This window comes from Camelus dromedarius, chromosome 23 (assembly GCF_036321535.1).
Source record: "Camelus dromedarius isolate mCamDro1 chromosome 23, mCamDro1.pat, whole genome shotgun sequence".
In the NCBI taxonomy this organism is placed as follows: domain Eukaryota; kingdom Metazoa; phylum Chordata; class Mammalia; order Artiodactyla; family Camelidae; genus Camelus; species Camelus dromedarius.
Window position 1 is genome coordinate 8449201 of NC_087458.1, and position 102270 is coordinate 8551470.

A 102270-nucleotide genomic window follows, 5' to 3' on the forward strand; every position below is an offset into this window, starting at 1 on the left:
GGAGGGAAGCAATTAGAACAAAGAAGATCAACAAGGACTGACAAGGGAGACCACATGTGTAGACAACCAGTGTCCCCAAAGAAGACAGAGAAGGAATGGAGGAAAAGTGCCATGATCAACACCGTCCGTTTCCTCCCCCAGAGCCCCCCTCTTCTTACTAGCGGAGCCCTGATTGTCCTGCTGTCAAGACGAGATGCCTGGCTCAGGGGTGTAGGTGGGGATACTCCCCTGATCTTGTGTCAGCCCAGTGACCCTAGTCTGGCCAATGATATGTCAGAAAAGTTCCCTGGGAGCTTCTGCGAATGGCTTCCGTCCTGACAAGCGGAAGGTGGGAGAGGAGAAGCCCCTGCCCCGTGCCGCCCACGGGCTCTTGCCTCTGAAGGCGGCTGTGTGAGAATGTGGAGCTTGACACTGTCGGAGACGTTTCAGAGCAGAGGGAAGGTCGGGAGATGCGGAGGCCGAGACACAGCTCGGCTCTGGGCTTAGAAGTTACCAGGGGAGCTGCAAGAGTGATGCTACAGATGTGGGAAAAAGCAACATGTAGATGGGTGAAAGGGAACGGCTTAGGAGTTTGTCTGTATTTGCTAAATTATAGAGAGCAAAGAAGGAGCGGTTGGAGATGAAGTTGGACATGTAGATTGAAATTAGGTTCTGGATTTCTTGTTCAAAATGTTCACGAACCAGGCAAATGCATGTGTGTCCTCTTCTTCCCCAGAACCTTAAAGCTATAGTAGATTTATTTAGTTTAAGTTTCTCTATCAATCACATCAAAGAGAGACAAGGAGGCAACTAATCAGGAGACCAGAGATGCCTGGAATCTCAGAGAGAAGGAAGAGGGCTGCCTAGAGCCAACCCTGGACTAATTACATCAGAATCCCTGGGGTAGCACCCAGAGGACAGGACTTTGTTAATGACTCAGGTGAGACCAGTGTGCAGCCACGTTTGAGAACCACTGACCTAGAACACACACCCAGGGGGACAGCAGAGGATGGTGCCATCTGTACAGAGGAACAGCAGGGCCTCTGGGCTCAGAGGGCCAGGTAGGAAGGAGGGCAGGGTGAGAATGGGGCTGAAACAAGGAACCTACCAGCAGGTCTGAACATGAAATAGTCAACCTCCAACCCTCTGCCCAGCCAAGGCGGGAACGTCCAGGAGTCAGGCACTTCCTTCTCAGTTATCAACAAAGGAAGTCTCTTCTAAACCAAAAATGAAACCCAGTTACCCTGAACGCATGGTCTGGAGAGAATTCCACAGCTTCTGAGGGTACTGGGGCATCAGGAAAGCTGCCTTATTCTGACATTTAGGAATTCCCCAGCATAAAAGCCTGCCCTCTGCTCCCACCCTAAGGTGGAGTCCAGTTTCCCACAAAGCTTCCTGGCTCTTTTTCAAACATAAGAGGAAACCCAAGGGTCACCAGCACATGAGAAAAGCCAGCAGCACAAGGATCAATTCCAACCACTGGGAGTGGGCTGAAGGGGGCAGGGGGCATCAGGGAGTTAAATCCCCCCCAGAGTAGCAGGAAGTCGCTAGGTGATGTCTGAGTTTGAAAACTCCAGAAATACCCTTAGAAGCACTACCTAGAGACTAAGAATAACCACAGAAAAACTAAAATTAGAAATAATAGAAGTGGTTGACTCTGGGGAGATGAATTGGGGCCCGCAGGAGACTGAAACGGTTCGGTGCATGCATGACTTGATGCTATAAATATGCATGCCACAAGTATATATACATAATACTTATGACGGTATTATATATATGATTATATATATTTAAACAGAAGAAATCAGACCATGGAGCAGCACTTCTCAAACTTGAATGTGCACACAACTCACTTGGCAACCTTGTTAAATAGCAGATTCTGACTCAGTGGGTCTGGAGGCCCTGAGAGTCTGCCTTTCTGACAAGCTCCTGGGTGGTGCTGTCTGAGGACCACACGCCAAGTAGCGAGGCTGCAGATGATGCTAAAAGCCAGGCTGGTACATCTGAAATAAGTTCTGTGGCTAACTGGAAATCAGCGAAGCTCTTTGAGCATGGGTGAGGCAGGCTCAAAGGATGGTTAAGGGGACTAATCAGGGCAGCACGGCCTATCAGGAGACACTGGAGGTGGAGGGTCAGACAGGGGACATGGTAAGAATCCAGGCAGGAGATGAGGGGCTAAGTCAGGGCAGCGATGGAGGGAAGAGAGGGCAGGATAGGGAGACACGGCTGCGGCAGAATCCCTTGGCAAAGGACTGGATGTGAGAGGGGAAGGCAAGAAGGGACCCATCTGTCTAGTAGAGAGGGTGCTGGGCCTGCAGGGACTCTGGGCAGGACAAGGAGCCTTGCCTGGAGGACTGGCCATGAGGAGCCTGTGGGACCAATAATGGTTGGTAATTTTGAGGTAACAGAAAAAGTATATTTTGGTCCCTGCCCTGAGTTCCCGGCACAGCACTCCTAAAACCCTCGTTGCTTCCTAAGTGATAAGGCACTAGGAGCACTTTTTGTTGTTGTTCTGATATTTGGTCTTTGAGCCTGGTTTCTGAAACAGTTTTCCTAAGTTCTGGGAATTTCCTGGTTGATAGCAGAGTCTTTTGTTCTAACGAGCGGACTCTCGGTGAGCTCCTAGACGGAGGCTCATCACGAGAAAGCCCAGGCTATGATTAGAAGTTTGGAATTTTCAGCCCCACTCTCATTTCTCCAGAGAAAGAAAAGAGACTGGAAATGGAGTTGTTAATTAATCATGCCTACATGAGGAGGCCTCCAGCAAAATTCCAATAGTCTGGAGTTTGGAAAACTTCGGGGTTGGTGAACACATAGACGTGCTGAGAGACTGGCATGCCTGGAGAGGCAGCGGGAGCCCCGCACCTCTTCCCACATACCTTGCCCTCGGCATCTCTTCTGTTTGGATGTTCATCCATATTCTTAAATATCCTTTTATAATAAATTGGTAAACAGGACGTAAACTGTTTTCTTGAGTCCTGTGAGCTGCTCTAGCAAATTAATTGAACCCAAGGAGGAGGTTGTGGGGACCTATGATTTACAGCATCATCAGAAGCACAAATGACGACCTGGACTTGTGATTGGCGTGTTAGGGATAGTTTCATAGGATTGAATCCTTAACCTGTAGGATCTGACGCTGTCTCCAGGTAGTGTCAGACCTGAGCTGAATTGTAGGACAATCAGCCGGTGTCACAGATGTGCTTGGTGGGGGGACCCCCTCCCCACACCCAGTGTCAGAAGTGCAGTGAGTATGGTGGATATGGCATGAGAGTCAAGGGGGGACACACAGGAGGAAGGAATGAGTTTCTCCTACACAGTAATGCAGACCAGGAGCTCAGAAGAGGTGGAAATCAGTGAGGAAGTGACCTAAAGGTGGAACCATCCGTTACTCACAATTGCCGGATTGTCCCGTGTCAGGAGTGTGCCCAGACCTGCCTATGACCTGGGTTCTGGCGATCAGGGTCACATTGCAGCCATCCAGGCAGCATCTTTCCTGCACCCTTTCCACCCTCTGGCTCCATCTCTGATGCTAAGAGCTCATTTGCAAGTCCAGGGCCTGAGGCTGACCTGAAGAGCCAGGACAACTCTGGACCTTCCAGAGAAAGACCCCAGGACCCCAGGACAGACCTCATTCTCAAGGAAATGTGACCTCCCTCTGGGGCCTGGGCTCAGAGCTCCACTTCACATGCCCCCAAAAGGGTCAGGGTGATGCAGAGTGGCAGGGACGGTGGGGACACCCCTCAGGATGACTTCCACATCTTCAACTCAACAGATACTGAGCACAGATCAAATGCTAAATATATGCATGGTCTCAGGACAGTCACTGAGGAATCTATTTCACGGCACGTTAACTTTTTACATCTTTTACTTATATGGTGCTTTTTAAAAAAAAATCAGTGATGTGATTTGCTGTATGTAGCATGAAAAAGACATTTAAAACAGCTGCCTGGTTCTGTGTGAAACAATAGGAAAATATGTCCATCGTGTGCAGCTGAGCAGCCTGAGAAAACCATTCTGGTGGGAGAGGAGCCCCCAAAGGTGGGCAATGGGCAGTCCTGTGCTCAGGTCATGGAGACGGGCCCCTGTGCCCATGGCAATGAGGTGGGAGCCCAGCTCCGGTCTAAATTCTAAAAGGTTAAAGATGGGAAAAATCTGACCCTTGGATAAGTGGGGTCACTGCTTAATCTTTTTGTGCTGAATCTACCCAGGTATTTCCCCTGCTCTCCAGCCTGTCAAGGGCACGGAAGAGCTAAATCACCACCAATGCCCCCACTTGTCTAGCACTTCCCAGTGTAAAAGCACTTTTACCACTGAAAGGAAGAAAAGGACCATTATGATCACCTTCTCATTTTACAGATGAGGAAACTGAGGCTCTAGAGGTTGGCTGGTAAACTCTAAGGGATGGAAGCCAGTATATGGTAGAGCCTGGGCTAAGACTAGGTCTCTGGCCTTTCAGATCAGCAGTCTTTCAGGATCCAAGTCCGTCTTAGTGCAGTGAATCTCCCACACTCAGATGACTTCAGGCCTTGAGAAGCCACATGAGGGGGACGGAGGCCAGGCTTGTCCAAGGGCAGAAGAACTAAGGCCTGTGGCTGCATCTCAGCACCTGTGAGATCAAGGCGGCCCGTGTCCAACCACAGCCGCCTCCCCCTGCACTCAGTGCATCACAGCCAGGCCTGCACCCCCAGCCCAGCCCAGCCCTGCAACGGCTGCTGGCCTGAGAAGCCTCAGCTGGTCTCCCAGCAGGACCCAGGGACCTTCAGTGTCTGTGAGCTACAGGCTGGTGGACCATCCCTTCTCCCTGGTGGAGGGACTGCTCGCACTCTGTGCTTGTACCCAGCTCCTGTGAGGACCCCTCCCCGACCTCAGCTTGTGGGTGACTCTCAGCCCAACCACATCAGTCGGCCTCTTTCCGCTGGGCTTCCTTTATCACTAGGTTTCCCTTGCGGTTCTTGGCTGGACAGGTTCTCACCATCTCTCTTCCGTCCAGCGAGGGGAGGACAGACCACAATACTAAACTCAATTTTCTTTGCACCCAAGGGGCTCAGACCACAGCACTCCACCCCACGGGGAAGACGGCGGGCTCTGCACATCCCCACTCGCAGCCCCCGAGAACGTGCCCACAGACATTTGAGACCCTCTCATTGGGGGCACAGAGAGGAGGGAGAGCCCCAGCAGGAGCAGGTAAATGGGGAAAACCTCCCCATTTGAGGGGGCAATCCCCATCCCTTATGCGCCTAAGAGAGGAACACCCATCAGCCTCCAGCCCGCACACCTGCTCCCGCTCCCTGGAGGAAGACCCTTCCCTCTGCCCCCTGTCTAATGCCCACCGACCCTTCCAGATGCAGCTCACATGGCCCCCGGGAGCTGCCCCATCCAGCCCCAGATGGAACTAGGTGCTCTCCGCGCTGGGCTCCCCCAGCACTTCAGCAAGTCGTCAGTCATTTGTGACATGACCAGGTCACTGGCTCCTGTCCCCTCCTTCTGATGCAGCCCCAGGCCCTGTGACCAGGGGAGGCAAGAAGGCCCCACTCTCAGGCCGGTGCCCCTGCAGGGTCGGCACCTGAGGGTGGCTGTCTTGCTGTCTCTCCCTTGTCCCAGCCCTCCTGTGAGGACGCTGGGGTGTCACATATGTTCTTGAACAGGACACACATCTTTCAGCTAAGCTGCACATGGTGACCATGACTGATTTCCACTCAGCAAATATTTACTGGATACATGTGTGTCTCGGCACTGCCAGGGCCCTCCCTTCCTGTCCGGGTCACCATCTTCTGTGGATGGTGCTTGAGATGGAAGCTGTAAATCCATGGGTTCCCTCGGGCCCCTCGGCTCATCCCTCCGCTCCCACCCGCTTCCCCGGTGCCGGTGCTGTGCGGGACCTGTGTGACAGCCGGCTCTTCGGGAGGAAAAGGCCCTGGGCTCCAGCATCTGTCAGTTCCTGTGGCGCAGACACCATCGCTGTGGCTCATTTCAAACCCCCAGCGTGATGACACTGAGCACAGACATGGGGAAAGATGCCTCAAACCAGCTCTCACAAGCCAGTTCCCTGTGTTCCCAGCACATCACTGTCTGGGGGCAGAATCTAACGTTTCAATACGCAGGCACATTTTTCATGCAGGGCTGCCGGGAAACACAGCCGGCTGTGTGTCAGGAGGCAAAGGCAGCCTCTTCCAAAGCAGGAGGACAGCTTGCTGAGGGCAGGACGTGGGTCTGCAGCACAGCAGCGTCCTAAGGGATTCACATGAGTGGTTTTAACTGTACCTTATTTCCCCCTTAAAACCCCCTTCTCCCCTTCAGTAACCAGAGCTAAGGCCTGGTACTCCTCACCCACCCTCCTCCTTTACGAGACGGCCAGGCCCAGGCTCAGGTGCGGTGTCCCGGGTGCCTCCCCGTCAGCATGAACATCCTGAGGGAACAGAATGACTTTTTGAGAGCCCAGAGGGCTGGGAGGCAGGACTTTGCAGACAGACAGACGTTGACTCCATTTCTGCTTCCCCCACGAGGCCAGGTAATCGTGGGCAGATGCTCAGTGGCCACATCTGTAAAATGGGACAATACCTACTTCCCAGGGTGGTTCGGGGAAGTAAGTAAACGTGGTGCAAAGAGCACCCAGCGCAGTGCAACCCCAGCAGGCACGAGGATGCTGCTTCCCTCCCCACCTTCCCAGGGAGCCGGCCTGAGCCACCGTCACACAGTGTCGCCACTCAGTGGCTGAGCTCAGAAGGGCCCCAAAAGTCTGCAGCTGTTCCTGGATCGGAGGGAACCGGCTTAGAGAAGGGTAGGGAGGGTGGGTGTCTGGTGAGAACCAAGACCGCGGTTTCTAAGGGTTCACTTGGAATTAAGCAAGTTCTCACCAGTGTTGGTGCAGACCAGTTCCCATCGCAGGATGTCGGCAGGAATGTTGAGTCTACAGGGGAGCTTAGCCACACCCTCACATGTCTCTCTGTGCACTGTAGAACCGCAGGAAAGAACTGGCAGTTCAGGTGAGCTGATGGGGCCCCTCTCCGTAAACTAATTTTCAGAGGCTAGAGGTTAGTGGAGCCTTGGCATGAATTCCCAGCTTTCCAGTTGATTCCCCAGCATTAGATGCTGCTCTGCTGAGGCCCCTTTCAGATCCTGCATCATAAGGCCCACAGCTGAGGCTGCCGAGCTGAGCCGAGCCTAGCCGAGGGGAGGACCCAGGTGCTTGGCTTCGCCGATGAGACCAGCTGCGGAGGCTCAGAGCTCTGGGGTCAGCGGTCTTTGAAGCAAGAGCTGGTAGAGGCAGCTCTGGTGGGGCCTTGAGGCTACAAGGACATCTGGGGCAAGGGTGAAACAGCTGCGCATCTTGGCTCGGCTGTACCTCATGGGGGTGTCAGAAAGGACAGAGGGGACCTGGTAGTTTTGCTACCCAGGGTCTGCGGAGCTCATGGACTGAGGAGCATAAGGAAAATGTTAATAGTAATTGCAATGGTTTGTATTTATATATAACTCTTTCAGGAGAATATTTCAAAAGTAATTAGCATTGTAATGAGTCAAAATTGCAAGGGGAACGAGTGAATTGAATGATTGAATTTACATTCTTTAAGTTATTGGCTCATCAAAAGAATGGGGTTGATGGTTAAAATGAGTAAATTTTTAAATAGGCATTTTGAAAATGACTCAAATGACGGTCCATCAGGTTTGTCCATCACTAAAAAATGTGAACGCATTAATTTTGCATTCTATTAAATTTGACATCACCAATTTAGTTCCAGCAGACTAAAACTACCCACCACATGAAATTAACATTAACTTGAATTTTTCTACTGTTTCTATTTTTATACTTGAAATTTTACTATGAGATAGTTAAGCACATGGTGTATAGACTTTGTATTTGTATACCTTTGAGTAATGTAAAAATAAAATAATTTAAATGAAGATTGCAGTTCCAAGTGTGCATGGTGAGTTTTACTTTTAAAAGGGATCGGATTCTCAGCTTTAACGTAAGTAGTATCTGTCACGTGTAAAGTTAGTGACATTTAGTGGCATGAGACAGAACTGCACCTTCACTGATGGTGGGTTTAAACATCCTTCTCTTGGACTGATTAATCTTCGGCATTCATCTGGTTGAGTCTTGAAATAAAGTGACCACCAGTCCCTGGTCCCTCCCTGTGGCTCTTCAGCTATGTGGAACAACTATATGGAGGAGAAAATTAGATTTCATGTGCTAGGAACAGAACATAGAAACAAATGATGACTTTTAGAGTGAGGACGTTTTCAGCCTTTGTCACCGTGACAGGCTCAGAGGTGGTCATGTGCTTAATGTGGGGCAACGTGGGCAGATGGAGACTCAGGGCTCAGAGCCGTAGATTTATAGAGAAATCCCCATAAGGACAGCAGGTGCAGCACCCAAACCCCCTCGCGGGCTAAGGCCCGTCAACCATGATACCTGCAGGAAAAATCCACGAAGGCCGGGAAGAAGCATGGCCACAAGATAAGGTTGTTCAAAACAACTGTGATGAATTTAGGAAGGTCATGGACAAAGTGCAGTTAAAAGGACACGAGAGATTCATCGCAAGTCCTGCCGTGACCAAGGTCACATTTATACGGAAGAGAATTATGGGGATCCTGAGATAAGAGGAACTTGTGTGCTAGAGAAATATTCAAAACGAAACAAAGGAACTGCCAAGGTTCCTACGGACTGGGAGAGTCAGGGCAGAGCAAGAGGACAGTCGTCAGATGAAGGAGGCTGCCTAACACAGCAAGAGGCGTGGGAAGAGATACGCACTACTGTATACAAAGTAGACAAACAACAAGGCCCCACTGTACAGCACAGGGAAATATGTTCAATATCTTGTAATGGCCTGTAATGAAAATGAACATGAAAAGAAATATATATGTATTTACAACTGAATCTCTATGCTGTACACCAGAAACTAAAACACAATATTGGAAATAAACTATACTTCAATTTTAAAAGGAGGGCGGGGAGAGAAGAAGGAAGGCCTGGCTGTCCAGGTTCTCCAGGACTGGGAAGTGATCAGATGCATGGTTTCTGCACAGTCCTTCTCAGCAATGCCTTGAGGACTCTTCTTGTTTTCGGACTCCAGGCTGTGGAGCCCCTGGATTGCAGGCCCTGGATCTGTGCTGTTTGAAGGAGGTGCTGCCCACCCTGGAAAATCCACCTGATCTAGGATCTGAGATCCACGTGTTACACTGGTGGCCCGACCAGCCTCTCCTTGACTGGGCCTGCCTGCAAACAACCACCTGTAGATTGTGTGTAACTCCTACAGGGGTAACCTGAGGCTTAATAGCAGCTGAGAGTTTTTGTGAAAACCTCATGGGCTGCAGGCATTGGGGCAGCTGTGAGAAAAAGGAACTTGACAAGAATTTCCTCAGAATCAAGTGACGCAGTGACCCTGAGCTCTGGGAGCACGTGTAACCCAGCTGGACACTATGGGGACTTCTTGGGTCAGACCCCTCCCTCCATGTTCTCTGTGTTAGTTCCTCTCTGAAGTATCTGGAAGACAGTATCTGACGCACATTTCCCGAGTTGTTTTACTGATGCTAAAACCCCCACCAAATGGGAGACGGTAACTACTGGGTGACCATGAGCATGTGGGTTTGGAGATGTTCACAGGTGTCCGGAGAGCTGGCGAATAGCCGGGGTGTCCTGTACGCTTCTGATGCCCCAGAGGAAGTGAGGCAGACTCTGGGGATGCTCATTATGCTGCCCAGGCTTCCAGCCACTTACAGAAGCTGGCCCTTCCATGAAGGGACTTGAGGTCTGCCAAGCGGTAACAGGGTTCAGTGACCCTGGGATGGGACAGCACTGTGGTAACCCACAGACGCTGATGTGTGGTCCTGACATCTGGTGACTTTTCTGTCATGAGATTTTAAGCCTGTGTGTGGATGCTATGACTCAAGTGACAAGGCTGAATGAAGATAAAGAAATAGACATGTGCCTCTACTTTAAGGAAACCCTAATGCTTTCGGACACGTTGCACCATCAAGGCTGACAGAACAAGGGAATTAATGAGTGAGTGAGAATTTGTGCTGTGCGTCCTTACGCAGCTGTGTCAAGGGCGACAATATGTGACAATGCCTTCCAGTCCATGTGACAGTACTTTAGTATCATGTTTTAAACTTTTGGTTTTGGCTTTTGGTTTGTCTTTTACCAAAAGCCTTTATCAGAATGGGCGGAGGTAGGTGGGGGGTGAGTGGGCCTGGTGGGGGGGGGGCAGGGGCCTCTGAGAAGGGTGCTGCCAGCATCTGCCAGGAGCCCAGGCACCCAGAGCCCAGTGTTGAAGTGACCCTTTTGGGCTTTTTATGTATTTTCTTGATGGGTAGTTTTCTCGAGCTTCGTCTCTTTCACGTAGCACTTCCTGTTACGGAACATCTTGCTCTGATGCTCGACCACCTGCTTATCATCCCCGGCTCTTCTAGAAAACACTGTGGCCAGTGAGGCTGCCCTGGAGGCCTGACCGCCCTGCCTCCCCCACGGGCCATGCAGCCACTACGTGGCCTGCTTTTGGGCACCTGAGTCCCGCACCTGTTATGTTTCCACCCCCCCCCCCCACGTTGGGGACCTGTGCGGTGAGTATGCACCACACAGGGTTACTGGCCCTTAGAGGCCTTAGAGGAAGGATGGAAATGGAAGACGCCTTCTGTTTTGAGGCCAGTGACCTCATGAATGTGGCTCCCAGTCCCACTGTTGAGAGTTTGGTGGTCCCACCGGCCTTCTGGTAGGAATCCCAGCCCTCCCTGGACCCCCTCCCTTTCCTCCCACAAGGTCCAGGGCCCAGCTTATTTTTCTTTCCTTTTAAAGCTTTTAACAGCCACTTTAACTGGGGTTTTCTCTTCCCTTGGCTCTGACTTTGGACCTGGCTCCCTTGGGCCTGCCTATTCCTGGGCACATTTGTTTTCAGGACTTTACTGGTCTTTATTTTGGGGATATAGACTAGGGATACAGAAGATAGGCAAGTTATAAAGCTCAGTAACTCTTACAGGGGAAAACTGAGGCTTAATAGCAGCTGAGAGATGTTATGAAAACCTCATGGGCTGCAGGCACTGGGGTAGCTGTGAGAAAAAGGAGACTAGGTGGGGGTATGGCCAAAAGCCTCAGGTGCGTTTTTTTCAACCCTTAGTGGGAGCTGGAAATAAGGTAGTGTTTGTTTGAGATGTGAAAGACAGTAATTGCCAAAATAAAATCACTACAATGGATTTAAATTTTAATTTTTTAAATTCATAAATTACTTAATTTTGTTGTTGTTGAAAGAGAACAGTGAAATTGTTTCCTTGACACCACAGTTGTCTTTTCAGCATTGAAAATAAGTCTTTATAAACTCTAATTCGAAAAGATACATGCACCTCAGTGTTCATAGCCACACTGTTTACAATGGCCAAGACATGGAAGCAATCTGGATGTCCACTGACAGGTGACTAGATAAAGAAGTTGTGGTATCTTTATACAATGAAATACTACTCGGCCATAAAAAAGAATGGAATAATGCCATTTACAGCAACATGGATGGACCTGGAGATTGTCATTATAAGTGAAGTAAGCCAGAAAGAGATAGAACAGTACCATATGATATCACTCACATGTGGACTCTAAAAAAAAAAAAAAGAAAAGAAAAGAAGACACTAATGAACCCATCTACAAAACAGAAACAGATTTGCAGACATAGTAAACAGTCTTATGTTTACCGGGGGAAAGGGGGTTGGAAGGGATAAATTTGGGAGTTTGAGATTTGCAAATATTAACTACTATATATAAAAATAGATTTAGACAAATTTCCATATAGCACAAGGAACGATATTCAGTATCTTGCAATAATCTTTAATGAAGAATATGAAAATGAAAAAAAACCCTTATAAATTGGGAGTTTTAGATTTGCAGATCCTAACTACTATTTATAAAATAGATAAACAACAAGTTTCTACTGTAGAGCACAGGGAACTACATGCAATGCCTTGCAGTAACCTATAATGAAAAAGAATATGAAAACAAACACATATGTATATATATGACTGAAACATTATGCTGTATGCCAGAAATTGACACAACATTTGACTATCTTTCAACAAAAACATTAAAAAACTAAAGTCCTTAAAAACCATGTACTTAGAAAGTTTGATAAGTTTACTGCTGAATTATTTGTATCAACTCATGTAATTTTTCAAATCACCTTTTATTTTTACCTAATTATTTTCTTATGACTTAGATAACTTAAATAAACAACATTTCAATCCTTCAAATTACTGAAACACAAAGTTTTAATGTGTATTATGTGAAAAACAATTAGCAGACTTTGTTGGACTGGGGGACTGGATTAGCGGTTTGGATTCACACACCCCTCTTAACCAAGGTTTGTTAGGAGTTTGAGTACAGTGCATGGAGTCAAAGCAAAAATACACAAATGAACAAAACAAAAACCAAAACACCCCAACAACAACAACAACAACAACAACAACAAAATTTTGCCATGAGGCTTTTCTTTAAATCTCAATAGCAAAAACTTTACTGAGTAGAAACCATTTTAGTCAACTAGCTCGGCTATTATAGTTGGGGCTCTCCAGAGAAACAAAGCCAATAGGATAAATAGATAGATAAATAACAGACAGATAGACAAGAGATAGATAATAGATAGATAGACAATAGATAGATAATAGACAGACAATAGATAATAGATAGATAAAAAATACATAGATAGATAGATAGACAGACAGACAGACAGATATGTATGTATTATGAAGGACTGACTCATTACATTATCAAGCCTGATGAAGTCCCATAATCTGTTTTCTGCTTCACAGAGACCCAGGAAAGCTGGTGGTGTAAGTCTTACTCTAAATCTGAAGACCCAAGAATCAGGAGTGCCCGATGTCCAAGAGCCGGAGAAAATGGATGTCCCAGCTCAGACAGAGAGCAGAATTCGTCCTCCACCTTTTTGTTCTATTCTGGCCCTCGACTGATTAGCTAATATCCACCCAGACTGATGAGGGTGATTTTTACTTAGTCTACTGATTCAAATGCTAATTTCTCCCTGAAACACTCTCGCAGACACATCTATAATTAATGTTTTACAGGCTATCTGGTCATTGCTTAGCTCAGTCAGGTTGACATATAAAATTAATCACCAGAGCTGCCATAACGAAATGCCACAGGCTAGGTGGCTTACACAATGGAAAATTATTCCTCACAGTTCTATGGGCTGGAAACCCCAAATCAAGTCCAGCAGGGTTTTGTTTCTGGTGAGAGCTCTCTTTCTGGATTGCAGAATAGGCTGCTTTCTTGATGTGTCCTCATGTGAAAGAGAGACAGAGAGACAGAGAGAAAGAGAGAGAGAGAAAGATCCAGCCTGCTGGTGTTTCTTCTTATAAGGGCACTAATCCCATCATGAGGGCCTCACCCTCATGGCTTTGTTTAACCTTAATTGCTTCATTATTCTAAATACAGCCACTCAGGGGCTTCACTATATGAACTGGGGGCAGGGGTGTATTCAGTCCATAACATTCCACCCATGGCCTCCCCAAATTCATGTACTTCTCAAATGTGAAATACATTCATTTCATCCCAACAGCCCCAAAGTCGTAACTCATTCCAGCATCAACTCTAAAATCCAAACTCATATACACATCATCTTAATCAGATATGGAAGATTCAAGGCACAGTTCATAATGAGGCAAAATTCCTTTCCCCTTGTGAATGTGTGAAACCAGACAAGTTACGTGTTTCCAAAATAAAAGTGAGACAGGCATAGGATAGACATTCCCATTACAAAAGGAGGAATTGGAAGAAAAGGGTGACAGGTCCCAGGCAGGCAAGTCCCACAGCGAGCAGGGCAGATTCCAGTAGGCTCAAGGATAATCCTCTTTGGCTCAGTGCTCTGCCCTCTAGGCCCAATGAGTGGCAGCGTCACTCCTACAGTTTTAGGTGGGGGTCTTGGCCTCCATGGCTCTGCAGGACAGCCCCACCCCCAAGACTTAGGGAAGAGGCCATCTGGCCTGTTGAAACGCAGGTAATGGCCCTTATAACCTCCGTACTGCCTTTAGGGCAACAAAATGCTTAGGGCAGTGCCTAGCACCTGGAAAGACCAGATGACACATTTGCTATTACCTTCAGTAGGTATAATTATATTTACCACAATCAGTGGTAGTAATGGTTCCAGTCAATGCCCCTGTCATCTTGCCCTCTTCTTGAAGAATTGTACAGGTTAGCAGATGTGAGAGAAGAGTGAACCTGGCAGGGGAATTTTAACTTAGAGGAGAGGAGACGCAGGAAACCCCAGGTGAGGAATGAGAGGGGAATACAGGCCATAAATCGGTTGAGCAGATGTGGGTTCAGAACATTTTATGGCGACCTCTCTACTAAAAAGGCGCAGTTATCACACTGTGCAAATAATGAGGCTCTCGTTTTATCTCAAGATGTTTTGGGGGGAGGTGGCAAAATGTTCACTTAGTTCTCCCTAGAGCTATAATCATTTATTTCCCCTGTATTATTTCTTAACATATATCGCTTTACTTAACCAGTGGATCTTTACACTAACCATAGATAATAATAAAGTAGAAAAAAAATTAAAGAAATAGACGTCCGAAGTACGTCTGGTACCGGCCTTAGGCTCCTGTGTATGCGCACGAACTCATCTAAATCTTAGTAAAGCTCCCCCTGTGGCGAGGCTGAGTATTGCAGCCCCGCAGTCCGTCTTCCTTCACAGGCACCAGCAGGGTATGACCCACGCTGCCACAAGCCAATCTTTCGAGGCTAGAGCTCTTCTTTGCCACTGATACGTGTGTGTGTTGAGGGTTGGCTGGGTGGGTGGACGGAATGTGCGTAGAGGCTGAGGTTGGACAGAAAGCCCATGGGTTGTAGTTAGGCAGGAGCTGAGGGCAAAGAATCAGGAGACCTAATGGTCCCTCCGCATCCCCGGTCCTCTCTCGGCAAGGGCTGAATTCCTGTCGCCCAGGAAAGGCCCCTCGTCACACGGGGGAGCTGGTCCACAGCCGCACGATGGCCTCCACTGCACACCGCATCCCTGTTTGGGTTTGGTAGCATCTCTTCTACGTCTGCACAGCCAGAAAAATACAACCTGGTTTTGACGGAGCCTTCACGATGTGTGTGGTCCTTCAGCTGGAAGAGAAGAGAAGCCCGCTCACCTTACTTACACCCAATGCCATCTGTCATTTTAACAAAGAAGATACATGAACTGGAGCCATTACCACCACTAGCCGTGATACATGTAATTACATATAATGATGCTAATAGCTAATGCCTACTGAGTTTTTCTCATGGGCTAAGCCCAGCTCTAAGCATTTAATTCGTTCATCATTCATAAAATACTTAATGACAGCCTCCGAGGTACCAAGTATTATTCTAAGAGAGGGAAATGCAGTCACATGGACAGCACTCGGGAGCAGGGCAGAGCAGATGAACAAAGAAACAAGCCTATGGAACACGAGGTTATGCCGTGACAAGTGCTGCAAGAACCGAGAAGCAGGGCAAAGGGACAGTAAGTGACAGATGGAGGGCCAGTCTGTCTGGCTGGGGAAGCATCGTTTTGGGCAGAATGGGCCAAGCCAGTCTCTCTCAGGAAGTGTCATCTAAGGAGAAACTGGAATGCAGGGCAGGAAGGAGTCCTGCCAAGCTCTGGGGGAGGAAGTGTCTGGTGGAGGGCACAGCGGGGGCAAAGACTCCCCAGTAGGAATAAACCACACTGAAAAACAGATCCCCTCCCCCCAGTTTAAAAACTTACATTCTTTTTAGTGCATGGTCTGTACTTTTGGACAAATATACACATTCATATAACCACCACCACAGCCAAGATAGAACATTCCATCACTCCCAAGAACCCTGTGTTCCTCCGCAGAGGGAGTTCTTCTCCTGCCCCACCCCCATCTCTGGCAGCCACTGATGTATTTGCTGTCCTATGGTTTTGCCTTGTAAGAATATCGTAAAGATGGAATTGTGCCATTTGCAGTTTTTGAGAACCGCTTCTTCCACTTGGCATAATGCCTTTGAGGTTCAACCATGTTGTAGGTAGCAGTAGTTTTCCGTTTTTCAAACTGCTGAATAGGTTTCCATTGTATAGAGTTTGTCCATTTTGTTTACTGAGTTCTCAGTTAAGGGATATGTGGGTTATTTCCAGATTTTGTCGACTATAAACAAAACTGCTAACAAACATCCGTGTGCAGGGTTCAGTGTAAGCATGGGTTTTCATTCCGCTTGGGATTGCTGAGTTGTACAGGAAGTGTATGTTTCTTCACAACAGCTGTTTGGAGTAGGTACTGTCGCTCCTTTCCAGGTGAGGATGCTAAACTCTGCTGACTTAGACAGCGGCCTGCTGAGGGGGCCCCCGACACTGTGTGTGCCCCACTGGCCAGTCTGAGGCTGCCCGTGTCTGGGGCATTGCTGGCCGCATGCAGAATGCCAGCTCCTGCCACTGGCCAAGCCACTGGCCTCCGCCTGCTTCCTCCCTCTGTCCCCTTTCCCTGTCATGGCCCCAAGGAGACAGGAGGCAGCTCCCCCAGGTTGATGCTGGCTGAATACTCTGCTCCCAGGCCTGGCACCAGCCTGGGAGCCCAGTGACGTCTAGTGGTCACTGTTAGAACTGCGGCTTTACTTTGAATTTTCAATATGTGATCATAGCGACTCAAAGGCAGATTAAACAGACGTAGTTGTGTGTAAAGGATACGTGCTCATGTTTAAAACTCAAACAATAGATAAAGGCATTCAATAGAAACTAAAGTTTCTCTTCCTTATTAATCCACATTTACCCCTGCAATGACCAATTTCTGTTTTTTTGTCATCTTGTTATTACAAGTATAAATAACATGATAATATATGCAAATTCTTGGTTTATCAACTTAAGATAGTAGCTATTAACTACCTGGTAGGAAAGATAAAGAATTTAGGGCATTAGATGGCCTTGCTTTCTTCCTGCCCCCTCTACTTCCTGCTTTTGATCTGTAATGTTACTAGTTTTCCAGTGGTTAGATGTAGGCTTTACAAGTGTGTACTTAAATCTCGATTTCTTCATATGTCATCTTTAGACATAACCTGCTGATTCTCCACTACACAAAACAAGGAAATCCGTGCGTGTAGACTTCCCTCCACCCTCCTCCTCCAGATTTCTGTCAGCCATACTATCACGTTTATACTGAGCATGTTTATAGCAATTAAATACTGAAGTAACCGTAATTAAGCGTTCTGTTCTCTGGGTTGATTCTGAAAACTGAAACCCGTTAAACAGTATTTAAGGCATTATGATTATGTAAACATTATCCACTGCAGAACCCAGTACTGTGATTAGGCCCACGGAAAAGGAAAGAAAGTAACATGTAATTAAAGCACAGGCACTTGGGGGAGAATGTGCTGTGAATGAAGGTCTTTTTCCCTTCTACTTGGTCATTTACCCACAATTACGCGACGCTTGAGTTTGCACCAGATTTGAACCATGACTTTCTTAGATGCCTCCAAATAAGACTAGCGACGCTTGCATTCCTCCAAGGACACTGAATGAAGTGACTGAGAGCATGGACTTCGGTGCTGGACAGTTCCAGCTCAAAACTACTAATGTGCGCTCTTGAATAAGTAACTTGATCTCTCTAAGCTTCAGTTTCTTCACCTATAAAAGGGACAGTGATGGAAACTTATTTCATAGGCTTATAGTGAGAATTAAATGATTTATGCAGAATGCCTAGCATGATGCCTGATGTTTATTCTTTCTTCAAAAAATAGAACTTATTCTTATGAGTTAGGTCTCTGCGGAGTGGGCAGTGCTGGTCAGAGGGGACAGGAAGAGGGGAAAGACGACGAAGTTGGCTAGCTGATGCAGAAGGAGTTAAATCAGGAGACGCTGTGCAAACCAGCCAGATTCCAAAGAAAGAGGGACCCTGAGGAGGGACAAAGGGCCAAACAGAAAGAGAAAACAGGTGTACCCTTGAAATGGTTGACATTCTTTTAACCGCAAAATTGAGGGAGGCCAGAAGGTACCACCCCTCTTTGAGGAGATCCCTCCAATAGCACCCCTCTTTCCTGTCCAAGCGCTGAGCCGACTGAGAAGCCAACCAAAAGACATGCTGGAGCCAGTAGACCACCGTTATGATTGCGATGGTGAATTTTCAAATTAACTGGTCCATGGGGTACCCAGACATTTGTACAAACATTATTCTGGGTGTGTCTGTGAGGGTGTCTCTGGATGAGAGTAACATTTTCATTGGTGGACTGAGCAAAGCAGATTGCCTTCCTTAATGTGAGTGGACCTCATCCAATCAGCTGAAGGCTTGATAGAACAGAAAAGGCTGACCTTCTTTGAAGTAAGAGAGAATTTCTCCTGCCAGCCTAGCTTCAAGCTGGGACATTGGTTTGTCTTCCTTCCTTGGACTCAAACGGAAATAATGGCTCTTCCTGGGTTTCTCACGTGCTGGTGTTTGCACTGGAGTTACACCATCAGCTTTCCTGCGTCTCCAGTTTCCCAAATGCAAATCTTGGGACTCGTCAGCTTCCAACTTGTGAGCCAATTTCTTATAATAAATTAATCTCTCTTCTAGATAGATAGATAGATAGATCGATCTCCTGTGGCTTCTGTTTCTCTGGAGAATCTTACTGAAATGATTATTAAAGCTTGGGTGTGAGGCCCAGATGAGCCGGCTAACAGCCTTCTCTCCAGGCTGGAGCTTGAGAAAGTGCACATGAGGGAACATTTCAGTCTGCAGAGAAGACACATGCATCTAGATGGCAGGCTTACACTGGTCCTGGGTAGAGAGAAAGGAGAAAGGGAAGGAATCTCCACGCCTAGGACTTGGATAGAGCAGATTCACTGGTGAAGACATGTGAACAAATGACCATCACCCACTAACTGGGGAAAATATAAGGGGGTGTTTAGGAAAAATCCTAGTGTTCCCTAGATTTTTGTTCTGCTCATTGTACTTATCCATGAGGCCTGGGGTCGGTCAGGGGTGTGGGCAGCAGGAAGACTGTCTGCTGATGCCTCTGTGGGAGGCTGCTCTCCCAAACCAAATGTCCTGCCTGTGTGCAGCCTCCTGGGAACAGAGCTGCAGCTGAGGCTTTGCTGACAGCTCTGAAGTGGGTCAGAACAGTGACCCATTAGAGTCCGCTCCGGGTCACAGGGTCCCTGAGGCTGGGCCTCTCTGTTCCGTTACCCATCTCGAGTTATTTCATTCATGTTTTCTGACAGTCTGTCAGAGGCTGTGCAGTGAGGTCTGATGACATCATTTCGTTTTGCAATCATAACATGCCAATATGAAGATACTCTGATGTCAAAAACAAACTCCCTTCCATTAGGAAATCCTCAGGGAGGAAGGATAACTCAAAAATGAAATTTCTAGAGGGCAAGTATAGCTCAGTGGTAGAGCACATGTGTAGCTCAATCCCCAGTACCTCCATTAAAAAAAAATTTAATTTCCAAGGAAATTAAAGTAAAATATGTTAAGTTTAAAATCCCAGTCATCGTCCTCGATGTCCCATTCGGCTCTGTCCTTGGCCAGGAGTCTCAGTGCCTGAGCCAAGCAGGGTTCTTGCCACACCAGCAGCAGAGGAGGGTGGCTCACAGGGCAGGTGGAGTTATACCAGCGACTCAGGGCACCTATCAATTCAACGCCAAGTGTCTGAGGTGCTTCCTTCTCCCCCACCTGATATTTTATTTAAAAAGTTTTCAAATTTCAGGAAAGCTGAAAGACTCATACAATGAATAACCAGCATGCCCTTCCCTGCATTCACCAATTGCTAATTTTTTGGGCCACATTTGGGCTCTTTCTCCTTCTTACACACACACACGCATTAAAAAAATTTTACCAAATCATTTGAAAGTACTTCAAATATTTTTTAGAAATATTTATAAAGTAGTATCAGATTATTGATTCAATAGTATCAATAATATATTGTCCATATCCAGTTTTCCCTAATTTTCGCCTTCCTTTGGCTTTTTTTTTTTTAGATCCAGAGTCCAATCAAGGTTCCTATTAGGTTGTCGTGCTTCTTCAGTCTCCCTTAGTCTCACTGCCCTTTTGTCCTCTTCTTCGTGACATCGACAATTTTGAGGAATCTCTCTCCAAATCGTCCACATTCTGAATTTGTCTCCTCAAGCAAGTTCTGGGTTAGTGTCTTTGACAACAGCACCTTGAAGGTGAGACTGGACCTCCTACAGCACCACGTTAGAGATCACATGGGGTCAGTGTCTCCCACCGCTGGTGATGCTACACTTAGTTAAGCTGGCCTGCTAGGTCTCTCCGTTGTAAAGGTACATTTCCCCTCTTGATTAGCAAGTACTGTGGGTGGTGATGCATTGAGACCATGTGGACCTCCTGTTGCCCAGCAACCTCTCATCCAGCAATTTTAACATCCATGGGTGATCCTGGCCTGGATCGATTGCTGCCATGGGATTGCAAAGTGGTGATTTCCTGTTGTCAGCATTCCTTCCACATTTATCATTTGTTGTCTCTGTATATAGAAGTTTCTGCCTGCTCTCTTTTTCCCTTTGAGAATAATTATCTCATAAATTCTTTTAAAGTTCACTGTGCTACAGCTTATTACTACTACTATTATTTTTCATGCTCAAATTACCCCAAGGTGAGCTCACAGGTGATGTGTCTTACAATTTGCTACGTGTTAGGTATTTGTGTTCCTCCAAATTCTTATGTTGAAACCTAATCCTCCGTGTGATGGCATTAGGAGGTGCGGCCTTTGGGAGGTGATTAGGTCATGAGGACAGAGCCCCCCTCAAGGGGATTCGTGTTCTTATAAAAGAGACTCCGGGGACCTCCGTTGCCCTTTCTGCCAGGTGAGAACATGTCTATGAACCAGGAAGCGGGCCCTCACCAGACACTAAATCTGCCAGCACTTTGATCATGGACTTCTCAGCTTCCAGAACTGTAATAAATAAATTTATGTTGCTAATAAGCCACTCTGTCTATGGAATTTTTGTTATAGCAGCCCGAGCAGACTACAACCCTATTTAAAAGAAGCCACTGTGTAGCACAAGGAACTATATTCAATATCTTGTAGTAACCTATAGTGAAAAAGAATATGAAGACGAATATATGTATGTATATGTAGGACTGAAACATGATGCTGTATACCAGAAATTGATGCATTGTAACTGACTATACTTCAACTAAAACATAAAATAAAATAAAATAAAAGAATCCAGAGAGTTAAATAGACAGGTCAGACTACATAGCATGGGCCCTAGACTTACCAACTTTAGAAAAGAAGCCAATCTCAAGCCCCTAAAACACTTATCTCAATAAAATTGTGTCCCCGGAGCCCAGCATTGAGCGCTGCCAAAGAAACTGGTGTCTGAATCCCAGATGGGAAGGATCTTTTCACCAAAATGACGTTAGAGTCTATAATTTTACATCTGTCTAAAGTCTATAATTTTAATTCAAGTGGAAGAAATCTGGAGGTTTGCTTTGCTGCTATGCATCTACCATCCTGGGGAAGGGGTAGAAATCCACCTAGGAGGTGCCTTTCTTTTCTTTTAAAGGATTAATTTAAAAAAAAAGTTGTTGTTGTTTTTTTAAAGCCTGGTACTACCACCTTGTCAGAGCGGCCTTGGGTGTGGGCTTTGTCGGGTAACGTGGCCTCCACCACAGACTCCGAGCAGATGTTTTTCCTTTAGTCCTGAGCTGCTCTTGCTGTTGTCATCGCTTGATTTGCAATTAGGCCTAAAATCCCACCTCCGAGAAAGCGCTTTCCCCTTTCTCCGTCTTCACACTCGCCGCAGTCCTGTCGTGAAGCCTCTCGTGCTCTGTAAGGCAGCCCGGGCTGTAGTTCAGGCTCGCGTCTCTGGTGTCTGGTTCTCCTTGTTAAAAGGCACAGCTGAGGTTGGGTCAGCAGACCCCGCCCTGACCACCTTGGCACCACCCTAACACCTAACAGCTTGAAAAGCTCTCTGACACACATGGAAGTCAGTCTCCTGGCCACTGAAAGCAGAAAATATTTCCCTGGCTCCTCCCGATATGAAAAGGCCTTGAATGAAAAGACTCTGATGGCTGAATCTTGGCCACAGCTGCAGCTGTTCAGGAAAGCCACATCTGTTGAAGGAAAAGCAGGCTCCTTTTCAAGGTCGCTGGCTTTGCTGGGGACCTTGATGTTTACCCAGAAAATAGCCTGAAGCAGAAACTCATGTGCTGACACACCATGGGTGAGAATAACCCCAGGGAAGAGGGAGAGAGAGGAAGTAGCAGGGGCTGGGAAGGAAACACATTTAAGGGTGTGTGTCCCCAACTTGGCCACAGCTTTGTGATACATTGACTACTTGGTCTCTCAGGGTGTCCTCAGAGAGGTCATACAAATAAAGCTTTTGCATCTCTGAACAATGCATTTGGGGAAGGGGTCGTGGAGAGGAGAAAAGGAGCAAAATTAATCCACTGCCTTTAATATCCCATTGTCAAGGTCAACTTCCCTGCCCATTTGCACTTCAGCCCAACAGAGGAGTCCTGGTATGGAGGTGGGAGGTGCATGGCATGGGTGTGAGTGAGATGCTGGCAGGTCACGCCGCCAAGTGCCAGGAGGAACTAGAACCCTTGACTGGCAGAAGTAGCTGCCTGGATTCACAACCATAGGAATTGTGTAAGCTGTGTCTAGCACCCTTGCAGCCAGAAGAGTTCAGTGCACTTGATCACCATTGCTTAATTGTTTGTGAATACATCCCCAGCCTTATAACCTTTGGTCGAAGACTTGCCCAAGCTCTAGTGCCACAAAACAGCACAATCTAAGGCTTTGAGCTCCGCTCTCAACTTCAGCAGTCAAAAGCCAACTCAGCTCCAATAAATTGCCATAAAGAACCACAGTAAAAAATACAAAACAAAACAAAAAACACCCAGACTTCAATGATCCATGCCTGGAGAGCACCACCAATGCGCAAAGCCATCCGTCCTGGCTAGAGCAGAAGCTTCCATCTCTTGCTGTGCATTTTGTTCCCCTGAATTCTCTATTTTTGTTTCTCAAGGTTTGAAGTCTCCTAAGCCAAACACTGAGGTTGGGGTTACACCTGTGAAACCATAAGTACATCTCTATAGAGACAGATCCTTTCAAAACTTAGGGCAGAGGGGAACACAAGCTCCATTGGGCTGCTCTTGGCCATGAAAAAGGAAGACAGAGGTGCTGGACCATGCACACCCATATTCTCCTTCTAAAACCACGAGAGGCCAGGAGTGTGATGCTAATGAAACTCTCCCCCCATGAAAGGAAACAACAAGAGTGGGGAAGAAAGTGCTCCCCTCCAACATCCCCAAACCTCAGGATGCTCATGTCAAGACCTCCTACAAGCTCTCTCACTGGGCTCTGCTCTGGGGGCAGCCAGGGCCTGTGAGTGCCCGAGGCTCAACAATTCTTGAGTGGTGAGGGGAGGCGTCAGCTTCCCCTCTTTAAGCAATTATCTAGGAATCCTGCCTTCCCCTCACTGGAGTTGGGAAGGAAGGTGAAATGCCCAGTGCCCTGCACCAGATTACCATCTCCTCCCCCATCACCCCTCAGTGAGCTCTACACATCAGCGGACAGAGGGTGTGCAAGGAGCCAGGGAAGTGACCAGGGGTCGTGTGGCCACTTCTGAGTCAATCCTGTGCGATGTGTCTAGAAGCTCCTCTTCAGAACATGTGAGTTACTATCAAATGTTGAGTGCAGATTGGGGCTTTAGGTGTTATCCTGAGGAAAACAGGAAAAGTACATTCAACACTGTTGCACATTTATTTATTTACTATGAATTGAACGTCTATGATAAACTAGGCCCTGTGTTGTGGGTTGAGGGTGATGTGAGGACGAGAGGAGGGTAACAAACTAGAACTAGTCATGACACTAGTCCTGGAGACTTTAAGTAGTCCAGGGAGAGAAGAAAACACGCGCACACACACACACACACACACACACACACACACTCTTGTAAGGGCTAGAGGAGACAGAGATGCAATAGGTATGGAAACCCATAAAGAGAAGTGAAACCTCACTGAGTGGTGACATTTGAACTAGGTCTTGAAGGAAGAGTGAGGTGGACAAGACAAAAAGGGGAAAGTTACTAGGAAAAAGTTGTTAGGAAAAAGAAAGTTACTAAGAAAAAGTTACTAAGAAAGTTATTAGAAGAAAGCACTGTGCAAAGCCACAGCTGCTTGAAAGAAGGTGGTATGTGCAGGAAATGAAAAAAAAAAAAAGAGTTTGTGTGGCAGGAACCCACGGTATGTGTTCTTGTCAAATAAAGGCAATATTGGGAGAGGATGCTGAAAATGTAAGTTGGAGTTAAATCATGAAGAGCCTTGTATCCCATGATAGATTCTGAACTCTGGACAACTGAAGGATTTCAAGCAGAGGAATAAGCAAAAGAAAGGTCACATTAGCAACTCTTGGGAGGTCGTACTACTAGCAACTCTGTTGGGGCTGGTTGTGTAAGGAGAGAGTCTGGAAGTAGGGAAACCTGTTATGAGGCTACGACAGTAGTCCTGGTGGTAGGTAATGAAAGCCAGTACTAAGGCAGTGGTACTGGGAACTGAGAGGAGGGTGTGATTTGAGAGATATTTCACAAATAAAGTTGACTGGATTGGCCTGGGTGACCAATACAATGTAGGGACTCAGAGATAGCTATGCATCTTCTGTCTTGGGTGACCGGATACAGTGGTATATTCAAGTAGGAAAAAAAAAAGATGAAGAAGAAAAAAGAAAAAGGGAGAAAGAGAAATAGAAGAGGAAGAAGGAGGAGAAGGAGGAAATGAAGGAAGGAAGTGAGAGAGGAAAGAAAGAAGAAAGGAAGGAGGGAGGGAGGAACAGAGCACAGGAAGGGAAGCAAGTTTTGTGGGGACAACTGGGTTTTTCTTGTTGTTGGTGTTGCATTTGAGATACTGTGGGTCATGCAGGTTTTGAACAAGATGTAACATTCATCTCAAACTGACAGGTGGACCTAGTAGCAATGATTTTATTGGCATTATAAAGAAAACTCTGAGGTCTGAACATGCATTGCACTTCTCTGGGTTAACACAGAGCAGGCAATGACATAGATGAATTTGTGGAGCTGACATTATGCATCAGGGGACTTCATAAACATTCAATTTGACAGCCATTCGTTGAGCACCAACTGAATGCCGGGTACTATGTTGGCTCTGGATGTACACAAATTGGATCTGGGCTTTGCTTTTAAGGAACTCTCAGTCTTTCAGGGAAACAGAAAAAAGCACAGGTACCTATAGCAGGGGAGCCATGGAGAGGAAAGAACTCTGTCCGGGGTGCTGGGAATCCTCGGTTTAGCTCAGTATGTGCTTTGCCACTAACTGAATGTGTGATTTCCATCTAGTTGCTCTTTCCCTCTAGTCTTCAGTTTCCAACCACAAAATAAGAGAAGTGGCCTAGATAAACTCTAAGTTCTCTTTAAACATTAACCATTAGTGATTCCAAGGCTCACTATATAAAAGTGCTAAGGGAGCCCAAAGGAGAGACAGATAAATTCTGGTAGGAACTGACCTTTGAGTTGGGGCCCGGGGAATGAGCAGGATTCTAGTATATACAAACGATGGGGAAAGGCCTTCCAGGAGGAGGAAGTGCAGAGAGCCTGTGCTAGAAAATGGGGAAGGTTATCCCATGACTGAGGGTAGGGTGTGGAGGGCAACCACCCTGTCAAAGCCTGGAGAGGGAAGTAGGTAGTGCCAGGTGGAGAAGGCCCTTGAAAGTCCCTTGAAGGATTTTATTCCAGGGCAATGGAGCTTGGACATGAGCCCCTATACAATTGCCTGGAGGGTGGAGATTAAGATAAGGTGTGATGCTCATCCTAAAAATGGAACAAAATATGCCAATGGCTCGAAGGTGAGGTTGATCAACTTTGAATGGAGGAGATGTATTTTTTAATTCCCTTCATGGAAACGTGTGAGGCCTGGGGGTGGGGAAACAAAGATGGTGGAAGCTACTTTTTCCCTGCCCAGGGTTGGGGAAGAAACCCAGCATGTCACAGAGAAGTTCTGTCAGGGACAGCAGCAGGTAGCGTTCTAGTGGAAGGGCAGCGTGGGGAGCATGTGGTCTGCGTGAATGGCCCCCACAGAGCTGGGCAGTGGGTAGCCGGAGCACGCGGTGCTTCTCCATGGGCCTCTGCCAAGACCCACGGGGCCCTGTACTCAGTACGGTCCTAGGATCAGCAGCGTCAGTATCTTGCAGAAGCTTGTTATAAATTCAGGATCTTAGCCTCTGCCCAGACCCACTGAGTGAGAATCTGCTTTTAACAGGATCCCCAGGTGAACCATAAGCACTTTAAAGTTTGAGAACACTTCCTGCTTTCTGAAGGGAGCTTTTCTCACCCGAACTCCTTTCCTTAGTTTATTTCCTACTCAGGGAGGAGAAAAGAGTACTTCCTTGATTTCCTAGGGAGCACAGTGGATCAGATGCCAGTTTCTGGCAAGAATGCATTGTAATGACCCATAATATCTTCCTCATTCATTCATTTATTCATTCAATCATATAGTAATAGAACAACTCCTATATTCCAATATGCATTCCACTTGCATCTTTGGTCCTCCTGGCCATGACTGTGCTGGGTTACTTCTGGCAGGATGGAAAGGATCTAGTTCCCAGGGTATGAAATCCATTTCCTGGGGCATGTAGACAGTGGCGCATGGGCAGGAGAGACGTTAGCCCAGTGTCAGGTGTTGAGCTTAGAGTTTCAGATGGACAGAGGGGGAGCAGAAGTCCCATCCTGCAGTCCCAGTGTGGGGAGGTCCACAATGAGCCCAGGGCACACGTCTCCGGGGGCGTGTGCTGTCCTGTTTAGCAGAGCCCCACAGTAGCCCCACCAAGCTGATGGCAACTGAGAAAATCACCCACTGAGAGCAGGTTGTCTACAGCAGAGTTCAGGAGTGGGTCTCATAGAGAAATGGTGGGGATGTGTGTGTGAGCAGGACTCAGAAGAGTGACCAAAGCTGAAGCCCACTAAGGAAGCCAGGAGACTCAACGGGGCCCTGGGTTGAGAGCAACATGTCATTAGGAAAAAGGACCACTAGGGCATGGTTGTCATTCACAAATAGGCTGGAGTCCTGCAGGGCCCTGAGTTCTGTTCAGTCTAGGGTGTGGGCACTCGACACAGAGGCCACTGGATGTGGCCTGGGGTCTTTTAAATCTCCCCACCTGGGTGTCCCTTCTCCCCCAAGGGTGGCTTTGGGGTGCAGAGGCTGAGACAGCAGTTGGGAGCTGTGCGGACTCATCTGTGAGGAGCCGAGAGAGCCATGAGCTGGGGCACAGAGGCTGGGGTTGAAGGGCCCTTCACCTGGGAGTAGATGACAGAGGAATCCTGGGGGAGAGAGCACGCAGCTGAGGGCCAGAGGCTGGCGGGCCGGAGGTGGGAGGGTAAACAGGTCGTGGGACTCATCGTGTTCTTGAGAAGCCCTGGTGCGGAGGCCACTGTGGAAAGAAGGGAAGCATTCAGCGGTGAGCTCAGAGCCCTCTCCTTGTGTCAGCCCGGCCACAGCCATCTCCGTGGGGCCCAACCGGGACTGCTGCCTCCGCACCTTTTCCAAGACCCTCAGCCTCACAGCTTCAATCTACTCGCTCTTCACCAGCACTTCCCTCCTTGTTCCCCACGCTGAGCTCCCCAGGGGCTCGCAAAAGGAAGAAATCTACCTTTTGCTCTTGCTTTGATCATAGATTCATTGCGTGTGTTATGGAAAAGCATCTGGCCTGGAGCAGAGGCAATGCAGTAGTTTAGAGCAGAGTCTGGATCTAGACGTGCCACCTCTGTGGCCCTGGGCAAGTCACTCAATACACTCAATACCCCCTGCCTCGGCCGTCTCACTTGTATGATGGGAATATCTACCTATAGGGTTCTCGCAAATTTATATCAATGTATATGTGTATGTGTATGCGATTTCTAGTATCTGTCATGTGTTGAGCAGTCCCAATGTGCAGGTACAATTCTGAGTTCTATAAACAAACAAACTACAAATGTATATGTGTGTATATGTTTATGGCATATATATTTATAATGTGTTTATTTACAGTACTCAGGACTGTACCAGGCATATAGGAACTGCTCAACACATGTTGATATGATGCTAGAAGCTATTATTATTGTTATGTTGTCTTAAAACTGGAATGAAATGTGACATTCTTCAAACAGGGCTCTCTCCTTTGGGTTTGGAATGAGCATCAGGGCTCCCTGGAATGGCCCTGAGAAGCAGAGCTTGGTCCAAAGCTTGCACTCTGACAGACTGCTTTGTGATTTGTTAGCTACGTGACTTCAGGTTGGTCATTTAAGATCTCTCCACCTCAGTTCATTCCTCTGTAAAATGGGGATAATAACAATACTCACATCAAAGAAATTCGTAAGTGTGAATGAGTCCGTGTGTGTGAGGGGTGGGCCATTGAACCAAGGATGGGAAAAAACAGTTCACTTGACTTTATCCAGGAAGGATCAAAAAACAGAGATGGGGAGGTGGTGGGTGTAGCTCAGTTGTAGAGCATCTGCTTAGCATGCACTAGGTCCTGGGTTCAATCCCTAGTACCTCCATTAAAACAACAACAACAATAACAATAAAACAAAACCAAAGGAGGAAGCAAAGTGGCTAAAATCATACAGCACTTTTTACAGAATAGAGTTAGAAAGAAGTGTGCCCTGAAGGCTGTTCTCTCCCTTTCCTGCTCCTAGCTAGAGGAAACCAGCCTGGGATCTTTCACTGCAGATCTTTTTCCATGATTGAGGACTGATGACACAGCCAGACAACCAGTGGATACTCATCATAAGAGCTGCTTAATCTCTGCTGTGGTAATAGCATTTCCATATCCATTTTTGTATTTGATCCCCACAAAAGCTCTGTGAGATAGTGTGGTAGGCAGAATGACATCTCCCACAAAATGTCCATGCCATCATCCCTGGAACCTGGGACTATGTGACCTTAGATGGAAAAAGGAATTTTTGCAGATGCAATTAAGATTAAGAACCTTGAAATGAGGGATTATCTGAGTGAGATTTGAGGGAGAACTTTAAAATCTGAGAACTTTTCCTAGTTGGGGTCACAGGGAGGCCTGACTATGGAAGAATGGTTAGAGAGATGCAACATTGCTGGCTTTGAAGATGGAGAGTGGGGCCGTAAGCCACTGTTTAGAACATGCTGTTTAGAAGCTGGAAAAGGCAGGGAAATAATACATTCTCCCCTGGAGCTTCCACAAAGGAGCACAGCCCTGCCAAGACTGATTTTCAGCCCAATGAGACCTGTGTTAGATTTCTGACCTATAGCACAGGAAGGTAATAAATTGTATTGCTTAATGCCATCAAGTTGGCGGTCATTTGCCACAGCAGCAATAGGAAACAGACACAGGTAGATGGGGAATGATGGATAGTCCTATCGCATTTCACAGACTGGACACCGAAGCTCCGAGAGGCTCAGTGACTGCCTGGGGGGTGGCCTTGTTACTTAGGTGGACTTCCACGGAGATGGGAGAAAGCAGCACGGTGAGCTTGGATCCACCCCAGCAGTGTAGGTGGGCGCAAGTTAAGAAGCCCAGTGACCTAGCCTGAGGGGCAGCTCTGCGTCTGACTGGCCCAGACCTGCTGACAGGGCGGAGACAGAGCCACACATAGCAATTGAACTGTCAAGATCAAAGGTCCTCAGGTCTTACCTGCATGTTTGCTCTTCCCCGGAACGCTCTGGACTTCTGCGTATACTATGTCTCCTCCTTTGGGATTTACTTGGAAAGAAGTTGAAGTTTGAGAAGATTCTCAAGATTCTTGCCCCTTGTCTGAGCTACTTCCTCCTCCCCCAGCTAGAGCTGGTTTTCTGAAGGGAGCAGAGCCCTCCAGGCTTCTGCACTGACCCTTCCTTATCTCCTGTCCCACTCCTTCCCGGACCAACCCTGGGGCCCCTGCGCAAATGGAGGGTCCTCAGTCCTCACCATTGCTGTACACTGGCTGCAGTTCTATCCAGGCCGGTACATTGTGGTAGGTGGGCTCTTGGGAGTCCGAGTCTGAAGGGTTCCTATGAGACAGAAATGTTGATGTTTCCCAGAAATCCTTACAAAGTAGCTATAATGATCACTCTCTGAGAGTGAGTCTTCACCACAGGATAGTTGCCAGTCCTGGAAACATAGGTAACTGCATGACAAATGGTCCGTTGCTATGGACTATTATATTATACATCGTGATAAATTGATATTATCTATGTTCCCAGACTTTATGGTCACATGGTATGTCCCAGGTATTGGGCTGGTGCTTATAACAATATTAAGTCAATTCTATTATTATCTCTATTTTATAGATGGAAAACATGGAGGTTCCAAGGGATGAATTGACTTGCTTGAGACTTTGTAATTGGAAAGGGAAAGAGCCAAGATTCAAACCTGGCTCCAAGGCCTAGACTCTCAGAGAGATCAGTGTCCCAGAGAAATCAGTGATTAGAACAGCTCAGAGGAACTCTGGATGGTTTGGATGCTGCTACCGGGAGCTTGCCCAGGGATAGTTTGTGAGCTGTGATGTGGCTTCTCAAGTCAGCCTTTGGGATCCAAGATGGCAGCCCCTTCTTCACAGGTACAACCTCCTGTTAGCAGAGAGGTCTCTCTGGGCGATCGAGTTGTGTGACTCCACCTTCTTGGCTGTCATCACAACAGGTGTTGGTTAGGCTGGGTTGGCCATGGCCAGAGCTCCCCAGGTGGATAAAGCTAAGATCATCTTAAGACATGGATCAATTTAGTGGTCGTAGTGGTCACACAAACAACAATGAATAAGGCAACAATTGAACGAGGACGTAAGTTAATAAATAAAAAACAATTAACACTTGCTGCAAGAAAAAGGACCATTTAGGTAAGATGATGGGTAAGAAGGTCCTGGGAATTTTCTGGAGGTATCCCAGGGGAGGTGGCAACAAGAAACTGGCACAGCCCATCTCAGTAACATTAAGCAGTGACTGTGCTCTCAGCAGGAACCAGATTCAATTCCATTTTCATACCCTATGGGCATTTTATTAACCACACAGGAATATAGCCAGGGTCTTACCTGGAGGAGTTAGAGGTAGGCCTTCTTCCTGCAAAGGAAAGCAGAGAGGCATTGGATCCGGGAGAAAGAGAACTTCACAGGGAGCACAGCTCATAGGAAGTTTACTTAGAACCTGCGAGGAGTTGCTGTCACTAAAATGTGAACCCTTCTTTGTTATGTCCAAGGGCAGTGGCAGATAGGGCAAAAACTACTGTTCCTGGCTTCCAGGAGGAGTCTAGTTACAATACAAAAGCCCACAATCCATTACCCTTTAACCTGGAGTTTAAAGAATAATGGTCAACAGCTGAATGTGGGAAAATAGACTTGATCTGCTATGAAAGTACTGAGCATTTAGAAAAATCAGTAAGTTATCAAATTCCATTTGGTTTCTGTTCTCACTCCTATTCCTCAGAGTTTTTTTTCTCTTCCCGTTCCCTGGGGGTCTTGTAAGGGTAGAGAGGGAGATACCCGGCAGTTTGTCAGGTGAAGTCATTGTCTACACAATAGGGCTGCTTTGGAAACTTTGCATTTGAAAAGGCAAACTCTGGAGGCCCTAGAAGGGACGGTGAGGGCTGTGGAATTGTGTGGGGAGGAGCTGTTGAGAGCTTAGGGGTGGTCACAAAGGCAGCATGAGCCTGAGGGAATGGAGATGGGAAGGACAGGGACTCAGGCAGAGGTTATCCAGGGAGGTACCCACCTGCTTTTCTTAGGGGCCAGCCATAGAGCAGCAGTGCCACGGCAGCAAGACCCATGATGCTGAGCAGCCCCCCGGTGACACCAGTGGCAACAGGGCCAATTCTGCTCCCTGTCAGCCCTGAGAGGGAGACCCCAAGCATGAGCCAGAGGGAGAGGCTTGTGGTCTTGAGCTACCCCGACCCCTGGAGCTGATGCTGGGAGGGAGGATGAGCCTGTGGAACCAGGACCCCTGAGGCTGAGCAGGTGCTGGGGTGGGAAGGGGCTGGTGCAGGGCTTGAGGGCCCGGATGGACAGTGCCAGCTGATGTACATTAAACTCAGTGATCCTCTTTGGCCCTCCCTCTTCCACCCGGGCGCTATGGCTCCAGAAATACTTCTAAAAACAGCAATTTAGAGACCTTCCAGATTTGTGTACTGGTCCCTGAGAAGCACTGTCCTGGTCAAACATCATGAGGATTATCAGAGTACCTTTGGAGGAAATACTTTGCCCACATCTGTGGCCTGGGCATAGGAAACTTACCAGTGATGTGAAGTGTCACTGCCTCACTGCACTGGGGACCCAGGCCATTGTCAACCTCACAGGAGTAGTTCCCAGAATGTTCTGCAGTCACTGAGAGGTTGAAGGACACTCCTTGTCCAGAGTGGGACACACTGCTCTCCAGGGTGACATTCTCATGATAAAACCGGTACAGGATGGGAGGAGAGCCTCTCTGGGCCTCACAGAGAAGCTCCACCATGTCCCCCTCCACAGCCTGGGCCCCGGGAACCTTCAGAGTGAGGACAGGGCGAGACACTGGAACTGAGGGAAAACAGAAAGTCAATAGCAATTCCTAGTTCTAGCATATTCATAAGGAAAAAAAGAATATAAACAAATAATAAGTCAGATCTCAATCTAGGAAAACAGACTAAAACGCATATGACAAAGTTAATGACCTGAATCTACAAACAGTTTTCAATGCACAAAAACATCCAGCAGGAAAATGAAAAAGGGTATGAATCAGTAAAAACTTCAAATAGCCAATAAACGTATACAGAGATTATCATCTTCATCACTAATTAACGTATACAAATAAAAACACCCATTAGATAGGCAAAGCTTAAAAAGACACATAATATGGATGAGGTTGTGGACTAACAGGCACCTTGATATGTTCTAGGTCGGAATGCAAATTTGAGACTCTTCCTTGATTTGGCAATATCTACTGAATTTAAAAGGCACATAAACTTTGATCCAGCAAATCTACTTCTAAGACTATTTCCTTTAGGGACACTAACATAAGATTTGCAAAGATAATTGCACAAGTATTTCTATTGTAGAATTTTTATGATAGCCAAAACCTGGAGACAACCTAGTTGACTGGCTAATAAAGTATGAAAGATACCCAAGATATACTTTAAGTGAAAAGTGCAAGTTGCATTAAGTATATGGGTAATATGATTCTACTTTTGTAAAAAAAAAATTCTATGCCTTTATGTTTATAATACATTTTAATATTTCTAGAAACATATGCCTGAAAGTATTTATAGCGGTTATGTCTTGGAAGCATGTGAATGTGAAAGGGTATGGATGCAAGTAGAAAGAGGCCTTGATTTTTCATGTTGTCCCTTTTGTACTATTTCACTTCTGTATCATGAAGATTTATGTATTCTTTCAGAGTAGTAAATTATTAAAAGCTAAAAAGTCATGTTACAGCATGGTCACAAAGGATGGGAGATGTCATAATGCAGACTTACGTTAAGGATGCATGTAACCTTAAGGCTCATGTTTCAGTCTGACTTTAGCATTGCTAGCTGTGTCTGTAAGCTAGTTACTTCACTTCCCTAAGCTTCAGTTTCCTTTCCTGTAAGTTGAGGATAAAAATGATTTCATTTTTAACCTCACTGGTTTATCGTAAAGATTAAATGAGCTATAGCATATCAGATACTAAGCACAAGGTCTGGCATGGGCAATGGCTCAGTCAGTGCTGATGATGACAATGATGATGGCGGAGATGGTGATGATGATGGTAGTGACCATGACAATGAGAAATTCTTGCAGATCTCCATGATCTGTGTTCTAGTTCTAGGACTCAGATACAGTTCATCTAACAAGAAGTCTTTTAGGTGTGATAGCAGCAGCAGAAATAACATACATTTGCACCAGGGTATCGTATCAAAAAAGGATAGCAGATGTGCAGAAAATCATGAATGCAGAGTGTGAGGGGTATGATGTGCTGGTCCACTGTGCTGTGAAGAGGGAGGATGTGGCACTTGGTCAGCAGTATATCTCAGTGGTGGATCTAAGAAGTAAGTATGTAAACCATGGGGTAAGAGTCCCTGTGAATCTTAGAGGAAAACTGGCCAAGGTAGGTGCTGCCTGCCAGTGGGGGAAGAAGAATGGACTGGTTTAATGGAAAAAATCAGATCTGAAATCAAGTTGCCTCCTAGATGCTAAAGAGATGGCTTCTCCAGCCGCCTTGAGATGCTGAATCCTGGGCTGGTATCCCCAAATCAACCTGCTCATGTGACTTTGTCTCTGTTTCTTTAAATACCCAAGGACCTAACCAAGAGAGACTAAGAGTGGCAGCCTGTATTTTGCTTTATGTACTTCAGAGAGTGTTTGCATAGTATCTGATGGTCTCCTGTTTCTCTGGGATGTATCCTAGGAGCAGTCTTCTTTTGCAGGTCTCCTTCTGGAAACTTCTGAGTCTAAAATATTCCATATTCCCTGTGCACCCAAATCATAGAACTTTAGGGCTGGGGATGATCATAATACTCATCTAGTTCAATTTTCCCACTCTGTGAGTGAGGAAATTGAGGATGATACAGGGAAATGTGCTTGGCCAAGGTCATACAGCTAGTTATCTTCAGAGCCAAGACTAGAACTTTTATCTCAACAGCCCTCAGTATACTTCTGCTATACCCTAGTCTAGGCCTATAGGAGGTGATCATGAAACAGATTCAGAGCTCACAAGAAGCAGGTTTCCTTTGGTTATTGCACTTAATACCAAGATGTCAAAGGATGGCTAAGGGGATGAAGGAATTTGATTGATGGGTGGCCATTTGCATTCCATGTCATCCTGTTTTCACCTCTGTGTCCCCACTACTTTAAGAATTACTTTATAAACTAACTTGCATTGATTGTATGCCCTTAAAGCTAGCACCTAGCTAATGTTAACATAGAATTTTAATATAGGAATGTGAGGCATATTTATACCCCTGTTAGTGAAAGAAACGCAACAGTAGAAGCTTGTTGGAAGTCAATGAAAAAACAAAAACAAACAAAAACCTGCGTAAAGAATGGCCAAACCTTTTTTGGAGAAGAAAAACTATACTTAGAATTCTTTAGTTTCCCTTTTGTATCATAATTGCAGATCGGAACATAGTCTATGTTCTAAAAATCTTCTCTGCATTTGATCCCATTTGAGAAGACTTCTTGAATTGCGCTGCTGGGAAGCTGCAGATTCCTGAGACCATAACCACAGGAAGGAACCCAGACTTTCAAACGGAGCTTCTATAGGCAGGAAGTATGCTGGGCTGTCACACCAGCACATAGGGGTGCTGGAGCTCCAGTTCAGCTACCGGGGAGAGAAGGCAGTCAGTCCTCGGTTATGCTGCTTGTGGGCAGGGCCAACTCACCTATGACACTGAGTGTCATCACCTCACTACGCTGGGCCCCTAGGCCATTGTCAGCTTTGCAGGAGTAGTTCCCAGAATGCTCTGCCATCAGAGAGAGGTTGAAGGGCGCTCCTCCTCCAGAGGGGCTGGATCTGCTCCCCAGGGCGACATCCTCATGGAAAAACTGGTACAGGATTGGGGAAGAGCCTCTCTGGGCCTCACAGTGAAGCTCCACCACGTCCCCCTCCACAGCCTGGGCCCTGGGAGTCCTGAGGGTGAGGACAGGGCGAGACACTGGAACTGAGGGAAGAAAAATAGTTAATTGTTACTTCTTACTATTTAAATATGTTCCTCTATATACAAAACATTTCAAACAGGAAAATATTTTTCTCAGTTTTTAGTGGCCTTGTGACATCTCTTAGAATTCAGCTATGATTTCTCCAGATCTGAAGAAACAGCATCATTTGCATAGTGTTATGTATAGTTTGGAGTATTTTTGATATACAATCTCAAGTGGGAGGTTTTTCTTAGACATACGAGAGATGTAGCTTGTTAAATGTCAATGGGAAGGATCCTACAGAGCAGGAGATGCTGGGGGACATAAGAGAGAAACGGACAGTTGGTTGTTCAGTTGTTTCTTGAGAATACAGAAAAGGGTGGACTCTAGAGATCAGATGGAGATTTTCACTTTTCATCGGAAGCACAGTCTTTTATCCTGTACCTTAGCAAGAGGAGGGATAAGTTACTGGGTGGATACAGAGACACTCGACATGGTGGTGGAAGTCAAGGGTGTGATTGTCTGGGAGGAAGTAAATGTGCTAGTGAACTGGGGATTCTGTTGGAGTCTGAGAACAACAGTGATTGGAGGAGTGGAAGAAGCAAGTAGAATGATGGGAGGTTGTGGTCGGGCAACCGGAGTCGTGTATGTGTGTGGGAGTGGGTGGCTGATGTGGAAAGAATGACAAGCCATGGTAGTGAGTGGCTCATCCACGTGGACATTAGAGTCATGGAGTGATGGGAGGATTGCAGGGTGGAGAGGAAGACTATGGGTGAGGTGTCAAGCCTGCACTGAAAGTGGACATGACTAGATCAGTCCACGAGAGGGCTGGGTGGGAGATAGCTTGCTCTAGCTGAATGACAGGTAAAAGGTCAGGGGAATGATGTTGAGAAGTCTTCTAGCAAGAGTTTTGGGAGGGGTCTGAGCTGTTCTGGGACAGGAGCAGGAGAAGCTAGAGAGAAATTCACAAGCCGATGAAAGAATGAGCTGGCCTTTTTATTGACTGACAGGCAGAGGAAACCCCAACTAAATCTCTTCTGAGGTGAGACATGCTGAACTTTATAATTTCCTTTTTTGCTGATCATTCTTGGCCAGGATGCAGTTTGTGTTGTAAAAGCCTTTACTCCTACGTTAGGGAAATTTTAGTCACGATGGCCGTAGTGTTGCTAGTAGGAGAGATAAAGCAAGCAAAGGGAAGGTGCAAGTTCCCGAAAATGTACAATACAGAACTCTCCGATGGAGGCTGTGTCGGCAGCAGGCTTGCAATGATGTCACACAGCAAATGGCGCTGGGGTACCTCCAAACTCGGCTCCTGGGGAAGGTGGGGTAGATGGCTGGCCCCTGGTTGTGCTGTAGTTGGGTCCACTTACCTCTGACACTGAGTGACACTGTGTCACTGTGCTGGACCCTCAGGCCATTGTTGGCCTGACAGATGTAGTTCCCAGAATGCTCTTCCTTCAGAAAGAGGTTGAAGGTTGCTCCCCCGCCAGAAGGGCTGGAGCTGCTCCCCAGGGCGACATCTTTATGGAAAAGCTGGTACTGGATTGGAGGAGAGCCTCTCTGGGCTTCACAGTGAAGCTCTACCATGTCCCCCTCCACAGTCTGGGCCCTGGGAGTCCTGAGGGTGAGGACAGGGCGAGACACTGGAACTGAGGACAAAAATGAGTTAGTCGACACCAGGATCTTTCCCCATTGCCTTTATTTTCCAAAGATTACCTCTGTTGATTATTTGGTGACACTTTCTAGATCTTTTCTACGTATAAGGACACTCATTCATATCACCACATACATAAATGCATAAAACTCCCACATACAAGCATGGAGTCACTATGTATGTATACTGGTCTACAACCTGATTTTTCCCCTAAAAAAAAAAATCAGCTTTATTGAAGTATAATTTACATGCAAAAATGCAACTCTTTTAAATTTAACATTCGATAATTTGGGGTATTATTGCTTATTTTAACAACCACAAATCATCCCATTGTATGAATTTACTGTAATACACTTAAGCAATTCCCCATTATGCAACTTTAGGTTGGTATTTTTTTCTAATTTCAAATAACTGCCACATTACCCAATCCATATATATATATATATAAAATTGTATTTTGTCAGTGCATTTCTTAGGATAAATTCTTAAAAATGGGATTTCTAGGATGAGGGATATGGGCATTTCAAATAATGATATGTAATGCTAAATTGTTCTTCAAAACGTTTCAACCAATTTGCAATTGCACTAATAATATATAAGAGTTTCTGCTCTTCACCCTCTGATCAAATACAGTCATATAACTGCACAGGCTTATTTTTCTTATTATTTCTCTTTTCCTAGTCTTAAACTGTACAGTGGTTCCATGTGAGGATTGACTCATTCTCTCCCATGAGACCTTATAGTTTACTACTTGATTTTTTTTTTTATGGACTTCTAGTGAACTATAATCCCATAATCCATAATGATGAGTTGCTGTCTATAAAGTATTCAGAAATTATTTACAAAGTGAAAATTTTGAAATCTGTCATTAATTTTTCTAAATTATCAAGTCAATTTTTTGTTCTTCATTATGAAATAATAATGATGAGAAAATTATTTTTATTTCTTCTCCCTCTGACTGATTTTTCTTTGTTACATATATTTTTTACACTTTTAGCATTTGTAATAGTTCCTTTCTATTCTGTAACCATAATTCTCATATTTATTAGCCTTTATTTTTATACCTGAATCAGTGGTTTTCAAGTCTATCTGTACAATATTTTCACCTGAGGACATGTTTTAAAAAATATGGATTCTGAGGTCCCAACTGAGGATTCTGAATTTAATTCATCTGCAGAAGGCTTAGTAATAAGTTATTTTTCCAAAGTTCCTAGGTGATTCTAATATACAACCAAAGCTGAGAAATACTGGTCTGAAGAGATTCAGTATTCACTTTCCATATCACAGTTTCCTTGTTTTGAGTCTTTCATACTGATTCAAATCTTGGCTAGCTAGAGTTTGCCATCAAGTACTTTTTTAAGAAGGGTTAATGGGTACTAAGTTTGAATCTCTGAATGTTTGAAAATGTCTTTTTTATTTGATATAAAATTCTCAGTTCTCATTCCTCCCTGAAAGTGTAAGTCCAGACACTCTTCCTCTCTTTTAGTATTGACTTCTGTGGAAAGTCTGAGACCAGCTTAATATGTTTTCTTTCTGAGATGACTGCTTTTTTAATTTGTCGTGATTATACACACACACATAAGTATATTTTTAGCCTTAAAGCTCAATAACCTCATTAGGATACATCTTTTGATCTACATATTCAAGTTTTCTTCACTTCAGGAAATTTGTTTATTACATCTTTGAGTTTTGTTTTTCTCTTCAATTTGATTTTCGAACCTAAAGACCTTAATTTCCCACATTTGTGGTCTTCACTGTCTGACATCCATATTTTAATTTCTTTTTCTTTTACCTTTTTCTGTGTGTTTCTATTTTGCGTTCTGTATTATTTTCTCAAGCCAATTCTCCATTCTATTAATAGCTTTCGGAATTCTTCTTTCTGCTTCAAATTTGGATTTTGTTTCCAAAATAGCTTTGCTATTTTCTTTGGTTTTTCTCCTGAGCAATGCTAGACATACATATTTTTTCTGTTATCTTATCATCTCTTCTTTAACTTAAATTCCCCTTTGTACTTCCCCTGCTGGAATCTGTATTTTTCTTTAATTGTATCGAGAATACCCAGAAGAATTTTTTTCTGCTTCATAAAGCAATTCTTCTTTTGAAAAGTATTATGTATTGTGTGCCCTTTCTTTCCTTTTCATGATTTTAAATGCAGAGATTCCCATATTGGACTTTTTTGTTTGTTTATGCCTCAACTTTCAATAGATAAAGTTATATTCAGAGCGTTGTATTTGTTTGAAAATGCTGTGTGTGTGTGTGTGTGTGTGTGTGTGTGTGTGTGTTTCAGTGACCTAGGGCTGCTGATAAATTCAAACTGGGTATATCTTAACAGATCACATTCCCATGAAATTTCCATGTCTTCTCTTTGGGGTATATTCCCTTGGGGAAAAATAAAAAACATTATTCTGCCAGAAAGTCTGCATGGCTCACAGTGAAGTTTCTCAGCTCATGGACTACTTGTTTGCTAATTTGGGGCTCATTTATTTCTGTTCAGTTGATATTAGCAGATGCAAAGATCAGTGTTCTCTCCCTGCTCTCTTCTTCCTCATCTCACCACTAAGGCTTTTTGTTCATGGAATTACAAACGCTGACGGAGGACTTACTCTGTGCCAGACACCAAGTAGGCACAGGGATGAGGTGCAGATGAAAACCAATAAGGTTTCATTCTCATGAGGCTTATATTCTGGTGTTGAGGGATATAGACACGAAACAGGAAATAAAGAGGTTTTAGATATTACTAAGTTTGAGAAGAAAATACAATATGATAATGAGACAGAGGATGTCTTAGGGCTTGGGGCTTTCCTAGGTTCAGGCTTTGGAGTCTAAGTCTCAGAGCATTTACATTTCTTAGATAATCCCTTTGCCCAACAATTTTTGGGGTGGGTAATGTCTTCCTTTAGCCATGTTTTAATTCCATGACCTGAAACAAGAGCTATCAAGGAGCAAGAGATCTTTCAGATCCATATGTTCCAAGATAGGACCATAGTAATAAGAACTCCAAATGGACTCATGGATTCCTAAGACCACAGACAACAACTCGCTTAATTTACAAATTCTGCCCGGACCGCACTTACAGTTTCAATCACACTCTGACTATTTCCCACTCCCCAAACCCTAAAAGTACCTCCCCTGACTCTCCCCTAGGAGGGGTGATGGGACTCTGTCAAGGTGGTGCTCTCCCTTGCTTTGCCAGGTAAACAAGCCCAGCTTTGGGGCACCTGCAAATTTCCCTGGTCATCTTGTCTGGGGCTTCGATGAGTATTGCTTAGTTTTTCCCTCACTTAATTTCTTCCAGAACTTCAAGAATTCATGGCCTTTCGGTTCCTATTCCAACTCAAATCACAGAATTCTGGGGCTCTAAAGGATACTGTCTTATCTAACTCTCAACAGAAGGTAAAAACAGTAAGACAAAGAAAGTTTAAAAGTTTTGCCCAAATTATAAACTAGTATTTTCACAGCTGGAGCTAGAATTCAGGTTTTCTGACCTACACTTATATCAGACAACCCAAGCAGGTTGGTTTTTTTGTGTGTACACTGGCTCTTTTTAGGAAACCTCAGAGTTCCTGTTGTGCATATAAATTTCTTAGAAAAAGTATTTTCTTAGACATAGTGATATGTCATGTTGTCCCAAGACACCCTACTATCTTGGCCATCATTCCTCAGAGGGGACAGTCAGGGGAGGGACTTTTATAGCTCTGTTGAGTTAGAGGTGGGCAGTTGGTCTAAGAACTTTCCACCTACGGACTTGCCAGTGGCCTATGTGGTGTCTTAGGGGCTAGGCTGCTTGGCTAGTTAGACTAGTTAGAAGACTAGCTTGAGCCACTGTCTTGGCAGTGAGTCATACAGCATTGGCAGGTGGGGCAGACACTGAAATACACAGCAGGAACATCATACTCAGAAGTCTGAGACAGTCAATGCTGGAATTAGCAGAAGGTTTGAGTAAAGATAAGCCACAAGATACAGGGATGGAGAAGGGAGAACACTTAGGGCAATGGGGCAGAAAGACACAGAAAGAAAGTAGGCGATGGACCTCGGAGTAGAGAACACTAGGTATCAATATAACCTGTTTTATTTGTTTTTACCTCCTGGCTATCCCTACAACACATCCTTGCCCACTGAGCCACAATGTGTTGAATAAAAAAGCAGAAGAATAGAAATGAGAACCAGAAATACTGTGTTTGTAACCAGTGCTTTGTGGAGATCCTGGGGTATCTTTTCTTGTGATCTAAAATGGGCTGATGTACCAAAAGCAAGATTTTTCTACCCATACTTCTGCTTTTCTGAGAAGAAAAAGTGAACTTTCACTCTCTACTAAACAAAGATCCAGGTATAAAGAGAAGCAATTTTGCTCCTAAAATGACACTTTTTCATGGGTACACGGGTAACTATGAGCTGTGCACCTATAATTTGTATACTTTGATAAATGTATGTCATACTGCAACAAAAATTTAAAAGACAAACTACAATGAAATGACACTTATTTTAATGGGTTGAGACAAGGGATCTTGGAAACCCCAGAAAACCAACAAGCTGGTTTCCAGGAAGCTGCTTCCTCCCTTCCTCTCAACTTCAGCCCTCTTCAAACCTATTGTGAGAGCTTAAACTGCTCCAGAACTTTTTAGAGAAAGTAAGGTCTTGCCCACTCTCTGTCCATATGACTGTGCTTGTAGCTAAATTAATATGTGTCAGTGGGGAAACAGGAGATGCTTCTGTGAATCGAGTTAAGAGAAATTGGCTTGGAGACTGAGCGTACAGGGCATGAGAAGATAATTTGAGGGAAAAAATTCACTTGGTAAAGGCTGGGGAATATGCTGAGTTATCTGAGGGGTCTGGCTGAACCTGTGCTGAATGAGGACTGAGGTCCACAGATAGCTGGTTCTATGAAAAAGGAGCTAAGAGAGGCATTAGGTTGATTGAAGGAAACTCGAAGATCCACGCAGAGCTTTGAAGGGATTGGTGCAAGCGGGATCAGGGTCAAGGATGGGTGAGCAGCAGGCATCCAAGGCTTACCAAAGACAGAGAGGCTCATGGCTTTACTGTGCTGGGGACCAAGGCCATTGTCAGCTGTGCAGTAGTAGTTCCCAGAATGTTCTTCAGTCAGAAATAACTGAAAGGAGATTGTCCTCCATGAAGTGGCTCCTATCTTCTTGAGCAACACACCTTTATGAAAAAGCTGATACAAGATGGGCAGAGAACCTCTCTGAACTTCACAGAGAAGTGTCACCACATCTCCTTCAAGAGTCCGGGCACCAAGAGGGCTGAGGGTGAGGATGGGAGGAGACACAGGAACTGGGGGAGAGAAAAACTTAGTCAACTGTTGCTTCTGCCTGTAGGTTTCAATCAGCGGCTAATGAAGTGTCAGGTCTCCTCTCCACTGGCCCTTGGGGCAGCCCAGCGCCCCCCAGGCTATTCTCCCCAGCTCGTTCCTCTTCTCCATGTTGGTCTTTCCCTTTCACATCAGACCTGGCCCCTTCTCCCCTTCTCCTCTCCTGGCCCCTTCTTAGGTGATCTTTCTCCCATTTTCCAGAGGAAATGATGCTCTCAGGGAAGAGGTCCATTCTTTTCCTGCCACCAGACCAACATAACTTGTCCCTTCCCTTTGCTATATGACCATGGAAGAGCTCTTCCCTCACCTTCCCAAGCCATCCTGAGTCTTCTTGTCAGTACCTGCTCTCCATTTCTTCCTTCACCGCGGTGGACTTCAGGGCTCTACCCTGGGTCCTTTTCCCTGCCAGATTCACATACTCTTTCAGGACCTCTCCTCTGTTCTTATAGTCTCCCTGCATCCAGCTTGACCTTACAGGTGAGAAAGCTGAGCCCGGAAGATGTTAGGAAATCCACTTCTGGTCACTCAGCAGGCTGTTTCCAGGGCCTGACAGGACCTAAGTCTGTCTTCTGACTTCTGGTTCAGTGCTGAATCACATCGTCTCCTTAAAAGTGGGCCTGGAATTTCCTAGCAGTGAAGGGAACAGCACAGGGCTCTACAGAAGCTATTTCCCTCTCACTACCACAACTACCACAACAGCTTTGAAGGTAAGATGGCATTAGATACTGGGAGAGGGGGTGATGTAGTCTGGGGTTCTTCCTACCAGCAGTCACATATTTGATATAAACACCATGTCACTACCTGTCTTGTGTCCTACATGGATTTTCACATTGGTTATTGCCAGTAATTAACTTGAATCAGATGACAGATATCTCCATATTCCTTGGAAAGAGAAATGATTTGGGAACTACTAAGATTGAAAACTCAAGCATCTGGGAAAACAGAGAAGGACAAGAGAAAAACAGTGAGTTCTACAGATGCCAGGGACCAAGGTGGGTGAGGGAGGGTGGAGCGGGAGAGAGGTGCTGCTGACACATTAAGGGATGTGATGGTATCTGAACTGGTCGAAGAATAAGGCCCACACAATAGAGACACTTGTTCAAAGACCTGGGAGCCAATGGGGACGTTTGGATGGTGTTATGGACTGAACTGTGTCCCTCCCAAATATGTATGTTGAAGCCCTAATTCCCAATGCAACTGTATTTGGAGATAGGGCCTTTAAGAAAATAATTAAGGTTAAATGAGATTATAAAGGTGGGGCCCTAATCAGACAGGACTGGTGTCCTTATAGAAGAGGAAGAGATTCCAGAGAATTCTCTCTCCCCGACTGCACAGAGGAAAGGTCACATGAGGACACAGAGAGAAGGTGGCCTACTGCAGGCCAGGAAGAGAGCCACCAATCCTACTGGGACCTTGATCTTGAACTTTTTACCTCCAGAACTGTGAGAAACTAAACTGTTGTCTAAGCCAGCCAGTCTGTGGTATTTTGTTACGGCAGCTTAAGCAGCGTATTATAGGTGACTTGAGGAAGAACAGGAAACGGATAAGGGAGTAAAGGCTTGTTGGGTAGCAGTAGGAGGAAGGCTGGAACCAGGAATGGCTGGACTTTTTTTCTGACTGACAGGAAAACCGAGGACTGAGTATCATCTAAATGAGGTGATGCTGGACTCTGCAATTTCTCCTTGGCCAGAGATTGCTGATCTGACAGAATCTGGGAAACTCTGGAAAGTCTTCATAGCTTTGTTAGGAACATTTTGGTCAGACTGTGCATTTTCCTGTTGATAATCCACTCTAAGTTATTCCTGAGTTCCTGAGAGTGTATTCACAGCAAGGCACTCAGATCTGCCAAGCAGAGGCAGTAAGCCTGCCATGATGCTATGTGAGCCAAAAAAAAGCCTGTGAATTTCTGTAGCTGCAGTCTTTAGATTGTGGGGGGCACATACACCCTGACCCTGGCTGTGATTTCTGGTGATCAGAGTTAACTCACTTCTGATGAGAGTGGTCCCTCCTTGCCGCCTGGGTCCCCAGGCCATTGTCTGAGCACACGAATCATTCCCAGGATATTCTGTGGGCAGAGAGATTTATGGATGCTCCTCTACTATAGGGGCCAAGGGTCCTCAGGATTTCAGCCTCATGATAAAACTGATGTAGGATTGGTTTCACAGTGGCACTCTGAAGCTCTAGCTCATTCTTCCCAGCACCCCTGTGCCCTAGGAGCCCTGAAGACAATGAAATGTGTCACTGGGACTGAAAGAGACAGCAAGTTAGTAGGGAGTGTCCTGGCACATACTTAAATCAAGGAGGCTTGTCAAGAGACATGGTCCCAGATCATTCTGGTTCCAAAATTCTATTTGTTCTGGCTTTATCCCAGGAACCATTGCATTTAAATGAAAAAGTAATTTGTAAAAATGAAGAGTGCAGCCTTATGTCCAACACTGAGTATTTTCTTGACCTCCAAAAGCCCCCATAGCCCCTTCTATCCTAACTCCTGCTGGTCTCTAAGTTCTGGTAGATTGTTGAGAATAGTAAACTATTGGTGGCTATTGACATCCACTCCCACCCGACCACCTCGTGGTCATCACAAAAACCCATTCCTCAGATGCTATCTAGCAGACATACCTTTCACACTGACTGTCACCAAGTCGCTGAAGAAGGAGTAGTGGCGGTTTCTGGCAACACAGCAGTACTCTCCAGCATGGCTGTCTGTCAGCACAGGGATCCTGAATTCTCTTTCTGAGGAAGTATGAATCTTTGTTCTCCTGCTCAGCTTGTTGGTTTTTTTGTACCAGAAGAATGTGATGGGCTCTTGGATTCCACCTACTGAGCAGATGATAACCAGCTTCTGCCCTTCAAGCGCCAACTCTGGGTAGGTGTATATTTGGATTTTGGCAGTAACTCCTAAATGAATAAAAATGACATGTGGGATTGTTGGCATTGGAGTGCCACAGTTGGAGAAGAGTGAGAAGGGCTAAATTGCTAATCCAGTGTGGGAAGTTGGCCTGGGGTGGAGCTGAGCTTGTTCTTTGGGAAGAGGGAGAAAGTAGTGGAGAGACTGTGATCCCTCCATGTGATTGGGAGAACTTCTACTTCCTAATGATCTTGTGGAGCATCTTGCACAGGAGTAGAGGCAACCCTGCCCACCCTCCCCTCATGCCCAGCCTATCCCCTGCTAGAGCATGGACCAGCCATTCTGCAAATTACACCCAGTACTCAACAGTGGTGTTGCTTGGAGGAAGTGGTGGGGATGGTGAGGGGGACAGAAAGACTTGGCATCAGAGGTGCTTGTTCTGAAGCTGTGGCAACTGCAGTGGCTAGTTGGAGATCCATCATTAACATATACAGTAAGCTTGCTCGCAAGCAAGCACTTCTGAACACCTCTGCCTATCAGAAGGTCAGAGGAGGTGGACCCATGACAGTCCTCCTAAAAGTGGGAAAATCTGTGATGAAAGTGTTCCATACTCCAGGTGATTGTGGTTTTATACTACGATGTTGTCTTAGGGCAGTGCCTTTTTGAGTCATCCTGTGGGGCTGGAGGAGCAAAGGGAGATACCTGGGAACAGAGCAAGAGTAGGGCTTGAGGTTGGGGCTCCATCAGTTATGCTGGGGGACATCCTGTGCTAGAAATTACTGTGTTGCAACTGCTGGGTAACAGCCTCTCCACCTTCTCACAATTTTCCAGTCCAAACCAGTGACCTAAGAAACACCTGCTGCTTGTGACTGGAGAACAAAGATTAATGAAATCTGGGCAGCTCAGAAGAAACAGGGTCATAGAACATTCTTTGTTGCTTAGGAACCAGAGTGAATTTATGGAGAATGCTACCACTGTCACTCCTTCCTCACTCAGGAAAGCATGCACCCCAGACTGTGCCTCCTTCCTAATGCTCAAACACGTTTCCTCTGAGGCAGGTCAGATTTAATCAGAAGAGGCATTTGACCATCGGTTAGCAGTCATGACTGAGAACCTGCAAAGTCTGAGACTTAGGGAAAACTGATGGTGGGTACAACACCATCCCTAAGGATAGCAAGTGGAACCATTTATCTCCAAGCTGTTGTACTTTGGTTTTCTTATTCTTAAGTGCTCTGCTCCGGGCATCTAGCATTCTAGAGTCTGTCTCTCTGGCCCAGCAGAGTCCAACCAGCCCAGTCAAAGAGCTCTGCCATAGCCCATAGCTTATGCCTGCAGACCTACCAGGGGTAAGAATGGTGTTTAGGAAGAGAACCTTCAGAGGAAAAAAGAAAGAATTGTGTCTCACGATATTGAAAGAAAAAAAATAAACCCATCTCTCTTTCTCTGGACTTTTCTGGGTATAAGCTTCTCTAAAATGTCCACAGAATTAGGGTTTCTTCTCTTATACTGCTCCCATCCCCACAGGCACGAGAAACCCTTTCCACATAGACCAGTGGCACAAACTGATGTGAGACACTCTCCGTGGCTCTTCCCAGTCCCAGTCTCAGCAAATCTCAGAACCCACTGACACTCACTTCGCACATACATCTGGAATCTCTGGCTCTTTTTCTGGACAAGGGAAGTCACTCTCCGTGCCTGGCACCAGTAGGAAGACCTTGAGTCTTCTCTCCATACGGTGGTGATCTGGAATTCTGGGGAGCTGCGCCAGTCTGATTCCAGGGTCCAGTTATCTCTGAGGAACTGGAACTGGAACTGGAGCTGTACATCTGGCCTCTGTGGAACGGGCTGGGTCAGACAGGTCAGGGTCACCGCCCTCCCCTCGATGGGGTAGGTGGGGCTGGCTGTCAGCACAGGAGGTGGAAACAGCTCTAGAGAAAAGGATCACAACAAACCCCAGAGCCATGAGGCTTGGAACTGCTCTGGAGAAAAACACAATTCATCCTCAGCACCAGCAAGCAGAGCTTACAGAAGCAGGCAGGAAGGGTGCCACTTTTGATCCCTAACATCCTTCAGCCCAAAGCACAGTTGAACCTTTCTCTGTTCCTTGTAGGAGTGCGCGCTGAGGTTCAGTGGTATTTCAGCCCACCCTCTTTATCCTCTGCAGTCTCAGGGGTCCTCCTTTCGACTAACCCATCTCACAAAATAATGAGGTCTTTACCTTGGACTTGGATTTCCACTGAGTTTGAAGAAACATAGTGACCATCTTCCTTAATTCCAGTACAGTGATATATACCATTGTCCTTCAGACTTGCTTGATGAATAGTGAAGTCAGAGATGTTTTCAAGGGCTTTCAGGACTTTTCCATTCTTGTACAGCATTACAGCATTTAGTCCTGCTTTTGCCCTTGTTCGGCATCTCAGAACTACGGATTCCTCTTCAAACACGTCAAGTGGAGCCTGCAGGATCAGGTTGGCTGTTGGAAACACAGAGCACTTCTTTGTTTCATCTGATTGTTTCCCCCTTCTTTTCATTATTATCCCAATAGATTTCACAGGAATGAGGGCTGGGAAAAAGGATTCTTAAAAATAATGAACGTATCTGCCTTGAGAACATTTGGAAAGCAGAAACGTAAGTTTAAATCTGCTATCATTTCACTGCCTAGATTTTGGTATACATTTTTCCAGTTCTTTTTCCTATGTGCATGTATACATGAGTCTATGTGTATTTCTTTCTTTTGATGGAATTAGAATAATGTTTATCTATTTGATAACTTGTTTTTCACTTACCTGGCCATGAATACTTTTCTATGTCATCAACAGCTCATCCTCATCATTCCCAAACCTGGTTTCTGATGACCACAAAGTTTTCCTTTCATGCTAGTAATGTAATTTACTTAATGAGCTTTCTTTTCTTGACCGTTTGTCTTCAGTTTTGGTGGTAAATATATATCATTATTTCAGTGGGTAATTTTTTTAAGAGCAGAATTGTCAGGTCAAAGAGGATAAGCACTTCCTCTGCTCCTGGCTGCCACACTGCTTCCTTGTTCGCTAAAGTAAAGAGCATTACACTGGAATTTGATACAACATTGTAAAGTGACTATAGCTCAATAAAAAATGTTAAAAAAAATAAAGAGCATCATAGCTAGAAAGGTACTGCTTCAAATTCAAAACAGGTGGTTTTAGGATAGAAATGAAAAATTTTCTCTGTCTCTCTCCCTCTCTTCGTGCATCTTATTATTCCAAGTTAATTTTATGGGCTTAAAGCTATACATAGATTCAGGAACAATTCAAATAAATCGTTTCTCAAATTTCCTTTTACCTGAGCAGTTTATAAAATATATAAATTCTTGGGTCTTATCTCTATAGCTTTTGATTTAGTAAATACAAGCTGAGTTCTGGGTAACTTGATTATTTCTAAAGTTTTCTTTTTTCTTTCATTTCTTTCTCACCTGGAGAAAAGAGCAGGTGCACCCGATTACTTAGGGGTGAATCCTGGGCCCGGCATCTGTACTCTCCAGAATTTTGAACTTCAAGGGTGTTTCTGAAGGTTTCATGTGAAGTTTCCCCAATGTACCAATGGTACCATTTTATTTTCTCTCGTGCACTGAAGTAAAATGCATTACAAGTCAGTGTCACTCTCTCTCCTTGGAAAATGGTGGTCCATGGAGGATGGAGGGAAATTACAGGTTTTGGTTCAGTGACTGTGGAGGAAAGAGAATGAGCATGAGGTGGAGTGACCTGCAATCCCCATCACAGTGGCTTGTGAGGGATAGACTGGAGGACCTGGCTTTAGAGAACCCCTAAGTAATCCTGCAGGGAAGGTCACTGATTGCTCAAGGCCATGTGTCAACCAGAGCACTCACCTCACTCAGTAAACAATGATTGCTGAGGGGATGGCAATGAGAAAAGTGATTTGAAAAGGGCTGTGTCAGCAGGATTTGCTGCCAAATGTCAATGGGAAAAACATGGCTGGCTGGTCTGTTGTGGAATTGGAGCCTGACAAAAGTCACCCCCTCCCCTTGCCACTTCATCATGTTCATAGGCTCAGAAGAACTTCCCAAGCAGTTGTTAAATCACAATTTTGCACTTTCCATAAAAGGATAAAGCATACTATGGTTTGGGCACTAAAAGAAGTTTGAGATATTAACTTGCCTTCATTTTACAGATCATGCCAGAAAAATCCCATCATAGCTACTTGTGGGAGAGCAAGGAATGGACAAATCATTAGTTGGAATCCAGAGGTGATCTAGTCAAGGATGAAACCTGGGGCAGTCAACTTTGGACAGGAGGGAGGTGGTAAAGAGTTTGTGCTCTTCATGGGTCCCCAAATATCCAAGATTCTCTACCCAGAAGAAGCACAATAAGGGTCAGAATTAAAAAAAAAAAATGTGGGATACAGACGATTTGTCATCTCCCCCAATTTCCCTTTTTTGTGCAGTTCTTCCTTTTAAGGGACCATTTGTTGGATGTTCTTCTACTCTCTCCACATTTCCTGGAGGATTTTACTCCTAAAACTGTAGCGAATGCAGCATTCCTGCTGGCCTCCCCACTGTGTGACGTTTTCAGAGGGGTTTGGTGGCTTGCTGATTGGAGAATATCTTATCCCAAGTCCTGCACACTTGCCATGGGGTTTAGATGGTCTGCCTTGTTAGCTGGGGCCCGTTTGTAATAGGAGCAAGTGCAGGGCCTAGTGCAGGCCAGCAGCTGCTTGGACATTCACCACTTCTTCCAGGAAGGATTGACGGATGACCATTACGTTAAAGGATGGCCATGTAGATATCCTGGTCCCCGGGCAAAGCCAGTAGACCAGGTGACACTTTCACATTCCTGCCGGCCTCAGCAAGAACAGGAGGTATTAGAGATCCTCAGACAGCCGTCACAAATATTTCATATTTATTACCTGGGACGCTGAAGAACATAAGAAAGAAGTACTTACCAGACTGTCCAGTGACGGAAGCTGTAAAAATAGAAGGAGCCAGAGATGAGCACAGAGCAAGAATTATTTGGCTTTTCAAAGGTAATGTTTATATTTTCCCCATCCAATTATTATTTTTTTGTAAAAACTTATTTTTTAAAGTAACAGTCATTTATCAAATGTCTATATATACTGACCATTGTGCTTGGACTTTTAAGATGAATTTTAAAAATGGTATCTGATAGCAAGAAGTTGATCAGTAGGGTAAATAGAAACCTAAAGCAAAATAATATAAATTATAATACAGCGTGTAAGTACAGTAATAGAAATACACACGGGGCATCTTAAGGGCAGAAGGACCACCCGTCCCAGTGTGTAGAGAGTGTGTGTGTGAGTGTGTGGCGAAGACGGTAGGCGGACCATGAAGGACACCTGAAAGAATTGTTGCTTGAGAAACCTGTGAGTGCGAATATAGGAATCAGCCAGGCAATGAGATGATGCGGAGGGTGATCAAGGCAGAAAGGGCACAGAAGAGAAGAAATAGCACTGGTGTGCAGTTTTGGGGAGGAGAGGTTCTGGAAGCTAGGGAGTTTAGGGGAAATCAGAAATCAGAGAGGCATGCAGGCCTAAATTAGGCAGCTACGAGCTCATTATAAAAGCAGTGGGGAGCCATGGAAAGGGTTTATGTAAGAGAGTGACAAGCTTAAAATCTGTGACTTAGCTCTCCGGCCATGCGTGGAGTCCCGGGAGACCAAATACGAAGCAGGGAGACTAGAACAGGAGCTCTGTGAGAACAGGGACTTCTCATGTTCACTGTATTGCCCCCAGAATCTATAACAGTGCACGTGAGAGATATGCCACAAATATGTACCGAATACTACTTGTTGAGTAATGAATCAATTAGGGTGCTAGGTCAGTTAGTATCTCTCCTTAGGAGGACACGGGTTTGCACAAAGGGTAACGGAGAGACAGAGGAGGCAAAACTGACAAGCTTATAAGTTGATTCGATATTCCAGATGAGGGACAGATTTGCTCCATTCATTCTAGAGAAAGTTTTGGAATGCCAATCATATGCTAGGGGCTGGACAAGGCAATGGAATCCAGCAGTGAGCAGGAAGGATCTTATTCCTATCCACATGGGGCTGATGGAGATGTAATTAAAATCTAAGTGTTATGTACAGAACAACGGATTATTTGCCACTTCCTAAATATCTTGGTCACCTTGGGTTTTGTGTCACATTAAAAGTAGCTGATATTTTTCTGAGTGTATTCTATATGGTAGACATACACATATATTATTCCATGTAGTCTTCTCACTATCCTTATGAGGAAAGTTCTATGGTTATCCCCATTTTACAGACTAGAAACTATTTAAGGGCAGAATGAAGTCTTTAATCCATTTACCTGAACCCATCTTGTTTGACCACAAAGCACATACTCTTGGCCATTACCCTATCCTGCCACTCTGCTTTGGTGCACACTAGGATGTGCTTCCTATTTCTGGAATATTCCATACCGCTTCCATCTGTGGGGTCCATTTTTCTTACATTGTGCTCCACTCCATCTCTGCCCCCTCCAGCTCCTACTCTCTCTCTGTTTCATAAAGTCATTACCAGCTACTTGGCATACAGTTTATTACCCACTTTTACTATCATTGGTAACTTTGCCTGGACAATTGTTTAACTGAGATCTTGTTACACAGATATTTCCTGTACATTGCCCTTGTTCAAGGCCCGTCTATGTCATGAGCTCATCTCTGGTACTGCCCACTTCATCATAGGCAGCCATATTCTCACTATACTCTCACAAAGAAGAAGGTAAGAGGGGGCTCTCTTTGGCTTCTTTTATAAGGGCACTAATCTCTTTCATAATGGTTCTGCCCTGATGACATAATCACCTCCCAAAGGCCCTATCATCTCAAACATTCAGACCATAGCATCCTATATGGTGGCATATAAATCTCTTTTAATGCTAATGTAAAATTTAAAAAGCCAAAAGTATTTAAAAAAAAACTGTAGCTACAATAGTTTAATGTATACATAATATAAAAACATGTAAATTGTGATATCTATAACAAAATAGGGGGAAGGAGACTAAAAGTGTAGTTTTTAATATGTGATTGAAATAAATTATTTAACTTAAATTGACTGTTATGTTTTACAGAAGCCTCACAGTAATCACAAGGAAAAAGAAATCATAATAAATACACAAAAGACCCCAAAAGCCAAAACTATCTTGAGCCAGAAGACCAAAACTGGAGACATCATACTTTCTGGCTTCAAACTACATTACAAAGCTATAATAATCAAAACTGGCATAAAAAACAGACATATAGACCAATGGATCAAAACAGAGACCCCAGAAATAAACCCACACCCTTATAGTCAACTGAGCTTCAAAAAAGGTGCCAAGAACACACAAGAAAGAAAGGATAGCCTCCTCCATAAATCATGTTGCAAAAACTGACAATTCACATGAAAAAATAAAATAAAATTGGACCCTTATAGCTTACCATGTACAAAAATCAACTCAAAGTAGATTAAGACTTAAATTTACAACCTGAAACTGTAAACTACTAAAAGAGAACATACAGAGAAAGCTTCTTGGCATTGATCTGGGACATGAGTTTTTGGATATGACCCCCAAAGCATAGACAATAAAAGCAAAAACAAAAATAAACAGGATTGCATCAAAAAGAAAGGCTTTTGCACAGCAAAGGAAACAATCAACAGCATAAAAAGTAACCTATGGAATGGGAGAAAATACTTGCAAACCTTATATCTGATAAGGGGTTAATATATTAAATGTCTAAGGAACTCTAACAAATCAATAGCAAAATACGAATAACTTGATTTAAAAACAGTTAAGCACTTAAAGAGATATACTCAATAGAAGACGTACAAATGTTTGATAAGTATATGAGAAGATGCTCAGTGTTAGCAATCATCAGGGAATGCAAATCAAAACCACAAGATATTACCTCACAACTGTTAGAATGACTATTATCAAATAGGCAAAAGATAACAAGTGTTGGTGAGGAACACTTGAACACTGTTGGTAAGAATGTAAATTCATGCAGCCATTATGTGAAAACAGTGTGGAAGTTCCTAAAAAATTAAAAGTAAAACTATCATAGGATCTGGCAATCTTACTTCTGGGTATGCATCCAAAGGAAATGAAATCAGTATCTCAGAGAGATTCCTGTACTCCCATATTCATTGCATCATTATTCACAGTAACTGAAATATGGAAACAATCTAAGTGTCTGTTGACTGATTGATGGATAAAGACAATGTGGTACATAAAGGCAGCAGAATATTATTCACCTTTTAAAAAGAGAAAGAAATCCTGCCATTGTGACACCGTGGATGAAACTGGAGAACATTATGCTAAATGAAATAAGCCAAACAGCAAGAGGCAAATACTGCATGATTTCACTTATATTAGGAATCTGAAAAAGCTGAACTCACAAAAGCAGAGAATAAAATGGTGTTGGCAGCTAGTGAGTTGGATGAGGCGGAACTGGGGAGATGTTGGTCAAAGGAAACAAACTTTCAGTTATAAGACGAATGAGTACTGGAAATCTAATGTACAATATGATGACTACAGTTAATAACAATAGATACTTGAAATTTGCTAGGAGAGTTGATTCTGAATGTTCTCATCACACACACACACATAATGTAGCTATGTGAAATGATATAAATGTTAATTAGCTGATTTTGGTAATTATTTCATAATATATGTATATCAAATCATCATCTTGTACATCTTAAATATATACAATTTTTATCTGTCAGTTATACTTCAACAAACCCGGGTGGAGAGGAGAAAGAATGTCATCTGTCTTATGTTTTTTCCTTGCCTTGCCCACTTACCCCTACAAATCGCCTCCTCTCCTCCCCTTCCCTGTGTTCTTTATCTATCTGCCACTGCTGTGGTTTGCATTTGTGTGCAAAAGGAGACATCTTCCATGTTAGAAAACTTGTCCTCCATGTCCAGCACCACAATCTGTGATTATCATACAAGGAATAAATACACTTCCTTCACAGAAAGAAAAGTAGGGTCTTCTTTGAATAAGACAATATGAACAAGCAAACATAATACATTTCTTGGACTTCATAAAGTAATATTTGTTGTAAGAGGGAAAAAAAAAGAATAAACCCTTGGAGGGGAGGGAAAAAAAAAAAAAGAATAAATCCTGAAGTGTTGTGGTCACTGTGGTTTCCTTCTCTGTAAGGTTAAAGTTTTAATCCAGCTCTGACCAGTCCTTCAGCCTCAAGGAAGAAGTCCAGGAGCTGTGTGGTAAAGCTGGAGAATATAATCTCCCCAGATCGGAAAGACTCTCCGAGCAGGGGCTAAGCCCCAAGAAAAGGCTAGGTCCGTGGCAGAAAGAGGCTGTCCCGACCCCACCCAGCGCCCATGTTAAGTAGTTCTACTCACCCAGGACAAGGAGCGACACCCACAGCAGCATGAAGACCTGGCCTGCCCAGGGCTGAGAAACAAAAGAGAGGTTTTCTGAGGGATTACAGGTTTGGTTTTGATCTTACAGTAGTATACTGTCACACTAGCCTCAAGGAGCACATCTGAGAAATTGCTTTTTTAAAGAGCAGGGTGCCCTAGTAAATCAGAAAAAAGGAAGTGGACATACCCATATTTAACTACTAATCAAAATTTCCTGCCCTGTGGTCAGAGTGAAAAAATAAATGTTAGGGTTTTTAAAAAGCACATAAACATGGCCCCACATTTCTATTGCTGAGAAAATACCTTAAGGAAAGTACGTGAAAATAGCACTAAAATAATGTTTACTGTGACATCATTCATAATTGCCAAAACACTGTAAACAACATAATAGGACTGAATGAATATGGGAATGTTTAAGAATATTCTGATACATCTACACAATGACACACAATGTAGACATTAAGAATGGGGTAAACCTGCACGTATAAGAAGGCAAGACAACCCTGATTAATATGAAGAGAAAAAAGTGAGGAATAGATTGGGATTTGTAGTATTATCACATTGGGGTTGTTATAAAAAAATGGAATACATGTGTATATAACTAATATAAGTATCCCTTTTTGTTTCCTGGAAAAACATACCTAAAATAGTAGTTATATTTGAAAAACTATGTGGGAAGGAGACATTTCATTTTATGTCTTTCTATACTGTTTGATTTTTTTTTTTTTAATTACTACAGAAGGTGAATTGCTTTTGTGACTTTTCAGAAGTCACGTTTCTATCCTGGCATACCATTAACAAAGATCTCTAGGACATTAGCTGCCTTGGGGAAGGCAAATTTCTTATTTTCAAATAATTTTCCCTACCCTTTCTTTCTGGGTCCATACTTTGGTCTTCCTAAGGGGCATTTAAATTTATATCAACAAAAGCATATCACCTTACATATATTATATTACATCCCACCTACTTCACTCCAAGACAAGAAAAGCATATAAGGTTAAACAGAGATTATTACATCTCAGTCCAACAGAAGGACCTCAAAGGGAACAAAGGGCTTTCACTTGCTTTTGAAGCTAATTCAAGGAGCTCTGCTACAAATATTCTGGTACAGATCTCTTGATGTACATGGGCATGTGTTTCCATTGAGTATATACCAGGGAGTAGATTCCTAGCTCACGAGGTTTAGTTTAGAAGGTATTGCTAAATTATTTTTCAAAGTGGTTGTGTTAATTCACACCTTACCATCATCTGGAATCCCAAATTTTGCAACTGCCACCCAGAGGACATAATCATATCTCTTGGCCAGTGGGGCTTAAGTTTAAGTTCCCACAAAACTGTATATACTTGCATACTTTTAAAAGCTGCTGCCTGAGTTCTGGCTTCCAAACAGCTTGAATTTAGGTCCAGAGATCTTCCTCTTAGGGACACTGACAGGTCTTGGCACACCCTGAAATACTGAGAGCATTTAAAAAAAATATCACAGGCTATTTGTACAAGCACAAAGATTTGAGAGATAACAAAGCACTGGGAAAGTCAGTGAACAATAAGCTTTAAATCCTACATGATGCAACTCCTTCAGTATGGGGAGAAGTGGTTTCATCTACTGACAGAAACCAAAACAGAGCTGAACAAAATAAAGAAACAGAAGAATATGTTCCAAATAAAAGAACAAGATACAGCCTCGAAAGAAAAAAACCTTAATGAAACAGACTTAAATAATGTACCTGATAAAATGTTCAAAGCGATGGTTAGTGGGGAGAAGAATGGATGGACACATAAAAACATCCACAAAAAGATGGAAAATATGAAAAAGTACCAAATAGAAATCAGTGCTGCTGAATACAATAACTAAACTAAAAAGGACACCAGAGAGAGTCAACAGCAGACTAGATGAAGCCTAAAAAAGAATCTGCTGACTTTAAGACAGGGCAGTTAGAACTCATTCAATCAGAGCAGCAAAGAAAAAATAAGTAATTTAAAAATTGAAGATAGCTGAAGGAACTTATGAGACAAAATCAAATGGACCTATGTTCAACTTGTAGGGGTCCCAGAAGGAGAAGAGATAGAGAAAATGGCACAAATCTTGTTTGAATACATAATGACTGAAAACATCCCTAACCTGGGTAAAGAAACAGATATCCAGATCCAGGAAGCTCAGAACTCAAATAAGATGAACCCAAAGAGGCCTACATGAAGACACATTATAATTAAAACAGCAAAAGTTAAAGACAAAAAGAGAACATTAAAAGCAGCAAGAATAAAACATTTTGTTATATGAAAGGAAACACTCATAGGACTATCTATACACGATCCAGCAGTCCCACTTCTGGGTATATGTCCAGAGGGAATTCTAATGCAAAAAGATACATGTACCCCAATGTTCATAGCAGCACTATATACAATAGCCAAACATGGAAGCAACCTAAATGACCATCGACAGATGACTGGATAAAGTTGTGGTATATTTATATAATAGAATACTACTCTGCCATAAAAAATGAATAAAATAATGCCATTTACAGCAACATCGATGGACCTAGAGATTATCATTCAAAGTGAAGTAAGCCAGAAAGAGAAAGAAAAATACCATATATCACCCATATGTGGAGTCTAAAAAAAAAAAAAAAAAAAGAGGACACTATGAACTCATCTACAAAACAGAAAGACTCACAGACTTAGTAAACAATCCTATGGTTACCAGGGAAAGGGGATGGGAAGGGATATATTTGGCAGTCTGAGATTTACAAATGTTAGCCACTATGTATAAAAATAGATTTTTTAAAAAGTTTCTTTTGTATATCACAGGGAACTATGTTCAATATCTTGTGATAACTTTTAATGGAAAAAAATGAAAATGAATATATGTACATATATGAATGACAGGGACATTGTGCTGTACACCAGAAATTGACACATTGTAACTGACTGTACTTCAATTAAAAAAAAAAGACTATGTGTAGATTTTTTAGCAGAAACTTTGCAGGTCAGAAGGGAGTGAAATGATATATTCAAAGTGCTGAAACTAAAAAAAACAAAAAACAAAAAAAATCCAACCAATAACACTCCACCCAGAAAAGTTATCATCCAGTATTGAAGAAGAAAGAGTTTTCCAAACAAGTAAAAGCTAAAAGAATTTTCACCACAAAATTGGCCTTACAAAAAGTGTTAAAAGAACTTATTTAAACTGAAAAGAAAGTTTAATTAGTAACAAGAAAACATATGAAAGAAAAAAATCTCACTAGAAAGGTAAATATATAGTAAGGTAGTTATTTAAACACTTATAAAGCTCATATAAAAAAGGCAAAAGTAGTTAAAAAAACTATGATTATAATAAGTAGTTAAAAGAAAACACAAGATATAAAAATATAAAATGTGATATCAAAAGCATAGCATATGAGGAGGAGAGTAAAAATGTTAAGCCTCAGGGATCAAACTTACTTTATTATCAACTTAAAATCAACTTAAAAGAGTTTTACCATTACGTTATTACACAAAAGCCTCCTAGTAACCACAAAGCAATCCTACAGTACAAAAAGAAAGACAGAGAGAAATAGAAAGTAATATAAGTAAAGTAGTTAAAAAAAAAAAAAAAGTCATCAAACCACAAAGGAAGAAAGCAAGATTAAGTGGTGCTGAGAAACTGGACAGCTACACGTAAAAGGATGAAATTAGAACATTTTCTAACACCATATACAGAAATAAACTCAAAAAGTATTAAAGACCTGAATGTAAGACATGAAAAAACTCCTAGAAGAGGACATAGGCAGAACACTCTTTAACATAAACTGAAGCAATATTTTTATGGATCAGCCTCCTAAGGCAAAAGAAACAAAATAAAAAAATAGACAAATAGGACCTAATTAAACTTAAAGCTTTTGCACAGCAAAGGAAACCATCAACAAAATGAAAAGACATATAACTGAATGGGAGAACATATTTGCAAATGATGTGACTGATAAGGGATTAATATCCAAAATGTATGAACAGCTTATACAGCTCAATATCAAAACCAATCAGGTTAAAAAATGGGCAAAAGAACTTAATAGACTTTTTTTTTCAGAGAAGACATACAGATGGCCAACAAACACATGAAAAGATGCTCAATATAGTTAAATATTAGAGAAATTCCAAACCACAATGAGGTATCACCACACCTGGCAGAAAGTCTATTACCTAAAAGTATACAAATAACAAATGTTGGGGAGGATGTGGAGAAAAGGGAAACCTAGGACACTGTTGGCGGGAATGTAAATTGGTGCAGCACTATGGAAAACAGTATAGAATTTCCTCAAAAAACTAAAAATTGAACTAATATATGATCTAGTAATTCCACTCCTGGGTATATATCCAAAGAAAACAAAAATACAAATTCAAAAAGATAATGCTCCCCAATGTTTATAGCAGCATTATTTACAATAGTCAAGATATGGAGGCAGCCTAGGAATGGATTAAGAAGATGTCTCACACACACACTGGAATATTATTCAGCCATAAAACAGAATGAAATTCTGCCATTTGCAGCAACATGGGTGATATTGAAGCTATTATGCTAAGTGACATAATTCAGAGAAAGAAAACTACTGTATGATATCACTTATAGGTGGAATCTAAAAATGAAACAAATGAGTGTATATAACAAAATGGAAACAGACTCACAGATATAAAGAACAAAGTAGTGGTTACCGGTGGGGAGAGGGAAAGCAGGCAGGGCAAGATAGGTATAGAGAATTAAGAGATACAAACTACTATGTATAAAATAAATAATCAACAAGAATGTCCTGTCCAGCACAGGGAAATGTAGCCATTATTTTGTAATAACTATAAATGGAGTATAATCTAAAAATATTGAATCAGTATATTGTACACCAGAAACTAATATGTAAATCAACTATAACTCAATTTTAAAATTATAATTTAAGCTGGTACACTACAGAGAGATCAAAAGTGATTTTTAAAATTTATCTGAGAGATAATATTTAAATTTCTAAAAATTATAAAGATTGTTTAAGAAGAAAATCTAACCTTTGTAAATTTGGCATGGTAAGTTTTCAAGAACAAAGCTTTTTGGAAACATCAATGATTGCAATTTAATTTTGTTGAACATATAATTTTACTTATATGTATTTAAATATTTTGTAGCTAAAATAATTATTTAACAAACAAAAGCAATACAAAATTTATTATGTCTATAAAAAAAAGAGCAAAAGAAGAAAAAAGGAACACAGAACTACAAAAGCAATGAAAAAAGAATTAACAAAATGGTAATAAATATATATATATATATACCAATAATTGTTTTAAAATACATAGAGTGGCTGACTGATTAAAAATAAAAAAAAGACCTGGGGGGAGGGTATAGCTCAAGTGGTAGAGCACATGCTTAGCATGCATGAGGTCCTGGGTTCAATCCCCAGTACCTCCATTAAAAATAAATAAACCTAGTTACCTCCTCCTGCCATATTAATAATAATAATAATAATAATAATAATAATAATAACACAATAATAAATACATTAAAATAAGTAAAAAAAGAAAAAGAAAAAAAGACCTGCATATGTGCTGTATAAGAGAGACTCATTTTAGACGTAAGGACACACACAGACTCAAAGTGAAGGCATGGGATAAAATAGTCTATGCAAATGAAAACCGAAAGAAGCTGGAATAGCTATACTTATATCAGAAAAAACAGACTTTAAAACAAAGACTGTAGTAAGAGACAAAGATGAGCATAACGAAAAAGGGGTCAATCCAAGAAGAGGATGTAATATTTGTAAATATTTTTGCACCCAACATAGGAGCACCTAAATATATAAAGCAAATTTTAACAGACGTAAAGGAAGAAATAGATGGCGATACCGTAATAATAGTAGGGAATTTTAATGTCCCACTTACATCAATAAATAGATCATTCAGACAGAAAATCAATAAGGAAACATTGGCCTTAAAGGACATGTTAGCCAGATGGACTTAACAGATATATTTAGAACGTGACATCCAAAAGTAACAGAAAGCACATTCTTCTCAAGTGCACAAGGATTACTTCCAGGATGGATCTGTTGTTAGTCTACAAAAAAAGTCTTAATAAATTTATGATAATTGAAATCATATCAAGCATCTTTCTGAACACTATGGTATTAAACTAGAAATTAATTACAAAAAAACCCATTCAAAGATATGTGGAAATTAAACAACATGCTACTGAACAACAGATGAGTCAAAGAGGAAATCAAAACAGAAATAAACAAAAAACTTTGAGAAAGACAAAAATTGAAATGTACCAAGATTGGTGGGATATAGTAAAAGCAGTTCCAAGTTCAACATCCACAAATCAGTCAATGTGATATGCCACCTTAACAAACTAAAGGATAAAAATCATATGATCATCTCAATAAATGTAGAAAGCTTGTGACAAAATTCAACCTTTATTTGTGATAAAAACTTTCAACAAAGTCAGCATAGAGGGAAACCACCTCAACATAATCAAGACTATATATATATATATATGATAAGCCCACAGCGAACATCATACTCAACAGTGAAAAGCTGAAGGCCTTTCCTCTTTGATCAGGAACGACATAAGCATACCCACTCTCTCCACTTTTACTCAATATAGTATTAGAAGTCCTAGCCAAAGCAAGTAGGCAAAGGAAAGAAATAAAAGGAAGAAGTAAATCTGTCACTATTTGCAGATGACGTGATATTATGCATAGAAAACCCTAAAGACTCCATCAAAAAAACTTTTAAAGATAATAAATAAATTCAGTAAAGTTGTAGGATACAAAATGAATATACAAAAATCTGCCGCATGTCTATACACTAATAACAAACTACCAGAAAGAGGAATAAAGAAAACAGTCCCATTTACAACTGCATCAAAATGAATAAAATACTTAGGAATAAATTTAACCAATTAGATGAAAGACCTATATATTTAAAACTACAAGAATTACTGAAAGAAATTGAAGATGATACAAACAGATGGAAAGATATACTGTTTTCATGGATTAAAAGAATCAATATGTTTTAAATGTCCATACCACCCAAAGCAATCTACAGATTCAATGCAATCCCTACCAAAATTCCAATGGCATTTTCACAAAAATGGAATAATCCTAAAATTTGTATGAACCACACACACACACACACACACACACACACACACACACACACCCTGAATGGCAAAGCAATCTTGAGAAAGAAGAACAAAGCTAGAGGCATTGCACTCTCTGGTTTCAAATTATATTATAGAGCTATAGTATTAAAACAGTATGGTATTGGCATAAAAACAGACACATAGATCAATGGAACAGAATAAAGAGCTCAGAAATAAACACACACAAATATCGCCAATGAATTTATGACAAAGGAGCCAGAAATATATGATGGGGAAAGAACAGTTTCTTCCACACATGGTATTGAGAAAACTGGACAGCCCCATGCAAAAGAATGAAACTTAACACTGTACAGCACAAGGAACTATATTCAAATTCTTGTAATAAGCTATAATGGAAAAGAATCTGAAAATATATGTCTGTATATATATAACTGAATCATTTTGCTGTACACCTGAAATGAACATGGTAAAACAACTACATTTCAGTCGAATATAAAATTAAAATATATTTTAAAAAAGCATGAAACTTGACCACTATCTCATACCATACACAAAAATTAACCAAAATAGGTTAAAGACTTGAATGTAAGACCTGAAACAATAAAACTCCTGGAAGAAAACATAGATGATAAGCTCCTTGACATAAGTGCTGGCGATGAATTTTTTCATCTGACAACAAAAGCAAAAGCAACAAAAGCAAACACAAATGCTTTTTTATTATGATGAAGTAGGATTTCATCATAGTTAAACGCTTCTGCACAGCAAAGGAAACCATCAACAAAATGGGAAGGGAATCTACTGAGTGGGAGAGAATATTTTCAAATCGTATATATGATGAGAAGTTACTATCCATAATATATAAAGAACTCATGCAATTCAACAGCAAAAAAAAAAAAAAAACAATTTGATTAGAAAACGGGCAGAAGATCTGAATAGACACTTTTTTCAAAGAAGGTACACAAATGGCCAACAGGTATCTGAAGAAGTGCTCAACATCGCTCATCATCAGGGAAGTGTAAATCAAAACCACAACGAGATAATACTGCATACCTATTAGAACAGCTATTATAAAAAAGAGGGGAAACAGCAAGTGTTGGTGAGGATGTGGAGAAAAGGGAACCATTGTGCATTGTTGGTGGGAATGCAAATTGGTGCAGACTCTGTGGAAAACAGTATAAACGTTACTCAAAAATTTGAAATAGAACTATCATATGATCCAGCAATTTTACTTCTGGGTATTTATCCAAAAACAAAAAATGAAAACTCTAACTCAAAAAGATATATGCACCCCTATGTTCATTGCAGTATTATTTACAATAGTCAGGATATGAAAACAACCTAAGTATCCATCGATGGATGAATAAGGAAATTGTGGCACATACACACAGTGGAATATTATTCATCCATAGGAAAGATAAAATCTTGCCATTTGTGACAACATGGGTGGACATCATATTAAGTGAAATAAGTCAGACAGAGAAAGACAAATATTAAATGACCTCTCTTATATGGAGAATCTGAAAAAATAAACAACTCCTCCAAAAAAACAGCTTCATAGATACAAAGAACAGATTGGTGGTTGCCAGGGGCAAGGGTTTTGGGGTGGGAGAAATTGATGAAGGGAATGAAAAGGAAGAAGGAAAAAATATACAAGCCCTTTAAGAAAACTGTAAAATTTACTGACATAAAAAGCTGGATAAATGGAGAGTTATATTTGTGGACAGCAACAGGATCACATAATGACCTTAAACCTTACCACATTAATCTACAAATTCAAGTGTAAAAAAAAAAAGAAAAAGGAGAAGCAATAGAAGTTTAAGGAGTGGGGGAAGTGACCTTGACACTCAATAACTCTTCTTCAGTAATATTCTGATGAGTTAAACATAAAAGAATTAAAAACAGATGGATTTTTTTTTCCCTCGAAATACCCATGGGTTTAAGTACCAAGGAAAATTATGCTTGGAAGAAATGTTCTTTGTTGAAACTCCCGCAAGAAAAAGAAAAAAAAAGTTTCACTGAAGATGGAATTTTACTTTTCACTCTTTTTGTCATTTGCGGTTTGTCTCAGAAAGTAAAAAGCAGTCGATATGTTATTATTCTGAACTGAAAGTAAAGCGATGTTTATTCTAAGAGCTACTGTATACTAGATGCTGACTGTCACACATCACACCAGGAACTCTGTATATATTAACTTACTTAATCTTTGCCTCAACACTGAAACAGTTAAACAATGAAGTCACACAAGCAATGCTCTATCAGGCAGATATTATTATCCTCATTTTACAGATGTGGAAAACTGAAGCTCAAAGAAATTAAGTACCTTTATTGCAAGTACCTTGTAAACCCGAAGACTCACACACAGGAAGTCGTGGAGCCAGGCCTGGAACGCAGCTCTGTCTGAGCACGAGCCAAACCAATTCAATAAAGAGATCTGACCGTTATGATATTTGGACAGGCGTCTAGATACAACACTGTCCTACTGTTATCTGTAGCAGCGACAGTTTCCATGGTTGAAGGATTGTATCTCAAAGGCAGTTCCTGAGGGCCTATTCTGGGGCCCTGGGGGCGGGAAATGGAAATTTGTTTTTTGGAGTTTATAAATAAACACTGCACTATGTGTAGCAGTACAGATTAAAGCCAAAGGTTTTTGAAGGGCAAAAGGAGAGACGTAATTAAAGTAGGGAGTAGGGAGTGAACCCCAGTAATCTTATGATTGTTGGGTAAGCTGGGTGTAGCTCAAGGGCTCTGTCTATCAATGTGGAAAAGGAGGGGAGCCTCTCAGATGCTCTGGCTGTAAGCAGCTGTGGGGAAAGGCTCATGGACACAGTGGGGAGAGTGCGTTGACGAAGATGAAGAGGGAGAGTTGACAGCGTAAACAAATCTGGACAAAGGGAGAATTTAATTTTTAAATGTTACTATCAAGTCATTTTCCTGAGGGAAAATCTCACAAGCAGTGCTTGGTCATGACAGTGAGGAAAAGGCACACAGGTTCTGTCCCCAAGAGACTCGCAGCTCTGCCACTCACCGGAGGGATGACCTCGAGCAAACTGACCCCGAGTTTCTCTGTCTTTATAAAGGAGTCCACATCACACACCTCATTAGGTTGGTGTCAGCATATTCAAAGCTCAGACCTGCATGACACCAAAATCTGTTGTTCTTCCAAAGCTCACTGTCTACACTACAGCCTTTTTACCGGGTTGTCTTTACTTGTGGTGATGAATGCATACTGAAAATCACTGGATGAGTGTGTATATACTCAATAGCTCTACTGAAGTACAGTTTTCAATAAAATTCACTTGCTTTATCACCACCATCTGATTTTTAAAAATTTCCCACTACCCCGAATAGAAACCTGGCTCTCATTTGTACTCTCCATTTCCACCCACAGCCCCAGGCAACAGATTACTAATTTACTTCCTTTCTCTATAGATTTGCATATTCTAACCATAGAAGTTGATTCATACAATATGTGGTCTTCGGTGTGTGGCTTCTTTCACTTAGTATAAAGTTTCTGAGGCTCGTCTGTGTTTTAACACGGATCGGTGTTTTGTGGATGTGTGTTTTGTAGCTTGAATCATCTTGACGAGAATTAACAAGATTTACTAAGGATCTACTTGAATGTTTCACAGGTTCCTTGAGGGTGCTGTCTACATCTACCCGAGTTTGATAAACCAGAGCAACAGCCAGAGATCAGGAAGAAAGAACATGTCTACCATTAGTCTTTCTAGGGTTCTCAGGTGAGCCTATGGGTCACTTTGCATACTTGTTACAATTTTCTCGACCATGTCCAGAAGGGATTTTAGGTCAGATTAGGCTGGTACCTGGCCTCTGTCTTTGAATGCTGGGCGTTCTCTTTGCGTGCTGTGGCTTTGCTACCTTGCACAGAGTTCCAAGAACAAAAGCTCCCCAGTCTTCCAACTTTTTGTTAGTTCTCTAACATATGCCCACCTCCTTCACCTAATTCAACATCTGAATACCCTCTATTCATCGTTTCATACTGATTTTTATTTCTTATTAATTTACCTACCTACTTATACTTAGAAAAATTAATTGAAACAGACATTCATCATTAGGTTTGTCAAGCAAATCTTTCCCCATCTTAGGATTCATACTGGACCTGTCAAGGTGAATCTCACCTAAAATCTCTGCACAAAGACCCTTCTTCTCTCGGTGGGGTTTTTCCCCCCAACTTGGCCATCTCAGTACAACCATCTGCCTCATCTATTCAGACTCTGATCATTGGTCAGGGAGGAAGATTTCTTTGCAGGAAGAACACTGGTACTTGAATTGGATAGACATGAAACTGAATCTTATCTCTGCCACTTACCATCTGGGTGAGTCTGGAAAAACCATGCAAGATTTTGAGCTCTAGTTTTCTCATTCATAAAGCAGGTATTAATTATACTTGCGTTCTTGTTGTTGTCAGGATTAAATAAGATGTTTGTGAAGGTTGTGTCACAAGCACATGGCAGATGCTGCACAAAGGGCAGTTATGAAGTTCATTGGCTTGCGATCCTCAGCTTAGCTCTCTTTTCCATTCTCACGGTAATTGCTGGACTAAGGCTGCCCTCAGCCTGGGCTTTTCCAACCCCATTGTCTTCTAATTCCAGAACTAGCATAATTACAAATTCAATGACGGGCTCAAATCGTTACAAAGAATTTAGAAATAGAGAGAACTTGTTTGGGACTATTCGATTCTAGGAGGTCAGCTCTTCATGTGAGAAGGCCTCTGGCTAACCACTTATGACTTGAAAGCATCAGAACTACATCTGGTTTCACAAGTATCCGACCTGTGCTCTCCTATGGGCCCTGAGCTTCGGCTAATGCCGTGCTCTTGCCGTGTTGAAATTTCTAAGAATTTTATCTCTGAATCTGTGTTCTATAAATGAAGTCTGATGGGACAGTGGCGTCAGCACATGGTTAGAGAAGATACCTGGAATATGTGTGTCCACCTTCCTTGCTGCCAAATGCAAGTAGCGTTCAAATACCCCATGAATACAGATTTCCAGCTGGATCCACAATGCACGTAAGTTCAGCAAGACTCATAGCGAGGACAAAGTAAGCATGTTACATGGCTAACAACCCCGAGAAGCCATTCTTCCCACTTGAGCCAGAATTTGTTTCAGATGTAGTCAGAAGGCAATCGTGTTCTAAGAAACTTGAACAACTAAAGAACCCTACTGTAGCCTTTCTTACGGTGCTTCCCTACATTAGCTAACCATGTACGCTGAAAATAGCATGAAAGGAAAAGAATGGTAAGACAACTATATTTCAATCTTTCCTTACTTATCAGTAATCCAAAGGTATACAGTGTTGGCAGAATGTGCACATAGTAAGAAACAAAAGTTTAAAAGTTGAGAGTTTTTTTGGGCAGCATTTCCACTGTTCTCATAAGAACAAAATGCACGTGCGTGAATGAGCAATGAAATACAAATTGTGTAATCTCAGTGGTTCTACATATGAGTGAAATGCTCTTAGATTTGCAATTGAAACTGACATTGCAAAATGTAAAGATGAACCATAAAATTCATGCAGTTTTAAAATTTTGTTTTTTATTTTCCTATAACACCTTGAGATAGCAAATTGAAAAAACAAAAACAAAAACAAAAACGAACATGACAAGAAGAGGCAGAGACCATGGGGAAAAGGAAAAAAAAAAAAAAGGCTTTGTATCTTAGTACCTTTAACAGCACTTTTCCCCCCTTGGTTTTTGAACAAGTGATCTTGCATTTTCATTTTTTTATTAGGCCATGAAAGTTATTTAGCATCTCACACTTAATTTTGCTCTCTTCTTTGTGGTCCTGAGTAGCTTCCTGGGGAGAACTTGAAATTCGTGTGCTTTTAGGGAAGGAGGCCCTGTGCAGATAAGCCAACTTCCTTTCGTAATGAAAACTCTCATTTTTTTTTTTTTTAGCCAGAAAATAATAGAAGCCAAACTGGTTTGAGGCTTTCCCCTTGCCCCTCCATCTTATGTAAATTTTTGAGGTGTTATTTTTCCATGCCTCTGGGAAGTCCAAAGACCCAACATACTTTTGCATAAACATAAATGATATATTTATCTTGGGGTTCCTCTTTCTGAGACTCTTGAACTGACATTTGGGTGGGGGCTGGTGTTACTACTTACCTCAAGTTCATGCTCAGCTTTAGAGATTTTATTAAGTATAATAAGCAAGAAACTGGGATGGAGCTAAAGTGAACTGAAGGCTGACGGTGTGCACAGCAGAATCATCCAGTTTACAAGCTGGAAGTACCACAGCGATGGTCCAGGTAGACTTTCTAACTTGACTCAAAAGTAAAGGCAAGGAATTGTCAAAAGTACTCAAAATTCTAAAAAAAAAAAAAAAAAAAAAAAAAAAGAAGAAGAAGAAGAAGTTAGGCCACAAAGTGATTGGCCAAGGGGAGAGAAATCTGACATGAATCTCAAAGTGTCTACAAGTTTTTTGGCGAGCAGATTTGGAAAATTAAATGCTGGCACATCTAATGCAACACAGAGAAAAATGGGCGAGACTGCACTTGTGCCAAAAAGTTTGTTAATTGTACTTCAATCTATCCCCATTCATGGCACCGTCATTCCCCTGGTTGCCAAAGCCAAATTCCTGGGAGTTTTCCTAGAGGCCTTCCTTCACCTCCAATCAGTTAACTGCTTTTACTGAGTTTCCTACAAAGCGAGTTTTGTACCCCGTCATCTACTGCACCTGTGGCTCTGCCCTCTTCATCTCACCCGGATGCTGGTAATAGCACTTAACCTCTCTCCCTGTCACCGGTCTCTCTCACCATGAAGCTGGTCTTCACACAGCCATCAGGAAGATCTCTGTGAAGGACAAATCTGAAATATGCTCTCTGACTAAAACATCGGTGGTCCCCTGTGGGTACAAGATAAATCTCACGGCACCAAGACCTCCTAGGATTTCCACCCTTTCCAGATGGACACAATTTTCCAGTAAACAGAGTTTTATTCTGCAAATAGACTAAGCTGCTTGTAAGTTCCTGGACACATTTTGCTGTTTCATGCCTGTGCACATTTTCTCTGTCTGTCTAAAGCCCTTTCTTCATCCCCTGGCCCGTCTTTTCTGTGTCTAGTTTTCCAACTCGGTTTCTTTTCCTTCTTCTTCTTTCTGTTCCTTTCTTCCTCCTCCTCGTGACAGCTAACATTTATTAACAACTTACTGTGTCTAGGCTCTGTACTTAATTAGACTTCCCACATTTAATCCTCACAGGAAGTTTCTGAATTCGATTCTATCATTCGTCCCACTTTTTATCTCTGAAGAGATACTTGAGTAACTTAACTTGTCACTTAAGGCCACACAGTTACTAACTGTGACCTGGATCTGAACTCAGATCCTCTTGGCTCCACATGTTAATTACTCTCTTAATCACTGTGTGCTATCTCTTCCAGAAAAATTTCCCTTGGCTGAGTGGGGTAGTGACTGGCTGGGATGTTCACCAGATCTGTGTCCTTTGCTCCCCAGGCCACAGCTTCACTGCTTTTTCCCCACTCTGAGTTAAGCAGGGAAACTGTGGCTAAATTCTGGTCAATGGACTGTGGGAGGAATGAAGGCATGCCACTTTCAGGGCTGGCCCCTGAAGTCTCTCAGGGGACCTTGCACACTCTCTCTCCTTTTGCAGAGAAATTGGAAACCCTAAAGATGGCAGTGCCATGAGATGGAAGCAGCCTGGGTTCCTGAATGACTAGGTGGAGCACAGCTTTTCCCTTTAAGCTGAGAGCAAGTGATGCTTTGTTTGGAAAGCTCCTAAGACTTCTAGGGTCCTCTGTTACAACTGTTAGTGTCACTTTCCCTAACATGTGGTCTAGGTGCTTGTCTAACATTACTTTCACATTATATGGGAATGATCTCTTTATATATCTATCTCTTCCAGTACGTTACTTTGGAAATTTCTCTCTCTCTTTTTTTTTTTTTTTTTTTAGTTTTATTTTTTATTGATGTGTAGTTGATTTACAATGTTACAGGAAACTTCTTCTGAAGGAGAGACACCTTTTCTGATCAATCTTTATGTTTGGCGTATTAAGTGCACAATAAATATTTGTTGACCTAGAAAATATATCAATGGCTTACTAAATACTAACACTGATAATCAATATGCATTGAATGCTTACATGCAAAAAGCACATTATCAGACAGTTATATTCATTGCTTTATATAACTGCCTTAATTCACAAGTGTTAATTAAGTGCTTACCGTGTATTGATCTCTGAATGAGGCACTAGAGATACATTAGTGAACAAAACAAATAAAAACCCATGTTCCTGCATAACATAAATTGTACCTGGAGTAATTAGATAGTAAACAAATAAGAAAAGTTTGTAGAACGTCAGATGATGAAGGTGCTTTGAAGAAATACGAAGTAGCATAAGAAAAAGAGTTGGTGGGGGTTATGAGATGTTGGTTATCTTAAACAGGTGATAAGGGAAGACCTCATGGAACTTATGACATTAGAGTAAGTACTGAAGTTTGAGAAGAAACAAGCAGTGGCTATCAGGAGGAAAAGCATTACAGACAGAAGGAACAGCAAGTACACAAGCCTGGAGTAGGACTGTGCTCACAAAGGCTGAACCAGGTACATACTATCTTTATTTTGCATAGAAGGAAACTGAACCCAGAAAATTTAAGTAACTTCTCCAAGAACTTATAATTTGTAAGTGGCGCATTCAGGGCTTGAACTGAAATCCTTTGAATTTAAAAGCCCACATTCATTTTGATACACTCCCTTGCCTGTAACTTTTACTAATTACACTAAATGTGTACAAACACATGCACACGTGTATACACAACATTCTAAAAGAACTATTATGGCACATCCTGAAGAATGGCTTTCAGAATACCAATGTTTTCGATATGACTTCTTGTTCACTAGAGACTGGAAGGGTGAAGCTAGTGCTTCTGCATGTAGCCTCTCCTTCACTAAACAGATCACCTGCCAGACTTCGAGGTGGGCTTTGATGTAATGAAACTGCAGCTGTGGACTTTTCTGGAATCTGGACAGTAGAGCTGGGTGTTCTGATTCCTCTGAGCTGCAGAAGGAAAGGCTCTCCTTCCGGGTCTGTCTCCAATTTGGTAGTGTTGAACGGCAATGACAGCAGCTTCTTCATTTGGGGACTTTGCCAGTAGCAGCCAAGACCTTGCTGATCTTGAGTCACCTGTAGGGGCACTGGCTGCTCTTTTTGCCAGACCAGCTTGGCAGTTTGCTTCTTGGAGTTTCCCCTGGAGGCTCAGACCACAGCCTCATTCTCCAGCCTTTCCCTTATTTCCCCATTTTAAATCCCTTTCTTTATAAATCAGCTATGGTGGATTCTGTTGTCTGCCACCAAACCCTGACTTGATAGAGTAACTGGCACAAAATATGGGGTGACCACGGCTCTGATCACTTAAGCCAGGCTCCCAGTTTGTTTTCAGTTGCACAGATAGAGCTTGCTTATCTATTTTGGTCCCGTGATGTGAAGTCCTTGTCAGCCATAGTGTTCTGATTACCATCCTGACCTCGCTTCCTCTTACAGCAGACACGCCCACTTTAGCCTCTGCTGTGCTGAACTCCACCGTAATCAGGAAACTCATTGCAGGAGGAGTACCTTCACTTTTGTGTATTTCTATTATGCTTTTCAAAGACTCTTGGACTTCTGTCATTAACGTAATTTTCAATGCTCCATGTGGAAAGGGGTGTCCGCTGGGCCCTCTTGGGAGATACAGTTAGGGTGAATGTGAATGAGTCATATGTGATAAATCTACTTCAACAATATAATTTGTATTAATCTTTGAATCCTTCTACTACATTAGTGAATTGTGGTCGCAACTTCATTTAGCCCAGACCGCTGTTGAGTAGGTTTTGATCTACCAAGAGAGCGACTGATTAGGACCTCTCCCAGCTGCTTGTGTTCCTCTGTTGAATCCAGAATCTCCACCAAATGAAACTGTATCAGTTAACTTAGTCCCAAACCAAATTATCTTCCTCCCCACCTGGTCTACCATCCTAAGTAAACTATCCAGTCCAGGGTTTTGCTATTATAAACGTATAATTTTAAAAAATTCTCTTAACATGTAATCCTTCCTTTTCTGGGTTTTATGGTGTAATTGGCCCTGAGCAAGGGAGAGGTCTTCAGCTGGTCTAGGCTAGAGCGCTATCAGCTCCATCCTTGGTTTTTATGACCCAGTCTACCCAAAGGGCCCAAAAGTGTGGTGGCTGGTTAGGATGTTGTGTGGGGGCTGTAGTGAGCCTTGACAAGAGAGTCACAGTCAATGACCCTAGGTTTTGCAGCAAACCTGTGCGCTCTTTAAGTAACTACCATCTTTATGCGAAAACTCTTGGGGAAGCCTTGGTCAGGTAGTCACCGGACACTTGAACATGACTCCCAGAGCCCTGAGCTGTTTGTCATTAGCTGGAAGTTGTCTGAGCCACTAAACTCATACATGTCCAGGATCATCCCATCACTGAGTGACGGTGATTAAGAAGATCTGGCACCTGAAGGTGCGTATAAGTTGAGTAAACAATCACTGGCTCGTATGCTGCTCTTTGACTTCTCTCTCAACCAGCAACTGGAGCCTGGTGGAGAGTTTCCTCTGATCAGCTGACAGAGGAGGACAAAAGTCTATCATGGTTTAAACATGCCAGCATCAGCTGGAGGTGACCGTTGTATCACTGAAGCCTCACTCTGGCGAGCCCTTGAAGGCTTGTGAATCAGAGTGCTGCCAGTAGCAGAACTTTTGGTAGCACATCTAATGGTCCACTTTGCCTGGACGATGAGATATCCAGAGATGGGGGCTTACTCTGATTCAGGAGCAGGGGCCATAGGGTCTGGGGGTTGGAAAGAACAAAACTGGAAGATTAGGGAAAAGTTACATGGGCGGACCTCTCTGATTGAACCGAGAGTGTGAGCGTTTTTGTGTCTCACATGAATGCTCACCAAAGGCCTTGCTGCGGAAGAGGATGCCAGTAATCTGAGGGACACGATAGCTTGCCCTACTGAATATCAGTCGGCTCTTTCCCCAGCTACCCAACTGACTGCTCTAAAGGTTCATGTAAAAAGCAGCATTGGTGGGAGAGGCAGAGGTTAAGTATGGACTCAGTTATATGAGCATTTGCTCACTGCCACGACCAGTCTGGCCACTCTTACGTGCCCGACCTGACAGACACAGCGGCCAGACCTGAGTTTGATGAAGTGCCAGATCCTTGGGGGGCCAACTTGCTACATGGTAGTAGATTGTCCACGTTGGATCCCTTCCATTCTGGAGAGGGCAGTTGTTTTGCTCAATGAAATAACAGGTCACTCAATCATTCAAAAGGATCCATTAAGCACCTACAATGTGCCAGGCACAGTTCTTGGTGCTTGGGGGTATATCAGTGAATAAAAAAGACAAATGTTGCCCTTAACTTACTTTCTAGAGGGCTGACATACAATAAGCATAATAAATAGGTAAATTTTAGAGTATATGTTACCGTGATAAGTGCTATGGAGAAAAAAAAAAAAAGTAAATCAGAGTGAGGGAGAGTGAGAGGGCTGGAGATGGGGGAAAGGAATTTTCAAATTTATGTGATTCATGGTAGGCGTGGATGGATATCCAGAAGGAAGAGCATTTTAAGCAAAGGGAACAGACAATGCAAAGGCCTTCAGTGGGCATTTGCCTGGTGTGTGCAGAGCACTCACAGCTCAGTGATGAGGGGAAAACTAGAAGCCAGGGAGGCAATGGGAGGGATGACCAGGCAGCACACTGCGGGCACTTATGGGCTCTGGCTTTGACTGTGAGGGAGATGAGAATTCACTGCAAGGTTTTGAGCACCAAGAGCACAGTGCTGAGGATGGGCTGTAGGGAGAAAGGAGACAAAGAAGGGAGACAGGAATCCACTGCCGTAATAAAGTGAGAGGTGCCTTACACGAGGGCGGAAACACTGGCGATGATGAAATGAGGTGCTATTCTGGAAATAGAGATTTTTAACTTTTTATTGTAGAAAATTTAAAACACACAAAAGCAGAGACTAGTATAAGCCGTCCTTCCTCCCACAAGGCACCTGTCACCCGGTTCAGAAATGGTGCTCACATGACCAGTCTCCCTTCATCTGTACCGCTACCCACTTCCTACCCACCCTCCCCTCATTGGATTGTTTCAAACAAAATCATAACATTTAATCTACAATTACTTCAGTATGAGGTAAAAGATGAATGCTCCTTTATAACCACAATATTATCATTTATATCCAAAACACATAACATTCTTCAAACGCAGAACTTATCCAAACACAATTTCTTCAAATTAATGCACCAAGTTTCCTTTAGTAGCTCATAAGTAATTTATTTTTAACTTGGTTTGTTTGAGTCAAGGCCCACTCATTCCTTTTGACTGATGTATCTCAAGTCTCATTTAATTTGTAGACCTTCCTTCCCTCTTTCAGTTTCTTTCCTTCTTTTTGTCATTTATTTTTGGGAGAAACCAGGTCATTTGCCCTGTAGAGTTTTCCTGTAGTTTAGATTTTTCTGACTGCAATCCCATGGTGCTGTTTAGCATAGTGCTTGATCCCATGTACTCTGAAAACTGGTAGTTAGATCTAGAGACTTGAGTGGATTCAGCTTTGATGTTTCGGGTGTAAGAACTTTGTAGGTGGTATTGGTCACTCCTACCAGGAGGCACAGAATGTTAGGCTGGCTTTTGTATATTAACTTAATCAGTAGGTGTAGCATGAAACATACACACAGAATAGTTATTTTCTATTTCTTTCAGTCCTTCTTTGTTTATTGGAGGAATTATTCTAACATTACCTATTTGATGACTCAAAGATACAGCTCCTACAAGAAAGTTAGCTCCATATCCTTTGAGTAGGAAATAGTATTTAGAAACTACAACATGTGTAATGAGTTATTGGGTTGGTAATTATTTCTAGACTTTCCAGTGGACAGACCTAGGAAATAACTTTTTTAAAAAAAAGGTAGGGTTTGCCATCAGTGTTTGCTGATATTTCTAGTTCAGATTTAGGCCTTCAGGGTTGTTAATTAGCTTTTTGATTTTGTATTTGTATTTTTTTCTCTAATGTTAAAAAGTTTTGTCCTTAATGACATTAACATAATTACTTTCTGCTTTTGGAAGCTCAGCCTAGAGCCTGCTTCTCCAGCTCTCCTAATGGTTTTTCAAAGTGGTTAATATAAACTGTTACATTCCTTTATCTGTAAACCATTTGGAATGGATTCTTTGGTCTGCAACTGAATCTTGACAATGTAAACAGTGTAAGCAGAAGGGACGAAGCTATGAATTGTCTGTGAAGCACACGTGTAGCCACTCATAGTGAAACCAATTGATGCAGATGATTCCCCAGTGGGAGAATCATTGAAGATGTATTAAACAGAGACCTGAGTCACTCAGTCTTTTCCGTCTCGTGCAAATCCCAATTCACCAAAATTTGTGCTTCTGTTTTCCAACATCAGTCCTCCTCCTTCCTTATTCCTTTTCCCTAAATCAGAACCTAGGAAACACATTAAGTTAGGCTCATGGCAGGCATACAGGCTTTTCTCTTGACCATGGATCCTGGTCATTTTAGCGAAGACCTTGGAGGGCCTTCCCATCACCACCTCAGAGTGAATGAATGAAAAGTCCTGGGAGTGAAAGGGCAGGAAGAACTGGAAGGCTGGAACTAGCTGATCACTCCAGAAACCTGAGGACTTCATTGAGCTGGGGGCTTTGGGTCAGGGACAAGGCACACGAGTGGGACACCCGCATAACCTTCCATGGCATCTTCATCTTCAGAGCTGACATTTCCAGCTGAATCATCCCAGAGCTGTGTCTTCACCACAGAGTAAACAGTTGAGGCATGCTGGGGTGGGAAAAAGATAGAAGAAGATCTGGAAAGTGAGGGAGTATGGGGCTATACGTATTAGTCGGGGAGAAAATAGTCAGGAAATTAAACTCACCTCGTTCTCTACAGATGTTCTGGAGGTACTGGCTGTGGAAGAAAAGGAAACCGCTAAACTATGAGCATTTGGATCCAGTCAGAACCCAGTCTTCTAGCTTATTCCCCAGGGTCTGAGAGCCACTGGGCCTTTTCCATTGATTATCATGTTTTTTTCCACCCTGCCCCAACGTGTCTAACAATACATGTAATTTTGTTTTACAATTTCTTAACCCAGCCCTCTGGACGTTCCTTTCAAGCTCCATTGATCTATAAAGTCCTCCCCTCAATACGACACCAAGAAACTCCACTCTCTTCCTTTACCAGATGTTAAGAAATAAATTCTCTCTTAGTTTCAATTCTTGCCTCTCTTAGCGTATAGCACCTCCTCCATCTCTCCCCAGATTCAAAGTCCAGCTCTCAGTTGTTCTGCATGTTCCCACTAGAGCTCTTCACACGTATGCCCTGTGAGGGAAACTCCCCTGCGTTAGCAAGTTCTAGCTCTTGATTTTATTGCTTTAGTTTCTTAGAGATGGAGAGATGGAGCCACAGGAGAGATAAGTTAAGCAGGCATGATTTATCCCATACGATGTATTAGAAATTAAAAATTTCAGAGAAGGAGGTAAAATAACAAGGGCTATATAGAAATTTTATTGAGAGATAGAGCCTGGGGAAAAGAAAAAGATACATCCTGGTACACTCAAGATTTCTCTCTTTTTCACCACATTTTTACCGTAGATCTTTTGGGGTTACAGATCTTTTAAATGACCTGATAGAAGCTATGTACCCTCTCCCCCAAAACAATGGTCATATGCATAGAACTTTGCATACAATTTCAGGGGCTTTATGCAAACTTTGAGGCACCGGTGAAGAAATCTTGCTACAGATCATCAGTACATAAAGAGCCTAAAATGTAACTAGTCCACCAACTGAGTGCTCGGCTTCGGTGGTGTTTTGACGAATATGTCAAGGGCAGAGTGTGAAGAGCAGCAGCTGATCAAGGTGACTCCATGAGAAGCACCCAGTTAGCCCAAGCAAGCTGGTGACAGTTCTAATTCCATCATTCAGAAGGTCCTGACGAGTGGGGGTGGCTGAGAAGTCAAAGTGACAGACAAAGCAGGTGTTCAGATGATACGCGTTAGTCAAATACAGCAGCCGGCACTGTAAGCAGCAAGCCTCTTACTAGCTTTGTGACCTCGTAAAAGCCCTTCACCTCGTTTGTAAAACAAGTTCAGGATCAGGTTACAATTGAAGTTTCTACTAGGCACAAAGATACTGGGGAGGAGCTCTATTTCCGTTCCCAAGGACAGATGTGGTCCATGTGGGAGACAGAACAAGCAGGAGTGTGGTCGTCTTGGGTCCTGTTCAGTAGGGTCTACAGGTTCCAAGGGACTGTAGCAGCAGGAAGCTGAGTGTGACTGACTGGAGGTGAGGCCACTGACGGAGTCACAACTCCTGGAATTAGAAATGTGTCAGCTGTGCCAAAGGAGCTTTAGAAAGGAGGGATCCAGCGGGAAACCTCGAGAGACCATACATGGCCCTCACAGGGGAGAGTGCCCGCTTAAGCACCTGCCATCCCAGGGAGGCGGAGCCAGCTTCTAAGATACCAGGTGGAGTAACTCCTTTCCCTAGAAACCTCCAGGCTAGTTAGAAACAGCCAATCAAAGAAAGAGAGAAGAAGCCAGTTGTACCCTGTCCTCCCTTTCTCCCTTTCATCCCTACCATTGCCAGCTTCCATTCTGAAATTTGCCTGGAGTAGTCGAGGGGAAAGTTTTAATTAACATCTTCAAACTAGGTATTCTAGTTACTAAATTGAGATTGTGACATAAGGCATCCACCTATCCAGCTACTGTCTATTACCTAAGAGAAAGCAGAGTATGTTGAAAAGCCTTTGGCTACCAGAATTTTCATCATAAGTGCCCAGAAAGATCTCCTGCAGAATAAAGTTTAAAGAGACAGTGGGGGTGGGGGTGGGGGGTAATAGCTCAGTGGTAGAGCACGTGCTTAGCATGCATGAGGTCTTGGTTTCAATCCCCAGTACCTGCATTTAAAAAAGAGAGAGAGAGAGACAGCAAAAGGATAGAAAATTTTTGCAATTAAGTTACAAGTCTTGCTTGTTCAGTGTATTGGTTACATAGGGTTGTTATATGGATTAAGTAAACATATATATATATAAACAAAAATATATATATATAAACATAAATATATATATATATATATATATTTATGACATAGTAAGTGCTTTGTAATGACTGATTCATTACTTAATGGCAGCCTTTGCATATACACCTTCACAATTACAGTATCTATTAGAATGATGTTTAATTTTTGTTCTGATCATCAGCAAAGATATGTACTTTCCAGTGTCTGTCTTCTCTTCTTAGAATCTAAGCACCACACTGCAGAGATTTTTATTTTCCTTGTCACTGGTTCAGTCTTTTAGATGCACTTAAAACAGTATCACATAAGAGGTGCTCGATAAATAAGAGTTGAATGAATCAATATAGTTTGCAACCAGAATCTCTCCCCAGTGACTTACCTGCTCCTTCTTCTCCCGGCTGAACAATCTGGATCTCAGAATATACCAAGTTTCTTTCTTTGAGGTGCACTGAGAAGAAAAAATAATGCTTTTCTAAGCTGCCCCAGTCAGTGGAATGTGCTTCAGATGCTTCTTCCTAAGCAATTATCTATTGTGAGTGTCTGGGTTTGGAATACTTTAGGGAGACGAGGAGCCTTTGCCAGACCTCAAAACACAATATATCTCCCTGCCTCGGGCAGGGAGCAACTTCCTACCGGGGAATCCTTACCATTGTCGTACAACAGCTGGAGCCCCACTGGGGCGGGGCACACAGGATGGGGGTGCTCTCTGGGGCCTGGGCTGGCAGGGCTTCTGTGAGACATAGAAACACGTGATCACCCTTGGAACATTATCATATGCACGAGAGTGGGATAGACAGAGAGGAGAAGGAACTGGGGGAGTCTGACATAGTAGGAACAATCATCTCATAGATAGAATGGTCACTTTCAACTGGTTAAAAAACCCAGCCTCATCTTCTGGAGGTAGTGTCCTCAAGTCATCCTGTCTGGACAATTCAAGAAGACATTAGACATAATATGTGCTCCAAGTCCCTGACTATAACCTACGACTGAGACGCTGACATAGAAGAATAAGACCATATTTTCCAAACCAAATTTAAAGATAAAAAATCTGATGAGTATATATGCAAATGTGGGGCAAAAAGATTACTAGAAACTGAGAATCCCTTAGAAAATCTAGATCAGATAGTCATTTTATACATAGTTATAGTACATATAATAGTATATAATAATGTACATATACGTTGTCTAACTATAAGGACTATTGGCATCAGAAATATCCCATGCTAACCTAGAAAATCTATAACCTTTGGTATCATCCATTTAGATGAATGGATAATTTTGAAACAAGAAACTGATCTAAATACATGCAACATTTGTTATACAAACTATTAGAAAGTTTCCAGGAAACTATAATTGTGGCCATTTCAAGCAATGTGAAAACGGGAGCACCTAGACACAGGGACATAGAGAAATTACTTGGCCTAATTTTGCAGCCCCACAGTTCATCATATTTTATTCTTGGGGAACCAGAAGGCTGACGCCTCACCTGGTTGTGTCTCCCAGAAAACCATCTCCTGCAAAATAAAACAAAGGCAGATTTGTGTCAGCAGAGGGCGCTCGTTCACAAGTACTTCACACAGCTGTGCTGCCTAAGAGAGGTCATCAGAAAAGGTCAGTTCAAACATGGGCCCAGTTTCGGATTCTGATGAAAATGATGTGAAAAAGAACTTAACAAAGCAGATAAATTGCTGGGGACAGGGCTACACATTCCTGGGTTGAATATGCAATTATTTGAGACTTGACTTAAAGTTCAAGGCTGTGTTGATATACCTCAAGAAATACTGCCTTTCTTGCAGAGTGGTGAGGGGCTATTGGTGGACTTTCAGGAGCACCTGGGGTTATGCCCAGAGGAACCTCAGGCTCCGATTCAAACCTGTTAAGGAGACTTACGGTCAGAGGTGCGAAGCTCCCTATATCCAGTCCAGTGCAGCGTGCACAGAAGGGACTCAGGAGGATATGGTGATTGGATTGGATTGGATTGGATTGGATTGAATTGAATTGAATTGAATTAAGAGACAGAGTTGGAGGAGGTAAGTAATTATACTAGAACTGAAAGAGATTCTGTACCTGTCTTCTACCCCAGGTTTTCTGGCATCTGAAACTAGGCTGACCTGGACTAAGGCAGAAAGACTTTGGAAGCATGTGGCAGAGAAGGCTTGGGAGAAACTCTCCCCCTAGGTAGAGAGGGAGCCGGAAGCTGACCTGTGGAGAGCAGGACCGTTGGAGCACAGGGTGGTGGGTTCAGGCTTTGACCCGAGGAAGTCCCTGAGGAAGAAAGACAGAGATTCGCCAGCTGCTATACTCAGTCATCTCTTCATGGGCCCTTCAGTTTCTTTTGATTGTCCACTTATGGGGAATGTAGGATGGGCTGAAGTATCTAGCTGACCAGTCTGTTCGAACCAAGGAAACTATTCGAGGAACCTGTTTAAAACTTTTGAAACTTTACATTAAAATTTTTACTTCCTCCTTAACTTTCACTTGAGGCTTAGTAAACCAGACTAGATGTCTGTTAAGGAAACTGCCATTTGACGAATGGGTGTGAATGTGTCTGTAAGCACTGGGGTGGTGAGGTGGCGGACGGTGGCGTGGCGGTGACTGGCGCTGCGGCAAGCTGAGTTATCTGGGGCAGAGACAGGGCGTGGATTCCAGCAAAGGGCAAGAGGGAATCCAAACCTGGTTTCCTCCGGTGCCAGCAGTAAAAGAGCAGGGCCACAGCCAGGAGAAGCGTGCTGAGTGTTCCCCCAGTGGCTCTGGCAGCAACAAGGCCTCCTCTGTTTCCGGGCACGCCTGGAGGGAGAAAGTCTGTGTGAGCCTCGGCGAGAGAGGTCTAGGGCCTGGAATTACCATGAAGCCCTGGAACCTTTCCTCGGCGTGGCTGGGGTCCTGGGCCCTGGGAGAGGGAGGAATCTTAAAGACTAGGATTCATGGGGACCTTGAGGACTAGGCTGGCTGGTGTGGCACAGGAAGCAGGCTTCTACTTGGAGGCAGCACGGCCCTGAGCCTGTGTGTGGCAGGAAGTGACTCACTGTGAAGTGGAGTCTGGGTGGGTTGTGGCAGAGGGGAGGAAAGGCAGCCAGCTCTCTGCAGCGACCCACTGACATCATTTCAGAAATTAACCTTTGGGGGGAAATCCATCCATCCATCATCTGTCTATCTATCTAGCCATCCCATATTCTTATAATCTGGCCTTTTAGACACTTCCTCCAGACATCTGGAAATATGTTATGGGGCAGGGGTTTGGCAGCACCTAACTTTGGAACATCAGCCAACCTGAGAAAGAAAGTAAGTATTAGCACTGATTAGGGCACTAGCTGAACCAGTAGTAGTTCTGAGATTGCTCTCCATTAACAAAGTCTCTGTGGGGCACCACAAAGAAAAACCTAAATGATGCCAGTCTCCTTCCTCATAGAAGCCTGAGTCCTATGTGCTTTGAAGGGAAAGAAACTGATGGAAGAAACAAACTAAATTGTTGGGGAATTCTGATTTTTCCATTGGATCCATTCTTCAAGACAAGAGTTTCCTTTTCACCACTCCTATTCAGCATAGTTGTAGAGGTCCTACCCAGAGCAATCAGGCAAAAAATAAATTAATAATAATAATAATAATAATAATAATAATAATAATAATAATACATCCAAATTGGAAAGGAAGAAGAAAAATTGTCTCTGATTGCAGATGACATGATCTTAAATAAAGAAAATCCTAAAGATTCCACACCAAAACCAACCAGCCAAACAAACAAAAAACTATTAGAGCTAATAAGCGAATTCAGGAGAGTTGCAGGATACAAAATCAACATACAAAAATCAATCTTGTTTCTATACAAAACAATAAATTATCTGAAGAAGAAATAAAGAAAACAATTCTATTTTCAATAGCATTAAAAACAATAAGATACTTCCTAAGAGATTTAACCAAGGAGCTAAAAGTTCTGTATATTGAAAACTGCAAGACACTATTCTTCAAAATTGAAGAAGAAACAAATATAGGAAAAGATATCCCATGTTTGTGGATTGAAAAATTAATGTTGTTAAAAGGTTCATACTATCCAAAGTCATCTACAGATTCAGCACAATCTCTATCAAGACTCCAATGGCATTTATGAAGAAATTTTTTTTAAAATCCCAAAATTTATATGAATGACAAAATATACCAAATAGTCAAAGCAATCCTGTGACAAAAGAACAAAGCTGGAGGCTTCACACACCCTGATTTCAACTATACAACAAAGCTAGAGTAACCAAAACAAATTGGTATCAGCATAAAAACAAATACCTAAACCAGCAGAACCGAATCAAGAGCCCAGACATAAACCCATGCATACACCGTCAACTAATATTTGGCAAGGGAGCCAAGAATACTCAATGGAGAAGATATCTCAGTAAATGGTGCTGGGAATATTCACATGCAAAAGAATGAAACTGGACCTCTATCTTACACCACTCACAGAAATTAACTTGAAATGCGTTAAAGGCTTAAAGGTAAGACCCAAAACCATAAAACCCCTAGAAGAAAACACAGAGAAAAAGCTCATTGACATTGGTCTTGGCAATGATTTTTTGGATATGACACCATAAGCACAAGCAAAAGAGCAAAAATAAACAAGTAGTAGAACATTAAAGTAAAAAGCTTCTGTACAGCAAAAGAAATAATCAGCAACATGAAAAGGCAATCTACAGAATGGGAGAAAATACATGGAAATCATATATCTGATAAGGGGTTAGTATCCAATAATATAAGGAAGTCATGCAACTCCATAGCAAAAAACTCAAATAATCTAATTTAAAAATGGATAAAGTATCTGAATAGACATTTTTACAAAGAAGATATGCAAAGGCCAACAGGTTCATGAAAAAGAGCTCAATATCACTAATCATCAGGGAAATGCAAATCAAAACCACAGTGAGGTAGCAACTCACACCTGTTACAATGGCTTTTATAAAGAAGACAGAAAATAACCAATGTTGGTGAGAAAGCGGAGAAAGGGAACCCTTGTGCACTGTTGGTCAGAATGTAAATTGGTGCATCCACTCTGGAAAACAGCATGTAGATTCCTCAAAAAATTGAAAATAGAATGACTATATGATCTAGCAATCTGACTTCTGGGTATATATCCAAAGGAAACAAAATTACTATCTCCAAGAGGTAACTGCATCCCCATGTTTATTGCAGCATTATTTATAATAGCCAAGGCATGGGCAATCTAAGTGTCCTTCCATGTATGAATAGACAAAAAAACTATGGTGTATGTGTATGTGTATATATACATATATATAGTGGAATATTATATAACCATTAAAAGATAAAATTCTGTCATTTATAATAGCATGAATGAAGCTTGAGGGCATTACTCTAAGTGAAATAAGTTGGACAGAGAGAAAGACAAATACTGTTTTTAAAAAACCAAACTCATAAAAACAGAGGATGAATTGGTTGCCAGGGGTAGTGGGTGAAGGGGGAGGACATGGGTGAAGGTGGTCAAAGGATACAAGCTTCCAGTTGTAAGATGAGAAGTTTGGGGGATGTAATGTACAGCATGGTGGTTATAGTTAAGAATACTGTGTTGCATATTTGAAAGTTGCTAAAATAGTAGATTTTAAAAGTTCTCATCACACACTCACAACTGCGACTATGTAAGGTGATAGATGTGCTAACTAACCTTGTTGTAGTAATCATTTTGAAATATATACATGTAGCAAATCATTATGTTGTCTACCTTAAACTTACACAATATGTCAATTATATTTCAATATATTGAGTGGGACAACAAAAAAGGAAGACACAGAATCTAAAGTTAGGTTTTGGGGCTAGATTTCTGGCTGCTCCCCTTACTAGCTATGTGGTCAGGGAGCTTTATTTAATCTCCCTTGCCTCAGTTTTACCATCTGTAAAATGGAGACAATGGCAGCTATAGTAGCACTATTATTGGTGGAGAAAACGAGTTAATGCATGTAAAATGCTTTGAACAGTTTCTGACGCATGATAAGTGCTATGTCTGTATAAGTGTTAGTTCTTATTTGTTTCCCCTACACTATGCCCTAGGCCCTCAGAAATATCATGCTACCCTCTGACCAGCTTAGGGGACCCCCCACCCCAACACGAGGCCTGCTCCCACACAACACCACCCCTGCCAACTTCAGCCCTTGCTATGGACCAAATTGGGTTCTACCAAAATTCACGTGCTGAAGCAGCCCTAACCCCAATGTGATGGTTTTGGAGATGGGAGCTTTGGGAGGTAGTCAGGTTTAGATGAGATCCTGAGAGTGGCCCCTCATGATGGGATTAGTGCCCTTTTAAGAAGAGACATCAGAGAGCGGGCTCTCTCCCTCTCTCCCCTGACTATGTCACATGAAGACACAGCCAGAAGGCAGCTGTCTGCAAGACAAGAAGAGAGCTCTCATTAAAACCTGACCATACAGACATCCTGACCTTTGACCTGATTTCAGACTTCCGGCCTTCAGAACTGTGAGAAATACATTTCTGTTGTTAGAGCCACCTGGCTATAGCAATGCAAGCTAAGAAAGACCACTGTAGCCTTGGTGCTCCAGGCCACAGTCAGAGTTTCTCTCCTGGTGGAAATTCTCCCATTTTTAAGCACAAGATTTTGCATAACATCTATGAATTAAGATTTAAGAAGAAATTCTTGTTCTGTCAAATATCAATGGAATCCTTGACATCTGCTTAACCTCTGAGATCCCATTTCCTGAGCAGATGATGACATCTGCCTTGCAGAGGAGTTTGTGAGAGAAAAATGAAATTCCATGTGAGAAGTAACTGGCTCACTGCCTGTATCAGAGGAGGCTAATTCATCCTAATGATCTCAACCTCCAAAAGGAAGATGAGAAATGTTACACTTAGTTGTGAATTACCAACAGATTCGCAATTACTCTGTGCTTCAGCATGGCAACCTTTGGGGTCCCCAAGGTAAATTTTTAATACAAGCACCTTCCTGGAAAAGCAACACTCTTACCACCAAAGTCACTCTGGATTTTAGGGCATTCAAGAGTCTTCAGGGGACATCCCTGGGCAGCTTTCAGCTTTGCTAACCTCTTTTTCCCTTCGCCCACCTGATTCTTGAATTGCCATTAAAATGACACCGGGCTTAGTCTCTGCCCTTATCTGCTGGGAATTACACCCAACGTTACTATTCACTACGAAATTCTGAGGGTGAGATGCAGACCCTCCTGTGACATCCGTTTATGGAAAGACATGTCAGTCCCCTGACCTGGGAAGGCCTTGCTTGATCACAAGACTTGCCTCAAGGGAGCTGAAGGGAAAATTGCACAGCAGCTGGGCCATTAGCATAGCAACCCCCTTCCCAGAGTCACCAACCAAATTGTTCAGGGTCACGGCTCTGTCAGGGCTGACTGCTTTTAAATAAACAACACAGCTCTCCGCTTATTTAGCATGGCTGATGGTAGATGCTTGACTGTTCGGTACTTCTTCAAAGAACTTTGACAATGATCTCTGCCTTTTTTAGCCAAAAGATTTTATCGAGGTTCAAATCTGGGCTTCCAGGTATAAGCTTTGTGATCTTATGCAAATTACCAAAACTTTCTAAGCTTCATATTCCTTTTCTATAGAATGGAGATAATAATATCTTTATTTTCTAAGATTATTACTACAATCAACAAAAATGACACGTATAATTTATTCATTCAACAAATATCTATTGAATGCACAGTATGAGCTGGGCACTGGAACAGGCATTTGGGATAAATATGGTCAAGACAGAGATCTAGCTTCATGAGGCTACCATGGGAGGTGTGGGAGGAGACAGCAAACAAAGACTCCATGGCTTGGCAGTGACTCATGCTGTGAAGAAGAATCAAGCAGGACCTGGAGAGGGGCACCTTGGTGAAGAGATACTACTTTGTATAGGATGGTTGGGAAGGTCTCATTGAGAAGGCGAGTAGAATTCTGGAGGAAGTAAGGGGATGAGTATGAGGATACGGGGGAAGAGCAGTGCAAAGGCCCTGAGGTGGGAGTGTGACTGAAAGGTCTGTGGAAGAGACAGAGGGCCATAGTGGCTAGAGTAGAGAAGGTGAAGGGAGATTGGTGGGAGGTCAGGTCAAAGTAGCAGGAGGGCCACATCATCAGGACCTGGTAGGACATTGAGAGGATGTTGGCTCTCCCTCTGAAGGAGGTGGGAAGCCAGAGGAGGATATTGAACAGAAGAGTAACATGATCCAATCTATGATTCAGAGAGTTCTTTCTGATGCTGTGTTAAGAATAGGTTGTGCTGAGCAACAAGTGAAACAGAAGGTCAGAGAGTTATTGGAATAATCCAGGCAGAGAATGTTGGTGGCTTGGATCAGGTGGTGGCAGAGGAAGTGGTGGGAATCAGTCATATTCTGGTGACATTTTGAAGGTAGTGCCTTCAAGACTTGCAGGTGGGCTAGATGTGGAGGATCTAGAGTGATGTTCGGATTTTTGGCCAGAGTAACTAGGAGGGTGGTGTTTTACACTTACCAAGGGGAGGTTTTAAGCAGGAACAGATTTGGAGTGAAAATTAAAAGTTTGGTTTGGGGTGAATTAAGTTTGAGATGCCAATTAGCCTTTCCTGTAGAGCAGTTGGTGGAAGTACTTGGATATATGGGTCTTGAGTTCAGACTAGAGATCTAGGCTGTAGATTGAATGTGGGAGTCATGATATACAGAAGTGTTAAATGCACTTAAAATCGCAAGACTGAGGAGATGATCTAGCGAGTGACATAACAGGTGTGGACGTAACAGGGCTCTGTGTTCGCTCTTGGTACTTGTAAGTTTCCTGACCTGCATGTAATTTGGGTACAGAGACGCTCTCAGGCCTGCAGTAATGGAGTAAAGGAGAGACTTATGTCTTTGGTCCTTTTAGACTTGAAGAGACCTGTCAGATATGCTGTGGATGATTTACTGAAAGGAGAGAACAGTGGATGCTTAGATGATGGAGCTACACCCTCCCCCAAAACACTAATGATGTGAGATGCCATTTGAGATCAACACACAATGGATCAGCGTACAGGCCCACAAACCATCCCAAAGAGGCGACGTGGCTCCTGGCCAGCATTACCTCAATGGTAACCTGAGTCATCGTTATGTAATGGAAGAACTTATCTATCACAATGGAAGATGGCAAAATGGAAACAGGAAAAGGGGAATCATGAAGATAGGGTTGGCCATGCACATCCCTAACTTGAGAAATCTAAGAATAAATAAGGTCAGTGGGGATTAAAACTCACTTCTCACAGTGACGTTCACTGCCTCACTCTGGATGAGGCCGTAGCTGTTGTCAGCTGCGCAGTAGTAGCTCCCTGCTTGGCTCTCCCTGATGTCAGGGATCTCCAGCTCTGCTCTCTGGGAACGCTGACTCTTCTTTCCCAGACTCTCCTCCATATCCTCTCTGTGCCAGGAGAACGTGATGTTCCCTGTGCCTTCAGCCACAGAGCAGACAAGGACCAGCGTCTCCCCTTCAACCACCAGGTCCCCCTGGGGCTGGATCTCCAGGAGCACGCCAGACACTGGGATCCCTGTGTGTACACGAAGCAACAGGTGAGGGCATGATGGGAGGCGGGCAGGGCTAGGATGTTGCGTAGGGTCACTTTTATGTGCTGGCACTATAGCCCATAGACGGTGGATTTTGGACCTAGAGTATCACTAAATGTAACAAACTTCCCATCCTGGTACACAAGGCATCGGGAGAGAAAACCTGACTCTCCCTGGAAAAGCATATGGGTTTTGTCTCATGTCCTAGTTGTCAGTCTAAATTATTCTGAGGGATAGGTCATAGCAATGGTGGCTATCATCACACTGACCCAGACCACACCCATTTCCAGAAGTCCTGCTTTGGTAGCTAAGACAAGCTGGTACTTATTGCATTTATCTTTGTATGTACATATGTCCTTCTCTTCTGCTTCACACATCACAGCCACTCACACTATTTGCTGCTACTGATTATGACCCATCTCGGGATGCTTGTCTTCCAAATCATTTGTCCTGAGATTTGACATCCTAGAATCTGTCAGTTCAGTAGCAGGGCACTTTGTTTTTTGTTTTTGGATATTTTTCCCCCCAATTCTTATATCTACCTCCATGAATCACCTCTATCATTTCAAGGCAATAGAGTTTCAAAGAAAGACTGAGTTTTTAGAGAAACAGAGGTGGAAATGAAATCTTGTATTTCTTTTATTATAGTACCTCCCTTCTCAGTCTAAGCCTGGCCCCTGTCAGGATGACAAAATCCATCTGTATTGGGCAGTCTCTATGTGCACAGGGTCAGAAGGAGCAGTCAGGGAAGAAGCCACAGCCTGACCCCGCCTGCCTGCCTCTCCGGCACTCACTCTGCACATGGATCTCGAGCGGGAGGCTGTGTTTGTGGACACTGCTGGTCACCGTCTCAGCACGACACCAGTAGGACCCTGAGTCCTCTTTCCAGATGGCTGCGATCTGGAGTTCCGGGGACCTGCTCCAGTTTGAGAGGAGGACCCCATTGTCTCTAAAGAAGACAAAGTGAAGCCGAGTGTCCGGTCGCTCTAGAGGAAGCTGTGTTTCACAGCTCAGGTTTACCGAATTCCCTTCTGTAGGCTGAGAGTCTGTGATTTTCACCTTTGGACGTGAAAACAGTTCTAGAGACAAGAAGTAAATCAAGTTCTGTGTGAGGGTTTTCAGAGCTCTGGGAGAGGCAGGTTTAGATTCTCAGTTCCAGCAAACTTCGGACACAGCAAGACCAACAAACCGATTGACCACTCTATCACAGTTCCCCCCGGGGATTATTTTAAGTCAAATCATTCCACTTTCTCTGCCCCTTAGAGGACTTTAGCCTCGCATTTATCTAGAATTTTGATATGATATCAACTTACATAGATCCCCACTGATGTGCCCAATTCCCCTAACTCGACATTGGTAGGCAAAGTCCTATGACAGGAAGGGTTTACCTTGAATTTGAATGTATCTGAGATTTGATTTTAATACATAAGCGTTTTCCAAGGATCCAATGCATTGGTAACAGCCACTGTTATTTAAACTTGCTTGTGGTATCAAAATATCTGTGCTTTTACTAGAATTAGAAATAACTTTTCCATTCCAAATGTATCTCACAGCAGTCATTTTCTCTTTTCCCCTTTTCTGGCATCTCAAGACTAACTCGTCACCTTCAAACACAGAATATGGGGCCTGGAGGATGAAGTACCCTGGAAACCAAGCAGAGATAAGACATTCATTAGGGCACTCCTTCCTCAGTGTACCTTGAATTGCAAATTACAACTCTTCTCCAGGATTTAGTCTCCTGATTCAAGCTCACTTCCTTCCTTCCAAATCAGTGTGACCTGCTTCAGATACAGTTTCTAAATAAATCCCAAACACATCTGTTTCATCATCCTGGGACAGATTCAAAGTACGAGGGTTCTAATACAGAGAGGAAAAGCTGAGAGGAGGTGTCTTCAAAAATCCTCCAAAATCTTCAATATCGTTGAATACAGAGAGGATCAACACCAACTTGCTCACCAAATCCTAGAACAGAAGTCACCAAAGAGGTGGTTTTTGGAAAAATATACCAAGATGTGTTACAGCACATTGGGGTGCAGTATGCAGCAGGCTTATGGGCACAGACGCACATTCAGAGTTGAGGGACAGTGCATGTAATCCGCTAAGGAAACGCTCATGCTCGTCAGATTCTAATTAGAGGCTAGCTCCATTCTTTCTCTCTGAAATGACTGCAGTGAATGCCTTCTTCTGCAGAACATTGCCTGTGGAGGGATCCAAACGATGATCCCTGTGGACACAACTAGACACGAAGAGGTATGGGTGCAGGTTAGAAGAGCAGGGGTAGAGAAGGGACAGTCTAGGACAGGTGGGGACATGAGACCTGGGGCTGGAGATTTCCCACCTCTGAACTCTTGTTTTATGTCACTTTTCAGTTTCTATTTTGTACTCAGTACATTCAGGTTAAGTTCTCTCACAGGAGGCTGCAAAGTCCTAGAAGGCAGCTTCTAAGAGAGCTTCACAATTGAATCCCCTGAAGCGGACTCCTTTCCTTGACTATGTGAAGGTGCAAGAATGTCTGTTGATTAATATCAGACATTTAAACTCTAATGTCAATAGTAATTTGAAAAACACTTGCAGACAATGACGGAGGATGTGAATTTGAAAGGAACAGAGATCGCAGTTTAGAGTAGAATGAAAAGATCTCAGTTCATAGACACTCCAGGGAGCTAAGATGTACTAAAACTGAAACAGCAGGGCCCTGTGGGATCCTCCCTGGTACAAATCCTTTCCGTGTCCCCCATTTTTTTGTTCATTACAAAATCAAATGGCTTTGGATATTCTGACCACCTCCTAGAGGAGGACCCAGGCAGTGATTCGCACTGAAAGCCCTACTTTTGTTCCAGATAAAGGTGGCAATATCATAGCATTCCTCCGAGATATGAGAAGTCAGATTCATGTGGTAGGTGACTCCAATGCCTACTCTGCTGAAGCCACGTTGAGAGTCTCTTAGAACAACTTACCCTTTTACACTAGAGGTCTTGAAAGAAGGTCATGGACTGAACCTCAAGAAAATGGGCAGACCCTCCTAAATTCCTCCATAACGACATCGAGCTCTTGTTGAGATGACAGGAATGTAGCCCCTTCTCACACCCTGATTGCTATCACCCTCCTGTTCCCATTTTTCTTTAAAACCCCAGGACCCTTCCCCCAAGGCAGGCTCACAGTGTTTAAGGCATCAGCCTGCTGTGGGTCCCTTTGCCTGGCAAAGCTATAAAGCTGTTCTTTTCTATCCTTTCAAAACTCTGCCTCTGACTCTCAATTCAGCTACTGGGGTACAGAGGCCAGTTTTCTGGCAACAAAACCAAAGTTTTAACTAATTCACCTTCCTTCTCACCTGGATGAAAGATTAACTGCACGGGGTTGCTCAGGAATGAGCCAGGTGCCCGGCATCTGTACTCTCCAGAATCACGAACCTCAAGGATGTTTCCCATGGTTTCACTTGAATTTCTTCTCCTGGAGGACACATGGTACCACTCTACTTTCTCTGGTGCGTAGAGGTGAAATCCATTGCATGTCAGATTCACTATCTCTCCACGGAAGACAGGGGTCCATGGAGGCTGAAGGGAAATCACGGACTTGGATATAGGAACTGAGAAGAAGAGAAATGAGTTTCAGGTGGAAGTGCCTGCAGTCCCCACCACGGTGGTTTGCATGGGACAGACAGGAAGACATGGCTTCGGAGAATTTTCACAAGGCCCCCTGGCGGGGCTGTTGTTTCCCCAGGTTGCAGGTTCTCCAGCTGAGTTGACCTTACCCAGCAGTGAGGTGGCTGCTCTGTGGTCTACAGGAGCAGACTGGCCTTTCAGAGGCCAACCACAGCAGGATCTACTCAGCACGGAAGATTAGTGATGGGAGGCTCACAAACCCCCTGACCTTTTCCCATGGGCCAGGTCCTCAAGTAGATGCCTCCTGGACTCCCTGCTCTCGGGGCTCTCCATATTACAGTCACCTTTCTAAGATGGCCATGTATGTGGCATGACCTTGTGGTGGGGTGCGGATTGTAGATGGAAGGAGTGTAGGAATTTGAGGTCAATTATGCAGTGATGGAAAATGGTCCAAGTAGTACTTTGACCAACAAGAAGTAGGCAGGGGAGGGGTGAGCAGGGTGTTGTCTGAAGTGGAGATTATACTTAAATAACTACAGTGAGTATGAGTGCTGAGAAGTAAGTGCTTCTAACTCCCCAAAACTCAAAGATACTTTCATGGAAAGAAAATGTGGGTCTGGCATAAAATCAGGCCTTAAGATCTTTGAAACACTGATGGACAGAAGCTGGAGAATGTAAGGGTAAAGACAAATTAAAAGTAAGAGGTCTAATTCTCCCTGTTGATAACAGAGGGAAGGACTTCTCCCTCTCTCTCTTTTCTTTCAGAGTTTCTTTCAAGTCTATGTAAATCTTTCTAGTGGCTAAATAAGCCTCTTGCCCGCTTCACAACTCGGAAAAGAAGGCGCCATCTTTTTGAAATGCAGGCATTTAGGGAGAAGCTCCCCTGGCTCCCGTTAGGGTTTACCTTTTGTGGGCACCTAACTCCCATATGGAAAACTACCACCAGTCCTAAAGATAGGAGATGTTTGTTTCTCCTCTGGATAAAAGCCAATTACCATGATAACTTGGGGAGAAACTGTGTGCCACAAAAAGGGCTGTCAAGTCCTCCTACCTGAGATCTAGTGACTATTTATCTTGAAAACATGTATGTATTGGGCTGAATCTACTTGGCTCTGTAAGAGAGATTCTTTCCTGTCTTTGCTGTCTGTTAGTGGATTGGTGTGCGGCCCAGTCTATTCTGGTTTAATGCTTGTTCAGTATTAAAAGTGTTTTATTTATTACCTTTGTGGAGAGGATTTCTGAGTTGAGAGATTGTGTTTTTAACTATATTTCCCCAACAAGAAACTGTTACTGCATTTCTTTGTCATCTGAGTGTTCATTTTCTAAGTTTTGTAGTTTCAAGGTTGTGAGGATTACTAACTGAAGGGTGAATACACCACCATGGCATAAAAATTATTTTGAGCTGGAGGCATTTGAGAGTAGGTTTTATTTTACTTTTTTTGATCTGAATTCCCTTATCTGCCTAAAAGCAAAGCCTCCCAAAAAGCTCAATTGTCATATATCATATCTCCAGGAACAAATAAACGATTGACTCTTATGGCAGGAGACTGGAAGTCAGCACCACACCTAAATAGACATTGTCACAGAACTGTCATAGCTCAAAATCTAGTCTCTTAAGTGCCCATCTGTCTTTCCTATAGGTAATTTGTTTCCCAGTAAGTACCCTTTTCTGCTTCCCCTTTCCTTATCCGGATGTTATACAAGTCCCAAACTCTAACTGCCTCCTTGAGTCACATTTTTTCTGTGTGTACTCCTGCAAGTTTTGAATAAAAATTTGTCTTTTCTCTTGCTAGTCTGGCTTTTGTCAGTTTAATTTGCAGTCCCCCATTTTAAAACCTAAGAGGATAGAAAAAAATTTCTTCTTTGACATAATAAAATTACAAATTATTTACTGTTGGAAACATCTACTCAAACATCCTGACCTCTTTAATGCTACTATCTAGCCTGCTCAAAGATCAGTGCTTTGATAGGTTAATTTTTCATGATGCCTGAAGCTGTGGCAGCTACCATATACTAAATAAATAAATAAATAAATAAATAAATAAATAAATAAATAAATAAATAAATAAATAAATAGATTCATGTTTGTTCTACAAATTGTCTATGGTAATCTAAATTATGTGATGTAGAAAATAAAACAAATTATTTCTATTTGTATTTTTTTCCTAAAACAAAATCTCAGTGTTGGGGGTATGCAATTTACTGTAAAATTGTAAGTGGAATCACTTTAATGTGTTTTTTTCTTAGTACCTTTTATACTCAGGTATGGAGGACTGTCAATATTCAAGAGCTTACGAGCAATTGCTTTTTTAAAGCTTGAGATTTTAAATGTTCTTAACTTTTTCTAGAAGAATTGCCCACATATGCCTTAGAATTATACCCAAATGTAATGGGAATAGGCTGTTTTGGGGTAAAAACTGTAGAGTAGTATGAATGTGTATTTTAAATGAAGAAGCTAAATGTTCTGTCTGGGTATATGAATATAAGCAGCTTTTGGCAGGAAAGAGCTCTCTGCAGGAGGCCCCTTTTGTCCTGTCACTTTAGCAAAGCCATGTCGTCACTACTTAAGCCAGGCGCCCCCAGGCTCTGCTCATCTCCAGCCCAATCACACCTTTCAAATCTTTTGATCACACCAAGCCTTGCCTAATCTGTTGGCTCTTTTCTTAGATCAAAGAAATAGAAATGAAGAATAAGTAATTAGCAGATGACTGGGTCATCTCCCCAGCTTCCCCTTCAGTAATCTCATGAGCAAACTGTGTGAACAACTTAGCATCTAAAGAAAGATCACAGGGAGTTGACAGGACTGCAATCGGAGATGGCAACAAATCTGTACTCCTATCTCAGGGGTCACCGGAGATTACTCCCCCTTTTCCCCTTCAAAAACCTTCATGGCTAAGCAGAATCTTCAGAGTTGGTTTTGGGACAGGAGTCCACCTTCTCTCCAGGATGCCACCATTGTGGTTAAAGCTACCTTTCTGTTGCTACCAGCACTTGCCTCTGGAGTGTTGACTTTTGAGTGATGAGCAGCCAGAACTGAGTTCAATAACATAAATATTCATGTGTCTTTGCAGACTTTTTTCTCTCTCTTTCTTTAGAGGTTTTTACAAATCTCCTATGTCCCCAGTGGGTATGGGGTTTTGTTTCTCTTGAAGAGAGTAAACATCTTCACTCTCTGTGTTTCTGGGAAGCACATGCAGTTAGAGAAATGGGGACTTGGGCAGTAGGTGTTGTACTGGAGGGAAGGGAAAACTTCCTTTGATATATGCAACTTCATTCCTCACTGGTCCAAGTAAGCTGCCCCTGCTGTGTGCAGGTGGTCCTATGGTCAGGAGAAGACACATCTTGTCAGAATCTTTGTGAGATTGGGACCAAGTCAGTGCGTTCTAAAATTAACCACACCTACCAGCTGACATAATACACTCTCTGTATTTCTCCATCCTAGAATGTTTAACAAAGTCTTGCCAAATTATAATCTCCTCCCAGTTAGGTAGAAATTTGTGGGAAGTGTTCTATATCCACTGTAAGCAGCTTATTGGGTAGAGTGGGCTTGAAGGTCTCTGCAGGGATTGCCAGAACACCTCGAGACAGCTCCCAATAGAAGGATGGACTTTCTGCTGACCAGTAGGATAGGGGCTCAAAGTCATCATGATCTGAGCTTATTAACAGAAAAATGTCTACAAAGAATGCTGAAGTTTGGGATGAATTGGTTGCATACCCTTAGGGGCAATGTATTGTTGAGCTAGAGACAGGAAATATGGAGAAATAGGCAAGTTGTTTGCACTTCAACCTCCCCTGTTGAAGTAATGGCTTATTTCTGTCCTTCCCCTCTCATAATTCTATGCATTCTGTCTGGTTGGCTAGGGTCCCACATCAGACAGGGACAGCCCCTCTCCTTGAACTCCACGACATGGGACCCGGCCCCCTGACCAAGAGCATCCAGCACAATGGCAGGTTTGGGCTGAAAGTGTGACTCCCAGACTCTTAGAGTCAGAGTCTTAAGACATCTTTTCACTTGCCTGTAGTCCTCAGGAAAAGGACACAAGGGTAAAAAAGTCCTCTTTTTACAAGGATTTGAGATAGAGGAAGATTATTAGGATATCTAGAAACATAAAAGAGAAAGGAAAAGAAAAGAGGAACTTACCAAGTGGTCCGCTCACTGGAGCTGCTGCGAGAGAGATAAGAGCCAGGCATCAGCACAAGGCAAGGAGTCCCAAACCACTCCACCCTGAGAGCCCACCTGCCCGTATCTGACTTCCAGCCAAGAGGAGGAGAAACATGTCCATTTTCACTCATCCTGGAGAAGTAGGTAACACCAAGGCCGAAAGCTCAGGCTGTAGACTTGGCAGAAACAGGTTTGGATTTTAGCTGTGTGACTCTGGGAAACTGCATAAAATCTCCAAGGCTCAGTTTCCTCATCTGTAAAATGGGGACCCCATGGCCTTATTTTAATGAGTTAAATTAGTAAGTCTTCAATTAAGAGCCATGTGATTATTTTTTTGACGTGTCTGTGGCTGTTGCTGAGGCTTGGCTTCACTGTCTTCTTGCCTGGACTGTTACTCTTTCTCTTCAGCACAAAGCAAAGTCAAGTCACACCCATGCATGAAAACCCAGATGAAATCCCACCTCCTCCGTGAAGCCCTCTCAGATGCCTCTAGGTTGCAGCATCCTCAGTTTTCTTTTGACTCAGAACATTTACCACCACAGCTCATTTGAAATTCATAATTAGACATGGAGCATGGGGCAATGGTTAAAAGCAAAGCTCCAGCGTCAGATTATGGGTTTGAATCCTGACTCTGCCACCGTACTACTTCCTGAAATTTATGGTAGGAGAACAACTCTGTGCCTTAGTTTCCTTATCTGTAAAACAGGATTTATAGCAGTTTCGGCTCATTGATTGTTAGAGGATTAGATACATTAGCACTTGGGGCAGTCTCAGAAGACTGCCTGACATTGGCCTCAGCAAGAATTAAGTATTTTCAACAAGAATTAACCATCATCACACATTATCCTGTGATCTATTGTGTAATATTTTTCTTGTATTGCCAAGTCAAATGTTCTTGCGTTTGTACTTTGGTTTCCTTATCAGAGTGTCAGTTCTTGAGGGCAGAAGCCGTGTCCTCCATGTCCCTGTGTCCTCTGCAGTGCCCAGCGCTGTGCTGTGCTCCCTATGACCATTCAGTCACTATTCACTGAGTTCCCATAATGTGCCAGTCTCACTAATAACTCTTCCCTTAATCAGAGTCTAGAGATATAGCTAAGAACAAGACAGGCACGTTTCATAAAATTCAGTCCACAAATGACTGCCTGGTCTTTATTTCCCTAGCTTGACCTACTAGGAAACCAGTTCCTCCTTTGGACAAATATTGACGAGTAGTACAGAATTCGGGGGAAAAATCAAAGGAAAACCGTCATATTTCTTCTCTTCTCATGCTCTTGGCAAATAGCAGAGCAGGTTTGATCTTAGAACACAGAGAAAGAAGTAACCATTCTTGGCAGAAGACCATTCTACAACAGCTCACAGTCAGAACCATGGTCCTTTCACAATGGACTCAGTTCATCTTTTACTCCTGGTCTTCATGATCTGTAATTAGGGAGGTAACCAAATCTAATTGTAGTTTTTTACGTGGAAAAATAAGTCTACTTCGGGGGAAGGAGAAGTAGGAGGCATTTTTCATAGGCAATTAAAAGCAAATGCAGAACACATTTTTGGAAATAAAAATTTTTCCCCTCATGCCATTAAATCAGTGTCTTCCCCCTTTGTTCATTTTCTGCTGTTCTAAACGGGAATAAAATCCATCTGTTCCGCAGCCCAGAGGAAAGATCTTTTGCCCGTGGAGAGGCTCAGGTTTCTCAGGGAGCAGAGGCTTCCCCCCACCACCACTTACCGAGGACCAGCAAGGATGCCCACAGTATCATGGAAGCCTGTTCTGGGATCCTGAAGAGGAGCAGCTCTCAGGAGGTGGGTCAGTTCCCGGAGCTGGGGAGTGAGTTCAGCAAGGAGCTTCTCTGAGTATAGCTGGCTGTGATAATGAAGTGAAAGGGGGAAGTGGAGGAACATCTTAAAACACCAAACAGCATGTTACCCGGTTGAGAGAATCTCAGCGGCAAAAGTCAGTATTCTATCAAAGTATTTAAGTGCTGCTCTGACATCTTGGTATGAATAGCTTCTCAAGGCTCTAGTTGTCACAGTTTCGGAACCCTCCGGCCTCTGTTTTCCAAGGAAGGTGCAACTTATTCTCTCTGCTACCAGATGTCAGGTAAGACTGCAGTGCTGCTGAGATTTGCATAATCCAAGGATGTGCCTAAATCACTCCAGAGTTGGAAAACTTCTCATTCAGTGCAGAAATGCCCTCCTCCGACCCCTGACAGCCTCTGCTGGACCGTTTCCATCTGATCATGTACATGTGATGAAGTATCTGCATCATAAGACAACTCGTATCTTGTCTGACATACATGAAACTGTCCTGATTCATTTGTCTCAGAGGAAGCTACAAACTCTGATCTGAGTAGGATGCAAACTAAACAATTTTTAAAACACTTTTTTATTGAGTTATAGTCAGTTTACAGTGTTGTGTCAAATTCCAGTGTAGAGCACAATTTTTCAATTATATATGAACACACATATATTCATTGTCACATTCTTTTTCACTGTGAGCTACACAAGATCTTGTATATATTTCCCTGTGCTGTACAGTATAATCTCGTTTATCTGTTCTACATATGCCTGTCAGTATCTACAAATTTCAAACTCCCAGTCTGCCCCTTCCCATACCCCTCCCAAAACTAAACAATTCATTACAGCCCCATCACTCTCTTCCTGGAGGATGGACTGTGAAATTTTTAACTTAAGGTCCCAGAATATAAAATTTGCTATAGGAATGTCTCAACAAATACATATTGATTATATGGCTGTATGTTAGGCATGGTGCCAGGTGATGGGAGCATAGAGCTAAGCAAGACTTGATAAGCTTTTGATCTAGTGGGGAGACAGAAAAGCCAATAGGGAGTTAAATACAGAGTGGAACGTGTTCTGATAGTTCAATAGGAGGGAACTCTGACCCATTTCTGGGGAATCAGGAGAGGCTTCCCGGTGGAAGTAATATCCAAATTGAAGGATATTATTCTGTGACTGAGAGATAAGCGTGGACGAAAGTGGAAGGCAGTCACCATCACCGTTATCATCACAGGCATGATGTTTGCCAGGTTTCTTCAGGGTAAAGTTAACCATATGTCCTTTTCCATACTCTATCGTTTGGAAGCAAGTCACTAAGTTCACCCCACACTCAGGAGGTGGGGCTGGGAGGGGGTTAAGTTCCAGCTTCTTAAGGAAAATTTTTCTTTTCTTCTCCATTTATTTATTTGTTTGTGTATTCATTCATTCAATCAATCTTTGTTTATAACACTGTGGAATCATCTATTTATTTTATAATTTAGGTAATAATCTAATGTGACTTTATTTGTTTCATCACTTAAAATGTTTCGGCTTTGGCCCTTGGGAGCCCTTTCAATTTAGCCTCTATTTCCCTTTGACATGCCCTCATCCTTTTGTTTGTTTGTTTGTTTGTTTCTTTTGAGCACTTCCTGACTTTCTAACACTACAAGATGCTCTAGTGCCCCAGCTCTGGAATTTGCTATTTCTCCAAGGAGCCCTGATTCCTTTCAATGAAGAAGAAATTTAGAAGCCAAAATCTGGATGTTGGGGATGTTCTTACTACTGGGGAAAAAATTACGTATTTTAAGGTAAGTGATAGAGTGTCTGTGATCTTGAGAATGTTTTATGAGTGGAAAAATACTGGGCAGGTAAATTAGTGGTTCTTGTTTTAATAGCTTCTGCTTTAAAACCAGTAGCTAAGGTTTCTATAGCCTTTATCTGGAGCCTGATTTGTTAGTGATGGAGGAATAACTCCTTAGAATAATCAGCTTTGAACTTCAAAGAAAAAGCAGTGAATCAGCTGTCTGGAAGTATTATTTTGTTTTCCCTGCAAAAAAACAGGAATATTTCTAACCTCCAACAGCAAAAGACGTTGCCATTGGTTTTAGAGATTTTCTGAGATGGTTGCTTATTCTAAGTAGGAGTTCCTCCATCTTCATGAACACAGATCTTTTTGCTCAAAAACTCCAAATGAGAACAGAAGCACAGGTCCTCAGTGCCCTCTAACCCAGATTCAGACACATAGATGTGGCAAAGGGTGTGGAATGAACAGCAGATGTGAAATCTAAGGTCTGGCTATGAGTTTGCTTCATCACCTACAAGGTACACAGGTCAAGGCAGATCCACTTTGCTGCTCTGAGACTTTTTTTTTTTTTTTTTTAGTATCAAAACCTTTTTTTCTACATTTTTATTTTGAAAAATTTTAAACATTTAGAAAAATAGTAAAAATAACACAATGAAAAATAATACAATGAGTGTACTTTTCACTTAGATACATCAGTTATTAAAATTTTACCACATTTGCTTGTTTTCTTTCAGAGGGATGATAAAGGTACCACTGTGTGTGGGATGTGTAAGAAGCTTGGACATGCAGGCTGATTTGTCCACATGGATGTTGCTGTGTGGTAGAGCTGGGGGCAGGAGAGAAGGAGAAAGTTGCAGGGTTGGGACATGTGACCAGAGCTTGCATTTCTTATGATGCTGTGATCCAGCATGGAATTCCAAAGATATAAGAATTTTATATTTGAACTTAGACTACCAGGTTATTATAAAGGTATATTTGTCAAAATGGTAAGAGAAATCATATTAGTTTACTAGATTGATTTATAATTCTTAAACCTCCAGATATATACAAGGAAGGCTTCCATTTGTACTCTTGTCTTGAACCCTGCAAATGTTTAAGAGGCACCTGACATTTATTTGGAAGGGGAAGTGAGATACTGTTTTCCATTGATTTTTTATATGTAGAAATTGAATTTCGTACAACTTCACTTCCAGTGGCCAAAGCATTTCGAAGAAGAATCATCAAAATAAAAATTTTAAAACCATAACTTTTTAGCTAGATTTTGTAATTTTCCAAACCAGGCAAGTCACTGGGAGGCTGTAGATTAAAGAATTTAAAATTTAGATATGAAAGTAAAATCACCCATCACTGGTAAACAGCATTAAACTATGCATTTGGTTCTAAATATTGTCTATAACTACCCATTTTTAGCTGGGAATGCACATCTCAAAAACTTTGATAGACAGGAGGCTATTCTAGAGAGGTATATTTTAAAAAAAATTACATGGGAGGGTGCTCTCTACTTTATAGGAGTCTGGCAAGTTTACATTTTACTGATTTACTCTGTTTTAATTGCTTTTCAAAGATTGGTGCCCTTGGCATCAGTTTTAACCTGACTTAGCCTATTTCAAGGGATGTGAATTCAAAGCTTATGGAAGCTGGGCAGGCAATGTAGAGTGAAGAAAGTGAGGTGTGAGGAAAAACCAACTGCCATAATGCAATAAAAGTTCAATTACTTTACCAAACAATTGGATATGTATGTAACATAATACAAGCATGTGTGACATTGGAGATTACACTTTAAATCCAAGTTTGAAAAATACAGCTTGGAATGCAGACATCATTAAATAGTTTTTTTCTTTCACTATTTATTATTTCTAAACTGGGGACTAGAAACCTGGCATTTTTAATTCTGCATCAAGAAATCAGTATCAGAATTTGTATTTCATATTATATGTGCAACATAACATCCAGTTTTAAAAACTTTGAAACCTTCGGATCGTGTTATCTACTAAAAAGGCCAAATATTCAATCTAATCTTTGATGGAGAGCTGAGGGCGATGACATGGACAAGTTATTTTCTTTCAGTTCTCTTTGGTGCCCTGTCTCAAGTAAGCCGCCTAAAAGTCATGCAAAGATGACCAACATCCTCTGCATCTTACTCATCAAGTAAAGTACTAACCCCTCTATTCTTACAATCTCAGGAATTTATCCAGCTCAGAGTTTTAATTGCTGAGTTCAAGATGCGTTCTTTTAGCACAGAGTGATTTCTCATGAAGAATGTGGTGACAGAATTAAGTTCCCTATCACTGCAAAACATTGCCATCTTGAATTCACATTTCGTAACAAGTTCAACATCAGTACTGACTACTGGAAGTGCACATTTATATTTTCCTTGCTAATTATGTCCAGGCTATAAACACTTCAAGACTTGTGGTAGATGCAAAAAGGGACCACAAATTCTTCCTCACTCTGCACCTGTGACCTTACAACGTGACGCTGTAGCCTCTCTCATAAAAAAGAAGGAATCTATTTCTTTACCTCTTGAATATGGTCTGGCCTTGCATCTTCTTTTGGCCAACAAAGAGTGGCAGCAGCAATGATGTGAAAGTTCTGAATGTCTCAGGAGGTTTTGCCTGCTTCTGCCTTCACGGCTTCCCCATAAACCAGGCAGCCCAAACTCAACTATTAACTGACAGCAGAGATGTACAAGTGAGTCCAGTCAGTAACAGTTCAGCACTGCTCAGGACAGAGCAGCTGTCGAGATAAACCCAAGCCATGTTAACACATGGCCAAGTCAGAAGAGAAACAAAAGGATGTTGACTTAAGCCATTAAGTTTTAGGATGGTTTGCTACACAGAGTTACTATCTGATACAACTTTTCTTAATGCACTATTAGCATCAATACCAGAGGTTTTAGTCCCATCCCAATTCTTAATGATATTGAAAGAAATATTGTTATTCCAGGGGGTAGCATATATATTTATATTTTTATAAACTGCTCTAGGAAGCACCATGAATTAGTTAAAACTTTCACTCACTTAGCCTTTCAGCTCCTAAACCGCATTTTCAACTTCCCAGACTTGTTTGCCAATGCTTGATTCTCTTCAGGAAACATGATATTTTTGCCCTCAGTTGACATTCTTTTATAGATTTACTCTCTGTGAAAGTTTTTCTACTTGGAAAACTTTTTGTTTTTCACTGAGCACGTAACTACATTTCATAGTGGTAACATTTAATTTATGAATACTAAAACAAAGCCCTCTTTAAAGTTCAGTTCTTTATTTTTTAGTTCTTAAGTTCTTCAACATGCATCTTCCTCTAGCCTGTCATAATTTGCTTTATAATGACACCTTTATTTGTATTTAATCAAAAAGGACACACTTTATTTGCATATATATGGGTATACTTTTCACTTTTACAAGGAAATGACCTCTACTTTTCTTCTTGAAGCCACAAGTTCTTCTAGTTCTGTCTTTTGTTTTCCTGCTTTTGGTAGAGACATGGGTAAAGAAAAAAAGTCACTTTTAAATCTAGTGTAAGTAAACAATTGGACTTTTGAGAGAATAAATGGTAGCTGTCACTTGGCTTAGATTCAACGATGCAGTA

General features: G+C 42.8%; 2 protein-coding genes and 1 long non-coding RNA gene across 10 annotated transcripts; 1 reads left to right on the top strand and 2 right to left on the bottom strand.

The window, feature by feature from the left end:
* Positions 1 to 24847: 24847 nt before the first annotated feature.
* Positions 24848 to 54831, bottom strand: FCRL5 (Fc receptor like 5). 4 transcript variants are annotated; one of them, XM_031436014.2, is made up of 16 exons: positions 54642 to 54830; positions 50220 to 50240; positions 48733 to 48984; positions 47503 to 47757; positions 46919 to 47212; positions 45056 to 45334; positions 44424 to 44501; positions 42121 to 42399; positions 36827 to 37105; positions 35201 to 35479; positions 32103 to 32381; positions 31585 to 31701; positions 30909 to 30936; positions 29813 to 29895; positions 29540 to 29608; positions 24848 to 27325 (listed from the first exon to the last, which is right to left on the bottom strand). In XM_031436014.2, exons 1-16 carry the CDS (start codon positions 54670 to 54672, stop codon positions 27126 to 27128), a joined length of 2823 nt encoding a protein of 940 aa, XP_031291874.1. In that variant the 5' UTR covers positions 54673 to 54830; the 3' UTR covers positions 24848 to 27125. The 4 variants fall into 4 exon arrangements, with proteins under 4 accessions (XP_031291874.1, XP_031291876.1, XP_031291875.1 ...); XM_031436016.2 differs by lacking the exon at positions 31585 to 31701 and having other exon boundaries at positions 54642 to 54831; XM_031436015.2 differs by lacking the exon at positions 44424 to 44501 and having other exon boundaries at positions 54642 to 54829.
* A 10468-nt stretch (positions 54832 to 65299) lies between these two features.
* Positions 65300 to 99918, top strand: LOC135318986 (uncharacterized). Of its 2 annotated transcripts, none has more exons than XR_010377500.1 (4): positions 65300 to 65513; positions 70196 to 70353; positions 96755 to 98686; positions 99417 to 99918. It is a non-coding gene; the product is annotated as an uncharacterized LOC135318986 (long non-coding RNA). The 2 variants fall into 2 exon arrangements; XR_010377499.1 differs by lacking the exon at positions 65300 to 65513 and adding an exon at positions 68150 to 68755.
* FCRL4 (Fc receptor like 4) lies at positions 73748 to 96968 on the bottom strand. Of its 4 annotated transcripts, none has more exons than XM_031436018.2 (13): positions 96832 to 96968; positions 95088 to 95111; positions 90676 to 90930; positions 88733 to 88987; positions 88139 to 88423; positions 87041 to 87328; positions 80494 to 80607; positions 80023 to 80085; positions 79307 to 79334; positions 78468 to 78550; positions 78200 to 78268; positions 75683 to 75714; positions 73748 to 75585 (listed from the first exon to the last, which is right to left on the bottom strand). In XM_031436018.2, the coding sequence occupies exons 1-13, from the start codon at positions 96860 to 96862 to the stop codon at positions 75436 to 75438; spliced, it is 1677 nt and encodes a 558-aa protein (XP_031291878.2). In that variant the 5' UTR covers positions 96863 to 96968; the 3' UTR covers positions 73748 to 75435. The 4 variants fall into 4 exon arrangements, 3 of the variants coding, with proteins under 3 accessions (XP_031291878.2, XP_064333949.1, XP_064333950.1); XR_010377497.1 differs by having other exon boundaries at positions 75469 to 75585; positions 75683 to 77701; XM_064477879.1 differs by lacking the exon at positions 95088 to 95111 and having other exon boundaries at positions 96832 to 96957.
* Positions 99919 to 102270: the final 2352 nt, after the last annotated feature.

Coding starts and splice junctions, on each gene's coding strand:
- FCRL5 (XM_031436014.2), bottom strand. CDS start 54,672: ATGCTGCTGTGGGTGTCGCTCCTTGTCCTGG. Junction 48,985..50,219: donor TTCCGTCACTGGACAGTCTG/GTAAGTACTTCT, acceptor TTTCCTCCACAG/TCACTGAACCAAAACCTGTA. Junction 27,326..29,539: donor GGGGAAGAGCAAACATGCAG/GTAAGACCTGAG, acceptor TTCTTTCCACAG/TGGCCTCCGCACCAGGGCTT.
- FCRL4 (XM_031436018.2), bottom strand. CDS start 96,862: ATGATACTGTGGGCATCCTTGCTGGTCCTCG. Junction 87,329..88,138: donor GCTCGAGATCCATGTGCAGA/GTGAGTGCCGGA, acceptor GTGTACACACAG/GGATCCCAGTGTCTGGCGTG. Junction 80,086..80,493: donor CTGGCACCGGAGGAAACCAG/GTTTGGATTCCC, acceptor TTTCTTCCTCAG/GGACTTCCTCGGGTCAAAGC.